Genomic DNA, 144,179 nt, shown 5'->3' with positions numbered 1-144,179 from the left:
TGGCTAATAAGTTTAAGTTTAACTAAGTTTATATAACTATATATATATAATATATCTGTGTTACTTGAGAAGTGGTCAATTTTTACGAAATATAAAAAGTATTAAAAAATAAGACAACAACTGTCACTCATCTTGCTTAGTATCTCGAAGAAGTATAATATTAGAGTCATGTGTTTTCATTAAAAATTCGAACTAAAATTGTATAAATTACTATATAAAAAAAAATAACTATTTAAAAAACTATTCCTAGTTGGCTATTGAATTAATACTCCGACGTAACCATAAGAACTTTTAAAATTCAAATTACTCTTAATAACAATAGTTAATGATTAAATATTAACTTTGAACACTCGATAAACTTTTTATTCTTAGACTTGATTTCATATCCACCAAAAAAAACTTTTTGAGCTCTACTGAAAACATATACTTTAACACGATGCATACTCGTATTAAATAGCTGATTAATTAATTGTCATGACATACTAATACTATACTGATATTTTTAAAAAAATCACTACATTGTCTTTTTAACAAAATACAACTTAGATTTTTTTTATAAGTATAAAAATATTTAGGTATATTAAATTGTATATAAAACATAAAATACAAAACAAACAATATAGTTTACCGTTAAAACGTTTATATTAAATCGAAATATCTAAAATATTTACTGATGACCTACGAAGAATAATTTTATAGTAAATGCTAAATAATATTAGAGCTGAATTAAGTTAACGTCTACGTTATCAACTTATTTGATCATAATATTGAGAAATATATACTCATGCATAAATGTAGTTCAAAGAAAAGTGAAAATAATTTTTCCATCAACATTTCATTTTAGGGCAAATATACCGATTTTCTCCGTTGTTATTAGTCCTAATTTATTGTATACCAAAGACCATTATTTATTTTTAAAACATGATATTATTTTACTATATGCCTTTAAAAAAACCCAAATTTTTAACTTTATTTTTAATTTTAAACTTTTTATTATTTATTTAATGCTATAAATTAAATTGTTTGTTATTTTTGTGGACGTTTTTTGAAGTATTTATCTATATTCAGGTTAAGACCATTGTTTACAGGGGCATCAATATATTTTAAAATACCCATGGTAATTCTCTTTTTTTTTTTGAGTAAATATGCTTATCTATACCCAATAACAATAATATTCCTCTTTAAAATAATATAAAGATGCGATACCTTAACTGTGCACAACAAGCACATTCGAAATATTTAAGAAAACAGGAACCCCACTGTACATGTATATCATTTAAAAGTTTAATATTTTAAATATTTAATGATACCTAAACATATTATCATCTTCATCAACTCTTACATGATGCATAAATGTAAATGACTTTTCATTACTCATAAGACGTATCACCAAATATTGACACCAAAATTGATGATATAATTTAATCATTATTTTTTTTTAATAAAATATAAATATTAAATACAGTAGTATACTAATATGTACTGTGTAACGTGTATTATACATTAGTTTATAGCATAGCGTAATAAATAACTAATAAAGACCTAGTATTTAGCCAGTAGCAACGAGGTTACGTTTTACTTTTGAGTTATAACTTAATGCAGTAAAATGTATAGAAAGTAAAACTGAGGTCCCAATTTGTCTTCTCATTATACCCCACTTACTTGTATATGACAAATGTCTAAGGTAAACCAACTTAGGGTGCCTCTAATAATTTATATACTATAAATTTAGTTAATTAATATCATATTGTAATTTATTGCAATCATTAGTAGTAAATATTGGTATAAACATTTTTAAAAACAAAATATTTGATTTAAATCGTTTATAAACATAATATATAATATGACAGTAATTAAGGTGATAAATGACCACCTCGGGGTACACCGGAAGTTAAATTAATAATCGATGCAATTAGGTCTTATTTTTTTAATTTATTGGGTTTAATTGGATAAATAAGATTTAAACCATGACAAGATTTATGAATCGAAATGGTTTTTTGAGATAGATTTAATGTTTACTTTTAATTAATAATTAAACTATAATTGACATTCAAAAATACTAATTTCATAATTCACTGGGTTTTATTAGCTTAGTATATAATGTGTGAAAATTAATTGAATAGTCTCAAAACTTAACCATTTCTCATAAAAATTTAGATGATTCAATTTGATTTCCCTGCAGGCTATGCAAAATAACCGTTTAATTTAATGGAAAAAATTCTTAATGTAGTTATATTTTATTTTATTCCTGCTTCATTAGTCATTACACATATTTTTACCAAATGCTAAAATAGACAAATTTTTATAAAAATCGAATAATTCACTTATATAAAGTATAGATTAATTTAATGTATTTCAAATCCAATGAAAAAATAAAAATATCATCTAAAATTAATATTATTGCTATCTATTCTATTAGTTTATCATAAATCATTTTAGCCTTGGCTTAAAAAATCACATCCACCAATTGCATGCCTCTTATATTATAGTAAATCTCGGGTCGTTCGTTGTTATTACTCGAGGACTCCTAATTAAAATTGAGTCGAGTTGACGACAGCTAATGTGTGCGGTGGGTCTCATTCGTTCACCCAGTTATCTATACATATGATAGTGCTAATTCATTTCTTTTTTAACATTTCACAGCAACCATCATTAAACGATTTTTCATGAATTATGAGTTATTATTATTTTAATTCTCAGAATTTAACTAAACGTCTTCGTCGTAATTTACAACTTTACGTTATAGAATCTATGAATAATAATTTTCACAAACATGAATTGATAAAACTGAAAATATCGTTCTTTTTTTTATATTAGTAATAAGATCAGTTATCATTCATCATAATTACACAAATTTTTTTGGTAAACCCAAATCTGTTATTAAGATTACTTAGACAATACTGAGGGTTAAATAAACACATATAAATATAAATAAGTCTAGCCAGAAAAACATAAATAATGATTGGAAACGATTCAGTACTGTCAACAAACTAGTTCCCAACATACGCATTAAACTATTTTTTATTGAATTGAATTTTAAATTGCATTATTTGCATTAACAAAATAATATTTGGATTTCTAACCATACCTACATATTTATATCTAAGTTGCTGCAAATACATGTATATAATTTGATAGAATATCGACACAATAACCCTTTGGTTAATTAAAATTTGTAAGTTGCAACTTTTTCGTTAGACACTAAATCTAAAATTTGCTTAGTAACTATAAAGGATTAAAAACGAAAAATGTTGACTAACTACTAAGTACCTTTTAAAAAAAAAAATGATTATATCAAAAAAAAGTGAAAGTCAACTTTTGAATAAAATTACATGAATTTCACAAAATTGTTGAGAATTTATAAAAAAAAAAAAATTTGACTTATTTAATTTGGTGATTTACAGAATATATGAAATAATTTAATCGCTTGTTATATAATAATTTTTACAGACTGTCTATAGTAGAGTATATAACTTTTATTTATTTCTCATATTGTGCTTATCTTGTTTTTAAATTGTTTTATACTTGATATGTACAAGATTTTAATTTATTTAAAAGTCATTAAGTGTTTATTAACTAATTTATTAATTAAAGTAACAGATATAAATTATAAATATAATACATATAATATATTAATATGAAGTTATAAAGTAATTTAGCACAACATAAATTAAAAATAAGAAAGACAAATTTAAATTTGAAAAACGAATAAGTTCAAATTAACTAAAAATATACGAAAAACAAAAATAACGTTGAAGAAGTTTATTATCATTATACAATAGATAAAGACCGATAAGTAGCAGATACAAAAATATGTTTCAATTTTTGAGCAGCATATATAAGATTTTAACATCTTTTAATTAACTTTTGATGTATTTATGAATATAGTTAATATTATAATACTTATTATTTAAATATGCCTAAATAATAACAAAATTACGTCTTTGACAAACAACAACGAAATATGACACAGTGTGTCGATCTTTGAATGTACCGTGTACGGAAAAAAATCATACACTAATTAATTTGGTGTATTAAGAGATTTTTATTAATATTTACAAGTATAATATGTATATCCGGACCGCGGCGAGTGGTATCAGGCCTGTAGAGGCGCGACAGATTTATTACAAATTGGTATGTTACAAATAAAAGAATATAATATTGAATTGGGGAGGATTTATATTGATTTTTACATGCACTCTAATAAGTCATGAGTTAAATCAATATAAATAGTAGCGAGGCCTACCCAGGCACACTAGGGATGATGATGGCTCTGAAAAGAGCCTTTTTTTAAAAGAGTCGACCGTGGGAAAAACCGCGTATAGAGCCGCTGATAATTGCTCATTATATTGTAATTTTACCCGGCTTAGCCACTTCGCAATTACGCCGATGATATCGCGAGTTGCCGCCTCGTTTTGACGAGTGTCTTCGCTGCCGTATTCTAGAGTTGTAGACAGTAGTGTTATTGGCGGAAGAATGGATGATGCTCCGTTAGTGTGACCAGTTTATATACTAGTTACCGACTAGTAAACCACAGGTGTGCCGCTGTGCGTAACTGTGTTTCCCGTCAGTACGGTTTGCCTCGCTATGTCCACAGTTTTGGGGTTTTGAATATAATAATGACGTTTTTTATTATATTACGGTCTCCTCTATCCATGTTGGTGTTTTTATGAAAGTAAAATGACCAGAAAGTTTTGAAATTCACCACTTAATCATTATGGTGGTGTTTTTTGTGAATGCCGTGTTGTGATTGGTGGTCCAGAGAAGGACCGTTTTGTGTTGGTAATAGGACTCCGTTACAAATACAATAAGAAAATTGTTATATTTTCTTTAGTAGATTATAAAATAATATATTATTAAACTGACATTATTTATAAATTGAGTTCTTGTTTTTTTTATTTTCAATTTATTAAAAATTATGTTTACTCATCTTTCATAGTAAGCTATTATAATTATAGGTATTTAGCTCAACAACTTAACGAAAAAAAAATAAAATTTATTATTTATATGTAGGTAGTAGGTACCTACTAGGTATCTACATTTAATTGAGCTATATTATATTATAGAAATCTTACACTTAAGGTACAAAAAAAAAAAAAAATTGTATGCTTAAAATATCAATCAAAAAATCTAATTAATTTTTTTTCATTAATTAAAGTTTTTTTTTCAATTTTTGTGAGTTTAAGTTTTATTACATCCACGGATACGCTCCAATGGTGAAGGAAGTATCGATAACCTATCCACCCCAAACGAAATCACCAGGAAAATACAAAATCAACTCAACAATCTTTCACGGTCTGGCTACTCAATCACCTTATTCGATTCCTAGCCACAACCAAATCCCGGGAAATGAAAGAGCTGATGAAAAAGCTCGTCAAGCAATAACTTCCCCTGACGCTACTAAACTTAATTGTTTTACCCTAAACGACGCTAAATATATCGCAAATAATATATGGCTACGGGAATGGAAACAAGGCACCTCAAAACTCAGCCAAATCAAAAATAGCATCCACACATGGCCCTCCCCACCCGACTTCATAAGGAAGATGGAAACAGCAATAAATAGAATGCGCATAGGACACACGCAGATAACACACCAGCACTTGATGAAGAAAGAAGATCAACTCATTTGCGCCAGTTGTGGTACTCCCCTATCAATTAAACATATTATATCCGAATGCCGCTCCTTTGAAATGAACAAACGCGAAGCTGGGGTATCAAATATCATATCGGAAGCAACATAAACACATAAATCGCATGATATCATTTTTAATCAAGACCAACCTTATCAATAACTTATAACCCTTTTTTTGTAATATGTTTAGTTAAATAGTGTAGATTAAGAATTTATTAACCTTATTATAACTCATTGTACGTCAATGGCCATAGTTACCGAGGCTCAAACTAAATAAAAAAAAAAAAAAATAATGAAGGGTCAAACATTTTTACAACTTCAGAATTTTAATAATCGACATTCATAAATATGCGTAACAATAACAAAGGACTTTAAACAAAATATATTATTTTAAATAGAACTTTTACTGTTACTTTATTTTTAAAAGATACGTTTATTTATTAAAATGAATGCATAATACATTATTGCTCTTAATTTGTCAACCAATTATTTGTAAGTAATATTATAGTTTCTCATTTCAATTAATATATTAAATGAGAAAAAAACATAAGTTGATTCTCATAGTTTATACTTTATTAATTTCAAATATTGTTTATGTTTATTTATATAGTTATTTGTTTACAAAAACATGTGTATAGTATAATCAATCAATATACTTAAAACAAATCATATAAATAATTGGAAATTTAAAGTATTTAAATGGTTTTATTTATTTTTGAAAAATACACTTTTTCCATAGTTCAAATGTTAATAGGATTTTATTATTTCGTACATAAACCTAGTTCTTATAATAAAGTTTATAGTTATAAAATATGCATTTTTATTATATGTATACAAATTCAATATAATATATATAGTCCAATTACATTTTTTATGTTAATATTTTTCAAAATATTTTCTATAGTGATTTAAATTTACCTTTTTAATTTTAGTGCATGTCTATAAATATTGAATATTAAATGTTTAAATACTATTCACCAAATTACCCAAAAATAAATTTATATTACATATAAATTGAGATTTTTTCTTGCATCCACTTTTTTAAAACTATTATATTACTCCATCTATAGAAAATCTAAAAAAATTAAAATATATTCTCAAAAAAATTATTTTAAAAAGTATAATATTGATAAAAAATTGTCAACGAAAATCATCTAGACTATACAACCATCCAAATATACATAAATAAGGTGTTTCACGGTGAACTGACAATTGCAATAAATGTTGTTCTATTGAACACTTTACAACTTCGTTTTTTTGTTTTTTAATTGTCAATTTTTATCTATGCTACATTTAAAATGCTTTTTGTTTTTTTTAACATTTTGTATACAAAATTAAAAATTTTAAAACCTCCAAATATTAAAGTAATTTTCAATAATATTTTAGAGATATTTATTGCCTGTTATATGAGATAAAATATGTCACCCTAGTTGTCGGAATTTTATAACATTACGCTATAGTGGGTATTGCGTTTTATTATATTACCAATAAAAAATATATCTCATCCTTATCAAAAACAACTGTTTGTTATCACTCCATATTTATTTGACAAAAAATTGTTGTTACAAGTTATAGCCATATTAAATTTGGTTTCAATTATAATTGAATAAAAAACAATAAAAATATTATTTTTTCCATATTGTATAGGTTTTTATTTTAAGCATGTGTTTATAGTTACAATAATATGTAGATAAACTGGACTGTTTACTAAAAACAAAAGTTAATGAATGCATGGGAATATAATGCTCTAAAAAAGACATTTAAGTTTTAAACGTATAATTACCCTATATTATAGGCCTATCTATATATTTCTTGGATAACATGCTTGTTCAGAATTTTAATATAGTAGTACCTAATTCTATGTAACATTATTATATTATTTATATATTGAATAAAAGTAACCACGTGGGTAGTTTCAATTAATCAAAATAATAATTTACTTAGTAATTTTATTTTTATTTATTTTTTTTAAATAATTTTTAAAAAAGGTGGAAAAATTGCCATACTTTATTGTATAGTAGGTATCCAGAGATTAATTGTAATGGATGAGTTAAATTTGCATTTAATTATATATTATTTTAAACAAAAAATAATTCTAAACGGAGATGATATACAAGCCTATATCACTAAAAATATTTTTTATTTGTTTTTGATATTACAATAAAGTAAAGCAATTAATTTTACTATTAACACTTAATACAACTTTTTTCTAAAACATTGCATTCTTTGAAAATATAGTAAGTCATCGTTTAACGTCGCTTCATTTAGTGTTGTTTCGCTATTGTATCGTAGAAGTTTAAATTCTTGTATTTTGTTTAACACTGATACAGTTTCAGTATAACGTCGTGCATAATATATATATTTATATATATTTTGTATAAATCGTTGCAATAAGTAATTTAATTTCATCAACCTTTTTTAGATAATACTGTTATTGTTTTTATTAACAATTTTATATACCGTAGATACAGTAAAACCTTGATTAACCACCAGTCTCGAGGCCAGAGCTTTGACGAATAATCGAAAAGATGGTTAAACGAGCAATAAACTTTTTTTTTAAACATACATACACATTATTTATTATTTTTCAATGCATATTGATATAATTTGGCACTATTACTTATTATTACATTATTTTTATTTTTTTTTAAATGTATTAAACATTTATTTATTATTTACAATTACATAATTAACAACTATTGTTTTTTGAAAAAGTAGGCTGATTTTTTTTTTTTTTTACCATATTACGTTCTTTTTTGGCACTCATAATAAGGCGATTAGATTTTACTGCAACGCACAAGTAGTTCACCTAACCTATGCGAAAATGTGGCGCTTGGTGGTCAACCCAAAAATACGGTTATTTAGAGAATAGATAATCGAGGTTCTATTGTACTATTGGTTGCATTTTAAAACCGTAAATCTTATCGGTCAATGTATAACAAAATACCGTTAACTTACAGTGGGTTATAACAGCAAACTATTTTTAGTGCAAATTAATGGATAAGAAAAGATGGTACCCCGACAAAATATTGCCGGTAAAATATCGCATGACCAAAATAACACAACAAAAATGTCGCAAAACCAATATACTGTAAAGAAATAATGCCGCTGTAAATTATTCTCGCATCTGTTAAACCAAATACATCAATAATTAATAAAAACAAGACAGTCTATTGGGCTGAATGAGTAAAGAAAATAGAAGTATATTATCATAATCGAGAATTTGAAGATCATCTTCAAGGTATTTCATTTAATATTATATACATCCATTAATTTTTTTTTTTATTTCTTTTATCAATTTTATTAAATTATACATATTTTTATACCTATCAATATTATATGCTTTGAAATTTGAATTTTATAAAATTATTTATAACTATTATAAAATATCAATCAATAATCAATATTATTTATTTCTAGCTAAATTATTACTATATTCATGCTGACCCTATTTATTCCATGCTATATAATGGTTTTGCGATATTTCAGTTGCGATATTTTATTGGCAATATTTTTTTGGTGATTCAAAAAAGGTAAGATTTTAAAATATTATTTAGTAATCATGCTAACACGTTTGAAGTTTTAAATCACCACTCGTTATTATTCGGTCTCGTGTATATCTATATAGTGTTAAAACGTAAGTGATTTTTTTTATAATGTTTATTAAAATAATTATTAATAGTAATAAAGGGTGCAAGTTTTTATTACTTGAAAATTTTAAATACAGAAAATTTAAAGTGGGTAATGTTAGTAATGTGATTTAGTGGTGTTTTATTAAAAAAATTGTACGTCCTCGGTTACAAATTACAATATACAATAAAATTATTGCGGTTTTTGTTTATCGACCTTTTTGTGGTCGAAACCTTAAGTATACAGTTTTTTAGATACAGCAATTTTTAACCTATTAAATGTCTGTAGTTTTAACCTACCAAAAGTATGCAATTTTGTCCTGTATTTTATCAAAAGTGTGTAGTTTTAAGAACCAACTGTACTATTTTTATTTATTTTAAGTAATATGTATTACGTAATTATTTTTCATTTTTAAGGAATGCATTTTTAATACGAGTATGTACGTAAATCTAATTATAAGTTTTCATTAGTTTTCAGTATAATATGTAATTCAATATAATTTAATACAAACAATTAAATTATACAATTATAATAAATAAGTATATTCTTATTTATTGAGAGGAACTCATTATAATAAAATGTACCTATGTAAAAAGTGTTTCGATTAACGGTTTTTTTTTAGATGCTGTGTTTTCTAAGAACCTAACCTCGACATTAAAAAAGGACTTACTATATTATTGTATGTATCAAATACAATAATATACATAAATCCTAATGAATAATATTTTTTTATCATAACAAAATAATTTTCATAGATTAAATATCTAATTTCATCTAAATTTTAACTTAAAATTACCTATAAAATACCTATAAAAAAAATCAAATAATATATAGATATTTTTATTTCAGTATAAAATACGTATAAGGAATTTTTTATTAAATTTTCGAGTCTTAACTATAAAATGTAACTTAAACTAAATTAAAAATATGATAAAAAATAATAATCATTCTTGTGGTTTATGGAATCGATAAGCACTAGTCAATAAAAATAAGGTACTTATTCAAGTTTACTAGTGTTAAAAAAAGTGTTCAAATTCTAGTATTATACATAAAATTTAATTACAATTTATTTGGGACACACTTAATATTACACAAAATTCTACAAGATCAATTAAATCTAATAAATTAAAATTTTTGACAATCGCTAAAAATATAAACGTGATAAAAATAAGCCTTCAAATAAACCATCTGATAATAATTGTGTTAAACTACTATACTATACTATTATCTAAAAAGAGTTGATTAATTTATCAACTGTGTTTGTTTTATCTAACTACTTTAGATTCAACATTTCAAAAAAAAATATATATATTAGTAGTAAAAAAATGACTTATAGAGCATAAAAATATTTCTGTAGTTTACAGAGCATGCAAAATTTACTTTAAATCAGCTAATTAACGAAGATATCAAGTTAATAAGAAATGTTTTCAGAAATTTTTGATCAACCATTTTAACGTAAAGTTTCATATACATTTAAGAAAAAAATTAATGTAAGCGAGAGTATAAAAAATATTGGACAAAATAATTCATCTATGATTCAAAACGCTAAGTTAATGAAAAATATAAAAAAAAAAAACGCTGCATATTCAATAATTGTACACCTAGTAAAGCCAGAAAAATCTTAAAAAATATTTTAATACTTAAATATTTCATTTATATTGATGATTGCAGACATTTTAATTATTTAATTATTTGAGCTATTCGCAATATCCATTTCTATTAAAAATGTCAAACTACAATAGTTCATACTAGACTAAGTTATGTCAGCAATGAGGAACTTAATTTTGGAATAACATAAAGATATGTCGTATTGTATTTAATTTCTTAAATATGATATTGCTTTATAAGTATATTATTTTAATATTTAAAAAGTAAAATTGAGTAGAATTTTAAAATGCAAACAGTCTTTAAATAACCCAAGAAAATCAAAATATTTTGAAAATGTTATAATGTATAAAATAGAAGTACAAAAATTTGGTGAATATTCTAACTATCTACAAATTTTCAAATTCGTTATAAATTACAACATGAAGAAATCAATTTTATTGAAAATGGCTGAGTATGAAATTCCTGTTTATCCTTTATTTTTAAATTTTCCGATTTTAAATGTACTTGGAATTTTTTTATTTCCCTCAAAGTACCAACTAGATTCAATTTGCTACCAAAAACTACCAATGATAAGCACACAGATAAAAAAAACTCTTTATTGTAAAATCAATGCATTCATCACTCCGTTCAAAATTTAAAAATATATTGAAATTCAAAAGAAAAAAATTTAAAAATTATAATGGTAAAAATACAATTTTTTCTAAAAATTTAGTTTTTCAGTCACTTAAAATTGTGCAAAATAGTATTTTCTAAACTCAAGTATTTTTTGAAGTGATGAATGTAATATAAATATTTATAAATATTTCAAAGTTTATTAATGGTTTTTATTTTATTTACTATAATTTTTATAAAGCATAGACATACCGCGATTTTCCATTCTGACAAAACACACATATTTAGTAAATAGAAATTGTTATAATTTGATGTATTCTATTAAGAATTTAATGCCTTAATGATTTATATTATTTTTTTTTTTTATCTTAAAAAATCTAACGAACAGTAAATTCGTTTGGTACTTGCAGTGTAAATAAGAGATTTTTTTAGTCATTTTACACTTCAAACAATTATATTTTCCCGTTTTATTAAATTAATAAGGCTTTTAAAGGCTTTCAAAGTTTTCAAAGCGTTACCTTCAAATATTTCAACGACTACACCTGATCGAGACCAAAAACTGTTATTGTCATAAAAAAAAAATAAATCTACAATTTTTTTTTTTTTTATATAATTTATGAACAAGGCTCGGAACTTCTAATGAATGCATTTTCTTGGTTTGTCCTAGAACATCCAAAGTAAAATACAAAAAATATGTTTCACACTTCTCTGATGTCATACACGAAATTTTATTTTGTTATTTACTGCTATTTGGCTAATTTAAGGTTTTTAGTGATATTTTTAGGTATATTTTCACATAAATACATATTATAGGAGCTATTTTGCTAATTCGGAGTTATAAATACTGTTTATGTGCATATTTTTAAAAACGCGATATGTCATATTATTGTATAAGATATCACGGCCCGCCGCAACAGACCGCGTTCTGTGTGCTCAGGCCTTTAGACTGTTGTTTTCGTCGATTAAATCGGACAATTCCGTTCGTTTCCAATAAATTGTTTATTTTTAAAATAAAAAAAGTCACATCGTACTATCGCACTATTATCGGATTCGTTGTATTATAGTGCTGTCGTATTAACCATGTACTAATGACTGAACACGGTAATTTTATTTTAGTGTTCCGTCGTCGTTTAGATGTGTCGCGTGTTCGATTGATCGTAAACTGTTGTACATACTCTCATGTTTTTAGTGTTTTTATATTGGTTTTAAAATGTCTAAAGTAAAATCAAATAATTTATATTTATAAAAAAATTTGTAAAATTAAATATATTTTAAATTCAATGTTTAATGAAATTTTTTGAAAATTTTATTTTGCATAATTTCCAATTTTTAGTGCTATTTATAGCGCTTATATTAATGTTTTTATGTCCATATTTAAGCGCTAAAAATTATTTTATTTTTTTAGTGCTATAACTTCCGAGCCCTGTTTATGAATTACATTTTATCTAAGTAATATTAAATTTTAAAATCACGATAATATCTTGTATTAATTGTATTCTACCATTAACTCAATGAACATAACAAAAGGTTTTAAAGAGCTCACTAGATTAATTTCGTATCTAAAGAAAAATAATCTCTTGTCGAAAAATCAATTCCGATTTAGGTCATGTATAAGTACTTAGGATACATTATTTAATACAACTTAATTTATTTATAATTAGCTAGATAACAGCAACTAGGTAATTATTCCGGTATTCTTGAACTTAAGCCAATACTTTTGATATAGCGAACCACAACATTTTATTACAGATACTGCCTAGCTTCGGTATTGATAGTTAAAGCTTAATTTGGTTCGAAAGCTACTTGCAAAATAAGAAAAAAATAGTGAAAATAACTGACATAATTGGTCAAAAAGTTCTTGTCGAGTATTGTGCTTTTTCAAGGAAGTGTTTTGGGTCTTATTTTATTTACCTTTTATAATAACTTGGTCAATAATTTAATTTTTAATGGATAAAAATTCTCATACTTCGATGACATATGATTACTTTTTTTACTTACAAGTCTTGAGACAGGATTTATCATAACACTTGAGTTGATCTAAATAAACTTTTTCAATGCTTTTGTGATAAAAATTTTACATTTAATGGAGACAAAACAATTTTTATGACTTTTTCAATTAATAAAAGCTTTTTAAATCGTAATTCTTTAATAATACTTAGATGCATCGATGGTAACAGCTGTTTTTCTTTAAATTACTATATAGTTATCAAATAACGTAAGTAACCAGAATATAATGTCTAGGCATCATTTTTGATACTAATTTACGTTGGAATTTTCAGACTCAAAATTCGAGGAAAAAAATAAAATAGATTATACAATATTCCCGTTAAATATACTTGTAAATCCTCTAGACCGTCTTTCGTTAAATTTTTTAATTCCTATGTTTTTCAATTCCATGCTATTTCAATTTTTAAAAAATATTCACATTTTTAATAGTTATATTAAAAAAATTAAGTATAACTGTTGTTTTCGCTACAAGTTTAAGTAATTTATACATTAAACAATATACATATTATATTTATTTAATTTTTTTGTTATTTTCATATTGTTTTTCTTTTTTTGCCGTTCTTTATTTTTCAATTACATTCACATAATTTAATTTATTAATCATGAAGCTCAACCATAAGCTTCTAGCTTCAAAGAGATAAACAAATATAATCATGTTAACTATATTGTTGTAATTTTTATGATAATCGTATAAATAAATAAATAAATAAGAAAAATTACCCTCTTTACTATTTGTTTTCATTTTACAAATTTTAAAAGAAAAAAATTATATTGATTCAATTATCAAAAAAAATGATCTAACATATTATAAAAATGATAATACAATGTATACTCAATTGTCCGTGTAATTAATAATACTGGCATCCATAGATAAGAGAATTCCATGGATAATCTACTAAATTAAAATTGAAACAAAATTCAAGACATAATTATATTATTAAAAAATTATAATTAAATCTTATAATGCTTTATATATAGTTTTTAAGGAAAATTAAATTAAAATACTTTATTTTTATTTAAAAATGTATATAATATGACATATAATACTTATTATTAATACTATATATTTATTTTTTGTCAAAAAATCGATTACAAGTTGTTGATTTTTCTTTTAAAAACATTTCTTTTTAACTTGCGATTGAAATTTTTTTTAACATAATTTTGTCACAGAGATTTATATCGTGTTGTTCTTTTAATATTGAATGAACCTGCGATTAATCGAGAGTAAATTTATCATTTTGTTAATTTTAATTTTTAGTGAAATTGTAAGTATAATTAGTATTTTTTTTTTTTTTTTTATAAAGAAATTAAGTTTCTATATTATAGATAGTTAGACAACCGCACCTTCAAGGTCCGCCACAACCTTGAACACTCGAAACAATTTCCTATTGCTGCAGTGGTCCCTCAAGGCAGTGACATCACACCTTTTCTATACACTATATACACATCAGATCTGCCCACATCTGAAAATACAATCCTCGGAACCTATACAGACGATACCGCAATCCTCTCTACAGCCACAGATCATACCACTGCAAGTCTCCAACTACAACCACACATTGATATCCTCTTTCAATGATTCGTTAAATGAAGAATAAAAATAAATGAAACGAAGTCTTCCTTCCTTTATTACCTTTTCTCTGAGGCCTCATTACTGTCCTTCAATAACAATGAATAATATTATGATCCCTCATTCAAACGAAGTGAAATATCTTGACTTGTTATTTGACAGACGACTAACACAGTCAACTCATCTCAAGAATAAACGTAATAAGTTGAATTCAAGACAGCACCTACTAAGACCACTCCTGCGCTCAAAACTAACATTAAACATTAAAATATTATTATACAAAACTCTCATACAACCACTTTGGGCATACGGGGTGGTAGTATGAGGTTCTGCCAAAAAATCAAACAAGAGAACCATCCATTCCTTTCAAAATATCTGCTGTCGCCTAATTACAGGAGCACCCTGGTATGTCTCCAATAACATTATAAACTCCGATCACAAAATCCGCTCTGTCAACGATATAGCCACTCTATATTACAAACACTTTCACATGAAACTCTTATCCAACCCCAACCAGCTTATCAGGGATTTGGCCTTACCAGCATTACCCGAGAACCCGATGATAAGACTTAAACGGAACTGGTGCCGTGATTTGAAAACTGTATAAAACGTATACTCGATGTAAATATTAATATAAATAATGCAAATTTTAATGTAAATTTAAATTCAAATTTTTAAATATTAAGTCATAGGTGTCTCTAATGTGAGACTTCCTACTATGTAATCACTCACTCCCAAATTTTATCATCATACTTATTACTTATTGTGCAAACTATGTATAGATCGTAATATTTCAAAATAAAGAAAAATTAAAAAAAAAAAAAAAAATATTATAGAATTTTTTTTTTAATATGTTTAATATTGTACTGTTCGGATCAATTTTTTACAGTTAACAATCCACAAACGGAATAGAGAATAGAGTACAAAGTTATGAATGCACAATGTAATTTTATTGTAACTAAATTAGTTATATTTAGTAAAACTGTTACCTATATGAACAATATTGTAAATCTTATACATGCAAATATTTTAATCGTTTAAATCTTTAATGAAAATAACTGTTTTTATTTATATGAAACATAAGACTTTTTACACATAATGAAACGTATTATAATTTTATATCAAGAATTTATTTATTGTTTATTAATAATATTTTTATTAATTTTAATAACTATTTTCAATTTTTCATACATTATTTCAGCAATAATATAATATAATTAATATATTTATTTAGACTTATAAATATTCGCTATAATATATTTTCTGTAGTTTTCTTTATCATATTTTTGTAGCATTCAATTTCATTTAAAGAATCTCTGTCATATATTTTATTATAGCTATATATAAGAATTAGTTTTATCAACTGTACTTGACACTAGAGAGCCTAGATAATAAGAGAGTGGTCAACCAGCTGAACGTTTTCTATTGGTTGGCTGTTATCACTGATTTTTCGTCCAAAATGTTCAAATAATTTTCAAATCAACTGTCGAATACCTACTACCTATAGACGTATATTGTATAGGAAACTACTGTGAAATATTATTAATTTATTGATTTATTAATTTTCTTAAAGTATACGTATTATCATTGAATCATTCACTCACGGAAGACGTCAAACAATACCAACGAGAAATAACGAACTGACTGGCGACTGCATTCTATAATTTTAAAAAATGACGAAAAAATCGTGTTATTGTAATAATTCTAATAACAGAAAATATCAGTACTTTTCTAAAAATAAATATATTTAAATGAAAATATATTGTGGAATACCCGTTATCGGGCCGCCGTGCGCCGCGCCGCCAATACAATTATAAATAATTTGGTATTGTTTTATTTTTTTATCAATAGGACATTTAGAAGTAATTTATTTTGTGAATTACATAACATTTGACTCTAATATGCAGTTAATAACAAAAAAGTTGTAAAATATGCAATTATATGCAAAATAAAATGTTGTATTTGGATTTGTTTAGGTATAATTCAAATTTGTAGCTGATCTAGCAATTTTTTAGTCCATTCAGTAAAAACATGCAAATGCATGAACTTACGGGCCCTAATAATAATTATATATTTATATTGTTATATATAATCATTTTATAAAAATGAAATTTCAAAAACAAAAAAAGGCGGGAAAAGTTTGGACGAAACATGGCTGTTATCTACTTAGTTGGCCACTCTCTTATTATCTAGGCTCTCTACTTGACACTATTAGCAATAGAAATAAATAATATGTCTTCTATGTTTAGATGATTTTATGATGTGTATAAATTATAGATTCAAGGTATATAATATTGTTTTACACCCAGTTTTAATGATACTATTTTCAAAGTTAAAAGTAATATTTTTTAGATCCCAGGATATAGCAGCAATATGAACAATAAAATAAATCTGATAGATAAACTTTAATTTAGAAAAAATATACGTGATTTTGATATTATGAGAGCATAGTTTGCACTATTTATTCAAAACTAAGTTAAAAGTTTGTTTTTGCATACCAGCCAATGCCTTTCATGCATTTTAAGTAGTTAGTTACAGCAAAAACAAAAATGATTTATACAAATTATTTAAGTCCGTATGATATACCTACTATAAGTATAACATTATACTAGTCTATTAGCTATTTTACTTTTAAGATAAATATTTAATGTGTCTTACCTTATAAATTATTTTAAACTAATAAATAAATTAATAATTGGATTAAGTATATAAAAAATATATATTAGGTAGGTGTAGGACGTAACTTAATACTAGGTTATGAGTGATCTATTAAACGTAAGACACTTGTTATTTCAAAAATAATTTTTTTTATTATTTATCGAAATTGTATAACATTTTAACCCCTCATTTAGTAAATAAGGTAGATTAAAAACATAAATTAAAATATAAAACTAGGTATCTTAAATTTAATTTTAATTTTAAAATTGAATAACTAATTATGTCAATAATATATTATGTTTTTATTTAATGCATTTTATTTTAAATATGCTATAATCCCGGTATTATGTATTAGAATTAGGTATTTATTTTCTAACTTTGTAGCAAATTTTGGTGAGATTTTATTTTTTTTGTAATTTAGAAGTTAAAAATCAAAGAATAAATAATTAAAATTTACGATTTTTTTAATATGTATATATATATATATATATATTAGTCGAATTTGTTATTCTATATAATATACAATTTATATTTAAATATTGTTTATACATGGATCACTTAAATTATCTGAAGTATTACTTTCGGAAAACAAGTGACACCTACAGTTATACTAAAAGACACAACGCTCCGTCAGAGAATGATAGTTAATCATTGTTTAAAAACAAACAGTTATAGATTATAACACTACAGTACACATTTAAATTCTGGGTATCTAAAACCATTTACATTTTACAACAAATATCACTACTTAAATTTAAATTTGCTTCCTTAAACATATATTAGTATAATGAAAATCACTTTATTTTCATAATGCATTTTGATCATTGGATTGACTACAAAATAAATTAAGTATGTATAAATAGATTTAATTCAAAACTTAGTTATTTTTATAAACAATTCGATTTTTAATCAATTTATTATTTTATCTTTATTTAACTAGAAAAGTTAACTAATTAAATAACTTTACAAATACAAAGCATACAATTGTAAACAATTTATTTTGACAGTAACTGTTGAACACGAAACTCCTCTTATAATTGCACACATAATTAATAATTACCAAACACTTAACCTCGAGACTTCTTCTCATAAACTCTGCATCAATCAGAGAAGCTTTCAATCAACACAATACTACCAGTATTTTTAATTTTTCTCAACAAATAAATTTAGATAAAAATCTGTAATTATAACTGTAAATATCATATTTTATCACTACCATTGTAAGAATTCATTAATGTATAAAAATGTCGTAAATGTTGTCTTGGGCTAATACCGTTGTAATTGAAGCCTTATTAATATAAATAAATAAATACAAAAAGACTGAAAGATACCTTAATTATTTTAGACAGAAAAATGATACAAATTTTTATCGATCGTTTTCTAAAAAGACGAAACAAAATGTCATAATAATCAACAGGTCAAATCAAATTAAGTTTGACTATTTGTATTTTTATTAAATTTAAATATGTTAAGTAATATTATATATTAAGGTATGTATTCTAAATATTAATCTAAATTTAAAATAATTATTTCCAATAAATAAGGCTAGGGGATTTTTTTTTTAATTATTATCTTCAAACAATTTTATATTATACTTAATATAACACTTAATAAAATTAAAACTCAAATAATGTAAAACATATATACTTAAAAAAAAAAAAAATTATTTTTAAATGATAGTTATATTATAATCACTTAATAATAAATAACAGTGGTATAGTTAAGATTAAAATTGCTCACAAAAATATAGAGTAACAATTATTACTACTTTTTTTTTAATATTAAAATCTCTAGTTCTATTTATAAAATGTATTCTAAAACTGCAAAGTATTATTTTAATTATTTATTTGTTTTTAATAGTTTTATCTAGGATTTTAGATATGTTTAGTTTATATATATATATATATATTTATCAATTTTAGTCTTATCCGAATTTTGCTTTAATAAGTATCATAAACATTTTACCAAATTCTAGTAAAGATATTGATTACTAATAGCTTTATTATCTTAGAAAAGTTGTGATTAAATTAAAAAGATCCATTGTTTGATCTATTTATACAAAAGTTAAAAGAAATATCCCTAGTATAAAAATTAAAAAGTATACTTTGAATATAGCAGGGTAAAAAAATATCTATTTCTTTTTGGATATGTGATTATTCCATGGTATTTTAAAATATAATTAAATCTCAAACTGAAAAATTTGTTTACACGTTAGAATTATAAATTATTTTTTTCTTATTTTTATATTTACTATTTTTAATTTAAAAACATAAAAATAAATTGTATATACATATTAATACAAAAGTTATAAAATACTATACAATATTTTTATAAAATAATACATGATGAATACATATATGTCTAAGACACATTCATTGCAATAAATTACAATTAAAAAAAAAAAAAATCACAGCAAATGTTTTTACTAAGAATTTTTTTTTCACAATCCATCATTATAACGGGACAATAATGACGCTCGTGTTTAAAAAGTAATCTCTGACATCAAAAACACTCATCAAAATTATAAATTTTTCGTATTTATTTTTCTGTTCTTTTGTAATTAAATGTTTTAGTCAGATAACTAAATATATTTTAATCAACAGTTTAAAAAATGTATGTGAAAATTATTGCTCATCACTTTAAACAAAATATTATCATCAAGATAATATATTCTAATCAGTTTTTGTAATAGAATACATAAAATTATGTCATAGATAGTATAAGGTGAATCTATAAATAAATACAAAATAATGTCATATCTCTTAAAAACTGTTACATTTTAGTTTGACAAGACCACAATCTTCCACAATCAAGTCATATGATTTTTTGTAATAAACCAACCTTATAGGCTATACTAAAAAGTTTTAAATTTTAAAAGTAATAATATTTATAAATTTCATTAAATTTCAACATTTTCAAAAAAAAAAAAATTTAAATGTTAAAACTTCTCCGACAATAATTGTCTTACGTTAAATAGATCACTCCGTATATATTATATCATAAGTTATCACTTTAAAGTGAAACAATCAAATAAATAAGATTCGAAAACTTTCTGTCTATAAATATACTAGTATGTTCAATGTCTATCGGTAGTTACTTTTACACATAATATCTATTAAGTTTATCAATATTAACTAGTTTCAAAACTATTTATAAATTAAAAATAAAATTATAATAAACTATTATTTGTATTTTACTTTGAAGATGTTTTTATTACTATTACTTTAATATGTACTACATTAAAACAAAGTTTTCATAATTTCGTTGTACTTAAAATCTCTCCATAAATTATCTCTAGTTCAACCCAATAAGACATTACAATTTTTCATTTATTTATGATAAAAAAATACCTATATTTAATCTTTAATATTTTATACATGTATATAAATAAAAAAAACAAGTTAATTTCAACTATCTATGCTTCAGTTTATAACATGTTTGAGCTTCTATCAAGGTTATTCATAGATATTATGTTTGCCTTTAGTTAGAGCGATAAAATACTATTGCATTTACAGCAATATATTGTTACCAACTATAAATTATTTCTAATTTTTTTTTATTTTTTTTTTTTTACGGAAAACACATTTTGATATAAAAAAAAAAACATTACTTAAAACAAGTTATAAATTAAACGCTAAATGCTAAAATGTGAAAATTGTACCATTTTGAATTTGTGTCATATTTACTTTAAAATAATATATATACGATTACAATAAGAAAAACATGTTACTATATCTATTTTTAATAAAACCTTTAAAGCTTTAGGCCGAATCGTACTTAGCTAATCAAAATCACATTCAGAGGTAATTTTAACTTTAGTTCAAACATTATCACCCACGATCACCAACTTCGCAACCGTGTCTCGCATTTTATATCGTGAATAATTATGACTATTCAACAGGTTTAAAATATCAAATATTTTAGCATAAAATATATCTGTACCTTTGTACATTTATTCTAGTACAAACCTAGTGTTATGTTATTTAATATTAGTTTATGTATAGCGTCACATAACTTACTTATGTCTCGACTTCAAAAATAAAAACATTTACATTTTCAAACAGACTATGATTATAAATTTCCCGTACAGACCATTATTATGGTTTAAAGAACCAACTTTTTTTGAAACAGTCATTTTTCTGAGTCGCTTCAATATATGATTCAATTTGTCGAGAAAGTAATATTTTCACCCACATACCTAATATTCCATATTTTTTTTACAACACTACACTGAAAAATGTAAATTTCATCTGACATTTATTATGTAAGTTCGTATAATGTTCAACTTGTTTTTATTAACAATTTTGTTACGTTATAAAGAATAAAAATATATTATACATCATTATATGTTTTCAAATTCACCTTGATAAAATAAATAGTCTGAATACCAAAAATGTTATAATAAGTGCTTGATAATGTTTTATTATATTATAATGTTAGCTTTTCAATTAAATAAGTTAGTAATACAAATATACAATGATAATATGTTGTATAATAATATCTAAATGATTATCATCGTTTATCATTTAATTTATCTTAATTTAGAGCGTATCAAAGGTCCACTATTAGATATCCATAATATATATATTTATATATATGTAATAATAAGTATAACTCTAATATTTATAAAAAAAATCCAATTTACTTTTAAAATAACATAAGAGAATAAAAATTAAAATAGATTTGTTTTTAACAGTTTTCGTGGTCATTATTATAATATCACGCATTTAATATTTTATGACTTCATTTATTCAAAAGTAAATTCTTTTTTTTTTTCTAAAAATGATTAAACAAATTATTTTTTCAAAGATGTTAATACATCTTAATTGAAATTTATGCACATTAACATTCACAAAAACAATTATCTGCTTAAGGGATTTCATTAAGAAATATAATTTCTATTTGAAAACAAGAAACTTGCATTACAACAGGTACTGACATAAAAAAAAACAAAATATAACTATTTGAAAATTTGGTCAAAACTTAATTATACTTAAAAATTTCAAAAATTATAATTTTAATGCTTTCATAGTTTGAGACTATCTGTCTAATCCCCTTGTACTTTTTCCATATGTCATTCAATTATCATATTTCTATTAAAAAATAATCAAATTCAATTTCAAAAGCTTTTTTAAAGTGCTTATATAACAAAAAATGTAGTCATTAATCATTATGGTGCTGATTAAAAATGTATAATAGTATACCTGCCTGATTCCTAATATAAATGCAACACTAAAAAGTGAATATATATTTAATAATTCAGAAATTTAATTCTTATAATTTAACTTTTAAAATTAATATTATCTGTTATAGAAAATAAGATTCATATCAAATAATATAACTATTCATATAACCACCATGACAAATAGAAATAAAAATCTGTTGAACTTATTATAAAATACAGGACGGTTTCTATAAAGAAATTTGGCCATGTGACGTTTAAAAATCGTGGCAAATTTTTCTAATCTCTATATAATATAGTATATTATACAACTCTAGCATTGATTGTACCCTGCAAAGTTATTAATAATTACCCGCCAAATGTGTAGGTCAGAGGATTTTCTCACTGTTTGCTTGTTCAAGTATTAAGCCATATTAAAAGTTTCCAGATCTTTAATGATTCAACAATATCCGACCTAGCAACAACTTCCCACCCGGGATTAGTAGTGATATCAGCTACTGTGGTGAAACGTGCATGTTTAGCAAAGAAGATACGATAAAATATACTCTTATACTATTAAAATTAGTATTATTATTTAGTAACTAGTAAGTTAAAACTATTTAAATATTCTACGCTCTAAACGAAGTTGTACGTGTATATATTATATAACCATATAGGTACTCTAGTTATAAATCAAGTACTATTACTTTCATGGGATTCGATAAGTAATAATTGGACTGTGTTTGCATAAAAAACAAGAATGGTTTAATCTGAGTTCTTATGACAAAACTGTAAATTCACTGCAATGATTAACGAACAAGTATGCAGGTACCACTTTATTTTTATCATATAAATTATTCTTAAGAGGACATTACGCCCGTATATTTTGTTATCTCTGTCTTACAGATGTATAAAGAGTATATTGCGAGGCCCAATTTGAATTTTATAAGAATTTCGAAATAATTGTTTGTGTTGACAAATACCGCAGAATTATATTCAACCCTCCAAAATTAAAATGTTTTTAACTTTTTATAACTTATGATAAGCAATGATTTAGTAAACAATTAGGAACAAATGAAGCATAAAAAAAAAAACTAAATGATCGCTTTCAGTTTTGTTACGAAAACTTAACGAGGGTATTGGGATTTAGATTTAAATGTGCGTTAATTTAATAAAATTCTTCTAAGTTACTTTATATATTAAAGCAAATTGATGAAAAATCAAATTTTAAAGCTAGAATATTTTCTTCTATCAAATAATTTCAGCCAGTTTTCCACAAGGAAACGACATCGCTCTTTTCCTCTATACACATCCCAACTTCTGAAACCTCCTTTATCGGGACCTAAGCTGAATCGAGCCACGTCCTCCACAAAGCTAGCTTTTAACTACAAAACCACTTGAACAACCTATCCCTTTAATTCAATGCATAGAAAATTAAAAGCAATAACTTCAAATTAAATTATGTCACATTTGCCCATTACCAGAAGACTTGTCCCATTTATAACGTTTATTAACATAATCGTTTCTCAGACAAGAGAAACAAAATATCTTAGTCTGCTACTTGTTAAAAGATTCACCTGGAGTCCACACTTAAAAACAAATGCAAATAACTAAACTGCCACTCACATATCCTAAGACCCCCTCTAAAATCAAAAATAAACGCTTCTAACCGTCTACTATTATACAACAACCTACTTCAACCTATCTGGTCCTATAGAATCGCTCTCTAAAGTTCGACTAAACTAACAAACACCAGAACCATCCAAGCTTTCCAAGCTTTTTTCATAATAATGACTAAAAATCAACACTTATCAATCAAACAGCTGCTACATTCTACAATCGCCCCCACTCCGAAACGGAACATCACAATAATAGCTTCATATGTCTCAAATCCACTTCAACTATCTTCCAGGAATTCGAGTAAGACTTCTCAAACGCAATTGGTCAGCTAGAAACCTACTCAGTCCTTGATGCATACCTCCATTAAGTTAATCATTCATGTTCAAGTGTTTCTAATATGAAGCACCTTCAAATCTCCACCGTCCTTTTGTATTATACGTATAGCCAAAAATATAACTAATTATACACCCCAATACAGATTATAAATAATTTATCATGATAAACGATTAAAAAGAAAGAGAAAGATAAAAAAAAAAATAATTATTCAATGCTCAGAATATAGTAAAAATTTAATAACTTATAGTTTAGATTTTTTCTAGTAGCCAATAAAACTCCTTCTCCTCTAGCATATCAATTAATTAAATTCTATTTACCTTAAATATATTAAAGCTTACAAGATCAAACTCAACATAATTTGTATCATTATTCAACCAAATTTCAAACAAAAACAATAAGATACAATGTCAATTAATAGCGCAATCATGAAAAAATTCAAGCTTAATTCTAAGCCCTCTAAAACTTTTATACATTACATGGAAGTTAAAAATATTGATTATTATTATGAGTATAAGAGCCGGGTTGATAATTTTTGGTACACCTAAATATATTGTATTTAATATATTAACACAAATGTATATTAAATATTCTTTGAATATTAAAAATGTTTCGCTGTTGAAATTACAATATGCACATGATTAGATTCGTAATTATATATAGAATTGCCATTATATATTATGTGAATCGAAAAAATGGAAAAAACACACTAATTATAATAAAACTCTTTTAAATGATTTCTTTTTAATATTTAGTTTGATTTTTCTAGTACGCTAATGAATATCAACATAAATATAATTTTTATCAATAAAATCGACGTTACAAATTAAAAAAAATTGAATAATATATTACATTATTTTTTTTTTTTAACTATGTATAGATAATAGATATATAAGTACACAAATGTCAAAATACGATTAAGATCTTCAACTAACCGTTAATATGTCTTACAAATAAATTATGTTTTTGAAATTGCAACACAAAAGTATTTATTTTTTCAATTACAACGTTTTTTCTTACTGCTTAAATATTTTTATTTAAAAATACGATACATAATCATAAATTATAATGTTTTACATTAGATTTCTATGTGAAAAATAATTCATTCACTGATGACACTCTGCCAAAAATGATGTTTAATTACTTTAAGCGCTAACTAATTACTGAAGATAACTACCTAATTTTTGTTTAATTATTACTTTAACTGATTTTTTTTTTTTATCATATAGCGCTTATGTCCAGGAGTAGTCCCGAAGGCCTATAGTTCGGACGCCTATTTGGCAAAATTTTTAGTAGGCACCCGTAGGTTTCTGCCATGCCCGGGTGGGGGGCGGCGGCTTCTCTCTCTCAGACACCGTGAATGCCTAAAGAGTGACGCCGCCCGTGACCGAGATTCGAACCGGCGACGGTGCGCGACGCAACCGCCGCCTTAGTCCACTCGGCCACTTCACCACCACTTTAACTGATAAAGTTTTGGTTCTGGGGGATTTTCAGAAATATTATCCGCGTTGAGTTCTTTTGTAGTTAAGCGAAGTCTAAAATTTTCGTAAAAGGTGAATACTGTTTTAGATATTGTGTTTATATATAGATTTGAGTATCAAGTGTTTTGATTGGAAATGTTGAGAAGTGCACATTTTATTAATTAAGAAAATTGAGTTTTCTATAATTGAAGGCTTTGTGATTATCTATGTGTGTTCACGCTAAAAGGTAACACTAAATATTTTATGGGGTTTTCACTGAATGAAAGATAATATTTAACTATACATTTTCAGATAAATTTCAAATTTTTAACACTTTCAGTACGTGCATGCGCGATACAACTTACTTTTTTTTAAATGGTAACACCAATTTTTTTTTTTACATATTCGGTTTGAGTATTTTTTCTAAACAATTTATGTATAAAATTTATTTTTCTGATTACAAAACCAGTATAAGAAATTCAATGATGAAATTTAATATTTACGAGTAATTTGTTTTTGACAAAATTTAAACTAAATTCAACTTATTGTTATTTATTTATCCAATATTGTAAAATACCTATTTACACACAGATAAGATAATCAAAATAACTTTGACAACATTTGTCAATAATTAAGATAGTAAATTATGTTCGTTATACATTTATTTTTATAAATAAATATTGATAAATTATTTTTGCTGACTAGTAATAATTATTTTCATAATTTCAAACTACTCTTGTGACAATTACTATTCATGTAACATAGTGTTTTATTCTGGTTGGGTATCAAATCTTTTTCTGAAAAATTTTTATTGTTTTAATGTACTGTTTTACATAAAAAAAATTTATTAAAATGAATAGCAGTGAAAAATTCGAACTTATTCTAATTTTTAGCGAATGTAATCGTAGTTCTCGACAAACAGTTCGGGTGTACGCAGATCGGTATCCAGATACGTTTCATCCACATCATAATTATGTCCATAGACTTTTACATGGATTAAATGAAAACAGTCAATTTCCTAACAATCAAAATAGACAACAGCAACTTAGACCAAATAATTTTGATGAAGACATTAAATTGCTGGTAACGGCCTACATACGTGCTTATTCACGTTTATCAATTAAACATGTATCTCGACAAATTGGTTTCTCAGTTGATGCAGTACATAAAATTTTGAAAAAAAACAAAATTCATCCATATAGGTAAACCTGAGTTTATCCAACATTTACGAATCGGAGATTATGAACGTAGTTACAATTTTTGTCACGGTTTAGTGTTCAATTTGAAATCGATAATTTATTTTATAATAGTATTTTGTGGACTGATGAATCTAAATTCAAAAACAATGATATAATGAACAAACAACACAATAAGTTTTGGGATAATACAAAACCACACTTTTCCCGAGAAATTAACTCTCAGAATGTTTGGGGTATAAATGTGTGTTGTTGATTAATTGATGGACTACTTGTAGGTCCTTATTTTTACGATAGAACACTTACAGGTAGAAGATATATAGATTTTCTTGTTAATCAATTGCCGTTACTGTTAAAAAATGTTCCATTAGCCACACGAGAAAATATGTATTTTCAACAAAACGGTGCACCAACCACAACGCTATCATTGTTAAACAATATATTTTAAATAATATTTTTCCTAACCGATGGATTGGTACCCACGGAGTAATTCCATGGCCAGCAAAATCTCCACACTTGACTCCAATGGATTTTTTTTTTATAGGGGCACTTAAAAAATATTGTATATATGGACCCGCCTATTAATCTCCAAGATTTAAAAAACAAAATACGACTGGCTTGTAATAATTTAAAAGAAGAACAAATAAACGCTGCCACATCAAGGAAATTTTTAACACGTTTGGAATCATGTTTGGAACATTAAGATAGAAACTTCGAACAATCCTTTAGATAAAACTGTAGAACTTAATTGCAAACTAATACATTTTGATTTCAAATTCAAAGTGTGTACCTACAATTTTATAATTTTCATTATCTTCAATTAGCTATCTTATTTTAGAAGGATGAATGAAAAAAATGGAAGTAAATTACGATAAAAAGTGTTTATTTATATCTTATTTTTGTGCAAATAGCTATTTAACAATATTGGATATTAATAAATGACAATAAGTTGAATTTAGTTTAAATTTTGTCAAAAACAAATTACTCGTAAATATTAAATTTCATCATTGAATTTCATATGCTAATTTTGAAATCAGAAAAAAAATTTTTATACATATAGTGTTTAAAAAAAAATACTCAAACCGAATATGTAAAAAATAATTGGTGTTACCATTTAAATAAAAGTAAGTTGTATCGCGCATGCACGTATTGAAAGTGTAAAAAATTTGAAATTTATCTGAAAATGTATTGTTAAGTAGGTACTATCTATCATTTAGTGAAAACCCCATTTCATTACAAAGTCATTGAACTGAAATATTTAGTGGTACCTCTTAGCTTGAACACACTGTATTTGAATTTCATTGTGTTACTACATACCTAAATAGGCTTCACCAATAATATATATATATATATATACTCGTATATATAGGATTAATTTGATCTTTGAAAATGTGCATTCAAAGAAAATAAGAAGCCATTGGATCTTTGGTTAAGCAGTACTCACTTTAATACTAACAGCCAAATGAGTATTTTTTTTTAAAACATACCTAAATAGTAAAAAATTATAAACTTATTTAGGATGACTAGATGAAAAATTTATTATACTAAAATTTACAGCGGATGACTATTTGAGATGTTAATTTTTAATATTCGCTTTAAATATTAGGTGAACAATATTATAATATTTTAAAACAAATTAAGATGTTAACCTTATTATTGTGTATACTTAAAGAATTCAAATTGTGGATCATTACGTATTATAATATTTTATTTTGATTTTTAAGGAAAACAAAACAATTTAATAAAAGTATCTGTTTATTATGATAAAAAAATATTTTCCAATCGTCGTTGTAGGTCATCATAACTAATGATATTTAACTTCGAATTTCTCCTTACAAATTATAAGTTTTTAATGTCATCACAACTTTTTCTTTGATTGTACAGACTTTTCGTATATATTTTTGAATTAAATTAGTATTCAGATTTTATTTTAAGTTAGACGCTTCCTATATTATACATTTACATTGTTTTATGAATTTTTAGCTATCTAGAAAAATAATATTTAATAACATTCAATCTGAGTTGAATCGTATAGGTATATACTATATATATTATATATAATATAAAAATGTCAATAAACTTTTATCGGAAAATCCTTGTTACATTTTTTCCCATATACAGATGCGAAAAAGCTCTTCTTATCCGACAGTTGAAACACAATTCGAATTTTAAAAAATCAACCATATTGTTTCAATCATTCTGGCTGATTTACACGTTTTTTTTTTAAATTCTCTTTCTGTATTTTACTATAAACATTTACAACGCCAGATGATACACATGATGGAGTTTTTGACTTCATCACCAGTATTAATAGTAAAATTAATTTATTATTCAGCATAAATATTTAATATTTTATACTTTCATATTATATACGAGAACCATAATACGAGTAATCACATCTGATGTTATACAAATATAATATAAATTATACTCATATATACGATCTTAACTAAACGCGTATAAATGTTATATAACTTTATCTAGGTATGCATATTTTTTAATTTTAGGTACCATAAAATCATAAAATATTTTATAGGATGCCATATAACACGTATAAAATAGCCTATGTATGAATCGAAGGCAAGTTTTTTTTATATATATATCCAAGGGCTTGTAAGTTAAAGGTGGCAATAACTTTCTATTTAACATCGCCATAAAAAGTATTGTAAAGTCTATATAATAAGATGTATAGATGAACGCTTTTATAAAAATAAAACATAAAAATATGGGTAAGTAGATACTGCTCTGCTGTAGGTGAAAAGTGGGTCACTGTAGTAGATGTATACAATTTTAATTCAATGATACATCAACTTATACCACTAAATATGTTTCATGTTATATTTTTTTGTTACTACTATTAAGTAAAATAATTAATTTTAATATAAGTAATACACTTGGTTGAACTATTTTTTTCCTAAAATATCATTGCGCGTATAAAATATATTTGTATACAAAAAAGTTTTGTTTCTCCACGAATACATTTCTTGAACTATATCAAAATAATAATTATCGTTATTCGCTATTCATAAAATAATTTCAAATATCTCAATTTTTTATTTCTTAATTTCAAAAAAATATCAAAAACCATTTGCGAAGAAGTAGTTGTTTTACGCAAAAATGTGCAATTTTAAAAAAATTGAACTTTAGCACTCATAAAAATTAATCTGACGTCCCAAAAGAAATTTTTCTTTTAAAATAAGTTTAAGATAAGAAGCTTTTATTTAATATTTAAATCTGAGATATAAAAAAAAATTGTTTAAGTATTTCTATCAATCAAACATTTTGAAAATTTTTGAAACTTTATAAATTTTATTGGAATTTTAAATACTTTAAAACGCTTATAAAAACATCATGATTAATTTTCTAAAGCTTAAAAATATTAACGTTTTTCTTTCAAAATTCTATAATGTATGGAAAATTATCACATAAATATTTCATGAAAATTTCAAGCTAACGGTTTTCGTATTAAATAAAAAAAAACAATAATTTGTCCAAAACTAGTTTTGCGTGAAGATTTCCGTTTTTCCTTAATTATGTGTTTATTTTCTTAGTTAATCCAAAAAAAATAATAATAATTTGTAATACTTATCTTTTTTAAATAGAAACTATGTCCAATTTTTGATGTTATACAACTCTTAAAGTTGAAAATCCAAACATTTTATTGGCTAATTAACTATCATAATATATACGTACACAAAAAAAAAAAAAAAAAACAGGCATTTTTAAAATGTTTACATTTTTATCACTCCACTCAAAATCTAAAAAAAATTTTAATTACTAAACAAAAAGTTAAAAGCAATCTCAAAGTTTTTTAAAATATTAAAAAGACACATTCAAAAATATAATATTTTAAATCGATAACGAAATTTATTTACAAGAATTGGGAATTTTAAAATTATGTGTTTAGATTAAGAAATACCAAGTATTTAAAATCGTTAAGATCAATATTTTAAATAGTATAAAAATATCACGTTTGAGGTCACTATACATAATCATTCAATAGTGATTAAAATGTTCTAAAAGTAAATAGATATTTCTTTAAACCTTTAATTACTTGCTAAGAACAAACTAATTTTAAACTTAGGTACTCTATTATTCGATATCACCAATATACCTATACTAAAATAATGTTAAAAGTGGAAGAGCACTAAAAAGTTTTCCTTTCTTCTATATTATTATTTATTGTAATAAATTTCCATATTTGGAACAAGCAATGTCAAAAATTATAATATTTTCTATAAGTACATAGTTTGTACACATGTTTATACACTATTTTTATGATTATGATGTGGCTGTAGTGAAATATTTTTCATTAAATGTACAGCTTTATTTATTTTACAATAAACATATCTAAGTAATCTGTTGAAACTACAATTATTATTATCATGATGTACTTATTATATATAATGCGAATAAAACTGTATGAAGTGCCTTAGTTAAATCCAAAATACCAACTGAATATTGTATTTCAAGATAGTCTTATACACGCTAAAATTATAATATTATGATAATACTAAGTATACGAGCTGTGTAAATTGCTAAAATCATAAAACAATATGTACCTCGTCAATCTTGTTAAATTTCGAAGATACATTTTACACTACATCGCGTGTGGTCGCCAAACCCGGATTAATGGAGGGGCCAGAGAGCACGGTGCCGGGCCCCACTGATTTTGGGGGCTCATCTTTATCTCTAATATAAATATATATTTTTAATGCGTTTAAAAAAGTTTTGAAAAAAAAGTATTTTAGTGGGTACAGTAGATAATTAATAATTATAAAATAAAATGTTTTTAATTTAATATTATGAAAAATTATTAAATGATAATAAATATTAAATTGTTATTCTTTTTAACAAATATTACAGTGTTTATATATATATTTATACACAATAGAATATGTGAATAATAAAATATTACATAACTATGCTGATAAAAATATACAATAATATACAGCTTTTAAAATGTAGTGATATAATTTTTTTGAAGTTAAAGTTAAAAGGGAGTCAAATTGATCCTTAATCAGGGCTTGGTGGTCGCCCAACAATATAAGAAAAACTATAAAATTAGTAAACAAATAAAAGTGTTTCATTACGTAAAAAAAGAATCTCACAGTAGTCTTAAACGGAAAACCCGTTAATGTAGCGAAGATATTCGCAGTGTCAAACAAAAAATTTAAAATTGCATTTGAAAGAAACAATAACTTATATTAAATATGTTATACGCATCAGAACTGAGCATCAATATAAAAATGAGAAAATCAAAAGAAATACAAACTCTGTAAATGGACAACAAATTATTAAACAGTGACATCCGATTATAAGATCACCTTATAGAGTACCTAACCTTTTACGCGAAAAGTGCAACTTAGCGTGTAGGTAACCAAAAAGCCAAAGAGCTTTAGCCCCTCCCTTTTACACATTTTTTTTTCAAATCAGTCATGATTTTAATCTTATATATCTAATATGAACTAAAATCGTTGCCCCTCCCCCTACAATTTCAGAGTTAATATTATGAATGTCTATAACTAATTAAAATAAAATCATATACCTATAAATAATAAATATAATATTATTAAATAAGTTTAACATATTGGGCGTAACCATTTTTCGCCAAAGGTTATGTTCCGATTTCTGCCAATAGTGCCAATAAAACTTAATAAATTATTGAAAATATTTTTTAAGAACCCCTTATCATTTCGATTATATCCTGTGCTATTATTATTATTTTTTTTTATTAAAAAAATAAAACATAAATTACAAAATTATAGATATTATAAGATAACAGATTTAATTAACTTACTTTCTGTTGACTTATGCAGCTTGTGATGGAAATACGAAGTTACAAATATTATACTAAGTTATTATTATCATTTAATTACGGAGTTATACGTGGATAATTTACGGGTCATTGTTCACTGTCAGTCTGAACACAACAGTTAAAACTGCGGTCTGCGACAACATACACGAAAAATTAAAAAAAATTCAACTTCTGTACACGACTCATTACGAAAATTAAATATAATTTTGACAATGCAAGGTGAACCGTTTTTATTATAAAACAATGATTTAAAAAATGCTTTGATTTTTTTTATGTGTAAACAATTTAAATTTCTTATGTGATGTCTAAACTACGAGTTTATACATGGATGGCACTTTCCAATACAGTGCTAGATTTGTTACTCAAATGTATATAATTTATAGATAAAAAAATAAACACTATATACCATTTATATTTTGTTTGCTGCTTACCAAAAAAATAGAGACTTGTTACATAAAATATTTGAATTTTACGATAACATAGGTCGTATTTTTTACCATTTAATATAAATAGTGATTTCGAAAAAGGTATTCTAAATATAATTGATAAAGTTTGGCTTGGGAAGAATGTAGTTGGTTGTCGATTTTATTTGCCTCAAGCTTAGCATCGACAAATTCAATCTCTGAATCTAATTATCGAATATAAAAATAAGTTTAATATCGGTATGCCGTTACGTCAAACCTTTGACATATAATTATCCTAGTAAAGTAATAATACGTAATAATGAGTAGTTTTATGGAAGATTTTATGCCACAGTATTTACCTGACAATCGCGTTCTAGTATATTCACAATATTTATTAAGCAATTATATTTTAAGCACAAGTACGTCCTCTCTAAAGTTATGGACGGAAGCAACTTCTTTGTTAAAGAGAACCATAAATGTATGTGAATCATTTCAATCAGACTTTAATCAATCGTTTCATAAAAACTCACCTACAATACAAAACTCTAAAAAATATAATTAATTTCAAACAAATAAGAAATGAATAATATATTCATAATCATTTAACTAGGTTCAAGTTTATCAAAAAAAATATTTTTTTCGTATAATAAAAATTTAATGTGTTAAAATATGTTTGAATTATTGTGCTTTTTATGTAATTTTAATTTTAATAATTAAATGTATAATTTGGACGACAAGCTTATAATGTTTCTAATCATTAATATTTATACTTATATGTTGGGAATTAGACTGACTATATGAATAATATTAGTAATATACTGAGATAAGAAAAATATAGTAGTTTATAATCTGTGATATAAGATGAGGCGTGTATATCGTAATCATTGCTGTTTGTACTATTTGATGGATTTAGGATCATAGGTTTTCAAAAAATATCTTAAATAATGTATTCATTTTTTTGAAGGAAATTGGAGGATAATCTTTGACGGAAAACGGTCTTGGCGATAATGGGCATAAATCATTTTAGCAAAAAACGGAAACCCCCAATATATTAGTTAGTCACAAAATAATTTTCTAGTAGCCATTATATTGTATTATTGAGATGACTCTATTACGATGTAGGTATAGAAATGAACAAAATATCTTTTGGCTTTCCCAAAAATTGGTTTAACATAATTGTTATTTTCGGACTAATGCATTTGAACAACTTTGCTACTATCACCTATCTATATATTAATGACTATTAGGTATTTTATGTTTATATCTTAATCATTTCTACAAATATATCATTTAATCGTCACTTATCACTTCCTAATAAGAAGTGACTGCGAAACACAATACTAACCACAACTATTAGAACTGCAGTTTGCTTAATATGATTCTATTTTTTATACGGCTATGACGACTATATATATTCATAGTCAATAAACCTATGATAGGTACCACCTGGAATCATAGAGGTTGCAAATTCATTACCTATACTTCCTGTGGACCCACCTAAGACCTCAACTGAATCATAATGTGTTTATAACGTTGAATTTATCATTTTATTCGAATCACTATAATAGTAAATAACTTATTACACTTCTATGGCTTTAATAGGAATAAAAATCAAAACTAATTATTATAATCAAAATGTAACGTAATAATTATTAGTTATTACCTAATGTTTCCAAAAAAACTTAAAGCATTCGGTATATACGATAATCGGATATCTTGATGTAAAAATAAAGTGATAAAATATTTTACATAAAACGAAAATATTTTTTAGGTCAACAATTGAAAAATGAAAATGTTTAATATTATTTCTTAAACCACGTGGATACGTTTATTTTATATTTATTTTACTTTATATTACCAAAACTCGTCATAAAATACAAATATGACGTAACTAAATACACATAATTCTTGTTTTGATTTTAGGCCAATAGGGAAAATAAATTTTATGCCTTTTATAAGTATACTATTAATTTAAAAAAAAAATGTATGTTATCACTATTGGTTTTAATAAAATCAAAACAATACGCTATATGACATTAAGTGAAACTAGTTGCATTTAATAATAATTAATTATTTAGAATTGTGTATGTGACTAAAAAAAAAACTGCAGGTATACAATACTATTCGTATAAAGCCAGGCTCACATCTTTGCCGTCTGCTACGTTATATCTAAAAGTTAACTTCGGTCCAAACCAACTTAAAAAAAAATTCTGTGATATATATAGTAATGGATGCGACTTATAATACCATAGTTATAACAGCCAATAAAAAATAAAAGCCATAGGACACAACAAACGACATAATTGTAGTCGCAGCTTAAGTAAAAGTATAAAACTAAATAAAATATATGGCAAAAGTATGATATCGATATTAATTATACAAGTATTGACGGACTTGAATTTTGAAATGTCTATATTATGTTACCGACAGTGATGTATTTAATTTAAGTGATAATGTTATAAATTCTTAGTGGACGATGTTGATAAATTTTATTTATATTTCACTTACGAAGAACTCGGTCCGATGGCGAACAGGTACGCCGAACAGATGACGGCCAGAACCGCAAACGGAACCATTGCGGCGCACGTAAGAGCGAGAAATTTGACCACCGACAATCCCTCGCGCCCGCAACCGTCTGACGAAAAGCTGGCGCACAGACTAAACAACTACACACTCGGTCACTCAGAGCGTGCGACCGAAGTGCCGTCCCGTGTACGTTTTCAGTCGCTAAGTAAAACACGCGGCACGCGGTTTTACTATTGATAGGGTGTAGTTGAGAGTGCAAGGGTGGGTTTACTTCTATGTACGCGTTCATAGAGTGTATACGCATATACCTATATATATTATAATGAAATCCAAAAAAGGTTTTTTACGCTTTTTTCGCAAAAATAAATAAATAATATTATACACTCGACTGCTACTGTCACATACATATATAATACATAGAAACATGAGCTGAAAACGTATTACACATTGATATATATATATTATATAGATTGATGGTGATAAATATGTATATTTATGTGCATAGAGCGCGCGTGTTTGTGTGAATAGTATTAACTGTTTGTGGTATACATAGGTATACACTCATTTACAACAACGATGTAACTCCTCAATGACAGTAATCAGTATAGTCTATATCTATATGGATAGCTGAGTGACAACACAGCTAATTAATAAAGTTTTAATATTATTGTCACAACGGTGAGTCGAACTTTTCGAACTTTTCGAATAATCGAAAAAATTTTTAACATCTACATCATAATAATTAAAATCATTAATAACTAAACAAAAGTAAAAAATATGTTATATATATATCGACATGTTTACTATTTTTTTTATCAAAGTACATACTGTATATTTAGTAACGTGTTTACAAAGAACTCAATGTTTTTTGTTTTTCTTTGGAATAATATATTATCTCTTATTTTTGTAAAACAAAATTGTAAGGACTATAATCCTTTATATATAAATCTCGAAAAAGTTTCATAAAAACAGCAAAAGAACTGTACGAACCCCCATAAAACTCTAGGCTGCAAAGGTGGCAAAGATGAGTTACAACCGGAAGAACTAATTTAGACTACACAACAACTTCCGTTGGGTGGACATCTCCCATGACCACTATGGAAAACTTTAAACAGATTGAAAGCCGGGGTTCAAGGACTAAAACTAACATGGTAAAGTGGGTCTTTAATAAAGAAGATGAAAACTGCGACTGTAGAGAACGACAGACCGATGAACACCTCTTGTCATACACCATGATTTCAACACAATTCACAAAAGAAAATTTGATTTTGACAAACACAAATGCGCTAGAGATGGCTGTTTACTAGTCGCAACACATCATATAGAACGTTACAAAAAAAAAAAAATGTGATTTTATTAAATGTATCAAATTTATTTATTTATTTTATTATTTATTAATCTGTATTTTATTTTACTTTAAATTATTAATATAATTATTATAATCAGACACGACAAGAAGAAGAAGAATATACTCGTATTATACACGATATAAATTTTATGTAGTATATACACATAATGTAGGCTAGGAAATTAAAATTTTAAATTTTAAATTTGTAGACACATTATACGACGAAATAGCTTGACTTATCAAATTGTACCTAATCAAATTACTTTTTTTTTATTGTTATTTAAAAAGTTTACCGGCTTCTATACTAAGGTTATCGATCAACATTTTTTTTTTTTTTTTTTAAAGATACACATTTGATCAAGTTTACCTACAATGTAATTTAACTAAAACGTCAAATTATTATTTTACCAACAAAGCTTTATATTGTCAAAGACTTGGTAGACGATTTAATTTAAGCACCGACTTTCTTTTATGTAATATGAATTAATGCTATATGCATGTAGTAATTAAGCATTGAATATCAAAATAACCAACGAATCAGTGCCGCGTAGCTAGGAGGTGCTTTAGGGCTCAATCCCCCTCCCTCTAAAATGTCAGACAACAATAATTTTATTTATTTTATTTATTAAAAATGTATTATATTTTTAATTTATTATTAATTAATAAAATTCTTTGAATAACACACTCTATCTCCAGATTTCTTCAAACGGAAAATTTAAATTTAATAACAGGCAACAGCTATGGAATCAATCGAATTAACCGTCAAAAAACAAAAGATTTGAAAATTCACAACACTAATGTTGATTTATATAAAGTATTACTGGAAAATGAACTTGAATTATGGCAACAAAAATGGTTTCAAAAATCCTTTTAAACTTTCTATTAAAATGTCCTGAACAATTATTTCCAAATATTCATGTTTTTCTAAAAAATACTAGCCATTTTACCAGTCTCAACAGCATTAGTTGAAAGAAGTTTCTCTACAGTAAAAGAATAAAAACTTATTTAAGAAACTCAACAAGTGAGTTGAAGCTAAATGGTCAAGCACTTATGAATATTCACTGGGAAATAATTATTAACCCCGAAACAATAATTAATATGTTCGTCTTAAAAAAGGAAGACGCTTGTACTTAATATTTTAATAATTTAATCTATTTTTATATATATATATATACATTATTGTATTAATTATATGATCTTGATTTGATAATATGTATAATTATATGAATTACATTATCAGCAATACAGTACAAACTCAATTTTTTGTCCTTATTGGCCATCAAAAATTATTATTTTTTTATTATTATTATTATTAATTAACAGTGAATTAAACATATTTCCAACGAATGGTAGCAATATACATATTTTATAAAATTTATAAGAAAATACCTTTTTTATAGCACAATTGCAACGAATGTCACTTGACGCTTTTTCTGACGAAAATTTATTTTTTGGTCGAAAAACGAACAATTCCAAACTTTTATAGGCTACGTTTATAATTTCTGAATATATTTTATTTTATTCGAAAATTCAATTAAAATTTTTTTTTTAATAAAAATTATTCAATATTAATAATACAACGTTACATTATAACTACGTTTCAAACTAATATTAAATTGTATAAAATAATATGAAGTGTTTTAAATGTTGATTAATTAAAATAATTTCGGATTATAAATATTAATAATACAATACTGTTACTTAATGTATAATAAATTAGAAACTGAAAAAAATAAAAAATAATAGTTTTTAAAATGTTTTTCTATATTTTTTCTTTTTTTTTTTTATATATATATTTTCCTAGTTAGGAATTTCTAGTTATTTTGTAAATATAAAATTAGATGCTTGTGGATTTTATAAATTATAATCATCATAATTTTTTAATGTTGATTCAATTTTATATTTTTTTTAGCCATAAGGTTATGTAAATTGTTTTAATAGCATAATAGTAGAAATCCTTTATACCTTTTATTTAATTATTTTAAAAATTATTATTTTAACATTTTTAATTTTTAACATCAATTCTGACAACACCGCACAATTAAAGGCAAGTAATAACATTTACAACCGTGTTACGGGAAAAGGTCCGATCGCAATCGTTCAATTCGTGATCGTATATCACCCAAAAATACATTCTCTGTCAAAATTGTTTTAGAGGACACCGCACCCGCATGTGTTGTCTTCGTCTTACATACATACAACATAGGAAATTTTCTATTAGGCTTTATAAGGCTACATAGGCCTTTGTAATAGCCTAGATTTCTTACTTTTAAGTTTAATAATAGATAAATCTACTCAAATATTAAAGGCATAAATGCCAACTACATAAAATGGGTTCTGCTGAACGAAAATTTGCTATGTTATATGTATGTAAGACAAAGATAACACATGCGGGTGCGGCGTCCTCTTAAACCTTTAAGAGTTTTAAAATAACATAATATGTTTGTATTGTATTTAGTATTTTTATATTTTATTTTTTTCATATAACCTACCTATTAAATACGTTCTAAGTAACTTAATAGCATGTACAACGTACATACATTTGAACAGATAGTTCAAGTATTGTGATAAAACGAATTATTCACATACCAAGAATTCAAATAACTTGAAACAATACTTCCCAGTTTTAATTTGCATTATGTTTATCACAATATTAAATAACAATTTAAGTCACCTAACCTGATTCTTCAAAAATACAATCTAAAAACATAATCACATAATCAATAGAAAATATTCGTTTTATGATTAGTTATATATACAAATATTATTTAATATTAAAATAATTAAAAACTAATTTATTTTAGAAACGTTAAATAAATTGTTCAAAAACAAATCACGGGAATACGGGATTATACAAAATAAGATTAAACTGTAATATTGTACTTAACAAACTTTTATAATTTAATTATTTTATACCTACTTACAGATAGTACAGATAAGTACGTAAAATGTATATTCACGTAATACATAATGTATTATGTTTAAAATGTTTACATACGGGTAGTTTTTAAAAATTATTTTTTTTTTAAATCATTCTCATACATAAATGGTTGAAAATCGATTTATTAACTTTCAATATATCTATAATATATTAATATATGATAATTTGGACAAATAAAAATCTCAAGTCTAGTCAAATAACTTTCAGTATTGTAGAAACGTGTATCGTCAACACTTATAGATCAAAAATAATATCTATCATAAGCTGTTCAGTGTAAGCGCTATGCAATATGCATTTATGTCCTAAAACACTATACTGTGACGCAACTATAATAAATATATACTTCAATACTTCAATATCCGAGTGAAGATTAACAGAGAACTGATTTAAAAACATCAATAAACCAAATCATAGAATTAGATATAATACAAGTGCTATATAATATTATTATTTTAACTATAAAGACCAATATAGTAGGTACACATTATTTATGAAGACATTTACCGGTGTATACCTACTGCATATTATTCTATAATTATACATAAACAGATTACCCATATCGTGTAGTAGATAAACATAAAATTTATTTTTCATTAGACTTGAACAAAATATTACATTAAACCATAAACCGTATACCCAATAAAGAGAGAGAAAGAGAAAGAAAATACCTAGTTTAAGGTATATGCATTAAACAGCCAACAGGTACTTTATAATATTATGTTGATTGGTACATGCCTATTATAAGTCAGCTATATAATATAACACTGACATTTTTTTTGTAGCCCTTTTACACATTTTAATATTCACACTTTATTAAATTTTATTATAATTAAGGTTTTAAAATTAAAATATTTCAATTTAACTGTGAAAAATAAAATGTTTGTACATAATATTACATATATAATATGTAATATGTACTTAATGGTACTTACCTAACCTAACCTAACCATACATAATATATGATAAATAATGGTTATTTATTAAACATAGTAAACATTATTAATAATAAATGATTTATCAACATTGAAAACCGTAGCTTAAAATTACCCTGTTAATGGTTATTTAAGTAATAGGTTTATTAGTTATCAATTATAAATTGAGTTTTAATTTGTTAAGAACTATACCATATTAATAATAGTAAATAATAGAACTAATAACATTACATCACAACTATATTGCTATAATTGTATGAATATTATATTCTAATTTAAAATAATAATCAAATAATATTAAATAACCAATATAAAGTATTTAAGTATCCTAAATTTTTTTAAATTTAAATTTAAAATATGGTATGATGTTATAATTTATGATTTATAACTATGAGGCTATATATTTATGTTCAAATATTGGATTATATACACGTATAAATCAACTACTTATTGTATTCTTGAGTGTTGTCAATTTATTTTTATTTTATACGATAGTTAAATTTAAAAATTATAATTAATTCTATTTTATAAACCAATAGCATCCTAGTTTCTAAGTTTATTTATCAGTGGTCTCCGGTGTGAATCTAACTTCATTTGGATATGGCACACATTATAGTTCGGTTCAAGTATCAACAATACAATATCCCAAAAATTTGAAAACAAAATATTAATACTTTTTATAGTTATTTAATATTTGATATATGAATAAAATCAGAATAACAGAACATCGATGTCGTACGTTAAAATTATCATTGTATATTACATACACATAACATGTATAAAGTAACGTCTCTTAACCTGTTTAACATCGCGTCCCCAAAATATGTGAAAAATAAAATCAGGCACCTCGCAACCCTATTTCCTCTTTTGTAATAAAAACTAATTTAAACTTTTATCTGTTTTACCAGTTACAAAATATGTTAGATATATTATTAATCATTAACGAAAAAAACACAGTAGAGCGTCGATTATCTGCACGTCAATTATCCGACCTGTGAATTATGCGCACTATAAAAATTTTGTACAAATATATTTTTATTTTATTTAGTTTTATTATTAGTTATTTTCATTTTATTGTGTACACTGTACATATTATGAAATGTAAGATTATTATATTATCTACTGCGGCTTACTCTAATTTAGATAATATGTTTGTATATAATCTTAAATTTAGTTGATTCATAAACTTAATCGAATACGTAATTTACACATTTGAATTTAAATGGGTTTCAAAAGAAAACATTACGTGTTAAATATTAAAACAAAAATCGAAATACAGTAGAAACTTGTTCAACCGACAGTGTCAGGATCGGGATAACAACGGTTAATCAAATAGACGGTTAACAGAAATTTTTCAATAAACGTATATATTTTACATTGTGATTCGCAAACAAAAATAATATGTAATAAGTAATAAATACTAATAATATAAAATATGTAATTTTTTGAGATACGAGCTTTTTGAGCGGATATTTATCGTATTTTACGAAGTATGACCTGCGTTGTATTTGCCTCCTCTTGCACTTCAAACCATTCAATGCATTTTGATAACATTGCTTCTGCTTCTGAGTGGCTAGTTGGCGGTTTTAAAACCATTTTTCAACAATGGCCAATGACGGATAACAAAGAGTGACGGTTAAACGAGCTTCCACTGTAAATAGCAAAACATAAAAAAGGAAAAAGCGGATCTTCTTTAGCTCAATTTTATAATGTAAGTATTAATTAGTCTATTATTGTCTATTGGTAATATAAAACGAAAATATTTTTTTATGTGCATCAAAAATGAACTCAACCAATGGCAAAAAAACTAAAAGAGTAATGAAAAGTGCGACAAATGTTAATTTGAACAAAGCTGAAAAAAAAAGAAATTTAGTTAACCCTATAATATCAGAGCATAACATAAATTATGTGAACAAGTATAAGTATTTGATAATAAAATGAGTGGTATATCTGATTTTAAAGCTAGTTTAGGCTTGTTAAAAAATTGATTATTATTTTAAATTAATAGATTATATATGAATATAATTTTTTTAATTGTATAATTCAATTAACACTACGTACATATTCACTTTAAATAATATATTAATATTAAAAAAAATAATAAATAATATTTAAAAAAAAATTTAAAATTAGTTTTTAACCCTATTTTTAATTTTTATTTGATTATTCGCACAAATTGATTATCTACACTCCCTTCGATCCTAAACTCCCAATTAGTATGGATAATTGACACCTTACTATAACTATAATAAGAGGGAATTTCAAGTATAAATTTATTAATCGATAAGAAACCTAACCTAACCATTGGTGATAGGTTCCCGTATCAATCGACGAAATCCGAAAATAACGTAAATTATTAATTATCTAAAAACACGTAAATGTTTTATTGCTCATGTATTATCGCATTGCGATAATTATTATCATTTGCACACTATTTTTACTATCAGAAACAAGTAGAACAGTATAATTTGGTTTTAAATAATATGCTTTGCTAGTTTAATGTAGTTGAAATTATGGACAAATATATAATAAAATTAAGTGCACCATCTACATCTGACGAATCAGTAAAGAAAAAACCAAATTAATAGTTATACAACAACGAATATTTCTAGTATGGATTTATTTCATTGAATGAAAAATCGAAAAATCCTATCCTTGATCGACTTTTGACACCATGAAAACACATTTGAAAGAGTTGAGAATTAAGTAACTGAAATATTTCCAAGTAAAAACAATAACTTCTCGCATAAATAGGTTTTTAGTCCATTTTATAAAAACATAATTGCAGTTGCCAAATTACCAGTTGAGATTCACAACCAACTTATAGAATTATTAATTGATAAGACACTATAACTAAAATTCTCATCTCAAGATTTAAATACGTTTTGGTGTTAAATACGAAATTAATATAGAAGTCTCACAACAGAGACATTGAAAACATTGGTTACATTCACTACTTCTTATCTATGCGAAAAAAGGCTTCTCTTCCATGGTGACATTAAAAACTGAATACAGAAATAGTTTATTATCATTATAAAATAATTTACTTATATGTATGTATTTTCAATGTCGAGCCACAACTAAACATACTTTCGAGTATAAAAAAATATCAAATATCACATTAATTTATACTTTTTACTTTATTTTTCATAGTTTATAGTGTATTTATACTATATAAACTAACTTTTTTCATTTTTATCATTATGGTTATATATTATTTTTTTAATTTTTAATAAAAATAAAAATTTGTTTTTCTAAATTAGCATTAAATTTAATTATTTCTAATCAATGCAACTCCTAGGTTAAAAAACGCTGGTATAGAGATTTAAAAAAAATACTGTTTCATATATATCACATCCTGCACCGCTGCTACATCGGTGTTATAATAAGCATCCAAAAATTTTCACTAGACAATATTTTTAAGTATGCAACGGAAGATTTAATAATTTATACACTATAAGGAATAATTAATCAAATAAAAAGATAAAGTATTATCTTAATTCGTAACGGAATCAAAAATATCAGTTGCTAATAATATTATTAATAATCTTAAATTCAACTACATGAAAAAATGCATACGCGAACAGTGTTATTATAATATTAGATATAATACAACTGGACCTTTGTTGATACGGTTTATGTACAGCGAACGATTTATCGTACTCGTCAACCGGCTATACTATCTGAAACCATTGGCGTAACCTTGATTGAGAGTAGCTTAAAGAACTATAGTCCTTTCAGAAATAACAAGAACATTTTAAAATATTTCAATGTTTTGTGAATATATGCGTTGATATAATATATATAACTATGACAATAAAAATCTTATTATAATTATTTGCATGAAATTTATTAAAAAATTCTAAAATGTAGTTATATTATACTCACATTAGTAGTAAAACTTATGGGAGATCCTAGTTAAACGACCCAAATGCAAAAAGTTAGGTTATCCTCTTCACCACCCCCTAAGCAAAATCCTGGGCTTATGCTACTACAGTCTCATACATACGCATGTCCGCCAGCTTCAGGTAAAATCATTCAGTGATGTTGATCCTACCACAAACGTTACATCGGTATTTTCTTGGTTAAGTATAATAAAATAATACAACCAAACTACTGTATTTGTTATTCGAATGATGGTACTAGACTAATTCTATTTACAGTCGATTAAAGTTTATCGATATTATTTCCAGATTTTAAGTAAGTATTTTTAAAGTACCATTTAGGTTTATATTAACTATAAAATTCAAATACTGATATAAAGAATTGAAAGAATTATGATTATGACTTGGGTAATCGGATAAAACTATAACTACTAAATAATACAAGTAAAACTTGTTTAATAACATAATTCATCATAATTAATTATTTTAAATAAGATGCGAAATCCATAAGACCATAACTAAGCGTATAGCATACAGAACCATATGTGAATACTGTAACTTACAATTTAGAATGCTTTGTATACCTCATTTCTATAATAATTGGATTATTATCGTTAAAATTATGTTCTCGTTGACCACTAAAGATATCGTTCAAGAAGTATAAATATTTTATTTATTGACAGAGTATAATATGAATCATCGTAAAATTCTAAAATCACGTTTTTATTGAGTCAATTTAATATTATTATACGATACTTACACATATGTATATAGGTACACATACATTTATGTGCAAAACGGGGCAACCTTGCATAAAGCATAATATTCAAGTCCAACATTGCGATCTTGTTATTTTTGTCATAGTTATTATTTTCATTATTATCGTTGCTTAAATTAATAAAACATTAACAAAAACAAATAATACTATATAACTATAATCATGTTCAAATCAAGTTCTTTGGAGACGAAAGACACCAACCCAAGAAATTTAAGTTTGAAAAGTCCATAAAGTTTTGATCTACCTTACACAGTTATACAATATATGTATATCTTAGTACAATTTATGAATCCGAAACCTCCTTGGAATTGAAGTTAAACTTAAAACGTATTATTTAAGTATAAACACCATGTATTTGGCCGTAATATGAATTTCATACAAAAATTTGGTCACGACTTTCTGGAATTTATACTGCAAATTTTAACACCATAAAACAATATCTTATATTATATTTTCAATCACTAAAAATACAACTTTTTATAACCGAATGCAGGCATATTTTAAATTAAATTAAATATTTGAAAAAGTATTTAAAACTATATTTTATAATAGAATAAAATTAACTACAGCCAGAATTTGTTCGGATACGTTATTAATTGAAAGGTCCGAAAGTCATCGACAAAAAAGAAATGTAAAAAAACTACTCAAATGGTACTTATACTAATTATGTTTAAAATTAAAAATTGATGAATCTCATTGAGTTCCAAAAATAATTCTGATTATCGTTCGGTGTAGATTTATTATACCGCAGTTTTTCGCCGACATACAAATTCATCCATTTTCGTTTCTTTTGTAATATTATTATGTGAAATAATGAGGGTTTTCAGATTATTCCAACTAAAATTCTACTTCAATTATACAAGCGCTATATATGGGAAACTTTTGAGCACGTTGATAATTATTATGCCGAAGGGAAATATTTTAGCCGTGAACGAAAGAAAATGCAAAATTCCGTTAACCCATTAAACTCTAAATAGCTCCGCTGATGCACCAAAATAGTACACCATAGTCAAGAACACTATTGTATTTAAGAAACTACATCACCGACGCAATAATATTATTATCGGAATAAATTAAGCTTTGTTAAATTAAACATTACAGGTATATTATTATACTTCATATTCATAAAGCAATCGCTGTGGATGACGAGAAAAGCGTTTTAGAAATGCCCACATTTTTCCAAGATTGAATTTAGATGGTAAAGATATGGAAGTTATAGTTTAAAATATAATGATTTATAATAATGCCTCAAAGTTTACTACGTTAATGAAGAATCTATGTATTCTAACCATTTCATTGGCTCGAAGTCAAAATAAGTAGTGGTTCTCTAATATTATTACTGACCAGTTTCACAAAAATATGACACGTGTTTTTACTAAGAGTAAGGTTCGTTACTCGTATATTATTATAATTTAAGTTCATAATTAGTATTATAAATATTTTCATGTAAAATTTCAAACAATCACGCAATTAAAAACCATAAGAAGTGAATTAAAAATAATAATATTCTATAATTACATTAATAAGTAATAACTAATGATGTGATTGTTTTTTTTCTTATAGATCAATACACATTAAATACAAAAAAGATAAGTATCCTACCAAACCACGATAGTGGACATTTTCTCATTTTTATTAAATATTAATATGTAAGATTTGTCTGAAATTAACAATTTTATTTTAAAATGATAATTGCTATAATTTGGTAATATAAAGGAACCTATTGTTTCTAAATTCAGCTGTGGAGTCTCTTAACTAGAAACGTCAATTTTTATATTAAATGTTAATAACAATAACTTAAGCGCGTTCTTCGTATTATTTCAGAAAAATCAATAAATGTTAAATATACACATTTTAAAGTTCATATAAATGCGCACAATTTAATAAAATATGTAGATATGAATAGCATAAACATACAACAAACCTACCTACTGGAAAACATTACATCAAAAAACAGTTAATTAAATGTAACACTTGTATATTGCCAACTGCCATCAATTAACGTACTAAAATGTATTTTTCATTTCTTATACATAGTTCATTATTATTATTTTTTATTGCTATAAAAAGTACAAATATCTAATTAGTACATTTTAATTGGCAACAGATATAATATGATAAACATTGAATTTCAAATAGCGATACTACGTTTTATTTTCTACCGTACTTTATCATAAAACATTAATACTGACATATTATTAAAATATATTATTGCAATTTAATGTTTATACTCTATATTACATTATATGCACTTTAAGTGTAATTGTTTATGTTTAGAAATATATCATAACACAACACATATTTTTACGAACTAAAAATAATTCTGTGAAACTGCCTAAATAATATTTATATACCCCAATGTCTTAACTCATAAAAAATACATTTGCTATTATGTTGAACATGGTAATTAATTCGTGGATCACTTAATTCATATTTGGTAGGTATACTGTATGTGTGTAGCGTAAATATTTTACAAAACATAAGTAATTGAACTTTCATAAACCTTTTTTATTAACATTTACAATATAAACTTGATGGCAAATATCAAAGTATTATGTTTTAGTTTAATTTAAATTAACAATTTAATAGTAGCGAATTGCCTATACGTTTGACCGTGAATGAATATTTATAAAACTCAGAACACATCATGTTCAATATAATAGTTAATAAGTATTTGTAAAAACACCAAAATATATAGATATATTTAAATATCACATTTAAGTTGTTCTAAAACAGCTCCAACTATATATATTATAATCCTCCGATCTCCGAATTCAGACCTAACTCCTCGCACTCAATAATTATCCTAAAATAAAAAAAAATTAGGAATTGAGACTTAAATTTAAGTATAAAATTTATCTACTGTAAGATGAATTCGTATTACCATATCATTATAGTCGTGTAAGGTGTAAGTCTAAGATATTTTATATATATTAATTCATAAATTTTCTAAAATACTCAAAATTCGTTCTGATATCATTACTACCATAATATAACAGATTATGAAAATTTAAAACAAGCTAAGCACTTATATGTAGATCAAATATCAAATGTAATCTGACTAAAATCATAATAAATAAAATTATTTAGGTAATGAAATTCAAAATTAAAATACAATCAAAGTTCAAGCGTATACAACGTCTCAAATTATTGCTCTTGCGTTATCGTTAGGTAAAACCTAATCTAACAAGATGATAGTTTGTCTAAGTCCTAAGATATAGGATAAAATATTTAAATAATATAAAAAATCAAAGTACCTTTGTGAAATTTGAGTATAATTAAAAATTCTACAAATCAGAATGACAAATCAAATGTATTTTTATTTGATTTTTTTGCTGGTATTAGATACTTATATTTCTTCTACAATATTAATAATTACCTTATTTTTCTAATTACGAACTAAGTATATTATCTACCAGTATATATCATTCGATTTGAGATCTGCAACATTTTATTTTTATTTTAAAGTCATAAAATATATGATAATACTATTTTACTGAATTTATGTATAGATAATGGATATGTAAATTCAATAGAAAAAAGGATAATTTCAAATATTTCATTCTATTAGAACTGATAAGTACAACTTGTTTCCTTTTATTATTTTACAATTTTTATATGATTTATTAAATAGATAAATAGTATAGTAATTTTCAAAAAGCGGGATAATCTTAATCAAAATCGTATATTAAATAAGCTAACCTACGCAATTTAATAATATCATAATGATATTCCATATGAATATAAAGTATTATGCCAATCAACTGGTCATATTATATCATGGAAAAAAACCAAAATACGTCAAATAAACGATTTTCCGTTAGTTTAATTTTATATTATTAACATGTTTTACAAGATCTTCGATATTGTTTGACGAAATAGGCATGATGAAAGGAGAAACAACATCATCCAATTTAATGAGTACGGATATATTATAGTAATAGTATAAATGTATACCTATATGTATAATACTACAATATATAATATATTATATTATTCTATGAGAATAATGAGTATGTAGGTATCACCATGACTGATTTTTAAAGAAGGACACAAAACCGATAGCGATAATGCAAAGTGCTAACATGCATATACCGTGTTATATAGAACGTTTTATATTTTGAACGGAGTAATGAATGTATTTATTTTACAATGATATATTATATTTTTAATTTTTTTACATAGATTAATTTTTGGACTGGATAAAACTTTTTTTTCTGGCTGTATTCGCGTAACACAATTTGTCACTGCTGTAATAACCTTAATTATTGTTCTTAGTATTATTCTGACACTTTAAAATTTTTTCAATTGTTTTTCAATTTTAACAGTACCCAAAAATATATCTATGATTCCTCAATTATTTTCCTAACAAAGGAAAAATATCGAGTAGCATCCTACAATCCAATACAACCTCATAAAATATAGTCTTTGAAAATATGTTTTGTATTAGATTCTGACCAGAATAATCAATATATTGATTTTACAATGATGTGTTTGTCTTTGGTGGTGGTTTTGTATAAGTATAACTAATGGAACTATATTTTGTTCAAGTTAAAAAACGTAGTTGGCAGTTATCAGTTTTCGTCGGGCGGTGATCAGTCAACACTCGTTTGTCTATTCCTACCAAGTCAACCAACCATCTGTAAACCTACCGTAGTGATTCTCAACTGATGTACCGTAGAATAAGAACCACTTATGTTCCGCGAACTGGCCTTAGATTTACCGCAAAATTATTAAAAATATAAATCATTCATATACATTATAATATGTAGGGTGCTCCAGGATTTTTATAAAACACCCAAGAATGCCGTGAACAATAAAAAAGTTAAAACCTTTGGCCTACCGTGTATAATAAAACCATGCTACTACGCAATGGTCGGCTGTTGACTAGTGACTACGTTTTTTAATTTTAACAGAGTATAATTATTTATTCTTTAAATAATTAAAAATTAAAAATTCCTAGTACTTTTTTTTTAGAATCGGTAAAAAACAAACAAAAAATTAAGGAAATACGAAGAACCTACAATAAACAAATTTTTGACTAAATTAATTTCTTTGTTTTATGATAATTTAAAAATGAATATACAGTAAAACCTCGGTTATCCGGGGTAATGATGGGGAGAGAGTCACACGGATAAATGAAAATCATGGTTAATCGAGACTTTTCATAATAATGAAATTTTTTATTTAATTATAATTAGAAATACATAGGTAAAATTTTATAATAATGAAATTTTAAAAACTTTGATTCAATTGTAATTAGAAATATATATAAGAATACGTATACATACAATAATGTTATACATACATCCATAATATTGTAAACAACAAATTATTAGGGCTTAAAATATGAAGTTATCGTCAAAAATGTCATTAATACGATTGTCGATATCGAGTATTATGTTTAAAAATTTTCGGAAGAGTGGGCACAGTTAATCGCAAACACGGATAACCGAGTCACGGATAATCGAGGTTCTACTGTATAAGTAGATAAGTACTTGAAATTTTCTCAAAATGTTTATACTGTTAATTTTTTATATATGATATAAGACCTTTGTTATACTAATTTTACTTTAAACCTTTATACCAAATTGCATGATTATAAATTATTGATATTTGAAAAAAAATCATACAGAGAATATTTGGGTGAAAGAAAAATGAAAAAGACAGTTACGATGTACAGTTAAAAAAAAAATGTATATATTTATTCAACGAGACCAATATAGTGGCTAGACTCAATAATCAAAAGACAAAAATTAAATTAGGGTGGACATTTAAAGAGAGCAGAGGGCCAACTTATACGGACTATCATAAAATAGAAATCTAATAAAAGCCAACTGAGAGAAGGGCAAGAGAACGATGGGAAGACCTTAGATTATAGGAAGTGCTGAATAGAGAGATCTAGCATCACATAGTGAAATGTGGAAAGAGATTGCAGTATACCTAAATAGCTTAGAATAAACATAAAAATATTTTTCTTTTTAAATTAAATATTTAGTAACAGCTGACATTTTCGACTTTTTTACATTATTTTTTTAAATTTCTATAAAAAATGTATGAATGAGTAAAATGCTTAAAAAATTAATAAATGATTTATTTCCTGATTAAAAAATCTAGAAAATATATAGTCAAAATATTTTTTTTGTAGAAGAAGTTCAAATTTGAACAAAATTATGTATTTTAACAATGAATTACGATATTAAGTATTTTTTTATTAATCAAAAACATTATACGTGGGAACTTAAAATTTTTATTTCATCTATTAAAGTATTATGAATTTTACTATGCAGTATACGCAATGACATTTTTGGTTTATTTTAAAATATTATCTATTTATAATATGAACCTACTTTTAATGTTTTACGAAATTTACAGAAAGATGTTACTAAATGTTCAGTAATATAAATTGATAGAATGTGGTTAAATACATTTTATTATAATAATAAAATACTAATAAAATATAATATAAGCAATATTTTCGGAATGATTTGTATCAACCTACTGTAATACTTAAAGTAAAATAAATTACTTTAATAGCTAGGAAAAAATAATTAAGTATACTTAATGATATAAGTAAAGTTAACACTTTGGCAGACCGTTTTTGCTAAGATCGTTTTTCGTATACAATGATATCGATAGAGTACAGTACGATTACGCACATTTTATTTTTTTGATTATGGTAATTACGACTGCGCATGGTTTTAAAATAATTAAGAGTATGATTTTGACCCTTTAAATGCGTACGACTGCATGTGAAATTGAAAACATTGTTGTGAAATTTATTATTATGAATATATTTTAAATGCTAAATAGTAAATTTTTAAAGTTTTTCATAGAATTTTTACATTATTTTACCTATGTTTACTTATTAGTTATTATATTATATTAAATCTACTACAGTCTCTGTCATTAAAAATGTATTACCGTAATCCTTAACTATATAAAATAAATAAATAATTCAAAAAAGTTTAATTTAATTTTAAAACCCCGATACCTATTTCCAATTATATTAATACTTAAGTTAATATTCTCGTGTTTTATTGTTTATATAATCTTCATGTTATTTACGAATACGTAATTCAATTATTTTTACATCTTCTTTTAATTTTGGCTTATTTATTCCCTTAAAAATAATTTGATAATGGTTTTTGACTGAGTTTTTATAAGTATGGACTACTAAATAACGCGCGGTCGCCACAAATTCGCATTTAGTTTTACATGTAATGATAATACTATTGTTTTATATCGAAAACATATACATCAGAATTCAGAATATCGGATAACAAAAACAAAGTATTATCGGCCCAGTTTTAATATTTACTGCAGTAATGCAGTAACGTACATAGATATTTACATTATGTCGAAGGTAATTTACAATAAAAAAAAAAAAATACATACTGATATGTTATAAAATAGATATCAATTTAAATTTTTTCATATATGTATAATGTAAGATAAAAAGACCAAGTGGGATTTTAACATCCAATCTCCCCTATGTATATTTCACTAATTCATCGTGTATACATTTGGCAATGTCGCATAGAAGTAAAAATGTTGTAGCATTCGTAATCGTGCGCCTAAAAAGGTGCTACAAGTCGATAAGAACTGCGTATGATGTTCAATGATATTATACCATTGGGCTGGGGCGCTGGGCTACATACCCATAACAGTGACACATATTCAACGCCTAATGTAAAACAAAACTATGCTCACTTTTTATATCTGTGTACACGATAACTGATAAGCAGTCAATAAAATGTTTGGATTTTCAACTTAAAAGGTGATTTCTGATAGCAGATTTAAACTAGTTTGATGCGACTACGGTGGTCAATAAAATAAATAGACCGCGGATAGCTGGCCACGAGGTCTTGATACACACACCAAGAAACTCACTACCACAAAAAAAGGGGGCGAGGAAGAAAGCGAAACAAAATATATAAAAAAAACAAACGGAGTTGTGGCAAAACAAAAGGTGACACAAAATCACGTGTTTATTCCTGCTTTAAAACCAAAAGGGTACATGGTAGTGTGAATAGAAATAATAAATATGAAAAAAAAACAATCACAGCGTTAAGCGCTGACGTTCGTCCGATGGTCATAATGGAAAAAGTGTTGATTATCGGCGACCGATACTCATCTAGCGCAACTTGTCTTCCCGTTCCGCCTAGGCCTTTTATGATGTTGGTGGGAGAGTTGACGATATCGCGTCTTTACCCGTGGTGGTGACAGTGTAGACCGATCGCTGCGGTGCCTGTACTTTGTACCGGCGATCGTTGCGTACCGTGTCAAGTTCATACAAGATCAAAAATTTTCTATTTTTTTTTTTAAATAACGTTAAAAAATTATTTGTTTATTAAAATGGCTTAATATTTAATACACGATATCTCATTGATTTTTCATTTACTAATAAAAAAGTATTGACAATATATAAACACAATATTTTTTTATAAGCGTTTAAATTAAGAACTTCGACAACATTTGTAAAATTACAGAAATGTTTAAATTATTTTATAATTAAAAATTTACAAAAATGTCTTCTTACATCTAAAATTTGAAAATTGAATACAAGATTCTTCATAAGTTTAACCTATATTAAAAATAAAAATTTTACCTTGAAAAACAAAATTAATTTTTATTTGATCTTGAGGTTTATTATTTTTATTTAATTTGTCAAATATCACAAACATTTATAGTCTACAAGTATATTGTAGTAAAACATTTATAAAATTTTCAATTTTTATAGTAAATTGCTTTTTGTACACAATACTACAATGATTTATTATTGAATTTAAATTTAAAGCATTTATTACAAAAGCCCATTCGACATCTTATATAGAGTAGAATGGTTAATTTAATTATAAGTAACTTAATTTTTATTGAACCAATAAATTTCGAATTTAATGTGATTTAGAATTGTTGAAAATGTAATTGTTGAGCTATCATAGTTTATACTAGTAGCTAAGCTAAATTAAAAAAAAAAAAATTTCGTATTTAATATTTTAATAAACACTGAACAATACACATTTAAATCAAATATCGAGGCTAACGTACAGTCCAATTATTCACTATTTATTTACCGAATAGCTAGAATAAGTTTAATAATTAATTTTATACTATCAAAATATTATATGACATGAAATATTTTTAGTATATAGACAATATACTAAAAATAGTCTATAGATTATATAGCATTTTATTTCAAGATTTTATTTTTAGAAAAAAAAAATGTATTATTATCATTTAATTTGAACACCGAATATGGTTGACAACAGTATTAGGTAGATTATTATATTGAAATATAGCTAAAAATGCCATTCGACTCTTATTTAAAATGTTTCATACTCAAAATTTAAAAGTATTTTCACGTCAAGTAACGTATTTATAACCTGCGACGGGTTATTTTTATTTTTTTATTCGTTAACCTAATTGGACCTTTAAATACAAGATACGATACCATATGATTTGTTCATGATATAATATCATATTGTGTACAATATTACCTAATGTAATATCTAATATGTATGTAATAACGGGTTTCAATGATTAAAATGTATTAACATTGTATGCTGTTTCCATCATTCGTATAAAATATAATAATATATACGATTTGCAAAATATGTTTATCAAATTCAAACCATATTATACATAACATAATGTAACGCTGTAGACTACTCGTACATATGGATTGTTTTTTTTTTTATTAAAGAAAAACACATATATTGTTACGAAAACGATTGATATTTTGAAGAAAAAATAATCTAATTTCTATCGTTATCGTTTTATAAGTTTTTACTGTTTTTTAACGATAACATAGTATATTCTTAATTTCATATTCCTAAGTAAAAAATTTCAAAGTATTTTAATAAATAAAAATCGAATTTTGAATATATAGTTTATGTAGTTATAATAGAAAGCATTTAAATTTAGACGGATGGAACGGAATGGTACAAAAGGTATCCCAAAGATTGTAGGTACACTATTCTGCTCGTGTAAACTTTAAATACTTCTAATTCGAAATTTGATTCTTATACACCAAAATACTATGAAAAATATTCAATTTTGGAATAGTAATTTAAAAATGCACTTTTAGTCAATTAACAATGTTAAAAAGTTAAAATAGAATGTACCTACCATTATAAAAAATAGTAAAGAAATGATAAAAAGAAATATATTTTTTGAAACAATGAGTGCTTTGTATTAAAAAATAACTCCGTATTGACCCTCTAAACCAATTAAAGTTTATATTTCAATACAATGAACCTTGTGAGTTGTGACAGAATTCGCTATATTTTGCACGTTCTACTTAAGCTTGAATAAAATATGAAAAAAATAAATAGTGTATTATCTTAATATATATAAATCTCATGTCACAATGTTTGTCCTCAATGGACTCCTAAACCACTTAACCGATTCTGATGAAATTTTTACACCGCGTGTAATTTGGTCCAACTTAAAAGACAGGATATAGGGTATGGACCTAACTCCTGTGAGTTAGAGATTTAGAGACAAAAACCGAGTTACACCGGTGGCACCCTCTAGCAGATAAAAATAAAATATAAATAATAATACAAAAATCGATAATAGCAGGGCTTGAAATCGATTAATATCGATAAAAATCGAAAAAAAAAATATTATAAAAGTTACGTTACCATGGCCACAATAATTTCAATTTATTTTATTTTATTTTATTTATTTATTTATTTATGTGCTATGATAACATGCCACCGAAAAAATCTAACTTCAACAACGCGAGCAGCAAAGGGTCACGACGCAAACGTGTTGAAAGAGCTCAGCAATTACCAGAACAAATGGAAACAAGAAATGCAGCTCAAAGAATTAGGACTGCAGAAAGTCGTGCACGAGAATCTCAAGAACAGCGTGACGAACGTCTGCAACAGAATATTACGAGAACAAGAGCGGCACGAGAACGAAACATAGCTACAGTACGAGAAAGAGATCGACAAAGGCAACGGATCAGCCGCTCATTAACACGTGCATCATTCGTTCGGCTTGCCTTTGATTATGCACCAGACATTAACTACTCAGCGCATTCAATGATTGCTATCGGTGGAATGGATAAAGTATGTCAATATTGTCAGGCATTGAAATTTCGGAATGAAGCTGCCGGCATGTGCTGCGCATCAGGAAAAGTTGTGCTGTCACCTCTACCCGCTCCGCCGGAGCCCTTATTATCCCTTCTTACTGGCAATTCTGATGATTCCAAATTATTTTTGCGTAAGATACACAAATTTAATTCTTGCTTCCAAATGACGTCATTTGGGGCAACTAAAATTTGCGATCGTGCATCCGATGGACGTAATTTTGAAACTACATTCAAAATTCAAGGCCAGGTGTACCATAAAATCGGATCACTGATGCCAATGCCTGATAACAATCCGAAATTAGACAGAAGACATCTTGCACCGAATTAGACACATAAATCAATGCCAAATTAGAGATTATACACCAGAGATGTAAAATGAAGCATTGGTCTTGATCGAGGATTTATGTGTTCTTATTTCAAATTTATCACTTAATCATTATGGTATGCCATCACCTAATCGTCCAGCCACCGACTTAGTCAATACCGATTTACAACGAGAAAATCAATATGACCATGGAAGTTTAGCAACAATTATCATGAACAGTGAACCATTACTGACAGCAGAACAAAAAATTATTTATAAACGGATTATGCTGGCTGTTGCTGCTGAACAAGGCGGTTTTTTTTTCTTGGATGCACCCGGTGGAACCGGTAAGACATTTTTAATATCGTTGATTCTTGCCAAAATACGGTCGCAACAAAAAATCGCATTAGCTGTAGCAACGTCAGGCATTGCGGCTACTTTAGGATGGTGGGCGAACAGCACATTCAACATTCAAGCTGCCATTGGACGTTCATAATAAACCAGATGCAATGTGTAACATCAAAAAGAATAGTGGAATAGCTGCAGTGTTGCGGAAGAGTTCTATAATAATTTGGGATAAGTGCACAAAGGCACACAAATATTCACTTGAAGCACTAAACAGAACTATGCAAGATTAAAACAGCAATAATAAACTTTACGGTGGTGCTATCTTACTTTTGTCTGGTGACTTCCGGCAGACCTTACCGGTTATACCTCGCTCTACTTTCGCGGACAATTTTTGCACTGTTGTTCAGGATAAAAATGATTTGATTCAGAGTATTTTCCCGGATATACAGAATAATTATTTGAATCATGAATGGCTTAGTCAACGGGCGATTTTGGCAACCAAAAACGTTGATGTTGACGAAATTAACTTCCAGATACAACAGTTGTTACCAGGCGATCTGATGTCATTTAAATCAATCGATACTGTTGTTGACGAAAATGAAAGTGTAAATTTTCCGAATGAATTTTTAAATTCATTAGATATCCCTGGAATGCCACCACATAATCTTCGATTAAAGATTGGTTCCCCTATTATTCTCCTCCGTAATTTGAAGCCACCTCAATTATGTAACGGTACGCGTTTGGTCATCAAAAAGATTACCGGAAACATTCTTGAAGCAACCATTTTGTCTGGGAAGTTTAAAGGAAAAGTGGTCCTGCTGCCACGTATTCCGATGATACCATCAGATTCTACCATACCCTTCAAAAGGCTGCAGTTTCCAATTCGTTTAGCTTTCGCCATGTCTATAAATAAATCTCAAGGTCAAACAATGTCCATTTGTGGTTTAGATTTGGAAAATCCATGTTTTTCTCATGGGCAACTATATGTTGCGTGTTCACGTGTTGGGAAACTGTCGAATCTATTTGTGTTAGCTAAAGACAGGTTAACCAAAAGCATTGTGCACCGATTGGTGTTAAATTAAATAGAAAAATTAAAAGTATTTATAATTTAAAAAATTAGATATTAACGTTTAAAAGTTTAAGACTGTCAGCTTAATATCAAGTGTAAGAACATTTAGCCACAGCAACGCGTGGCCGGGTCAGCTAGTAATAATATAAATATTTGGCCCAATAATATTAAATAGAATACTGCGTGAAAATCATAAGTATGATAATCATATTAATAATAAACTAGCTTCTCTATTCATAAACTTTTTTTTTTTACTAAAATATATTTACAATCTGTTATTTAAAACAATAAGTAATAGTTTACAAAAAAAAATGTTATCACAATAAGCACATGAATAACTTGTGGAGGAAGTTGTTCATTTAACAACATCTCAGAATGTTTTTTTTTTAGTTTAAATTTTTTTTTTTTTTTTTGATAAAGCAAATTTCTGAACTAATTACGCTTTAGTCGACATTGAACATTACCAGGGAGAGATGAGGACATACTGCTGATGAGTGGATTTGGGTGGCTCAATAATTTAACGTGGAAACGTTTATATTGATTTTTAGCAAGTTCGTTGATGGTGGGTATTTTAAGGTCTTTATGAAATGATTCATTGGTAAAAAACCATAGAGCTCCGGTTATCATTCTAAGAGTAATATATTGGAATGCTTTAGATGCTTTAGATGCTTTGGATGGCTTTTCAGAACCCCAAATCTGTATGCCATATGACCAATTTGGTCTAATTATGGCTTTATATATAAGGGTTTTGAATTTGAGCTGAATTTTGGATTTTAGGAGTGATCTAAGTAAGTGAAGTCATGTATTTGCCTGTTTACATTTAGATTTTATATGTTGAACCCACGTGAGATGCTTGTCAAGTATGATTCCTAAGTATTTTGAAGAGGGCTGAATTGGGATCGGTTTGTTGTATATTTGAAGTTGAGTGCATTCTTTAGGACTTAAAGAGAAATTTACATGGACTGATTTATCTTCAATGAATTTTTATTTTCCATTTTTTAGCCCATGAATTTATTTTACTTAGGGGTGGCTGACGGTTATTGGCAGCAGAGATAGGATCTTTTTCAGATGCTAAAATCACAGTGTCATCTACAAAAGTAGCTAATAGAGTGTTGGTCGACGTAGGTATATCGGATATGAATATATTGTATAAGATAGGTGAGAAGTTATTATCTTGAAGGACTCTTGCTTTTATCGGTTTAATGTCAGAGAGTGAATTGGAGTGGCGTATTAAAAATGAGCAGTTTGCAAGGTAAGATTTTAGAATTAGATAATATAGAGCTGAAAGAAAAAGCTTCAGTTTGTATAAGAAACCTTCATGCCAAACCCTTTCGAAGGCTTAGGCAATATCTAAAAATACTCCAGGACAACACTACTTATTTTCTAATGAAGTGGCAATTTTGACCGTAATCTGGTGGATTTGGTGGATTGTATTATGTTGGGAACGAAACCCAAATTGAGATTTTGGAAGTATATTTTTTTCTTTGATTATCGGAATTAATCTGTTGAGGAGTAATTTTTCAAGTATTTTACCCAGCGTGGGTAGTAAACTGATAGACGGTATGAGGATATTAGACTTTTGGTTTGTTTAGTTTGGATACCATTATAATTACAGATTGTTTCCACACTGTTGGTAAATATGACAGTCGAAGCAGGGAATTGTATATATAATTTAGGTAAAGAATTGAAATCAAGTCAAATTTTTTATTATATTATTAGTTATTAGGTCATGACCCAGGCTTTTTAGGATGTATTTTTTCAATAATATTTACTATTTCAGATGGCGTGACTGGTTTGGATTCATAAACTTAAGTAAAATGTTTGTTATTGTCTGAAATAAAAAGCGAGGAGAGTGTTAGAAGCAGCACTGTCTTACATGGACTGTAAAAACTGAAACAATATATTTGTAGAAATTTATAATAATATAATATGAGTGCATGTAATTATGAAAATATTAAAGTTTTCATAAAACTATGGACTGTTAAAGTTTTTTAATTAAAATTCGTACATTATAAATTCCAATTTTTTTTTTAAATAAACATACAAGTTAAATTTAAATTATTAAAATTGACTGTTTTTAATTTGACTAAAATAACATATTATAAAGATTCTAAATAAATATATAAAATACTCAACCAATAAATGTTAAGTATCTAAATTCGTATGATTTATTTTTATATTTTATGAGAACAATTATAACCGATTTATAATTGTATACAAATAATATAATATATAATACTGCAGATTATGTGAGTTTAGTTGAATAGTATGTATTCGACTATCTTAAAATAATATATGTAGGTAGTAATATTATTACACGTATCCGTCACTCGTGTACTTTATTAGTACCGTAAATAATATTTTAAACAAATATAATTTTTACCTGTTATTATATTATAATGTTATGGAACTAAACCCGAGAGTGACGTATAAATGTTTTAACATACAATATAAATATACTTCATCACCCTGAAAATTATAAACATTAAACAGCGTGCAATGTGACTATGATCCCACACTCAGAAATATATATAAAGGTTATTTGTTACACAAAAATTTAAAAACCATTAGGTAAAAAAGAATAACGTCATGGTTTTGTTAAAATATAATACGTATAATAAGTAAGGCTCCGGTTTAAATGAGCAAAATAAATCATTTAAATTCAATTATACTTTCAAAGGTGAAATTATTCACAAAAATTAAAAACAAATATTTTGTAATATGTATTACTTTATATGTATAGATTGTATTTTGTAAAGCTATTTTCACTAAAATTTAGCCTTTTGGATAGCTTTTAATAAATCATATAAAACTTTGATTTCAGTATTTTGATAGTATTTTATTATCCATCTATTATATTTTAATGATTTCACTTATTTCTGGCATTAATATAGTGGAATAATAAAATAAAACTAAATAAATATGTGAAATCAATATGAAAATTATGAAAAAAATTAGGAAAAATAGCTTAATGAAAAAATAAAATTTATTTCATTGCAATCATAATAAATCAAAATGTATTTATTTTGTATATTAAAATTATCTTTCTACCATACTCCTTGCCATAAAAATTGACTATAAAATCCAAGTTCTTAGATTAACCTTTAATTGATGTATTAAAAACTATCATCATATTATATAGTTCAGCTAACGTACGATAAAAACAATAAACAACGCGTGTCTTTACTTACCTACCTGTACCTGAACTTTATAACATTATCACTGATAAAACGTCTATACAACACGCGCGCATTACTGTATCATTAGTCAATAAAAGCTTAAATCGGATAAATATTACGGCTCATAAAATAAATAGTAACTATATCGATGACCCGTACACGGGAACCATTTCAATGAGATAAAAATCGGTACATTGACGATAAAAAGAGCATCGGATCACTATATGTATGCATATATTTTACCTGCGGACGCAATTCCAAATCCCTCTTGAGTACCTACTTCGTATAATATTTACCTGCACATAATATTATTATATCGTTATATTTCTCCCCGCTCGTCACCGAAACACATGTTTAGAAAATATTATATTTATGCTATTATAAATACGAGTAAAAGGACTTGTAAAGCATACTTTTTAATTTTCAAGATGTTGTATGACACGAATTATACCTATTTATTTGATATTTGTTAATTTTTAACAGGTATAATTTATAATAATAAATAATGTATGTTTTCTTTGATAAATCTCATAAACTTTTCTTATTTATTTTTATTTTTGTGTTGAGATAACTACAAATAAAATTACGTCATTAACTCAAGTATTTTTTTCAAATTTTCCATGTATTTATTTACTTAGCTGATTAGTAGAATTACAAAATTACAAATAAAATAAGTTTAAATGTGTCCGAACTTAGTAGTATAAATCATTTTTGATCTTGCAGAGAAAATAAATTAGGCAACTAGATGTCTAGGTAACGCTCTGCTTTACATTAAATGTCGAGCGCACCTTTAATGAATGTATTAGATTTTAATTAAATTATATATCATTGTATACGAAAACATTTTGAGCGGGAAAGATTCAAGGGGTTGTCAGCTAATAATGCTAAAACTGCTAAGTATATTAAAATAATATTTAAAAATAAATTGATAAGGACCATTCCCCTAGCATAATACCTATTAACTTACACGGGTTACTATAATATTTTAAATTTAAATTAATTATTTATAAAATGTATAATCTATTATTGTTGTAATAAAGTTACTATTAATATATTTTTTTCATGATTTTTTTTTTTTTTTGATATACGCAGCTATTAAATTTATCTATTTGACTTTTAGTATGACAAAAAGTTGATACAACTTTCTTCCAAAAATATTGCATTTATTGTGTTATCAAATTATAATATATATATACTTTTAAAAAATCATAATATTAGTAAACAATTAAGTAAAATTCATAATATTCATAAAAGTTTTAAATCTCCATAAATAATGTTTTTGATTTATAACAAAACAATTTTAACATTGATATTTATCGTTAAAATGCGTAAATTTGTCTAAAAATGATTGTGTTTATAAACTTTTTGAACCATTTAAGTATGTAACTACTTACAAGACCTAACCAAAGTTTTTAAATTTGAAAATTTTATAAATTTTGACTATAAAATACTTAGGTTTAAAAAATTTTGCGATTTTTGACAAATTTTATAAAATGTTGAACTTCAAATGCATATAAAAATAAATTGTTTCAATGTATTTTTAATATTTTTAAACAACTATTAAAACAACGTCAAGAAGTTTGACACAGTAAATAGTTTTTATTAATGTTTAAAAAAAATCTAAAACAATTATGAATATTTCTTATTTCTATACATCAAAAAGAGTTAAAATACTTAGAAAACTGTACTATGTTTAGGAAAAGTAAATGTAATCTATGGTAAAAGTTTCAAGTGCCTATCTATAATAATTATTCGTTTTGAAATAAATACAACAAAAAACAAAAATTTATTGAAGAAAAATAATTATTAAAAGGATAAATTTTCAATATCTCAAAAATCTGAACTTTATTATCACAGTCGATATCAAATTATATAGTTTAGTGGCAAAATAATAAATAACTATAATATAGTTGATATCATCGGCCTTCATAGTTTTTTCCTCGACCGTTCAGTGTATCGAAAAAATCTAAAGATAAAAGGTAAACAGTCCCGCAATTATTGGTGGATAAATTCTAAAATATGGTTTGATATCTGTGTAGAGAAGATATTTTTAAAAATGAAAACAAGAATATATTCATTAATACCTTAAATATAATTTCGTTATTTAATCATAAGTTAACAGATTTTTAATTAAAATAAAATATAAAATAACTGATTCTTTATAACTTTAAATTATGTAGTTAGTTAATAAAAAAAGTTTCATTATAAAGATCAAAGAAAAAATATCTTAGTATAAAAATAAACAAGGTGATAAGAGTAATTTGATAAAAATATAAGTAGAAATGTGCTTGAAAGCGTAGTAAGCGGATTTTTAAGTTACCTATTTATATCGATCAAAACTTTTGCTCCCTCTATTGTAAATTGAAACTATATCACTTAATGGTCGTGGATTAAAAAAATTGGAGACAAGATTAGAAAAAATAATATTATTATCGTTTAAGCATTTGTCTTGATTAAATACAAGTAATTATAATAAAGTATCATTTGACAATTTATTTTGTTCTCTTGTTTATGAGTCATGATAATAATTCGTTTTTGTTTTGTTACACTATATTATAAAAAAAAAAAAAAACATAATTATATGCAAAAGATTTTCCCCCTAACATTGCAATTTTCTATTTGTGTGATGTTGTTAACCATATACCCCAATTACATCATAAATTTGGTGTATTTTAGATATGTAATATTACCATTAAATAATCTTCTAGCTATATAAAGAAGAGATACAATTTAATACCACTAATATTTTTATAGATAAAGTAAAATAAACTATACAATATATTGTGTTCCATAAAGAATGTTTGTTTTAAAACGATAATACTTGCAAAATTGAAGCACGTCTCAATTAAAACATATAGTAGCATATCAAATAGCTAAATATTTTTATTACAAATTAAGATGATACCCCCTATCATCATTGGTTATGAGATCGTAATGATCATCAAACACATACCCAACCTATTTAGCTTTAAGCCATCTCAAATTACATAATCGTCTGTGATTTCTCCGACGGCAAAGGTATTCTAATCAGCAACTAAAGGCTAAATATATAGCTTCACCTCATCTTCAATACCATCTCGACTACTCAGAAACATGGTATAAACTCTGAAGCGTAAAATTAAACGAATCTAAATCTATTCACTGTACTTTTTCTCTTCGTGAAAACATATGCCCGCCACTTTTTCTTAACAACCAACATTTCCCTTTTAACAAACAAGTGCTTAATTTTAGCATCTTAATTGACCGCCGGCTTACCTGACTGCCACATATAACCAACAAAACTCAGGTACTCAATACTTCACTCCGATTTCTTCGCCCAGCACTTACATCAAATCACATAAAACTTCCTATTAGACTCTTTCTTTATAAATAACTTTTAAAACTTATGCGAATCTACAGTATTCATCTCTAGGGTACTGCCAACATTTTCAACATTAATTTTATCCAAAGGTTCCAATTTAAAATTTTCAAAACACTCATTTTATGTTAATAACCATATCCTTCACTCTCTGACCTCAAAATACCCTTAATAATCGAAACAACCAAACCCCACTTTAAATATTTCAAAAATCGTCTTGCTTCCCACCAAAATTCCCTAATCTCTGAACTGTCTTCTCGCACTATCCCTGGCAGCACTGCTTAAAGATTAAAACTACAGTAGTATCGTGACTTGCCCACTTAATTAATATTCATGTTGTAGTTCCTCTAATAGGTGGTCTCTACAATCCGTAATTTCTGTCGTTTTTTTTGTTAAATTTTAGTTATTATTCCTACTTGTAACAGATTGTATGAATACAATATTAAAAATTAAAAATAACCTACTTTGCTAACATGTCAAGTGTACTTAAGTAAACTTACGACCATTTTGATTCTTTCCCTGAATTTTTTTATAAATTATTATTAGAGATAAAAAAACTAAAAATTTACCTAGTCCATTGAAATTTGAACTAAAACTCATTAAATCATGAATTTTTGAAACCTGTTCATTATTTATGAAACACTGTATATTATACGTAAATTGTGCAATTTCGGAATTCGACATGCTTGAGTTTCTCGCTTCAATCAATGATTCCATTTTTCAGATTCAAGCCTCAGACTCATGATGTCACAACTTTATTATACTTATACTCAGTGATTTTTTCAGCAATAAATCTTTATTTTCTCAAAACATTTTAACGTATTTAATTTGTAATAAATTATCATTTTTGAAAAAATAATAATATTATTTATACTCGCATGATTTATATTTAAGTTAACACGGCATACAAATATTTAATATAATTATATTTTCAGCTGAACACGTAACTCCTTACTACTTACTAGAATAATTAATTATATATTATTGTAAATCATAGTAGAATTAAAGATTGGTTGTTTGTTTAGTCGAATCAGTTTTTGAGCTATCAAGCGTAGCTGTAATATACCAAAGGTGAATTATTAGATATAATAATTAAATAGTGTACATGATAAAGTCATATTTTAAGACAATATATTATACTACAATTGTAATATGACATTTTCTGTAGGATACATGTAAATCTTACCCGTGTTTTTGAATAATTAAAATTAAAAATAAGTATTGCGCTTTATAAATATAGTAAATACCTATAAAATCAAAATAATTTAATATATGTTGATTGAATTGTATTTTTTCTCTTATCATGTCCGCGGCGAAATACAGAAAGAATATGCTCAGAGCCGAGAAAACGAATAAACCAATGTTTAACCAATATTCGTCTGAAAAATAAAAACATGAAATATTCCTCAAAAATGTCTATAACACTGGAAAATCAAATCAAGTATAAAAAGTTTTGATGATATTTTCACGAATGATACCTTTGTATACAAACTTTTTAATACGGTGTGAATAAATAAAAGATAAAACTTAATTATATATACATCTTAATACCTAATTGTATTTATCCAGTGTACTGTTCAGCAGGCTGTTTAGTATAATCAAATAGTTATAATAAGTATTACCGAAATAGGGAAAAAAATACAACACTGCGTAAATGAAATCCACAAACAAATTGTTCATCACCGTCATGTAACCCGCTACAAAACTCTCAGGTAACGAACACATCAGTTCGACACCCATTTCGTATAAGAGTGACTGGCTACAAAAGCTATATGGGAAAGCTATCAGAACAGCACAAAACAATCTAGCTGAAAACGTGGATAAATTTTATTTATTGTAAATAATTATTATCGTTATTTTAAGCAGAAGGCTTGAGATTTTAATTGCGTACTGGTCGTAAGTTTGGCGTTAAAGTTCAGCATTAACATTAACCAAAAGAGAAATATTAACGACACGAAACGACTGACCATAATGAATGCCTTGGTGTAACGAGGGGCGCGATCCGCAAAACTGCTAATAGACAATCTCAGGCCAAAAGTATGAATAATCATAAAAAAACAACACTTTGTGGTGATTTCCTTAAAAAATAAAAACACACAAATACAAATATTATTATACATGAACCTTAAAAAGAGAAAAATTGCTTTCGACGTCGGAATTTACAGGTGACACTCGGAGCTTGGAAAAAGTCGACGGTATTAGCGCCGACCACGGAACCGTCATTGAATTGGACAGTGTGAGCACAAATACAAGACACCACAATTTGAAATTCCTAAATACAACATAGAAATAAATTAAAATTCTCAATTAAAAAGCGACAGGATAGCACTCAAACATAACAAGTGTTTTGAGTGAACAAATCAGTTTGCAGGCGTTCTTGTGCGACTTTGCCGAACACATAGATTCATTGCCGCTTAGCGGCGTAATGTGTCTCGGAAATAACATATAAACTATAAAAGTGACAAACGCGTTTAGACCCAGACCTGTAAGTATACACAAATGATATAAAAGATACCATTATAAGATATTTTTTTTCATTAAAGGACGCGCAAAGCGTTGAAGTCTTCATACATGTATACATCATATGCATAATCTGAATTCTTATGACGAACCGACTTAATGGTCCATCAGAGACCGTGGATACCACCATAGGACCAATAATGTATGTGGCCGCTGATCCCAACATACTCACAGCCGAACATAAACCTTTAAACAAAAATCAACTTAACTTTAACTGTACATGAATATATTCACAAGCTAAACTGACCAATAGCCATGTTACGCTCTTTCTTAGGAAACCACTGTCCCGACATAGTTACTATTAGTGGTGTCGTCACCACGCTGCCAACAGACAGACATACAGCTGACAAGTGCAAACACCTGCGTATAAAAAATATATATATAAATATAATTAAACTAATCATTAATCACCTATAGTAGTGGTCGGCAATAAATTGAACACTAGGGTTGCATTAGAAAATTTAAAAAATTCCTCGGGCTGTGTCGAACAAAAATTAAAAATATTACAATTTAACAGTTACAATTCAAGAATAATAAAATTACAACTATTTAAATATTTGATAAATACACATTTCTGTTGGTTATTGTTCAATATTTTACGAATTATACGTCAAAATTACTTGAGCATGCTCCAAGCACATGATGGATATAATCATCTATTATTAAGCTTAAGTATAATCATTTTAAATTTTTATTTTTTTCGTAAGAAAAGACCTGTTTATATATATATATATATATATATGTGTGTGTGTGTGTGTGTGTGTGTGTGTGTGTGTGTGTGTGTGTGTGTGTGTGTGTGTGTGTGTGTGTGTGTGTGTGTGTGTGTGTGTAAATTCAAACATACAATAAGCAACTTTATTTTTAAGTTTTGAAAATGATGGAGTTAGTTCAGCATAAAAAAACTAAAAGTGATTATTTGTTGCGTTTTTTTGAAACATCTTGAGACTGCGAATCTATTATTTATATTTGAAGCTCAACAGTAATATCGTCAACATCAATATTAAATGGATTGGTGAGTGATTAAAAATATTGAGAAGATCGTTTAAAATCTTGAAAACAATTGTTTAAATCACATTGTAATTTCGAAATAGATTCTGTTGAAGTTATAAGCAAAAGATCCTGTATCATATATAGCTAATAAGTAATAAGTAAGTTATTCACACTGCAGTACAGAAGACTGTTAATAAACAGGTAGTTTTATAATACTATAGCATATTTATTTTGTTTTATGTAGTAGTTAGTGGGACAGTTAGTCGTTGTTTTATATTACACTCATTAACACTATTGCACATCGTATGAGTGCAACTCATAATTATAGTACAACTATAATTATTATTATAATATAAATATTCAATCAGTTTTTATCTTTTAGTTTCATACAACGCAATTTCAGCAGTCCAAAATGTATTTTTAAGTATCTTTTTTTTCTACTAAAAAATTTTACATCTCTTGACGTAATATAAGACCCAAATGCATTAAATAAAATATAATTCAATCATTAAATTATCATTTATAGATTTAAAGAAATAGCTAAAAATATAAAGTATTTAATTAAATTATCATTTTATAATAGACCATATAAAATAGTTGCTGACCATTGATCCTTAATGTCAAGAAAGAGCGTAGCAATACCGATTAACACTATAAAACAGTGTACTTACACAATACTCGATTACATTTTTGAAAATATACACACTTACAGCGTACAAGAGTACATGATTGGCATACATCGAACAGCCGTGCCCAACGTAAAAAAACAACATGAATATAACATGATTTCTTTTAATCCTGTGGTTATAAAAATACTTCCATTATATAAATATATAATAATTCTAATAATAGATACTGGTAGGTAATACATAAGCATTTATACAGACAAAGTAATTTCATGAAATATTTTGAAATGTAATTATGTCTATACCGTATTTATCGACCATTTGACATACTGGTAACACTAACAATGCAGTCATCAAATTGCCCCATATAGGCAATAAGGACAGCGATCGGCTAGTCCAGTCTGGAAAAGCCAATAGTGCCGGTTCGTAAATGGCGCTCCAAATGGACTGAGAAAATGTCTAAAAAACAGTAAATAAACCAAATACTTTGAAATGTGATATAACATTATCTATACATACCTAAGTATAATTTATATACTAAACAGTATGTTTTTTCTTTTTTTGTTAAACGAAAATTTAACTAACGTGAAAAAAATAATAATAACACATAGAGTACAACAAATTCGTACTATATGAATTCACTAAAATGGTATTACTTAAGTATTAATAAACTATTATTGTTTGTGTTTAAGTTTGTTATGTTTGTATTATTGTCATTTAGTTTTTTATTATCATTTTCATGTGCGTGTAACGGTGCGGTCCACAGTTCCAGTCTTGATCGGCGGAACGTTATCATGTTTCCGTTTGCGACCGGCCAGCTGCGTGATCGTTATCAGTTTGTTTTCTAAAATTCGTTATTGTTTAAAGTTACCTACTTTATGTTAAGTCATGCTTTCAGTGTCATAAAGTTCTTAGCTTTTCCAGTTTTAATTGTTTTAGTGTGGTAACACTGAAAGCCCATTCATATAGTTTTCATCGTATTTTGTTCGTCCGTTAATGTCACTTTTCTCTCAGCCGTCAAAGCTTTAGCTTTTTGCACAATTCATGTGCAAGTTTTTATGTCAACTGCAGTCGTCCCAAATCACGTTTTTATGATTTTGTGTTTTTTGTCAAGAAAGTCGTCTGATAAATATCGTTCATTACAATACCAATTACTTAAATTCATATCCCATTTCACAGTTTAGGGTGCTCGAAGTTTACCAGCGATTTGTCTTTGTGATTAAGCGTGATGTGGTGTACCTATTGAGGATAGTAGTGTCAGCACTTACTTCGTGTTCCTGTATTGGTTGCATTCATTGTTATATTATTATGAAGTCTTCGTAAACAGTTGTAAACACACATTCGCACGTACACAGAGTCAGCTTGTTTTATTTGTATTACTGTTGATATACATACAAGCCTTGGTGCGGTAGCGTGGGTGTAAAACCAGATGTATGTACCAACTGTTATCTGAGTATTGGTCGACCAAATATTTGTGTTAGCATGGCCGACGGGCCTTGATTAAGTCATACCCATTTTTTATATTATATGCCATCAGGCAATTTTATTATAATTATTTGTAATTTGTAAACCTACCTGGCAATTTATTATTTATTTATAAAATCATTATACGTATAAAATGGTCATTATTATTATTATTGCAGAATAAAATGCACAAAAATTGATAATTATTCTTATATTGCTTTTTTTCTAATTTTTTTTAATGTTTAATATAATTATATTCCTATAGGTAGTGCTTCATTTCATGTTGCCTATCTTTCAGTCGTGAAGGCACTACTTATTTATATAAAAATAAGAGCTGACCGCGGCTACAATTATGATGTTGGGCAAATAATAATTTGGCTTACAATTACCATTTGTATTACCTATAAGCTCGACTCAATTGCAGAAAATAAATATGTTTATTGTAAAGTGGGCTCCCAATTATTTTTCCAATATTATATTCCTTCAAAAATAAATTAAAGTATATGTAAACAGAACTTAAAAAAACAAAGTAATCTCCATAAACCATTTCAACATCCAACTACGCAATGATATTTCATATGTTTTCAGAAAAATTTAGTTCAACCCACTGTATTACTAATAATAAAATAAATTACTTTTCTTAATAGTAATATCAAAAATATGACATGAAATAAACTCAAGATAATATAGGTTAATAAACAGGCCGTCTTCATTCAGAATCGTATTTTAAATACAATTATTTATCATGTAATTCAAATTCAACACATTCATCACATGGACCCACTTGACACCTAATGTACATCAGACTGGTAAGTACCACTTGCCCATTTTTTTTTCATTACTTAGTTATGAATTTCCTTGTACAATAATTAAAATATATTTCACAATTTTAGTATAGATAATTAACGAGAAGGTTTACGTCAATATTTTACACATGAATTACGTAAAATATAAAACATACCAAAACTTAAAGGCTAAGACGTTACATTTCTAAATATGAATAAGTACTTGAATTAAAAATGTTATGGACATAATGCTAATGACTACAAATCTCATTCTCGTTGGGCTGATCGGCGTCTTGTCGAAACATAACAATCCCAATGACTCTTCGTCTGTTGTGTACTGCTTTGGTAATTTGATTTTCTTAAAAAAAACAATAATGATCATGTGAATTATTAATCATTAATATAGTTCACGCGCGATTTCTATTTGTGATGATTATCGCGTGATGCATACCTTCAAATTTGGTAGGTAATAATGAATAGGTCAAAATGATAAAATATTATATATTTGCAATATGACGAACAAAAAAAGTTAGATTTTTTCCTTTGTTTCAATTTTTGAAATGAGTCATTATGGACCGTAACATAGTTGCATGACTTACAGTCGTCGTCAGATTTCTTAGTACCGTAAAACAATGAATCACAACATTTTACGCAATTTACTAAGACTGATATACCATTGCGTCTTATAACCACAATTATTTTCTGGTCTATTTTTAGCTTATCATTGAATAATTTTTATTAATACTACGTGACCATATAACGCAATACCATATAGCAGCATGTTATTTCTGCATGGCATTGACAGTGGCGTATCCAGGGTGGGGGGGGCACGGAAGCCATGGCCCCCCTCGGCCGTATTTACTAGATTTTGTTTTAAAGATTTAAATTTATTCGTATGCATGAACGCAATGAACGCATACTACAATAATAGTCTTATACCAGCATTACATATACTTATAATTTTGTTAAGATTAACCCGTTTTTATTATTAAATTACTATTATTATTTATTATTATGTATATATATATATTAACTTAATGGCTGACTGAAAATATAAACAAATTATTTGCATTATAAACATTAAATATTTGGTTTATTTTATTTTTTTTGTTTTTGGTAGTAGGTAGTATATATGGTAAAATTTTAGACAGTGTGTGCCCCCCTAAAAAAAATCCTGGATACGCCACTGTTTACAAGTCACATGGTGATAATTTAAGGGATTAACAATTTGGGAACATTTATAAAATATTAGATGATGATGCTAAGATAAAATCTGACAACGACTATGTTATACCTATACTAAAAATTTATAAAACACAACATAGATAAGCGAGTTTCAATAATATTTCGATACTTAATTTTTAAGCACAACCTTCTCTGACTTTTAAATAAAATATAGAACAATACGAGATGGCGTTATGAGCTTATTATCAAACACAATAACTTAAAATTTATTTTAAAAAAAACTTTATATATTTCAAATACTCATTGTCTGATATATTTTAAATTTGCCCTGTATAGTACTACAGTTAAATTTCGGTAAAACAAATTTCAAGGGACCGGGAAAAACGTTTGTTATATCAAGTGTTCGTTGCATCAGGAATCCTCTAACATTAAATTATTTTCGTAGTGTCGAGTTGAACAATACATTTTTTTATAAAAACATTGAAAAGAAGAGCAATGAAAACGAAAATTCAAATTTTTAGTTTTGGTTGACTGCTATTCTATAACTCCAGTATGATCTAGTGACTAGGATACCCGATTTTCATCCAAGAGGCTCGTTCAATTCCAGGTAACGAAATATTATATTTTTGTATATTTTTACTCTATTATACTCACCAACTGTGATTATAGTGTAGGGTGTGAGGTAATAATAATTTTCGGTCGTTACTATTGCAGTTGAAAAAAAATAAAAGTTAATTTATAAGTAAATATAAGTATATTAATAATCTGAGAATTAAAAGTTTTAATAACAGATGGGTGTATTTAAAAAAATTTTCGATCATTAGTTTTTAAATATAGCCTTCACTAATTTTTAAATAATGTATTTCACAATGACATGACTTTAAACCTCAAATTGTTTTAAAAATATCATAAAAAATGTTTTATCGGGTTCAATTTCCGGTACCGGAATGTATTTTTAAATATTTTTACTCCGTACTTACAAACTATAATTTCGAAATGAGTTAACATAGTTAACGATCGTTGCTACTACGGTTAAAAAAGAAATGTAGTTTTTATTATTAAATCAATTAATACAACATGTTAAAAGTATAAGGGTATATTTTAATAACTGTTCAAAGTTCCTTAATTTTAAACGTAGCCAATATTAACTTTTTCATAATATATAAGTGAATCTTAATACATAAATCTATATAATCTATGTATATAAATATGAAAATGAAAATCTTTGTCACGTATGTTCTCTAAACCTATTCATCCAATTATCTTGAATTTTCTTTTTAAAGGATAGAATACATCGTGATACAAGTTTTAAGCCTTTTTTGAATCTATAAGTTAATGAAAAATCAAGTTATTAATTTATTAAATAATTGGCAAATACACACATGAATATTTTTTCACATACATGTTACCAATTATTAATAATTATGAGAAATAAGTATTTGAATGTACAGCTGATGCTGTATAACAGTATAAAACGTTTTCATTGATTTTGGTTTACACTTGGGTTCTTGGTTTTTGGTACATATGAAAAGAAAAAAATTAAATATTTTAACAAAAAAAAAAAAAGAAAGGAAATTTTTTTTAAAAAGTCTGCTGTTAAATTATCAAAAAAATCAACGCTTGACAGGACAGTTATATAAAGTTGATATGTTGGAAATATCATCTATAAATCAGAAAACTAAAAATATTATTTATCATGCGTTATGCTAAGTATTAGCATTAAACAACAAAATTGAATATAGATATATTTTGCACGGATAACGAAGTACCTACACGGAGATAGCTAGTATCTTAAAATAATGTACCGTAAAATGACTAATAATTCCTACCCCACAAAGCCACAGAATAGTAATCTGTTAATAAAAATACATAATAATTATAATATTTTGTTTTACTTTACTAATAACATATTATAAAATAATAAAAATTAAAAAGATTTAAAAAAACTACCAGCATTCCCGTTCCAATAATAATTTGTAAGATATTACAATAAAAATTGATGATTAGGCCACTAAGTTACACTCACAAATCGCAATATTATAAAGTTCATAATTTTTGAAACATTAAATATAAATGCACGGCTAATCTTTCAGTTGTAACAACTTCTAATAGTAATTTTATTTTATTGACAAGAAATTTACTAGGGTTTAAGTAAAGTAGTTTCTCCCTTGGTATTTTTCCCAAACATACAGTTTTAGCTATTTAGTGTTTCAGTTCAATTAATTAATAAATATTATATCTAAATAAATATTCAATTCATGAATATTGCGTTTTCTTTATAACAGTATATTAAAATAAATCACACAAGTGTGAGAATTATTGATAGATAGTGTTCTTTGAACATTGTTTTATCATATAATAATACTTTAGTCAAGCAGTAAAAAGCGAACCAAGTAAATTTTAAATTTATTATTTAACTATCTTTTATTAGATTCATAATATGACTTAACATATTAAAATTTATATTACTTAAAAGTATGTATATTTATGATTTTCAATAATTTAAAAATAAAAATCTTTTAAACACCTTTTTTTTTTTTTGGTCATTGAATATTGATTTCAATCCCGAAAAATATGACTGTAATTCAATATCATCGGTGCATCTCAGCATTGTCAAAATTAACACTCAATCGTACATACAAGTACAATCACTCATATCAAAAAGCTTGAAACTTCAGATGTTGTCTTCAGGTGCAGCAATGTAATACAGACAATTGACATGCGAGATTAAGGATAGAACTGCAAAATATCGTACTGAGATTTATCGGTATTTATGTTTGTTTATATTCTATGTATTATGTATATATGACAACAATACATATAGTAGGTACTATATATTATACGTATATATATCCACTATATTATAGCATTCATAATTAATCAATATAACAACGAAATACTATAGTAGTTGATTGGATTTTTGTCTTTCACAAACTAATAAATTATACATTAGTTGTATAAAATTCATCACTATTGTCAAAATGGTTATTTTAATAAATAAAAGAATTTTTATTTTTTTTCATAGTCCAATCCAAAACAAATAAAAAAAAAACAGAATGAGTATATCATCAATGTTTCATCAACTACACAATGATTTCCAGTATTCATAGATGTTATAGTCACTTCTAAATCTTCTTCAGTTTTTAATTTTTTAATTATTAATATTGGATGTATAATCATGATGTAAAATCATCGTTTAATCCAATTTTTCACTAAATCCAAACATTGCTTCTATAATCTCATACCAATTACTTTATAAAAAATAAAAATGCGTGTAATAACTCCAAAAATATAATACGTACTAAATTGACTATCTATTAATTCTATTGTACCTATACTCCTCACTATATCAACTATTTATTAACTGTTTAACAGATTTAAAAAAAAAATGTATTCAAATGGAAAGTTTTGTTTATAGCTTAATTTATAATGCCCAATTTAGTACGAGCAAAGTAACTTGGATTGATAAAAATACAACCCGACATGACAAAAATAGTATTTTTAATATATTGCCCAAAAACACTGGGCAAAGTATACATTGTAGTTAGCAGTTATTTATCTGCCTACTGATAATTTAAAATGGTCACACAGCATCACTTGTTTCCAATATAATCGGTATTATTGCAATATATATTTTTTTAATATATATTAAGTTTTAATTTATACTTATTAAATCACAACAAAATAGTAAAAAACATGTGTGTAGAAATCGTTATTTACGTTTGAAAGTACCAAATTCGTTTACATTTTATATATTCTGGTAAAAAAAAATAACATAAGATTAGAGAGAACTTATTTTTAATTTTCAAATCTTATAGCTATTATAATAGTAAATGTCTAATAATTGTTTAACTATAAAATAATTAGAAAATTTCGTGACTTTGAATGTTTATAAACAAAATTTTAGCTAGAATAAGTAAATACCTACACATTGTTGTATGACCAAAATATATATTGTTTCTCTTGAAATTTTAAATTTGTCATTCATATACTATGATGACTAATTCTATAGCTCTAACATTGTAAAGTAAAAATTAAGTTGAGTTAACTCTACTTTAGCATATTTCACAGAAGTTTGTAAATTAGGTTTTGCTGAGGCAATGATTGCTAGATAATATAAAAGAACTTATTTTTTTTTATAATAATTACTTATTTTTTAAGAATTAATTCGACATTTAAAATTCGACATTCAATTAAAGAACTAATAATACTTACGTTTAACTAAACCGACTTTCTCTACTGCGCCGCTCGGTTTTCTGATTATTTTAATTTACAAAATAGATTTAAATTCTTGTAAAATAAAAAATCAAACCGTAAATTATTAACGAGATATTAAATCTAAAGGAATACCTACAAATAATAAATAATAAGTAACTACAGTAGACGCCGCTTATAACACTCACGGATATAAGGTTCAGTCGCTTATTAGACTCAAAATCGTCTGGAACGGTCCGGACGTATCCAAATACATTAAAAAAAATCGGTTTTAAGACTCAACACTTCGGTTATAAGACTCAAATTTCGTAAAATAAATAGTAGAAAATAAACTTTTTTGGTTATAATTTAGAAATAAATTGGTTTTGAAAAATTAAATAATATTCGTGTTGATTATTTCTAGTTTCTGTTGGTACCTTATAACGTATAATTTATATCGCAGATAAAAGTTCATATTTATCGCAACGATAATTATAACGATTATAATTTTAGTTTTTTTTATCGGGATTATTAAATTTATTCAATAATAAAGTATGTAATATGTAATATGTGTTAATGTATTAAAATCAAAGTAAAATATGTAATAAAATAAAATTTATAAATACGTAATTAATTTTTTTTTTCCGCTTCGCCTATAAGATTCATTCGATTATAAGACTCACTTTGTGCTGGTCCCAAAGTGAGTCTTATAAGCGGCGTCTACTGTATAAAGTATAAACTATGAATGTCAAGTCGTTATAAAGTAACAGCTGTACAACAAACAAATTCGATAAAGACATTCTAAATAAAAATTAAGGATAGTTTAAACCAATCTAATCTATTTTGATACTTAGCATTAAAATTAAACCAGTATAAAAATAATTAACATTTTGCTCAAGCATATTCTATAAGTTCTATTACAATTAAACATTTGACATTTCTAAATAGATTTAATTTTAAATTATTAATTATTTTTTTGCAGTAATTTAGTAAAAAATTATATTCAGTTTTTTCAAATTTTAATTATTATTTTTTAAACATTTAAAGAAATCTATTATAATTTACAATATTTTTTTTCAATTGCATTTAGTACTTACATCTAACACGAAAGCCCAGTTAAGAAACCATGGTCTTAGCCCCTAGACAATAAGACATAAATATGAGAATGGCCTTTTATTTATAGTGTCATAAAATTATAATATTTTAATTATTACTTATTAAATGTTGTCTGTAAAATAAAATAACTAAAATATTATTAATTATATACTTTAAAATAGAAAATATAATTTTGACGAAATTATCTTTATAATAAAATTGCGAAAAATTACTAATTATTTTGTAATTAGAAATTTATAAACAATTTTATTTTTACATTAAGATTTAAAAATATCGTACAAGATTCCTTGTAAGTTTTTGCTACTGATAATAAACAATAAGGATCACTAGAAAATCACAGTAATCTTTTATGAGCACTTGAAACTCAAATTTTTACCATATTGAATATTATTTACCCGTAAAATAACCATTTCTTCTCAAACGATTTATATTTTGTTGTAATTTTAAAACAAATATTAACTATACATTTATTATGTTGTATTATATTTTTATATTCCATATCAGAATTGTAATCTGAGTATTTAGATCTATAAAAATCAAATTTCGGGCAAGAAGTTGATTAGTTATAATTTATAAGTATCGACAATTTTAGATAAATGTCGTAAATAAAACTAGGTACGTATTAAGTATAAAACAAAACTAGCAGTAAGCTGAATTATATACGAGTATACGACCTATATAATATTATGTTGGCGCTATGACGGAACACTCCCACGAATGATGTAAAAATAAATTTCGAATATAATTTTTGATTTAGTAAATAATAATATTTTATTTTTATAAATAATGTACGCACTATTATAGTGGGCACAATACAGTAGATATATATACAAATATGATTATTAGCTAATATTATCATATAGTTACCATAAATAATTGTCTATTCGTGGTTTAAAGACTAGTCTGGTTGAGTCATCATTGAAAAACATCAAAACGTTCTTTTGAAATGCTCGTAGTTAACATTCTATAAATTAGAGAAAAATAACTATAATTTTGGCGATAGGTATATTGTGATGCACGAACATGTTAACGCGATAGAAGCTCAAGGGTATTTAACTCAATAACTCAAGATAGTCGTTTAGAAAATTGAGTAACTTTGTTCGGGACTTACACACATGATTTTATGATAACTATCTATATCATTGGCGGTGACTGCCGATGGTATCCGTCCGGCCGTTATCGTACACGTAGATGTCGTCGATCATCGAGTCCTATGTGTCTGTTTATTATATTTGCTTTATATGCAAGTACTTATAAGTTATATAGGCCGCTATTGAATACATTCAATCTAAATAGCAATACTTTTTTTAAGAATTCAAAGGTTAGGTTAGGCTAAGCTCTAAGCAATTACAATGTATGAAACTAAATACAGTGGCGTAACTACGGAATGGCAAGGCATGGCAATGCCCCGGAGCCTTGGACTTGGTGGGCCCCGGAGGGGCCTTCGACCCTCGTACATACAATTTGTATTATAAAAAATGATGTACAAACATTTGAATTTTATTTTAAAATTCACGAGACATGTACTGTTATTACTTATTATGATAGGAAAAAAGTGAAAAACAGCTTATTATTGGAAAACAGAAGATATTTATTTATTATATTAATATCACGATGTGTATAATGTATATAGAATCCTGTATCTGGATTATTATGCGATAAAAATAATAATCGTCGTTAGGTTAACTCGTACACATAACACATACTATCCAGTATCCACTAACATAGATTAAATATACTAGTATATTTAATCTATGCCACTCATCACTAATGGCAATCGTACAACGATTATTATTATTATCGTAATATTAATATTAACATCGTCTATTTTTCATTTTGTTCATCTACACGTCATTTTATATTTAATTGTCGAATCGTCTGGACAACTTGCATAGAACAAGTAAGTTTAACTTTTAAGTTATAATGTGTGTTATACCGTGTGTTTAAAAAGTTTGGAAACACTTAAATTATTGTTTAAAAATTGTAATACCTACCTACTATACAGGAATAAAGTGGCTATTTTTTTTTAAACTTTGGTATTATAAATATACGGAGGCCAACACTTTATAGTTTATACTGCCCTGGGGACCCAAATGTATAGTTACGCCACTGTGCATAGGTGTTCATTGCACTAGGCCCTCATATTTACGCATATTTACGTTTACATTTTATTTTTACATTAAAATATACTTATCCAGTTATCCTAAATACCCAATAACTTGTTGATGAACAACCCCATTAATATGCAAGTATTTCAATGTATTAACTACTGCGTTTTTACATAATTTTCAGTTAAAATAAAAAACAATTTTTTTCTAAAAAAAAAAATATATTTTTGAATGTTTCTTATCTTTATAATTAAACAACTATAAAGCTTTTTACTTTTTTGAACAACAAAATAAATTTTTAATTTCAAATAAAAATGTTCTTTTGAAATGCCCATTGTTAACATTCTTCTTATAGGAGAAAAGTAACTATAGCTTTGGTGATCGATAGATCGTAGATGTTTGAAATGATTGGCATGCACAAACATATCTATTAAACACAAAAGATGTTCTACTCTTTAAACTTAAACAACAAAAATATAATAGTTTTCAAAGTCTAAACACGTCTTTTTCACCGTTGATACTAGAAAATTAAAAAATATATATTGACTATAATACTCATATATGTTTATATTTAATACTTAAATATTATTTAAATACTAAACACATTCTTGGTATTCAACTAAAAATGCTAAAGACTTGTCTATATCATTATTAGAGTTTGTATTTTAAATGCTGTTAAAATTATTCTTAATATGACTATAGGAACTAGAGGCAAGTAAGAAAAATAACACAATAATTTAATTCATATATCTAATAAAAATTTAATTAAACTTACTTAATATTTATACTTGAATTATTATATTACATATTTTTATTTATACATTATTCATAGAATGCAATACCGAAGTACTTTTTTTTTTAAATACAATGAATAATGCATTTTGAAAAATAAACTAATAATCTAAGTAGTACTCTTTGGTTTCAGATCCTCAAAGCATGGTTTTAAGAATATCTGAGGCTTCTTGGCTGGGTTATTATATTCATGACCCTGAAAATAATACAAAAAAAAAAAAAAAAAAAATTTATCAATAAAAATAAATTTAATAGTAAGTAAAGTATTTTTGTTTATTGCCATTATTCAACAAAAAATACCTAACCTTGGGATTTCTGGGAACTCAATTTAAGAAATTTTGATCTATAATGTTTTTTTTGTGTTTAATGGTTTAATTCATTAAATTAAAAGGTATTTAAAATAAAGCACTTTTATTTTGTTTATTTTAAAAACTTGTATCTATTAACTAGCGGATATTCCATGTTATACTGTCAGAATACTAAGTACTCACACTCAAATCAAATCTATCTGATTACATCCTGTTTATCATTAAAATTACAATTTTAGTTTAATGTAAAAAAAATTCACAATTATGAAAATATTTGTTAGATAAAGTAAATACATTTATGAACTATAAAAAATAAATTACCAAAATTAAATTTCAAAAGTGTGCTAGTTATAAGTTCTTTTATACGTAGATAAGTATATAATGTTTGTATTAAAAAATAAAACTTATTATGTACTATTATAAGCAATAAGATATTTCAAGCAAAGTGAGAAAATTTTTTAAATTATACCTTATTTAACTACTTTTAAGTATATATACTCATAAATTTATTTACCAATACACCACTGCTTAGACATAACTAATATACAAACCTTTGACCAGTCATATCCAGTACTGTAAGCAAATATTTGACCATTGCTATTAAAACAACATTTTGTGATTGGTTGGTCAAGTGTCTCAGAAGACTTCAATTTTGTACGTGCGTCCTTATCCCAATAAGCAAATGTAGCATCAGAACCCACAGTTGCTAATGTACCATGTACTGGATGAAATTTGATATCATTAACCTGTTAAAATATCAAATAGTATAGAAATATAAAATTTTAATTTTACAAGAGCATACAGCATAAATGTCTTGGACATTCATTGTTCCAGAGTTATTTTGACGATGACATTTAAATGTAAAGTTGTCTTTTGAGCTCTGTGGTTGTATATAATGAATAGCTACACGTCCCTCAACACTTCCCAAACCAAAACCTAAAATAAAAAACCAATTCATTTATTGTACATGCTAACATAGATCATTATTTTTACATAATTACTAACCAGTAGGAGATTGTTTTTTCTTATCTCTGAATATTGAAACACAGCGATGTTGATACTTAAGAGGAGAGTCTACAGTTTTTACCATTTCAGGTTTTCCTTCTAATTTATATACAACTATACCCCTTGATGCTGTACCAACAACTGCCATAGGATAATCCTAAATAATAAAACAATTTACTATAAAAAATAGCATTTGTAAAATTATAATTAAAAAAAAAAAAAATAGTATATATAAGACTAAATTAATTAATGGTAGTTAATTAATAATTTTATTTTACTAAAATATTAAAGTGTAATATTATCAACTTACCACATCAGCACAATAAGCTCTTTCTGGTAGATTAATGGTCATCATGGGAACTGAACTTCTAACATCCCAAAACTATCAAATGAAAAATTAAAAAAAATATAATATTTAAAGTACCTATTTAATTTTTACTTAATAAGCCTACTAAGATAAATTATTTATTAAATAATTAAATACTGAAAACACCACTATTTAGTATTTATGTAGATAATACAAAAGATTTTTATTTATTATAAATATTTATCATGTAAATTAGTAATTACAAATATCTTATAATAGAAAATAGTATAATCGTGAAATATAACCTCAAAAACACCTGTATGGTGTAAAAAAAACACTTAGCATACCTTTAACGTTTTATCCCATGAACCAGTCATAATACAAGTATAAGAAGGCGCTTTAATCCAATGGCAAGTCTTAATGGGTGCATCATGAGCTGCTACTTGCACTGTTTGATTGCTTCCTAAATCCCAGCATTTCACTTGTTTATCACAAGATGCCATGAAAACTTTAGTGCCATCATCACTCCAACAGACATCTAAAATTGGCATAGACATAGACTGCATGGATTTTGGCACAGTTTTGCCACTCTGTTCAACTTCCCAACAACGTACCTAAAATAAAAATAAAAATCTCAGATTGCAACATCACTTTATGTTTGTTTGCATATCTTACACTATTATCCCAACTACCAGCAATGAGAAAGTTTTGCTGTAATGTGGCCGGACTGAATGCCATTGCTGAAATAGTGTCATCAGGAGGCTGCGTAACTTCAAAATCTTTATTAGGGTTTGTGGGCGCTGCCACTGGCTTATTAGAAAATAGACCACCACCCAACATAATCTAGAAACACAGGTTAATTAAGCAAGTTTGATGAATAAATAGCAAAATTTCCAACGATAAAATATTATATCAATCAAAACTTACCTTAGTTGTTAACTGTCACGACTATTTTTTCTTATTATAATAATACTTTCTGATCACTAACTCTCTAAAATTTACAAGTTTTAACTAGTAAATCAATATTCTCAGTGTTCAATAATTTATGAATTTCTTCGCTTTTTCAGAATGCGAACAGATCGTCAAAATATCGCTTTACTATAGTATTAGTCAATTGCTTATCGTATAAATTTACGTTATACCGCGAGTCCGCGACGCTCAACTCTTAGTTCACCGACTATAGAGAGTTACCAATATATTAAACTGATGTTATTAAATAAATAAGGGAATAGGAATAAATATTTTATCAATCTTTGTAACCGTTGGCAATATTTTCTGATAACGTAATGATAATTTATCTATATTTGTTATATTTCAGTAAAGCGCAAAGGTAATGGCCACATAATATTTTAGACATTTTAGACATTTTAGTGCTCCGAATTTCTAATTCTAACCTTCTTAGTAATTCAATCTTCAGTTTTAATTAATCACTAATTACATTTATTTTTATATTTTGAAGTTTAAACACTATTTAAAAAGTTCAAAAATCTTAACTATGTAAAATGTATAAACAAAATTATTTTTAAATCCTGTAATTTGTTGATTATTTAATCTCTTTTATTACTTTATTTCAGCTTTTAAATTAAAAAATGAGTTGCCTCCTTAGTAAATTGTGCAGGTAAAATTACTGTAAAACTAGATTATCAGTTAATCAATATGTTTACTGATTGCATTTGCAATTTTTATTTTTATTGATTTACTTCGAGTTAACTTTTATTTTTTATCTATTTATTGTTTTATAAAGTATTAAAATATCAGCTGTTCAGCTGCGAAAATTATCTGTGCCTACTAATACTCTCCTTGCGAGAAGAGCTTTCAATCGTCCAAATTATAATTTAAAGAGATTTCAAAATCAATCAAATTCTCTTTTAGGACCATCTTTATTTTGTATATCTGTAAGAATTAAGTATAACCATTTATGAAAACTATTTCTAAGTAAACATTTTTTTTTTTTTAGGTTTGCACTGGTACAGTTGTGTTAGCATCTATTATTCAATATGAGCGACTTCATGCTAATGTTAAACAAATCAATGCCTTTGAATTTTACAGAAATGCTATCAAAAGAAAAAATGAGGTGAGTTACTTTCACTTAAATTTTTTTAATTAATTTTCTATTAACAATAATCTTAAAACAAAATGAAGATTAATTAATGACATTTTATGTTTTACATTTTCTATTACTTAAGAAGACGCTACTCCCGCATGTGTTGTCTCTATCTTACACACTAAGTGTTTTTTTTTGACTTGGTAAATTTTCGTTTACCAATTTCAATATTGTGCTTTTAGTTTTGATATCAGTTTTGATTATCAAATTTTATGTAAGGATTTTATCTTTGTTGTCTGATTGGTTTTTTACAATATTTTAATTTTTAAGTGAATTATGGGCATTTTCATATATTTATAATTTTATACTCATAACTCACTTAAAAATTAAATTATTATAAAAATCTAATGAGAGAACTCAATAATGTTCTTACCTAAAAGTTTGATAATAAGTCAATTTACTCTAAATCAAAACTAAAAGTACACTATTGAAACTGGTGAATGAAAATTTACTAAGTCGTACGTTTATAAGATAGAGTCCTCTTAAATAAAATATAGCAATTTTTTTAAACAAATAAATTTGATGATTTATGATTAAAAATTGCTTTATATTCAATAAAATCTCAGTTATCATAATCTCTAAACAGATTCAAACTAGTTTTTAATATATTTTATTCAATTTATCTATGTATAATATTATTTTGTTTTAGAGTCTTATTTCCAAGTTAAAAAATAATTTCAATAAACTAGAACCATCAGAAAAAGTATTTGGTACCATACTTTTATTAAATTCCCTTGTTTTTCTTGCATGGCAAGTACCTCAATGGCAACATATCATGATCAAATATTTTATGACTGATGCACTTGCTAGTAAGTTTATTAAATAATATTTATATATATATATATGTTGTAGACTATATAGAAAATTAGTTTTTTTAGGATGGAATAGTCCAGAAGTTCTCAAACTTTTCAGGCCATGCCCACCCCCTTTTGGTCAACCCCACACCTGAGCCCCCCTCATAAAAATAATTTTAATAGTCATGTTTAGAATAATAAAAAGTTAAAAACAAACAACAAATATAGGCTAATATTGATATTAATATTACAAATTTATTTTAAAATAAAATATATTTTTTATTAAAGGTTTTAATTAATTAGCCTATTGTATTATTATTATGGACATTTCACAATTTTTTTTTTTGTCCTACCAATGCAATGTTGATTTTTAAAATTTTCTTACACCCCCTATAAGCTTTCGCGACCCCCCAGAGAGTCACACCTTACACTTTGAAAACCTCTGAGATAGTCTACTTACAAATTACTTGTTATTTTTCCAAATGATGGGCTGTTTTTCTGACCTATTGTATATAGATACTACGTTTACATGCACAACTAAAACCAATTTAACCCAATTCAAATTAGTTAACTCATAAAAAGCCTAGTTAAGGACTAATTCTCAATATGGTCTACATTGTGTATATATATATAATATAAATTTAATTATGATAAAATCTCATTGATGGATCTCCTTACTAGATAATAACTAATATACTACAACTAATTTAAGAAATAAAATAAAATTGATTTTAGGAAAAATTCCAGTGTCGTCACTTCTTCTAAGTGCATTTAGTCACAGTTCTCCAGTACATTTTTGTTTTAATATGTATGCTCTTCACACATTTTGTCGAGGTACGTGTTTAATATTTAATTAAATTTTTATTTATTCTTAACTAACAATTTATGACTAAGGTGTGATCCAACCATGGGGTGATATGGGACCTGAAGAATTCACTGCAATGTATATAAGTGGTTGTGTTGTTTCATCATTAGCTAGTATTATGTTTAGACGGAGCTTTAAATTTCCAGGAAATAGTTTAGGTGCTGTAAGTATAACCTTATTTAAATAATTTTTTTAATGAGCAAGTACTTGTGAGAATTGATTAATTTTATTGTATTTCTAGTCTGGTGCTATTTTATCAGTTGTTGGATACTTTTCATTATCGCATCCTGATCAAAAATTGGGTATAATATTTTTACCAAATATACAATTTGATGCAATTCATGTAAGTCATATACCTAGTATTTTATTTTAAAAGCATTTTTTTTTTTTTACATATAAAATTACTGTCATTGAAAAATACTTCACCCTACTAGGTTTCCAGAATTATCCTAATTTAAATATATTTATTTACTGTATCATAAAATACTTAAAAATTAATTGAATTATTTAAAAAAATAAAAAATTAATTTGATTTTAAATATCAGTGTTAAATATAACTAGCTTAATTGAGACTTTACCTATAAAACCTTTTATCTTGCCAATGTTATATTTTAATTGACATTTTTATTTAAATATATTTTCAGGCATTAACTGGTATAATATCGTTAGACATAATGGGATTAATTTTGAAATGGCAAATGTTTGACCATGCTGCTCATTTAGGAGGAACATTATTTGGAATGTAAGTAAAAAAACCAATAATGTTATTTCTTCTACATTAATGAGTCACTGTACATCAAATCAAAAAAAAAAATTGAAATGCTCATGTATAAGATCTGTTCAAAAAGTTTCTGAACTATCGTTCTTTAAAACACACATATTATATTGAAATAAAAATATAAATTTCTATATATTCAAATTAACCAGAAATTATTATCACTACCAAACCATTTATTGTGTGTATTTAATGTAAATGAGTCATGTGTGTTATGCGATTTTTAAAATGAATAATATTCATGAACAACAAATCAATATTAACATGTTCACTGTGGGATGATGCCTTGAGCTGTTATTTTGTTCTTTCCCATGTGCAGATGACGCCTTAAGGCTTCATTTTTACATTCATTTTCAACTATTTTCAATTTGACCAACATTGTGTTTTAATCTTTTTTTATTCGTCAGCATTGTTTAGTGTATGTTACTGTACCTATATGTGTATGCAATCCATATCCCAAATTTCTCATTTTCTCAATGGGCGTCATAAAAAAAACCATAAATTTGACCAGCACCAGAGTATGTGTATACAAAATTGAGTTGCAACGAACGTGTTAAAGTGATCAGTATTTAGGACATACTAAGTGTTATAACTGGTGTAAATGTTTTAAAGACAGTCGAAAGTCAGTTGATGACAACCCACATTCAAGATGTTTGTCAACGTCAACAGACAATACTCATGTAACAAAAATCAATGAAATTATGTGCTCTAATAGACATCATGGAACATTGTACCATTTTAATTGGTTCGTGTTATGGAATCTTGGTAGAAAAACTTGAAATGCTTCACATTAAAGTAAAATTTGTCTCTAGATATATTTCACAAGATTATAAGCACAATTTTGTCACTATCTGTCAAGAATTATTAAACCATACAAATGGTTATGAATGAAATATTCATAAAACAAATTATGAGTGATAAGATGTGGGTCTATGATTATGATATTTAGATCAAAGTCCAATCATCACAATGGATCAGAAAATTTTCATCAAGACCTAGAACAACTTGTCAGGGTAGATTAAATGTCAAAGTCATGCTAACAATATTTTTTGATTATCTGACAGTTATTCATGACAAATTTCTACTTGTAAGACAAACTGTTAATCAATGATACTATCTAAAAGTACTAAAATGTCTCCTACAAAAAATGTTTTTCCAAGAATAAAAAAGCCTGAAGTAAAGAAATAAAACTGGAATTTCTCCATCATGACAATTCTTAGGCGCCATCACTATTGATTTATGATTTTTGTGTAAAAAATAAAATGACTACTTCCTCATCTGTCACATTTACCCTACTTAGCTCTAGCAGTCTAGCTGACTTTTTTTATTTCCTATACTAAAAACTGTGTTTGTAGAACAAAGATTTACGATAATAGATGAAGTAAAAGAAAATTCATTTACAAAAGTGTATAAATCAAGCTAAAGAATACTTCATGAGTGATAAGTTTTAATAACCTATTGATAAACACCTCATAAAAAAATTCTGGGTTTTTTTGAACAGATCTTGTATATATTTAATATTGTATTTCAAAATTAAATACAGATTTGTAAGTTATTAATCTATTTATTTAACCGTAGAATGCTAATCATTTGTCAATTTGACAAATATTGAAAATTTAAAAAATAATATTTATTATCTTAATTATATGTAACTATTATTAAGTATCTAAATTAAAACATTTCATTGCTATTAGTTAATTAATAATTATTGTCCGTTAATTTAACAAGACCCATGTCGATATAGTGACTGCTGATAAGTAAAACATGAAAAATTGACCGAGTATATCTAATCTATATACAATATGGGCCTATTTGTCAATTTGACGAGTGATAAGCAATAAACTTTTATTAATTAAGTTAGTATTCTACAGTTTAAAAACATGAATATGAAAAATTAAAAAATCATAGATAATATTAAAAAGTATTATCTTACTTTATTTTTAAGTAATATGTAAACATTACAACTGTTCTGCTGTTAAATAAGTAATGAGTATACCTCGTCAAAGGAGGTTACTGCAATGGATGTGTTAAACTTGAATTCAATTATAAATCACTATAAATGATTCTGAGTAAAAACATTTTAACTTTTTATTAACCAAAGTTACCAAATAATTATTTTAATAATAATTGTAATCAGATGTTTGTACTAGACCCGACTGTAGTTATGAATGAGTTAATTTTACAATAATATTTTTTTTTTATTATTGTTGGTATGAAGACACTTTTTCTAATAGAATATAATAAGTTTTCTAATTGCCAGCTTTGATGGTGGTTTCTTTCAGAAAATTGAATCTAGTTAATACTTTTGGGAGGTCAACATTGAAAGTTCTCAGTAATTTTAAAATTATAGTAAAAACCTAAAAAAAAATAAAATACGAAAATTTATTAAATAATTTTTTGCTAACATTGATAACCAAAAAGTTGACCATCTTTACACAGAATTATTTTTGTTGTATACAGTAATTTATTATTAAATTTAAATTTAACATGTTATCTTCTATAATACAACTTAATAACAAAATACATTAACTCCTATATTGTACAACAGAGTGTTTACATATTTTTTGAAATTTACTCGATATTATTATTTGACATGGATATTCAACAAAATAATTATTTTGAAGAAATTGTATGTATTATGTATAGTTTTATCTATTCTTACTTAATAACTATGTTTTTATGCAGATTTTGGTATAAATATATGTCAACATATGTATGGGATAATCGAAGATATATTGTAAAAAACTGGATAACATTAAAAAAAATTATTCAACAAGTCAAAGATAAATGAAATAGTAATATTGTATATTTAATATTTATATATTTATAAAAATATCTAATGGTTTTTCAATAAAATGTTGTGAGTAATATTCTTTAACTATTAATATATTGAATGTCATAAATGTTGTAATTAATAATTTTGTTAAATAAATTGATAAGATTTTAATTTTGAGCGAAACAGAGCAATATTTATGGACAACAAATTTGAAAAAAAAGTATTTAAATTCTAGTTACTGTGACTGTTATACAATATAACATTTTTTTTGGTAATTATTATACAAAGTGATTCACCAGGGTTAGGTTAGGTCTTTTCAACCATTCTCACTCCCATTTTAGATTCTGAGTATAAATACATTATGTCAATAATTTGTTTAACAATAATGTGGATTCTTTCTTGTCTATTGTTGCCTTTCAATCAGTAAAATTGCTCTAATTTTTCAACTTTGGGATAATTATGGTAGCAAATTAGGTCTAATTGATACTTTGGGAAGTCAAAAGTAAGAAAAATATTAAAAATTAAAGAAAAATTGGGATTTTTACTCAAAACTAGAATTCAAAAAAATCTTAGTGTTACAAAAAAAAAGACATTTAAACTTTTAATATTTAAGTTTAGTTTTATTTTATAAATATCGATAAAAATATTTTTCTGGGTCAAAATACTTAAAAATGTAATATCAAGTTTTAAAATACAGACAACAGGTTGTATAATCGACTGACCGTCTATATATTTATACTTGTATATGTACTATGTATATATCGTATACTACCACTTCCATAGTAAAAAAAATGTGCATAATAAGTATTTATAACTATACATATGACAGATATTATATATATGTGACTATACTTAATTATATAATGTATGTTATCTTACATGTAACATTGATTTTAAAATATATTTTAAAATCAATGTATATACTAATTTATACAGAGTATTACAGAGGTAGACTGGGTAGGCGACAGGCCAGTCAGAGCAGCTTTAAAACTTTGGATCATTTTCAACCAAAAATTAATGAATTAAATAAAATTAATTTCTTTTTTTATTAAAATGTTTATAGTGTTATGTCATACCACAATAATTGTTGGCTTGTTGGCTATTTATTCCTTTACATACCCAAAAGATCATATACAGATTTTAATGATCTTACTATACCATGGCCTCGAATACGGTCAAGTTAACCTGCCAATAGCCAATGACAGACTACAAATCAGGCAATTTGGCTAATCTGGTACCTGTGTAGTAAAAAAAAAAAGATTTATGATAAAAATTAAAACTACATTATGCTAAAAAAAATTTTTATGGCTCACAGGCCATGATGGTCTTTTGCCGCTTTTACCACGTTCCTCCATAGGTAATTCCCGATCATCCACATTCTCAATTTTAGTCGTTCCCAGGCTTTCTAGATCTTTGTTCACTTTATCGAGCCACTGTTGACAGGGCTTCACTGCTTTTACAAATACCAAGTCATTGTTATTATCAGACTTTATTAGTTGTATAACTTAAAATCATAAAATACATAGTCAATTTATTATTCTTAAATATATACAACATTACATTACACTATTATTAATGATTATAATAATAAAAGTAATAGTAATAGTACGACAAGAATAACTAATTTATTTTTTAAACAAGTAGTCTTCTATCATTTGGTACCATTAATTTAAACTGGTCCATTACTTAATCAATATTGACCTTGGCAGTCATTTTTTGTTCAATAAACAAAAATAAAAATTAATTTAACCTATTCCAAGACAATGTGCTTTTTAATTTTTTTTTTTTATGATGTTTAATTTTGAAAAAGTTCTTTCACATGAACAGCTAGTCATGGGTATTACAGCAAATATTCTTAATACTTATAGAAACTGTTTAAATATATCTAGTCTTCCTCTTATTGATAACCAAATAAGCTATTTATATATAGTACTCATTGAGTTTCCTTTTAAGAACGTAGGTAGTCACCTAGGATTTTCCAGCAGTAGCGATCGACACTCCCGCGTGCTAGTAGAGCTAAGCTAACCTGCTAACCACTATCACCTCTCGACCGACGATCATAACCAAAACACTGGAACACAGAAACAGATTATTATATTACACATTTTATTTTTATATTCTGTTTAATAACATATTAACCGATAGCTTTGTCTATACTCAACTGTGTTTAAGCGATTATAACTTGTACCGGCCCGAGTGGTCTACAGACTAATCAATTCGCTTAAAAAATGTGGTAGATGCAGCACATGAAAAATTTTCTACTCTCGTGCGGACGCCTATAATCGTACCTAACTATCAACTGACGATTATTTTAAAGTATGTTATGATTCCGCTGACTTAAATTTAGTTCCTATAAAAGCTTATGTCCCTCAAGACGATATACTTTCCCCGATTCTATACCACATATTGACATATACGGCTTAGTTCTCAGATCAACCTACCACATACCTATAATACATTTATCGTAGAATAAACAGATGGCAAAGTTATATAATTCTAATTAATGTACGCCCTCCAATAACTTCAAGAAATTTACAAAACGACCTGTACCTTATATGGAAAAATAGTAGGTACACTAACTAGAGATTCTTATCACACTACATTCATTCTAAAAATGGCACCATGTCCCATCGTTACTCTTCGTGGAATCCAATATTAGCTGCACGCGAAAATTTAACCGTTATTTATTTATTGTTATTAAGCTGTTATACAATGATATTTGAGCCTCCAAGACTGTGATAAATGATGCAGACACAAAAGGAAAGATGACATACAAAAGCAAAATACCTACCTACCTATTCTTAATGTCGTGATTTCTATATAAAATAAAAATTATGTTATAAATGTATAATATTAAAAATATTTTCATTCGTTACCTACTAACCTCACACGTTTATACTTCATTTCGTTGCCAATGAATAAATAATAACATAGATTAGGTAATAACATTATTCTAACTGACATTTTACATATTTTCGAGTACAAAATATAACAACAATATGAACATTAATACAAAATTATATTAGAGATATACTTTGATAAATAAATGTAAGTAACTTATATTTTAGTAATTACTTATACTATACAACTTTATAAGAAGTAACATGTGTAATATATTTACTTTTAATTTATCATAGATACTAATAAAATGAAATCCGAGTTGGGGACAAATGTCCAACAACTGCGTAGAATATATGAACCAGTTATCGTTGGACGAAATCCGTCGGTGAATATTTTGAATCACACTACAATAGGTGTAATTTACCACGTGATATTTACAATAACCGTAAGAAAAATTCAAAAACGCAAAATAATATTAAAATAGATAAATAAGTGCTGTAAAATTACTATAAAATATCTAAGCACACGGAAAGATAACTGTGGATCGCTCGGTAGGTATGTGATTTGCACCCACTGGACACCGGTATTCGATAGATAGTGTTTATAATATTTGTATCTATGGGTAACTACAGAATTTTAACCGAGGTAAATGGTAGGTAATAATTATCAATTTTCTTAATAAACCGCTAACTTTAAAATTTAAATATGCACTATATATAATAAACAACTACTGTAAACATTGTAAACGGTTGTATAATATTATCACCTTTCTTTATCCCACAGCTTGCAGTCTTTGCACCATACCCATCAGTATTGATAATCATAATGAGGAATCTTATATTAATGCCAATAAGAACTTCATTTTATATTTCCTTAAAGTATTGTTATTTTCCTTTATTGTATTTTTTCATGTTGAAAATAATCAAATTGTGAGTTTATAAATTGTAACAAAAATGTAATAAGGGTAACGCTTGTTTAAATATGTATAAATGTCATACATTCAATATGAAATGTCTCAGTTAAATCGATTCAATCATTGAAACCATATTATTTCATCTCTGAAGATAACCATTTTTTTCTGTATATCAGATGTACCTATCAGTCCTATCAGCATATCAGCATTCAGCATAACTTTAATTTATTTCTATGTTTAGTTTCAATTTAGCCACTAATGGTATACATAAATCATTTTTAAGAAAAACCTGTATATATATTTAAAAAATTAATATTGTCATTAAGATAATATGTAAAAGAAAATATGACTACAAAAATAAATAATAAAAAATATTTTCGATAACTACAAAATATACTTGGTTTTTTAATTAACTTTAAAGGATATTCATAATTGAGTAAATACCATACGCAATATTTTATTGAACTTTTAAATATAATTAAAATCTAACTTTTTACAGAAATTTTGTAACTCCTTTTGCATAAAGGATTAATACTTTTCAAGCTAATGAAAGTTTATTATTAAAATAATCACTTTGTAATCTGTATATACTTTTGAATAGGTATCTTAGTTAACTTATTATACTTTGAATGTTAGAATCGTGAAATATTATAATATCAATAAAAATAAAAATTTGAGGAATAAAAGATAGGTACCTACTGGTTTTATTTTTAAAAAATAAAATTTTAATATTTAAATAATTTTTTTTTCAGGTGATTTTTATAGCAGTTATATTTGCGACTATTATTGAACATAGACGAATGTTGAATATTTATTGGAAAACTTTGTTGAATATTAAATTGGAAATTTTGGACAAAATAGTTAGTTTGATCATTCTGTAAAACATAATATTAAGTAAAAGTACCTAACATAGAAGCCAGTAGGTAGGTAGGTACTTACTTAGTTATATGAATTACGTATAGTTATATGCCTATAGTATTTAAAGTATTTAGACATTTAGTATTTACTATTTACCATTTTATAACTAATAATATTAAGTACTAACCAGATTTGATTTTTGAATTTCATAGTCTGTTAAAGTGAACAATAACTACTCAATACTCATGACTAAAATCACTAAAATCTACGAGTATATCAATTATAGTGTATAAATGTTGGCAAAAAAAAAATGTAGCTAGTACTTTTATTTAAAATAACTTTCCAAATACTTTAAATAAGTAATTGAAAATTTAATATTTTTTCTTAAAATATTTATTGAAATAAATTTTAAAGTTCTTATATTTTTAATGAAATGGGATTAGTAATAATTATTAAAAGTATTAATAAAAGTATTTTAAATAAAAATAGTAAATTTTATTTTGTTGTAAACACTGGTATAGATTTGAATTCTTCTAATCCTGATAATTCATTATTTAGGTACTTTAATTTGTCAAAAATGTATTAATATTAGATTGTAACATTACCTATGAAAAACAATTCAATCTGCCAAAGATTTTAAAAACCATTCTTCTTTAAGAAAAAAACTTCATTGTTTTTATTTTTATTGATGTATCTTTTTATTATTATTAAAATAATTTTTGTATATCATTTATATTCAGTTTTAATAAAAATAGTATCTATATTCTGTTGTTGGATTTTGGATTTTATTTTGATATCCATAAATAATCATACAGCAATTATTTTATATTAAATAATTATTTTTTGTTATTAAAATCAAAAAAAATATTACGATTATAATGAAAAATAAACTATCATTAAAACAGAACAATAAAACCCTTTGCAGTTTTCAATAAGCGTAAAACATTTTCATGCACTTACGGAATAGACGTAATGATAACTATTTCATACGGTTCGATTTTTTAGTTTTTGTTGCGATAATAAATAATTACTTCATAATATTGTTTATCTCGATGACCAGATGTGGTTTTTTTTAATCATTTAACGACAAATTTGGTTTTTGTGTATCTTGTGTTTACTTTAATAATTTTATTTTAACATATTTTGTAATTGGGATGTATGACATCAAATGCACCACCCCATTATCCTAGCTTATTAAACCATAAGAAATGATTAATTCTACCAATGCTAAATAAATTTGACGCAATTCAAATACTTCTAGAATTTCGTTTAAATTTTTAAGTATATAAATAATTTTTCTTAGTTTTCTTACTAATAATTTGATTTGGTTCTTCTTTGTTGTGTAATTACTTGTTTAAATTCCTAAAAATTTAAAATTATATTCAATGTTTATTGATTCACAGCAACAGTCTTTTGATTGCGTACAATTATTGTTATGAATTTTTATTTTTATTTCTATAGATAATGCATTCTCTGTTAAGGCTTGGAGAAAAACATGTTTTATCTATACTTGAAAATAAATTATTTTTAATTAGCCATTTTTTTTATTATTATTATTATTATTATTAATTTTAAATTTTATATAAAATTTCATCCTAAGAGTTACCTAAATATATCATAACAATAAATTATTATCTATATATATAATTAATGGATTGACTTTTTAAAGGAAGTATGCGATTTCCATTATCTAAGTTACTTATTGAAAAATATGAGAAACATGACCATTCATTGTAATATACATATATCACATTTTATTAAGTCCAAACAACTAATTACCTTATTTATTTTAACGAACTTTTATAATTGGTATTTACTATTAATATCTACTAATTTATTACAGTGTATATATAATATACAATAAATTAATCTAATAACATATATTAATAGATTATTATTGTCATTTACTTATTATTATTTAAAAACAAAATTAACTATTTTCATATAGATGGTAGATAGCAAAAAAAAATATGATGTAGTTTTTTAATACTATTTAGTATCTACTGTATACATAAAACCGTATAATATGATTCATTCACTAGTTACATAAATTATTGACGTCTGTGTTAACCATTTATTAATTTATTATATTTCTCACTCATCAATGGTCAAATATATTCATACGCAATTTTATTACAGGTATTGAAAGAAAACACTATATTATCATTCTGGAAATATTTAAGTAACGGGGAAAAAGCATTTGGTGTTATAACTTTCGTAAATATTGCCGTCTATTTAGCCTGGATTGTAGCAAGATGGAACTCTACAATGCTTAAATATTTCATGATTAATGAAGGTAAATTTTATGAATACCTATCTCTTATATATCATAATTTATAATACTTTATAGTCTATAGATATATTGATTTTTGGTTTAAATATAAAAATAAAAATACCAAATGGATCTATTTTGTCACTATTCATTGATACGATTTTATCGACGTTATATAAAATGTAATAATGTAAATAGTAATATTATTACTACTAAGTATTAGTATCTCATATTTAAAATATAAACAATAAAATTATTTAACTCAAAAACTTTTGAATATCGTAATTTAAATAATAAAGTCTCAAAGCATTAAAAAAAAAAAAAAATAGACAAGCAGATATCACTCTGTTATACACTATAGGTTTTAAATGAGTCACTATTATGGGTGTGTAAATTAAAATTCAATGATAGGTATATCATTGTTACGAAAAATGATTCTGAGCGCAGGCAGTCTTGTCATTCTACATTATTAAGTATATTTCATTGTTTTTTTTTTTTTTTTTAATATAGCTTTTAGAATCATTTATTTAACATTTTATTCATGTTTATATAAATAGCTCAAAAAAGTTAAAGATTTTAAAAATTTTATCATATAATTAAAATTATGATATAAAAGTTTTTTGAACATTTCTAGTATTAACGACTCCTTTTTTTTAATTACCAAAAATAAAAACTAAAATACCTAGTTTCAGAAAAAGTATATAGTTGAATATCCATTGTCATAAAAATTTTAACTTTATATGGAAATAAAGAAATAATTTGACTTCCTGGAAGAATTTTTTTTTATAAAGGTTGAAAAACTTATATTAAATCTTGTATTAAATTTTCAAACCTTAAGTATACAATTTTAAAAAAATATGAATTTATATAACTAAAATATATTGTAATGATATGCTCACACATCATTGTATATTATATATTCATAAAATTCAAACAAATAAATTAACGGTCAAGTTGTTGCACACAGATTAAAACCCCATAAACATCCTTTCACGCTTTCACCATTGATAAAAAAAAACGACTTATATTATATGGTCACAAAGGGATTGACACATGATTTGTGGCAATGTGCTTCAAAGCGTGTGACCCAGTTTCGTGTGCCGCCAAAGACAAGGGATGGTCCAATGAGGGTCTCTGTCGCCCAGGAGAAATTCTATTTCTTTAGAAAACGCGGAGACCTTTGATGATGCCGCCTGCGATTCTGGCTGGCTTGACCAAGTCATCTTCTCTTATCAATGCATGAGCACCGGCTAAGTTACCAGTGCAGGCGCACCAGACAAGCGAGCAAGAGCTCTACCCAAAAATCACCACACACCATACCCATAAGATTCTGCGAGTAACAGCTGAACTTCTTTTTTTATAAGTTAAATCTGAGTTGTTTTTCTTATTTAAACTTAAGTTTTTCTTAAGTCGTATCGTAATTTGTGTCACCTTACATCTTTCTCCGAGGAACGTACTATAAGTATTCACTGCGGAGAATCAGGTATGTTGCATGTCTAAAAAACTTAATTGTTAGTATAGACTATAGGTTCTTTTATTATCTAATTTGCGTAACGGTGTATTTGATCATATTTTCGAATCATGATCTCGAAAGCCCTCCGAAGAACAGAAGGAAGGTAATAACATGAAAACAAGTATATTCAATAATTATTAATACTGGACTTACATACAAGGCTTGTGTCCCTTGTGTCAGTCCGGTCGCATCTCCTCCTCTTTTTTGCCTTATTTTTAACTTAAATATTTTTATCCTATTTTGTCTTGCTTTTCTCGTTATTACAATATTATAATTATAAAAGTTCGATATTTTTTAATTAAGAAATTAATAGCACATGAAAAATATTGTTATACATTTTTAATCATTTCTACTTAGAGATTACTTTTTAGACCATCTCCGCAAAGAATTGTTTTTTGTATACAATGGTATATCGTTGATTTCAAATTTAATATTTTAATACTCCTATAATAGTGACTCATTTAACACCTAATGTGCAGTAGAAAAGTATTCACTTGTCTACCCTTCCTCCCTCCGGATCATTAAAAAAATTACTTTAGAGTTTTTTAATGTTTACCTCTTAAAATATACCTAAATAAGACCCAACATAGTTTTAATTAACAGGTAGGTGTGTTGCAGTACTAACTAGGTCTAATCTACTACAAAAAACCTCTCTCATTTTTGAAAATCAAAATATTTTTAGTGTCCCAAATGGTTATAACTTATAAGTTATAATAGATAAAAAGAAACACTCATATTTAATGTAAAATCAATACATTCATCGCTCCGTTCAGAATTAAAAAAATGCTTAAATACCTTTAAAAATATCACCTTTTGTGCTATATATAACTACAACTAATAGTTGGTTAAAGACTATCTACTTATTTCTCATACTATATAGTATATACTTATATCTAAAAAATTAATAGCATGTGTACTCCTATAATGTAACGAACCCGTTCACTCATTATAATTTATATAAACAAACCAAAAGTCAATTGCTTATTTAAAAATAAAATAATATTTTAATTTTATCTCGATTATAATATACCAAATAATGATATATTTTTAGGCAAACCAAAATATGTTTGGTCAAATTTACTTAGTGCGTTTAGTCACACTTCATTGTGGAGTTTAACAGTTAATGTTGTATATTTATATTATCCACTATGTAAATTTGGTAAGTTGGTAATCAATTAATAAATATAATAATTTTATTCATATGGCATAATATGATATAGGTTTCTACTTTCTATAGATATTATTCCCAAATTTGTATGGTTTATTATAAATTTTATATTTTAACACTAATGTTGTTGTTGGTATTTAATTTAAATTTTAAAAACGATAAAATAACACATCAAAAATGTAATTTTAATTTTAATTTAATTTCTTAAACATTAATAAAAAAAAAAAAACTTAGAAGTCTTTGTGAATACCTACATTAATTTTCGTATAATATTATGTACTTTTACCTATTCGTAACTAAGTATGTTACAAACAAAACATATTTTAACACATAAAGTAAGTAGTACTCATGCCATTTATTTAAAAATTAATGCCACCTTATGGTTAATAAATGTGCCTCGTACCCCATGTCGTAAGTCGGAAATATAAAAGGTACCCGAAGTAAGTATTTGGCCTAGTTCTTATGGTTTATAAATTATAGTGATAGTGTCACTTAGTAAAAAATTCTCAAAATAGGCTCTAGTTTCAAACATTATAATATGCTATTGTATTTTTATCAGTAAACGGTGGAAACTAAATGTAATACCTAATGACAATAATGTACTTACCAAATACCAATAAATATTCTATAATTATAGCTTTTCAGGATAAATGTACCAGATGTACCAATATAAAAATAACATAAATAATAATAATAATAAATAATTTGTAAAATAGTCATGTTAGAGATTATGTTTTAAATTTTAAGCATATTGTATATTATAGGATTTGTACGAGCGTGGCCGATCTCCATGTTTTCACCTTACATGGCAATAGAAGAATTTTTTGTTTTTTACATTAGTGCATGCATGTTTTCTTCTTTATCTAGAATTTACATTGAACCAAAACTAAACATGTCCAGAAAAAAAAGTAGACATGGAGCTGTGAGTGGTATTCGATTGATATGATTTATTCTGCATATACTGTTATAATATTGTATTTATGTGTGTAGTGTAAAAATTTAAAATATTAATTAAGTACCTAATATTTAGTCAGAACCTTTTAAATAAAATTTTTTTGTTTATAACATTTTACGCATGATTTTTATCCCGCAAGTCTGGAGCAATATCTGCAGTGTTTGGTTATATTGCATTAGGTTTTCCTAACCGAAAATTATTAACTATACCAATCATTTCCAAAGATCAACTAAGTGTTAGCGTCACAGCATTTGAAGTAAAAAAAATTGTTTTATTTAATGAAATTATTAATAAATAATGTAATACAATTAACACAGGCTTTGTTGTGTCTGTTTCTTCTGATTATCTTGTTTGTTTTCGTACTCAAATTCTCGTGGACCAACTCAACAAACATAATTTCGGGATGTATTTTTGGAATGTGAGTAAAACACTATCGTTTATTTTTCTGAAGACTACACAATAGTTTTACGATATCGTTATATATAATTTTTTTTATATATTGATAACATGTTTTTCATTATAACATAATAAATAGAACTCATTTTACATTAATTTATGTGAGTATTAAATGTAATTTAAAATATAACTTCAACAGTTATAACAATAATGCACACGTTAATAATAATGTATAATTTGAAATTTTTTATTAGGTAATGTCATAATTTTTACTCGAATTCCAACATCTTGTATTGCTATACTATGGTGCCTTAAGGCCCTATTAAGTACCTACCTAGTACTTATTAACTAGTAGTTAGTACCTACATAATTGTACTCACTGCTGTCTTATATACCTACTAGTATTATTATAGTTATTCTTATAACAACCATGTTATACATTACAACTTGTAATACCTATATTGGCTATTAACTATTACTAAAAGAATACAATTTAATTATTTTTTTTTTTTATATATATACAGTTTTTGGTACAAATTAGGATCGAAAATTATTTGGGACAACAGAAAATATCTAACAGAAACTCTTGAAAACAATTACATTTTTGAAAATATGTATAATAAATGTATGATACGTATCTAGTATTAATATTATTGTAATAGAAATAAAAAATCAAAGAAAGTAAACTTATAATAATCTATGTTTAAATAACCAATAATAAATATCGATAAGGTAATATAATAAGCCCAGATTTGATGCCTGGTAACTGAAAATATTTTGTCGTTCTGTCGTGGTATTTATATTTAAAAACTGTTAGGTAAATATAAAACAGTTTTAATGAGTAAATCTTGTGACCAATAATAAATGAGTTCTAATGTTTGACCCAAACTGAGTTTTGAATTTGTATGTATATAAATCTATTTGTTGATCGTATTGATTTATATATATGATATCAGATATCTGACATCCTTTGTAATATATCGTATAGTATTGATTTTTCGAGTTCCACCTGTTGCCAATCTTTTTTTCTAATACATATCTTTGTTCACTGACATTTATAATATAAGTTATTAGTTTCGTTACTTTGTAGTATCTAATAGTTTTTCAGAGGAAATTATCGCATACAACTCAAGTGCTAATATTATAAAGTTTTAAAAAACGCAATTTACAATTAACGACAGAATGTGTGCTGGCAATATTGTCGTTAATGAGTAATCTTATAATATTAGAATAAAGAAATATCTATTGGTAAAAATCAGTGAATATATAATAAAATTATAAAGAAAACAAGCCAAGCCAGTAGCCAGACCAAATTGTCAGGTGGAGCAAAGCACATTTTTTGAAGGGGCATTATATATAAAACAATATTAATGCAATTTTTAATTTATTTACACTGAAATCTCATTAAATTAACACAACTGTAATTTTCCATCTAATATCCATTTATAATAGAATATTTTGGGAATTTACAATGAAACATTTATTTTAAAAATACAAAACAAATAATACTAAATAATAAAAATAAAACTTAAATTAAATTTTACGTGGATAATTAAATATTACACTGATGTCACATGATTAAACTTTTATGGCAATATTTTTAGGAGGCAATGCCTCCCTCCGCGTGGCTTTGGACCTGGATCAAGCATAGCCATTAGCCGTATAGGTTGTCCATATCTACATAATATAATCGTCTTGGTATAGGTCACATACTATACAAATTTAGGTACTTACCTAGTATTTTTACTTATTATATAACGTTATTTAAAATATTTCAGTATTCTTTTTCCTGTTTTTATAATAATTCATGCCAATTACGACTAAATCGAAATCAACATAAAATTTATCTAAAGCAGTGGTTCTCAAAATGTGCTCCGCGAAGCCCTAATAAGCACCGCAAGAGTAATCTAAGGACTCCGTAGGTACTTCAGTGTTAATTAAATTCAAATTATTTTTATAATCCTTTTCTGTTTTTTGATTGGTTAATGGTAATATTGAAGAATTTTATGAAATACATGATGAAATTGAACAACATTTAAATGAAATAGAATAAGTACTATCATCATCAGAAAAATATTTTCCAGAGAGTAAAGATATAGAATTTATCCAATGATATAATTTGGTTAAAAATTAATTTTAATAAAGGATAAACTTGAAGACTTATCTATGATGGAGTATGAAGAATAACCATCGATTCGTTATTAAAAATTTTATTTGATAAATTATCATTAACAGTTTTGGTGCAGTAGCAGTATTAGTGCATTACTAACATATATCTCTGGCTAAAAAAGCTGATCTAACACTTTTTCCTTTTGCAGCAACATATCTGTATAAAATCCTACTTTTATCATGTAGGTACATCAATGAAAACAAAATATTGCAATAAATTAATGCTGAAGCAGACTTGTACATCCAACTCTCGTCTATCAAGCCAATTATTAAAATTTATTAAGGGTTCCACGAACAAAAAAGTTTGAAAATTGCTGACCAAAGGTATCTGTATTAAATGCTTTTTAAATAGATTCTTACACTATTTTTAATGTCAATGCTAGTATGATCGTTTAATGGTTAAACTGATATTGAAGTATGAAGACCTAGTAATGAACATACTAGAACGACTTATTACTATAAAATAATTATCTAACTATTCTAACCCTATAGAGCATGGGAAAATTATGAAAAAGTTTCAGAAGTTTCTATTAAATAATTAATATTACCTATATTTTGTGGATCTGAAAGTGACTAGGAAATATCAAATAACGCTTGTGTGTATGTGTGTAAATAAATAAATATTAAAATATACCTTATCTAATCCTAATAATAAATTTTAAATTATTTTTATTTCATAAATATTTATTATAGGTACTAAGGTACTCAATCACCTGAAACCATCGAACGTGTATAATAATAAATAATAATATACCTACCTACTCAATGAAAATTAGTAAGTAATTCTAATAACTATACAAATGATTTGAAATTTTCTTGAATTATGAAGTTGCCCAATTAACATATACTTATTCATATATTAATTGAAATGTATAAATTATTTGTGTTAAAAATATTTATTTTTAACTATTTTTTTTTATAAATCAAACTGTTATTGTGTATACTAATGTTTAGTTCTATAATTCTAAAATATCTTATGAAACAATAACTTAATAAAATTGTATATATGTATTGTGTGTAGTAAGTGATTCTTTTTACTTTTAATAATTTTTTTTAATTTTAAAACATTTATTATTTTATGTTTTTAAATCTAATTTTTGTAAGGAAAGTATCCAAATAACGTATATTAGACATTATAAATTATAATTATGTTTTATTTTATTATTTAAAGAAAGATTTTAATATTTCTGGACATTGAGATTTTTTTAAATTTTATGTTTTTTACCTGAAAAGTTTTTACATTGATTAGTTAAAAAATTAAAAAATTATTTCTTTTTTAAAATAATACACATGAAGTATTTGTCTTATAAATATATTACGTATCAAATTTGTATTCAGGTAAATCAACTTTTGAGTAGTTAGCTATATAATATTAGAGTAAATTTATCTAATTATTATTTTAAAATAAAAACAAAATTTTTCATGTTACCTGACTCTTGAATCTTAATTAATAAATATAAAATTAATGAAATATTTTATAATTTCATGGTTTTGATAACAATTTTACTTATTATATGATTTTTATCATTATTCATTAAGTATACTGTATTTAAAATATAATTTTCATTGGAAAAAATAACATTTTATCAATTGAATTAGGAATCAAACTACAAAAACTACAAAGACATTTGATACAACAATCTTTATCTTTTAGTATTCCATTAGTAATAAATAAAGTTTTATTTTGATTAAGGTAATCATTATTTATTTATTTTTTTTTTTAGAGTCAAAAAATATTCTATGTTAAAGTTACAATAGATAATAAGAATGTTTTCATCACAATCTTTTTCTAATTGAATTTATAACAATTACTAAAATATAACAAAATGTTTTTGTAACATGTCTTTCTTAAATAAATTATTGATTACACTCAATACTTTTTTACCACTAATGGATAATTGAATCTAATGAATTAGTTATCGATAATTTTTTTTTTTTTTTTTGTATATAGATATTAAAAATTATATTAACAATCAAAAAAAAAAAAATTAAAAATATAGTCTTTAATTTAAATATAAACCATATATATATTTTTTTAATTAAGAATTTATAGAACATCGGCTTTTAAGTATTGAATTTACTTTGAAAATTTAAATTCTATAATTGTTTATGGATAACAGGTCTTTCAGTTTTTTGATTGAATTTATTAAAAGAATTTCTACTTTCAAAAATAAAATGTAAATAAAATCAAAAACGATATTTTATTGAATAATTTTTATAACGACAGATAATAATAAATTTACACCATAATTATTATACATATGAATATTTATGCATCAAATAAACTAAATCTACACATAGTATGAACAGTATAAAATAAGTTTTACTGTTTTTGTTTGTCACATGACGATTTTATAATTTAAACGTACCATTGCAATTTATCTGAGCCACAATTTTAAACGTAATGCATCCACACCATTCAAATAATAGCAAAATAAACGTTTATCTCGTACAAAGCCTAAGTTTTCATATAACTTTAATGCTGGTTTATTGGTAATTTCTGTTTCAAGTACAACCTGTAATTAATACAAAAATATACTTCATTAATTTTTTTTTTAAATTAAATACTTAATAAAATTATTAAGTACACGTCTATTATTACCCTTTTAATATAATAAATACTTGACTATACCAATGTTAAATAAAATGAGATAGGGAAATATAAATAAGTACCAGAGTAATAAATAAGCTAGCGGTTGTATTATAGAATTCTAAGTTTTAACATGTCAAATTACAAAAAGAGAAACGCTTATAATATTACTCGTAATATTATTATTTAATTTTAATTGCTTAACGATTAAGTTATTTAGTTTAACTAGCTATTTAATCAATATCAATCAAATATATTGAGAGGATTTTATATTTGCAAGTTTTATCTCTGTCTTACTAAAGCAAAACAACAAATTTGACGTTCAGAAGAATCCAATTTAATGTAATTTTTAATATTTAAGTGAATTGGCTTATTAAAAAAATTAAAAGTAAGAATCCAAGGTCACATAGGCTTTTTTTAATATTATTACATTTTAAAACAAATTATGAGTATTTTAAAATTATGAAGTATAATATTCTTAACTTTGAATGTTATAAACTCATTCTAATATTAGAAATGTAACAGTAAAATGGATTCTTCTGAATGTAAGATTTGCTATATTATGCGTTAGTAAGACAAAGATAACATATGTAGGTACTATTTAAAAAAATAAATATTTTAATCAATAATTATAGTATGAAGTTAAAAACATTGATAAAATAATAATTATTTTAGGTACATTGAATGTACATGAACTTAGATACTTAAATTGTTACAAAATTACTTAATTATATTTTATGCATACTTATTATACCATAAAAACCTATGTTTTACACATAATTATAAAATATAAAAAATAATATGTTATTAACTAAAATTGTGCAATTTATATTTTTATTATATTAGGTTACATCAAATATTTATTTAATATAAATATAATACATAATCAGATTTTGGATTTAATAAACATGGAATCTTATATCTATATTTTATTTAAGTTAAGAAAATAATTTTGTGGCTAATTTCTATGCACAAAAGCATATACCTTAAGTACTATTTGATCACCATTAACTTAAGTATAGATTTTATTAATTTTTAATGTGTGTATTGCATTTTTTAATATGCTTTTTGGTGTTTGATTTTAATATTTGCCTCTCTAAAAACTTTTTCACAAGCACTTTGGATAGTCAGTTAATAAAATATGTATAAATAAGGTATATCACTAACACAAATAGTATTAAAAATTAAATTTCTAAGAAAATTTACATATTTTTAATTATAAATGATTAATTTACAAACTATGATTAATATATGAAAAAGAGATAAATTGTTCCATGGATAAAAATATAATTTACTAAGATGATGATGTAAAATAGAGGGTATTTAAGCAATGAACTTAAGAGATTAAATTATAAGATATGATAAAAAAAAACTTTATCTTTAATTTACAATATAATATAAAACATTAATTTTTTTTAATCTAATGTCAAAAAATGTTTAGGACAATATTTCTTTTGTTGAATCTGTTTTAAAAGTTTAAATTACCATTTAATTATTCTGATACAAAGTCATTTAATAGTAATGATCGATTATGACCACTAACAGTCGCATGGTGGTTAACTAGTAAAATAGTTATTTTTTTGGTTCAATAAACCAATTAGTATAATAATAAGATATCTGAAAAAATTTAAATGTGCAAGCAAGTCTCATTGAGAATAACTTAAATTAGTTTGTGGTTTTATACTACTAAATTCAACTATATATATATATGAAAAAGAAGAAATTAAAAATATGGAAAAGTCAATTTCAATTATACTTAACAACAAATTAAAACAAACTTCTAGAACCTTTAATACTTTACTATATCAATCGGTTGAAATGGAAACATATCTAACGTGGTATACAAAATAAGCAATTATCAATTTCAATCCCTTAAAGTTCATTATAAAGAAAGTTATTACAAAATAAATTTGTTTTATATTAAATTTTAAATCATAAGGAAAAGTGAGCCAAACATAAAAATACTTCAGCAGTTCCTTTCAATAATTATTTTTTATACACTTTTTAAACTAAAAAATAATAGGTATTTTAATATAGAATTACAACCCGATTAATTGCATAATCATATCAAACAATTATATGAATTTAAAATATGAATTAGGTAGTTTAAGCATCTAAGCTCAGCATAATTAAATTAATCGATATAGAACTATGAAACAAAAATATTACCTCATCAGCTCCATCATTTACCATAGCTTCGATTGCATTCAATACTAAATTAGAACCTAAAATGTAGAAACACTCTTTATTTAAAAATATTAATTTAACTTATTAGATAATGTAAAAAAATAAAATACCAATATGCTGTTTTCGGTAATTTTCATCTACTGCCAACATTGCAATATAACCTCTTCTAACTTTCCTGTGTGCATCCAACTTGCACACAATTGCTCCCACGCTTTTATCAACGTCTACAGCCTAGAACATAATACAATTACAAAAAAATCGTTTTATTAACGAAGAAATCAAATATTGAACAGTTATAGGAAATAACTACATTATTAAAACTCACAAGGAAACATAGTTTAGGCCAATTGTGTATGAAATAGCGGTATGTATAGATTGAATACGGTTCAGATAAGTCTTTTTGTATTAATCGCATAATGTCCTTCATTTGTTGCTCGTTTTTATAACAAACATATTTGACACCGTCGATTTGTTGTAAGCCTTCGGCAAAATCGCTATTATTTACAGCACTAGATGAACACGATGGCTTACATTGACTAGACGACGATGAGGAAGTCGACGATATAGAATTCAAACAAGGCAAACTATTTTGTGCTATATTGCCGCTATAGACGTTATTTTCGGATATCGATAGCAGATTTACATCCGCAATTAAGTCGGTGTTTGAATAAACGATGGATTCGTTTACACGGTTGACAACATCAGACAGCACTACAGCCTTGTCATCATCTCTTGTGTCTAGCTCGTGGGATTGAAGTTGTACGTCTGCCATTTAAGTTACCGTTTAATTCCGGCATTAATAGTTATTATGACATATCACTTTTTAGTTTTTGATTCGAGATGTTATACATGTTGAAATGTAGAATTTTGCTAAGAAACTCATACACCATTATTATTATTATCATCATCATTGGATTACAATTGATTATGGTTGGAGTGTTAACAATTTTTCATGGAAGAAACAAGTAAAATGGAGTCAAACTATATTAATTATATATTATTATATAGCCAGGGTATAAACTGTGGTATAAACACTGTCCAATATTGACCAAATCGGACGACATTGGCCTTGAACACGGTCTCCAGGGGGGTGTGGCATACATTATCATCTAAATAAATAATATCAATATTATCACAGAACAATATATTCTTGAAAATTAGTTGAAACCGTTGAAACTGTTGAAAGAACACTGAGTAATAATAAAAAATACAAATATTGCAATTTCAAATTTGCTCGTTTCTAGCAATGTTTTTTTACATAATACCCGTGAAAATCACTCTGGCAATGGATTGTTTCCGTTTTTATAATATCGTAACAAATAGAGATACATATTACCAACAATCAACATCTAGTCAGATTACGGATATGGTTTTAACTTTTAGAATCCAATACTCATACCGTAGGGATACAGTAGACCGCCCAGCTGATTGAGTGTCGTTTCTAATGTTTTTATATTTTTCTGTGTTATAACTGTAAGCTGACCCATAGAGTAATACTCTATGAGCTAACCTAAGTGAACATTTTGTGCATAATGGTGTGTAGCTTTGCCCGTAAAAATAATTTCGAGTTAAATATTCTCCAATTTCAAACTTTTTTTTCGAACTTAATACAAATTACTAAACGAAAAAAAATGTATTGTCGGTTTTAATTTTTATCTATTGTAATCGTATGTACTATAATTATTTTTCCTTGTTTACGATAAATATTAAATATACATTTTTATTGCTTCTCACGTACTCATAATGCACGGATCTCATGATTCAATATTTATTATTTGATAATGGCGCATGCGTGTTAATCTATGTAAACATTAAAATTTTTTTATTTTTTTTTTGAAGCACCTCTTTACAAACCATGTTATTCGATCTTCCATCCGATGCTAGGATGACTAAATTTTTAGTTGAACTCGTTTTAAAGTATTGCCATATAGAATTGTCCACGTAGACCAAATCACTAGACCTGAAGATTTGAAAAATTGGTGGCTATATCTCTAATAATGTAGGGATGAAATATGAGAGGATTTTATTTCAATCCTACCTTAAAAGGCGTAAACATGTTTAACATTGTATTTACATTTTCGGAATTTTGAGAGTTATGAAATTGATTTTTATTTCTAAAGTTGCCTATAAAAATACCTAAATATCAATATTTGAACTTTCCACTCCGATAATTATTATACCTTATGTTGTTAGGATAATCAATTGAAAACCATAAATTTATTTTTATACACAAAAATTAAAAAGGAATATTATATAGGTGTATATTTGAGAATTTGAGATATTATAGGAGTGACTTAAAGTAAAATCCTTTCTTATCTCATCCCTATACCATTAGAAATATATACCACCTTACCATCAATATTTCAAGTCTCTAAACCTAATAGTTTGGTCTAGTTGTTAATGAATGAGTGTATCGGACATACTTATTCTTTTTATATAATATATATTATGTAGATAATATATTTTTTTCTGGATATATTATTATTAACGCGAATATTATATTTACATTATACTATTAAGGTTTTAATTCGTAATTATTATTTGATACCTAATAGGTATATTAATGGCTGAACTCTGAATTTGATTAAAAATTAATTTTATGAAAACGTATAAATTAACTAGGTGTATGAAAACTTGAGGAACTTCCTCCTTACTACAACAGATTTTTAAAGTAATAGATAATAGCAGTTACCTAGTTATTATGTAACTGGAATAGCCAATAGGTAATAACATGAGGAAAACGATTTCGAGAATTATTAAATTAAAAAGTATACGTATATGTCTTAGAAAAAAATTGTCCATTTTTATGTTGATAAATAGTGGAAAAAAAACTAATTGTCTACTTTTTCCCACCGATGTACACTGCTACTCTATTTCTAAAAATATTCTGCAATTTCTTATTTATAATACCTACTCTATTACATAGACGCACATAGGGGGGGGGTGCTTGGGAGTGCTTAGCACCCCCAGGCTTCAAATCAGCACCCCCAGTTTCCTGTAAAATTTATTTCAGTATTTTATCAATCATTTGAAAATTATTGTGATTCATTGGGTTGGTATTTTTTTTCCATTACAAATAGACAATATGTAGCTTATGAGTTCACGATTAATAATGTATTGATTGTATTGTATGAATGCACGTTGTACTGTTCCAGTTTTCGTCTAAACGTTGAACATTAACAGCAATCATATAATAAAAATTTGCATTATCTAACAGACAATTAAATCTTGTTTAAAATTAATTAGTGAGTAGATATTATTATTATTATTATATATATAATATAAATACATTTTAATATTAATTATAATAATTAAAAATTATTAGAATGCAGTTTGCTATGGTATTAGGGGGGGGCAGCCCCCCACGAATCTGTTTACTGTAAATTATTCCAGCACCCCCTAAATTCACACCCAATGTGCGCCTATGCTCTATTAGTAGGTAAGCTATTAATAAGTGATTTATTTATTTGATTTTAATTTTATTAATTATGGCCTAATCTAACCTTACTAGGTAATACACTATAATACAATAGATAAAAATTATGACGTTCAGATTTTACATTAATAATTTTTTTATATCTATTGACACGTTAGTTATGTACCTACTTATGTACGTAGTATATAAGTAGGTACCTACCTACACCGTACGTCTATACAGTATACACAATGCCGAACACGTGTCCCTGACTTACATAAAGTATATTCCTTTCATTATTATTATTATTTATTAGCATCGCAGTATATACCTATATAGACTATAACAACTATTAAAATTCCCTGTCTACTCTACTTTCGTGTTTCAATTAACTGCTATAGCCGACGGCCGATTATAGGTACTCTGGTGGTACTCACACTTTACCACGCGCGTATAAGTACAGTACATCAGATAATATAGTAATTTTCAGTAAGCTTCAAAGAATCCTACCTCCACGGATTCATAATGACGTTATTATAACGGATTAGCAATATTAGCTTTGGAATTTAGAAATGTGAGATTTTCAAAGCCCATATTTAATCGAATTTAGATAAAATGCAAAGAAAATAAAACTAAATTATTTAACTATGAAAATTAAAAATTATTTATTTTAAGTTGTGTTAATTGTATTTATTATATTATTAGTTCTATAGAGCTTAACATGTATAATCTATTTATAATCTTTTATCGAAGTTTTTATTTCTGAATGTTTGAACTCTAAAAGTTATAAATTGTAATGTATTAAAAATACTATAGTTAAGTAGTGAATTATTAATAAAAAATGTTATATTTTATGGTAAATGATACAAGTAATTAGTAAATACTGGCACTATATATAAAACCTAACATATACAACTTCCTTCATGTAAGAGAGTAATAAGACATTGAAACTTTATAGTTTTTAATTTTTTTTTTCTAAAAAGATTTAAAGCAGATAATAGTTTTTGTTAAAAATTTAAGTTTTAATGTCTTCCACTCTTATGCATAGGAAATATCAACTGAAGTGTACCTATGTCTTAGGCTTTTTACTGAGTGTTTATTTTGTACATGTATATCAGTATATCGTATACATATATATACACTTTGATGTTTTAAAGATTAAAGTGCAATACTTAAATGTAATTGGTTTCATTATAGGTTTTGTATTTACTAAAAAATTCTATTTAAATTCATGATATTTATTGACATTTTGTTGAGGAAATTTCCTTGGAACCTTTTAGTTAAGATATAAATTGTTAAGTTTAGTTATAGCCTTATGGCTTATAACTAGGGCTAAATAGTGAATTCATGCTATAAATCTCTAGCCTTATTTATAACTTTAAAGGCTATAAAATATTTTTAGTAACACATATCTATCTCAAATTTGTATATAAAGTTATAGTTTTGAGTACTTAATTTTTTATTCACATATGAAACGTTAACTCCGAAAAAATAATTTGTTAATTATGTTATGAAGGATATATTATACATATAGATATCTATATATATGTAATAGGTGAACTGTTTTGCTGACTAATTGTCGAATGGGTCACTTCTGTAATGGACGTATTTAATTTTAATTTAATAATAAATCATGGTAGCCGGTAGGTATAGAAATAATAATTTGAGCAGAAACGGCCTATCATTGTATAAAATTAAGTATAAAATTTCACAATATGTTTTTTTTTATGATATTATTAAAGTTTTTTTCTTTTACTATTAGTATTAAATATGTACTGTTGATCAATTTGATTTTTGCCAAAAACATTGTAAGTATTTATTTTTAAATTTTTATTAAAATAATAACAATTTAAATATAATTTATATAATTTTATTAATACATTATTTTTAATTTTTGAGTAAATACCTAAACAAAGTCAATGCCTAGATTCAATTTGAAAAAAAAGTTAAAAATCAAACCATTTTTACTGCTCCATAAGGGGATGACAGTCGTCACACATTTAAAAAAAACATAATATTGTAAAATCAATCATATCCATTGTTCCACTTAAAATTTAAAATATTAAAAAAATGTTGTCTTCTTTATTTTCTTATTTTTATTACTGTTTACTTTTGTGAATTTGAGTGATTTTTCATTGTAACTGTTGATATACGCATTCATCAGTCACATATAGATTAATTCTCAAGACCCTTAAAGAAAAAATTATTGCTATTTTGTAGATTACAATATTAGAACGATTTTATTGCTATTATTAGATAAACTTGTTAGTTGTCGCCTGTCGGGGTCTGTCGTATAAAGTAATATTACTCTATGTACCTTGTTGACTGTGTATGATAAATGATAACAGGTTATCATTTTACCATTTTAGTTTTTCTTTTAAGGTTTCTTATCGATTTTTGTTGCTACAAGAGGCATCGTCGTCACCCTGACCATTACTACATGTCGAGCTGAATCAAGTTTTGAAGTGCACAACGTTTACTGTCTTGTCGGTCGTCGCGCCCGTATTCTCGTGATAATAGCGTTACACAGGTTACACTACACTGTTTTCGCATTTGTTACTCACTCTCTCACTCTTAATTCACTTCTGTTTTCCATATTTTTTCACGTCATTTTCGGTTTGTCCAAGGACTTCCGTGGCTGTCATCTTGTTTTACGTAGTACACAATACACATGATAGTACGTACGTTCACAAGTACTACTTCTTTGTGCCTAATTACTTATTATTTGTTATCCATATAGTCGCTGGTGAGTAATACGGTTCGTGGTATCTACTATCGACACCTATTCTCAGACTAGCCAGTGATTACTGCTGTTCAGTTATACAGTTTCAGTAGTCCACAACGCCGCTATTCGTTCGGTTCTAGTAATCGTTCGTTTGGTTTGAGAAATTTTACATCATATCACTTCTGAACCCCATGTAGCTCGCTCCTAATCAAATTGCTCGAAACGGTTTTCAATTTTTTTTCAATCGATTTATTTTTTTTTCGTGTGACGACACGCTTGTTACAGCAGTGTGTACTGTGTAATATACATGATCGATCCTGCAACACCGTCATCAGATAATCGTATCTACAGTATCATTAATCGCTCGATTTTCGTCCATACGCAGTAAGTAAGTCCAACCGAACATAACGTTCTACTTAATATTTATTTATAATTTTATTTTCTACGGTAGTAATGTTTCTGTCACACGGCGGACCACTTAACCTCCTCCACTACATCAAATGTCTACGCGTTTTTTTTTTTTTTGACATTTCACAATGTTATTAGATATCAGTGCAGTTATCTGTGTCGTCCTACTTATCCTAGGTCAAGGTGACATTTGCATAAATCGTGTTTGATGATTCAAATTATTGTGCCCCTAAATAACCCATTGACCCACTGCTACAATAACTAACTCACAAATCAATGCCATTTTTTCTTTGTATAAATCACTACCAACTGTAAATGTTAGCTTTTAATTTTAATACTGCATAGGTGTATACTAAAACTATTGCCATAATAAGATTATATTACATATTTAAATATTTAAATATGTAGTATATTAAGTATTTAATATTTAAATACATAAAACATTTACACTTTGTATCATATTATTATACTTTGATCTATATTAGAATAGACATTATACTATTATAATATATTTTATTTGTTTTTATTGTATTATTATTTATTTATTTATTTTTATTATATTAATAGACCTATGAAGAATAATTAATTTGTCTATACATTTATTGTGTTAAGTAAAGATAGGCTTCCTATCATATCATTTCATGAGGACCTATATAGTAAATGATAGTATATTAATGTTGTTATACATTGATACTAAATTATCAAGAAAGTTAAGAATGCATTTTACCAATTTATTTTGATTTTATTTGAGTAATTATCTGATTATTTCTACAGTTAATTATTTAATATTTTTAAATAATTGGATGATGAACATTTAATATAGAACACGTGTCAATTGTAAAATATTGCTCAATATTAATTCTTGTAATCTAACAATTTTGCTTATATTGATAAAAAAGGAAAACTAGTAGTTATTTAAATTACTCAATTATAAAGTAGGTAGTTAATTAAAAATTATATTGAAATGCTATGTGAAAAAATAAATACCAGCTTACAAAATAATCAATATTGTAACATATATGTGTTTAAATTAACATAAAATTTAATATTTAATAAAATTTATTGGATTATTTTACTCCTAAATAATATTTTTTCTTATAATTAAAAAAATTAAACGTCCTTGTACTGCTTTCAATTGATGTTTGGCTTTGTACCAAAAAGTAAGTTGTTAAATATTCTATTTATAAAATCACTATTTGACTATTTGTCTTATATAAAATTGTAACATAAAATGAACTAGCATGTATATTTCATATTTACTTACCTATAGATAATTTAAACTTAAAATTTATACTATTGAAGTAAAACATATAGGTTTCTTATTTACTTACTAAATTTTGTATGGCAAATTTAAAATAATATTTATTTTCATTTTAATACCTATGCCAGTGATCTATTTTACATAAGATACTTATTGCTTAAAAAACTATTAGTTTTTTGAATATATTATTATTATATTATTTTAAGCAGTTGAAAGACTATATTTTTTGAAAGAAATTTATTTTTTAAGGTTTATACTTTTTTAATCAAAATATGCATTTTTAAAAGTAAAATATTTTTGAAATACCTTGATGTATTTAAATAAATAGTTTTAAGTTTATAAAGTTTGGATTTATTTACAAATGTTGTTTTGTAATGGATTTAAAATATAAATTTTTAAAACTGTTAGCATTTTCTAAAATAATGAGTGTTTAAGTATTTTAAGTTATATTTATTAATAAATTTGTTTAGGAATAATGCATCGAGCACAGTCAGTTGTAAATCAATTAGTTCCTTATGTTCCAACAATTGTTGGTAGACAAAAATTTGCAACATGGTTAATTGGACCAAAATCTAGATCTCTGATAAGAGCTACTCAATCATTACCCATTGTAGAGAATAAGTATTCAACTAATGTTAACCAAGAGCAATTTCTTAATGGTACTTCTGCTTCTTACATCGAGGATATGTACAATGCATGGTTAGCAGATCCCAAAAGTGTTAATGTTGTAAGTAAAATTATTTAGATTTATTTAAAATATAATACTTTTTATTATTTATTGTTTTATATTTGTTTAAAGTCTTGGGATACTTTTTTTAAAAATTGTGATGCTGGAGCTCAGCCAGGTGCAGCATATCAGGCACCACCATCACTGGCTCCTCCAGGCAAAAATGAGGTGTTGTTATCTAGTATATTACCTGCAGTTCAAAATACAACAGCTATTGGTGGAGCATTTAGTGAAAAAATGATTGATGATCATTTGGCAGTACAAGCGATTATAAGATCTTATCAGGTATAATATCTTATGTTATAATGTAATAGAATCTTAAGATTTTAATTTATGGTATGAAATATTAGAATAAAATTTTTTTATAAATAAAATTATAAATTATAATATGTATTTATATTTATACAGTAATAGATGTGCAATGGTACTAGTATATCACATTTGGTCCTTGATAAAAAATTGACAATTTCTTATTCTTGGTCCTCCTCAATTTCTCATATAGCAATAACATTTTAATCTTCCCTTAGTTTATATATGTTGAATGTTGTTTATATAGATCTATTTTACTCTGATGTTTATTGTCACATACAAACTTAAATGTTTTTTAAAACCTTAGCATAAATTCGATATAAATGTAATGCCAGAAATATCAATAATAATTAATTAAAATGTAACATTTTAATTATTTTTTTTATTTAATATAAACACATTTATTAATTTGAATAATTAAAATTTAATTTGTATATTATATTTTAATTATTGAGCATAATTTAACTACTATTTAATTTAAACTTTTGGTATTTTATTTTATATCCATATATGATATTTTTTATTTGAACTGGTTTTTACATTTGAATTAGCAGTAAAATTAAAATATTCCATTATTTAATACAAATAATTGATATTATAGTTGTTATTTATGGTAATACCAATATCTAATATTTTTGTGATACTATTTGTATTATTTTTAATTTATTTAATTGAATTTTGAACTTTAAAAATGTAGGCTGATATTTTTTAAATGTATGTTTTATGTTTTTTTTGATTATAATAGTACTGATTTGGAAAGCTAGACATTTTAAATAAGGAATATATTACTTAAGTTTTATACACTATAGGTTCGAGGTCATTTTGTATCTCAAATTGATCCCCTTGGATTTACGAATGCAGATTTGGTAAATGCTCGCAAAAAAGGTAGACCTCATGATGTTGTTCTAAGACAACATTCAATTGGTAAGATTAGGTTAAGAATGTAAATAGACATTTAAGGTACTTCTAAACTGTTTTGTTTTTATGTTCTCAGTACTAGTGTGTGCATGTTTAAATTGAGTTTTTCTGTTAACCATAAGTAACTAAATTAATGGTTATTATTATTAAAAATATTATTAATTTTGATAAATTTCGTAATATGATATAATTATATACATACACATTATTTATGTATTTGATAAATCTTTTATTAAGTTAAATATTTCTAAAAAATATAGGATGATTTTTTTGCTGAGATAAGGCTCAAAATTAATACATAAAAAAAAATATAAATACATATTTTAGTGTTATTATAATTTAAGGACCATGTATGGGCATGTGCAAAGGGTTATCTTAAGTAAATGATTATTGTGTATACATTTTCTATCTAGTAACAATATTCCAAAAAAAAAAAAATAAATAAATAAATAATCCATAAAATTAATAAAGTTATGGTAAATTATGAATATTTAACTGAAAAAGGTATATGTTAAATAGATCACTGTAATGAATGTACTAAATTTGTACAATTAAAATTGTTATTTATAGATATTTTAAGTTCAAATTTAGATGAAGTTATATATTTTATTGATTAATAACAATGTTAATTATTTTGTTACAATTCTAAAACCGTTGAGGCGTAAAACTGTTATGAATATTATTATGAATTTTTTACTTAATATTTTTAAAATAGGCGTGTAAATTAATTTTAAGATTTATTTATCTGTTTATCTAACTTTTATCTATCTATTCTACACTATGATCTTATTCACACTATTCATAATTAACTGGTTAATATCAATAATATAATATGGTATAAATATATATTTTTATAAGAATTAATTACTATTAATTTAAAATATGCAATATTTTTGATAAAAGTTATACAGTTTACCTAATTACTATAATTAAAATAAATGAATTAATTAGCTATGTCAAAAAACATAGATTTATACTTTTGGTTTAACAAGACAGTGTCAGAATCGTTCTTTATAGACATTGGTCTATCATTGAATTCAAATTTAATACATCCATTACAGTGACCTACTAGACATATAGCGTATAGCAGAGCAATTTTTAGGCAGGTTAGGTTTATTGCTTAAAATCTACAATATTAGTTACAAATTAGTCTACAATACTAGTTTTGTTTTACAGTTATTTCATTTTCAGTAATATTTTTATTACTTTAAAAATTTGACCATCTCTTGACTTACAATCCACTAATAATTGTGTTGATTTCATTTATTTGTAATATATTGATAGGAAAATTATTTTTGTATAGATTCTTTCTACATTTTACTTATTGATCAATTTTAATTGTAATATTAATTAAATAAATGTTTTTAATACGTACAATATAGTAAATTTTTGTTTACCAGTTTCAATAGTGTGCTTTTAGTTTTTATTGTAGAGTATAAAAAATATAAATATATGAAAATGTTCATAATTCACTTAAAAATTAAAATGTCTCAAAAAACCAACAGGAGAACACAAATAATGTTTTTAACTAAAAGTTTGATAACAGGTCAATTTACTCTACTATCAAAACTAAAAGTACATTATTGAAACTGGTGAGTGAAAATTTACCATATTATATGTGTGTAAGATAAAGACAACACATGCGGGTGCGACATTCTCTTAATAAATATACAATTTAAATTATCTGAAATTTTTTTATAATTGATTGCTTTTAAATATTAAGCTATTTATAATATATTATTGTATATTAATATTATTATAGATTTTAATATATGCATACAATTTTTATATTGTCGATTTAATTCAAATCATATTATAATCAGATTTAAAATTCAATAGAAAATATGATATTTAGTATTTTTAACTTTATTATATAATCCATAGGTGTTAATTAAAAAAAAATTTAGGTATAATAAATTGGGTACTTATATCTATATAATTTATTTATTTTGAATTTGTCTACTGTTCATAAATTTTGATAAATTAATAATTATTTGTTACTTTATACAGTTTGATCATTAACATTTAAATGTATCTATTTAATACAATTTTTATTTTTTACTAATATAAATTGTTTGTTTTAAATAAATATGTTTGTGCTTTTTTTTTTTTTGTTTGTCGTCTCATTAGATACGAGGACATCATATTGCACGCCTTGATCCTTTAAATTTAAATAAAGTCGACCAAGATGATAGACTGCCCCAAGAGATTTTATATGGTTGCTATCCACCATTTGGTAAGTAGTACAATTTGCACTAAAATCTTAACTGCAATATTGTGTTGGTTTATTAAATTTGTTTTGTTAGTATAGATTATAGCTATTTTTTTTATAAATTAATAAATAATAATATTTAGTTTATTTTATTGCGTAATTTGCATGAGGTTTTGACTAATTTTTAATTTATATAATACATTAATATTTGTATAAATCCCAATATATTGTAAAAGTTAAAAGTTTATTATATTTGAACTTACATTTTAATAGCTCAGAAAATAGTATTCAATCTATGTATACTAGGTATTATAATTATTATTCTAATAATTAATGAGTAATAACATATATTAAATTTGTTAATTACTTAATTTCTGTTGCATGCATATGATTGATTTTTAAATAATTCTTAGATAATATTTTCATAGATCATTAATGTAAAATATATATTCACTTATGAACATTTAAAGAAAATAAACATTAATAAATTAACTTCAGATTTTATGGAACTTATAAGAATAACATACATACTTAATTAAATGAAAAAATATACATTAGGTAATAACTTAAAATATCAAACTAAAAAATATAAATTGATGTTTTATTTTTAAACTAATGTTATTAATTATTAATAAATAGATATCCATCAAATTTTATTTTAGTATTAGAAAAAATGCAATATTTTCAAATTATTTCTGTTAATTATACATAATATAAATGCACACAATTTGATTTATGTTTGAATTACTGCATCTTGTTATTAACACAAAGTATTAGCCATTTTCTTTCCTAATTTATTAAAAGCAGGTTGATAAAATTTGCTTTTTGTTCATTGTTGCTTGTTTTGTCACTCTTGCTTTTTCGTATACGTTTATAATTTAGCTTTAATTATATAACAAGTTAGTATCAGATCATTAAATTCTATTGTTTACTATAACCCAAGGCCCTATACTAGTGATCGGAAATTAAATTATATGGCAGTCCAGATAATTTGAAAAAAAATTTCGAGGGCCAGAAAACTTGATATTAGTTGATAATTGTTGTGTTATTATGACTATTATTGTAAGGAGTGATAAACAATAAACACCATCGTATTCTCCAAATAAATCATAAAAATAGATCATATATCTATTATGTGTGGAAAATCAGCTTTAAAAAAAATACTTCTGGTGATCCAGTTATTTCCCTTTCATGGGCTAAATTTGGCTGCCTAATGTTGACACTTGCCTTATACTTTAACACAAATTAATGAATTATAGTGAGACATTTTAAGTATCTCAGGAAAATAATTTGTTTAGAAAATATTAAATTAACATTTATTTGTTAAAATAATAAAAATATCAAATTTTTAAATAATTTATTCATGATTTAAAATAAATAGTTTTGAAAGTTAAAAATTTTTTTTGCTAAATATCATTAAAACAATTTGCAATCATTTATTTAACATTGTAGATTGATTATACAGTTTAACTTTGTAGATATTATTTTATCAATTAGATTTTATTTTAGTTTTAATAATTTAATATTTAATATAATGGATATTTTATTTTTCACTTTTACTTCCACTAAGCACTTAATAAAAATAATTATTTTAACCATATTTTATTTTTTTCTAATTAAGTATTTCTATTTTAAACTTAATTAATATTTTTATTGATTTTTGGACTTGTTTTTTTTTAAACTGAGAGTTTATTTGTAGGCAAACCACCCGATAATACTACATATTCTCAACACCTACAGAATAAAGTAGCCGAATTAATGGGTATGTAGTAAGTTTGTGCTATTTATATATATTATATTTTTATTATTATTTATGCATGCTATACATTATGATGATTTTGTGTGTGTTCTGATTGATTTTTAACTAACATAACTATTTAATTAAATTTTGTGTATCTGTATAATTTCATTATTTAGGTTCACCTACACTTGAAAAAATAATGTATTTTTACATTAAGTTTGTCTTATTATTATTATTATTTTTACTGCTATTTTTTAAGTTAATTCAACTTCTTTGTTCTAATTTAATAACAGAGGAAGCTGATATGGAACGTGTATTTAAGCTACCATCTACAACATTTATTGGTGGCAAAGAAAATGCATTACCATTAAAAGAAATTTTGAACCGTTTAGAAAATACATATTGTCGTTCAATTGGGGTTGAATTCATGTTTATTAATTCATTAGAACAATGTAATTGGATTAGACAGCGAATGGAAACACCAGGTATCATGGAAATGGAAAAAGAACAAAAAAGGCTCATATTAGCTCGACTTACTCGAGCCACGGGGTATTAATTCAATTTATTAATTAGATTTAAAAAAAAATAAATAAATAAACTATTAATTTATTAATTTATTTAAAAACTCCAGTGTTTTTAATTTCTATTTAATTTAACATGCATCTAAATCATAAAAAAACTTAGTATTTTTTTTTAGTGTATGAAATGTTTGGATTTTTTTTATTAGATTTGAATCCTTCTTGGCCCGTAAATGGTCTAGCGAAAAACGGTTTGGCTTAGAAGGGTGTGAAATTTTAATACCAGCTATGAAACAAGTTATAGATAAGTCTACTGAATACGGTGTAGAATCAATTATTATGGGTATGCCTCATCGTGGAAGATTAAATGTTTTAGCAAATATTTGTCGTAAGCCTTTAAGTCAAATATTTACTCAATTTGCTGCATTGGAAGCTGAAGATGACGTAATTTAATATTTAAATTATTATTTATTCATGTTTAAAATGAGTACGAAATCTATTATAAATCAAAGTGTTTAATTAAATACTATTTTTAGGGATCAGGAGATGTGAAATATCATTTGGGTACTTATATAGAACGTTTAAATCGAGCAACAAACAAAAATGTACGTTTAGCTGTTGTGGCTAATCCATCGCATTTAGAAGCTGTAGATCCAGTGGTACAAGGAAAAACTAGAGCTGAACAGTTCTATAGAGGAGATGGTGAAGGAAAAAAAGTTAGTTTTGTAACTTATTTAAATTGTTAGAATTACAATTAATAAGTAAATAGAACATTATTATTTATAAAGACATAATAACTTCACATAATCATTATATTTTTATTATAAAATAATCAAAAATATTTGAATTTTATTATAAACATAATCAACAATGATATAACTGCAACAACACATCACCTTCATCAACATTTAGCCTTTAAACATTTGATTTACCAATTGGATGATACAAATTAACAAAAGTAAATTCTCTCAGGTCACTTTGCATTTCATTCTAGTATTTACCCAACCACAAAACTTAAAAAAAAAGCATAGCGGTCCTGAATGAGACCAAGTATTTAGGTGTTATTTTAGATGAATATCTTACTTAGAATTCTCATTTAAAAAATTAAAAATACTTGTTAATAGCAGACTTAAAACTCTTTCGCCTCTTTTTAAAGTCTAGACTAAATATTAAAACTAAAACTTTATTATACAATACAATGATAAAATAAAGCTGGTTATTCATCATACAGATTTAAAGGCCAGGAAAACCCTTCAATATTTGTCTTATTCAATCTTTCCAAAATATAGCTCTCCATACTGTATTGAGTGTCCCATGGTATATGTCCAACTACTCATTTCATAAAAACTAACAAATTAAATATTTTGCAGATTTTACTTAAATCCATTATAACTGATTCCATGTTTAATTTAACTAATCCCTTCATTAAAAATACGGTTACATTATATATCACTGATAAACTCCATTGCAGGCTTAATGAAATTGTAATTGTAATAGCTAATTCAATTAATTGATGTTGGTAGATGTGTACAATGGATGTCTTTCACGAAATTCCTTCAATGTTATGTTCATGAGTTATCCAAATTACTCATTGTGCTATAATTTACAGATTGTTTTTGTATTTTTTTGTAAAGAAAAGTGTATATATGTATAAATATAATATATAATATAATATGATTAATATAGATGATCATTGTTTTTAATTTAGGTTATGTCTGTTTTACTTCATGGAGATGCAGCATTTTGTGGACAAGGTGTTGTGTATGAAACATTTCATTTATCTGATCTTCCTGATTATACTACTCATGGAACAATTCACATTGTTGTTAATAATCAAATTGGTTTCACCACTGATCCACGGCATTCGCGATCATCACCATATTGTACTGGTAAGGTTTTCAAATAATACAAATATATTAATATTTATATAACATTAAATAATTAGTAAATAATTGATTCAAATTAATTTATATATGTACTTTAATACACTAAAAAAAAAATTATTTCTAACATAATTGTTACAATGCCAATTCAAAAGACTAAGTGTATATAATAAAAATAACGTGTACCATAAGCATATTAAAAATTAATAAATAAATAACACAATATCAAAATTAATTTGAAATATTATATTTTTTGTTGTAGATGTTGCTAGAGTGGTAAATGCTCCAATTTTCCATGTTAACTCTGATGACCCAGAAGCAGTCATGCATGTGTGTAATATTGCTGCTGAATGGAGAAATGTTTTCCATAAAGATGTTGTCATAGATCTTGTAATGATTTAGTAATAAATATATATTTATGTTCTTATTTAATTTCTATGTTTCAATTAAAGGTAAGCTATAGAAGATATGGTCATAATGAAATAGATGAACCCATGTTCACACAACCTATTATGTACAAAGTAATAAAAAAAACCCCACCAGTTTTGGACAAATATGCAGAAAAGTTAATTGAAGAAAAAGTAGTTACAAAAGAAGAAGTTAAAGTAATAAGTTAAATTTTTTATTTTTAGTTTACACAATTTTAAACATAAAAATATCTATAGTATAATGTATAATTTTTAACATAACAACACTTTATTTTTTAGGATGTTTGGGATAAATATGATAAAATTTGTGAAGAAGCTTACTTGACTTCACGAAAAGAAACGACTATCAAATATAAAGACTGGCTAGATTCCCCATGGTCAGGATTTTTTGAGGGTAAAGATCCTTTAAAAGCCTCAAAGTCTGGAGTCAAAGAAGAAACATTAACACATATTGGTAAACGATTTTCGTCACCTCCTCCAAATGCTGCTGAATTTGTTATACATAGAGGTAAAAAGTATTACTCATTTATTGTACTTTTTTTTAGTGAGACGGGGAGTATTTGAGGTTTAATTAATTTTATTAAAAGAATGTATTTAATACGCCATAAAAAGTTCAAATTATTAAATTAAGGTTTCAATGAAATTAGATGATATATTATTACAAATTTAATTTTAGGTATTGAAAGAATTTTAAAGGCTCGCATGCAAATGGTTGAAAATCGTACAGTTGACTGGGCATTGGGTGAGGCAATGGCTTTTGGATCTCTATTAAAGGATGGAATTCATGTTCGATTAAGTGGACAAGATGTTGAAAGAGGCACATTTTCTCATCGACATCATGTACTTCATCACCAACTTGTTGATAAAGCTACATATAGACCTCTGTGTAATTTATATCCTGATCAGGCACCATATACTGTTTGCAATAGTTCTTTGTCTGAATTTGCTGTGTTAGGTAAATTTTTTTTAAATTTAAATTTAATAAATATATGCAAGTAAATTGTATACTTAAAATATTTCTTTAATCATTTGATATTTTATCTAATTTTGGATTTAATAGAAAAATGATGATAGATTCAATTTAATTAAAGTTTGATATGTTTCCACTCAAGGTTTTGAATTAGGATTTTCGATGACCAATCCTAATGCTTTGGTGTGCTGGGAAGCTCAATTTGGTGATTTTAACAACACTGCTCAATGTATTATTGATCAATTTGTCGGCTCTGGACAAGCTAAATGGGTTAGACAATCTGGTCTTGTTATGCTATTGCCTCATGGTCTTGAAGGAATGGTAATACATTAATATATTACTATTATTATAATTATTGATGTTAATGTATAGTTACTGAAATTTAATTATTTTTGTATCTTTCAGGGACCAGAACATTCATCAGCCAGACTTGAAAGATTCTTACAAATGAGTTCTGATGATCCAGATTATTTTCCTCCAGAAAGTGATGAATTTGCAGTACGTCAATTGCATGATATTAATTGGATTGTAAGTATTAGTTTTTTAAATTTAAATATTTGTTAAAAAAAAAAAAAAATTTTTTTCTTATCAAGGTTGCAAATTGTTCTACACCAGCTAACTATTTCCACATACTACGTCGTCAAATTGCTCTACCGTTCCGTAAACCACTGATTATGATGACTCCTAAATCTTTGTTACGTCATCCTGAAGCTAAGTCTAGTTTTGATGAAATGAGTGAGGATACTGAATTTTTGAGAATAATTCCAGAAAAGGGTACTGCAGCTGATAATGCAAGCAATGTTAAACGATTGATATTCTGTTCTGGAAGAGTATACTACGATTTAACCAAAGCAAGAGAAGAAAATAATCTCGTAGATACTGTAGCTATTGCTCGAATTGAACAAATATCACCATTCCCATTCGATTTAGTCAAACAAGAATGTGCTAAGTACCCTAACGCAGATATTTTATGGTCACAGGAAGAACACAAAAATCAAGGACCCTGGCCTTATGTTCAACCAAGGTTTCACACAGTATTGAATAACACCAAGACTATTGGGTGAGTTAATTTAATTATTTATTTATAAATATAAGAGTGTTATTAGAGTGAAAATATAAACAACTATGGTTATGATAGTAAGATACTCAATTATAGACAAATATAAACATATATATATATATATAATGTAATGGTTCCACTAGTTTCTGTTTACAAAGTATTTTTTATATTTATACAATTAATTAAATTTAAAAAATAGTACAAAGTAATTATTTTTACCTAAAAAGAAAGATTTTTCAACAAGTTTATGACTAACTACAAACACTTTTTGTGTTTTAATTGCTTTGCTGATCCTATTTATGTTTAAACAAAATACATGCAGTGAGAGAGTATGTATAGGAAACAACAATAGTATTATGTTATTTGTGCAGGCCATCTGTTAAAAATTCTGACGGATTTTTTTCACGAATATTTTCTTTGTGGTCAAATGACGATGTTACAAAAACAAGTTTATCCGACCAGAAAAATTCAACTCGAAATATTAGGTGAGATTTCAATAAATATGATTATTTTAAATTTTGAGTGAGACAAGAAATTTATTTATTTAAGATTAATTAATTAATGTTTATTTGTTTTATATTTGTATTAGTCATCATGTTCTGGAACAGTAAAAATTATTTAACAATGAGATGGTTTCTGGTAAAAAATTTAATTTAGTTGATAGTTTTAAAGGAGAGGAAGGTTATATTAGGTTAATACAAAGCTCCTCGTAAGTTTTTCATTTCTCAGTTAAAACTTTGAAAATCTATAGTCATAATATTTTTTATAAACAAATAAAAATTTAGAGAATAAAATTCTTATTGATATTGTATTCTATTTATTAAAAAAAGATAGTTAAATAGGTACCACTTTGTTGTACAGTCGATGACAAGTGGACTACTAATGGGAGTGTTAAATTTGAATTCAATGATATTTCATTGTATATAAAAAATGATTCTGAGCGGAAATGGTCTATCAGCCTATATGATCAATTAGTGATATATTTTTTTAATATAGCTATTAAAGTAATTTATTGAATTATTTGTATTTAATTATTATAACAATATTTATTTGTACTATACTATAGCAACTTATGTAACTCAAAATTTAATAACATTGTTTTGTAAATACTGTAAAATAGTAAAAATAGATTCATAGTATAAATAGATATCTTACAGTCATTTTTAAGTGTGCAGAGAAATCGTTCAATGAAAGTTTATAGGAAAGATAACGAAATAGAGTATTACTAAAACGAAGACGAGAGAATGATACTATTCTTTTCCTGGAGAGATTGAGGTGCCGATTATATCTAGTGGTGTTCCTATACTTTATTGGAAGGGATACTGCATATACAAAGTATATTCTCATGATTTTTTTTTAATCATAATTATTGTGGTGTTAACTCTCAAATCTCAATGAATTTGCAATTTGATGAATTTGAAAATCTAATTTTATCACAAAATTCTTATTGTTATGTCATATGGTACATGAAAATTTTTTTCTTTTTTTTAGCTCTCAAAGGTTTATAATTAAAATTGTTAAATTATCTGAATATATCCTCAAAAAATTTAGTAGAAATAGGGAAAATTACTGATTATATCACTTATTACTCATATATTACTTATATAACTCAAAATCATCTTTTAAAAATACTATAATACAGTAAAATTAATTCCTAGTACCTGTAAATAGATAATATTTTAAAATAAATGAAAAATGTTATTGCTTATAGTAAAATTTATAATAATATAAATTACATAAAAGTTTAAGTTCTCGCAAATAATATTTTTAAATTATAACAAAATAATCAACACATTTTTGTTATTTATCATTAAAATAAGAAAATTTGTCCAACTTGAAATGTATTTAAAAAATATTGCTTTGATATATTATTTTAAATTTTATGGTTTCAATATAAACAACTTACGAAGAATCTTGTATTAAATTTTCAAAACTGATACAAAAATAAAAGTATTTATTCATTTTTAACTACGAAATAGTTTTCAATTTTTTGCGATTTTAACAAATTTTGTTAAAATTGTAACTTAAAACACATAAAATAAATGTATTTTTATATTTTTTTATATGTATAAGAATAACTCTTGTGGGGTTTTGTATTACATTTTTAAGAGTTTCGACCTAGCTAATAATTTTTTATCAACATTTATAGAAAAAAAATAATTAAAAATGGAAAAATTATTTTGCCTATAAATAATTCAAAAAGAGTTTTTTAAAACATGAAAATGATCATATAAACATTTGATGAAAATGTCAAGTATCTACAGGTTAGAATTGTCTAGGTTATTCGTTTTTGAATTACATAAAAAAAAAACAAAATGAATTTTGTTGAAAATTAGATTTCCGTAAAAATGTCCAATTTTCCTTGGTGTCTTGTTTGTTTTTCTCGGGTATAAATTAAATAATAAATTTAATTATGGCCTCTTTGAAGTATAAACTAGATCCAATTTGATATCTAAATCTGCCCCTAATTTTAAAAATCGAAGTATTTTACAATCATTGCTCAGAATCTAAAGTAACAGCATGTAAATATTCGAAATTTTCACCAAATATTTATATTATCATTTTCATTATATGATAACATTTTTAAACAATTTCAACTTTTATTAAACTGTTTATAGGCATGACAAATATATAATTTTCTAGTTTTTAATTTTTTACCTTATATCTGTTTAAAAATACTAAAAGTATATAGGTATATTTTTTTTTACCATTTACATTTGAAATTAGAATTTTGAAGAAATTTGTAAATATTGCAAACAATAAAATAATTTTAAAAATAGTTTACAATTATTGTAAACTATTTTTTAGTTAAAAATTCATAAGAACTTTTTATGTCTCATGTTAAAAATTTAATACAAAATTCCTTATAAGTAGTTCATACCATATCATAAAAAATTTAATAAATACATTTATAGAAATAATTATTTTTGAAGTTCAATTTTGGACAAAATTACTTATCAAACAATAAATAACGTTTTTAATTATTTTATTATAATTTAAAAACAATATTTCTGGGTACATAAAACTTTCGCGTATATTATATCATTATGAATTTTACTATGCCTAATGTGTCATTTTATATTTCTTATGATAATATTTTTTATTTTATCAATTTATTTTTACTTTTTTACAGTATTTACAGAAAGATTTTATTAAATTTTGAAATATATTTGTTTTTATTTTTATTTTTTATTAGTTTATACACAATCTATAAATTAGTTTTTTACAATAAGAATATGAGCTAGAATTAAGTATGACATGAATCACATGATATAAGAAGTAACTCAGTGGCTACACTTTACATAAGTTTTGAAATATAAAATATATTTATATTGTATTGTTTTAATAATTAAATATACTAGTAATATAACTAATACTATATTTTCGGAAAAAAATTTATCAATCTATTAAAGTTATGTACCTACAGGCTACAAGTAAAATAATTATTCTAATACCAATAGCAAAAGTCTTATTATGAATTATACTTACATAGTGATATAGGTTGATAGACGGTTTCTACTCAGAATCGTTTTTCGTATATAATGAGTAATCAGTAATCACATATCATTCAATTCAAATTTAATAAACTATAAGTGTGACCCTCTCGGCCTCTCGACACCTAATGTATAGCAGAGCAGTACCCACTTGCTCACCTTTTTTTTTATGCCTCGGGGCTTATTATTTAAACTGACCAAAGGTCTTTATAAATACGTTTAGTAATTGTTTATATTTTGCATAATTAATATTAATAATATATGTTTTATACATTGATGAAGTCGTTTCAATGAAATGGGTAGCTTTTGCTCTTAATCTAGATTCTTAAATGAATCTGTTAGGTTTCAGACGCTTATGATGTCTTGATATCTTTGAAGATAGGTTAGGGAAGGTTAGGTTGAGGGAAGATGTCTAATAATTGTATGGCCAATGTATTGATATGGTGATCTAAACTCGTTTCGTACTTGTGACCATTGAATTTAATTTGTTGTTATCAACAGTATCATTTCACGTTGCTATTCACCCTTTCAATTGTTTCATTCAAACTGGTTGGATGCAATAATCTAAATAGGATAATGTTTTGACAGTGTTATAATACATTGGTGTTTGACTTACTGGCACATCTTTACTGTAGAATTCCATAAGTTCAAATTAATTTTATAATATATACATATAGTAGACTTTGTTTTCAAAATGTTAACTTAGAGTAGAATCCAACTAATTGAAAAAGTTTTTACATTTTTTCTTCAATTTGCTTTTTCTGATGGATATAATATTTCTAGTTTAGATAAAATTCAAGTGCATTCTAAGGTATTTAGTTAAATAATTTTGTATTGTTGATGATTTATTCAGTACAATTTGGATAATTTTGAGTTTGTGTAACGTGTTTAGTTAACATATATTTTAGTGTAAATCGTATCTTAATTCCTGTATCATCGGTTAACAGCTATCATTGTGTTGTTTTGTATATAGTAGGTACAGATGGGTCCTAAAACACTACCTTGTGATATTTCTATTAATATTTATTTTCATTTAGTTACCAATTTTTTGTATCTGTCTCAGAATTGACGGTTAGGTATGATTCAAGAAGTGTATATTAGATGACATAGACAAAGATAATATCTATCTTGATGTTTCATGAGTAGTGAGTTGAGGTAGTGTCAATGTTGAGAAACTCACCAAGAGCAATCTAAAGAAATGAATGAACATCAAAAACATTGAGTCACTTTCTTTTTATTGAAGTCAAATTTAATATTGAATACTTTACCGGGTTTATTTGATACATATGTTTTTTGTAGGATGCATATATTATGTTACTTTGAAAACAACACATACATACAAAACAAAATAAGAGTTTATTTTATCATTAAACACTCATTATTTCAAAATATATTAATGTTTTGATAAATATTATTTTTTACTCGAAATAAAACAAAATTTTATATGTATATATTTTTTTCTTAGTGACAATTTACATTTTTAATTCCATGTTCTTAAGCAGATTTGCAAAAATCAAAATTTGGATGAGTAATTTATGAGTTACAATTATTTTAAATTTAAGTTAGTGGAGTGAAATGATACGAAGAGTTATTCCGCAAAATGTTTGTCTACTATTCAGCTCGTCTAAATTTTAAATACTTATAACTACATGGTATTATATATGAAAAATATTAATATAAACATTTAATAAAAAATTGAAGTACTACGGTTATTTGTATTTAAATTATATTATAATAATAAAATTAATTTTGTCAAAAACATGTTTAGCGTAAAAACCCAGTTTCCTCGATTATTTTGAAAAGAACTGGAACTTTTTGATTTTTATCTCCCCAAAGTTTCAACTTTATTCACAGTTCTACTAAAAAAAGTTTAAAATTGATTTAATTTGTCTTCTATTAATTGTAAAAATAAAGCACACATATTTTAATATATTTTATCGTTTTTCTCAGAATATTAAAATATTGAACCATTTTAATAAAACAATTCATATGTACAAAAATTTTAAAATTTAATAAAATTTAGTGTAGTATCTTGTACTTAAAATTGAATAATATGTAAAAATATATTATATAAATTAAATTTTGATAATGAGTATGAGTATTGTTTAAGAGTGTTTTAACTTAGAATATAGACAAATTACCACAAATTTAATGATTTTCTAATTTGCCATGAAGTTGTTTAATTTTTGTTTATTTAAACAGGTGAATTAAAATACTTATAAATATTTTGAAAAATATGTTTATTAATTACATATAATTGAAGAAAATTATTATGTTTGTTTTTATAGTTATGCTGGACGACCAACAGCGGCATCATCTGCAACTGGAAGTAAAATGCAACATTTAAAAGAATTAAAAGCACTTCTTGATCGATCATTCGCAGTTTAAAATTAGTAAATAAAGCATAAATTATTTAAATATCAACATAATATCCAAGTATGTGGTAGATGTTATAAATCAAATTCTCTGTATCGTTAAAATATAATATGCCAACACTTTATGTGTGATCCAAACTTATACATACATTGTATTAAAAATTGTTAATTTATTATTTAATAAAAATGTTATTAGTATTTAATTGTATCATAGTATTTGATTTACAGCTTTAAATATAAGTACTTTTTTTAAACTTAAATATTATTGATTTTAAAAACCATTATTTGTTTTCAATTTCTTTAACAGTTTTACTATATAAAGATTTTAATATCTACTATAGACTTTGTTTATTGAATTCACAAAATTTTTGCATACCAAACCAAATTAAACTATGTACTTATATCATTATATGTGAAAGTATTTATAAGATAGTGAATATTTAAATTGACTACCGAAAATGTATTTAGTTAACTGAGCTTCAGTATTGTATGTTATGTTATATTATTATGGTAGTCGTTAATAATTTAAATAATTTAATGATATGTACTTACTACAAAAGTATTCTTTTAAACAATCACTAATGTTATTGACTTAATGCACCAAATTACCTACGATAAACTTGTATGATTAAAGCTATAAAGTGTTATTCATTAAAATATATTTTGGTTCACACTATAGACTTTTAATTTATGTGTGTGTGTATATATATATGTGTGTTCAGTATGAATAATTGAACATTCTGGGAAGTCAAGTTTTGTTCTTTTATCTTAGTATTCTTGAGATGTTTTTGTTTTCAAAATGTTATCTAGTAAAATAAATGGTAATAACTTTTGGTATAAATATACCATTTTGTATTGATTTTAAATCACAATAGAGTGATAAAGAACTGAATATTAAATTAATTAATTAATCCATATCATTATAAGATATAAACATTCATAACCTCGTTTCCTGTTTTAGATAAATTGTGTATAGTTAAAAGTATTTGAATAAAATATTTAATTGCAGAACGCGGAACATAATATCATACTTGATTTAATTTTACTTGTTCATGTATTGCGAGAAGAATATTTTATTTCCTCAACTTCTTGTAAAATAAAAATATTTTGTGACAATAGATGTAGAAAATCGGTTCATAATGAAAATAAAAAAATACAGAACACAGAAGTAACTGCAATTAGCCACTATGCCTGAAGCGTCTGAAGAGGCTTATGTGCGAGTGCGGTGTATGTGTGTGAAACAGAGTATAAATAAGTAGTTAAATATTAATATTCATCGGTATTTCGTAATAACTTGAAAGAAAAATAAATCATTGCTGTTTCATCCTTCTTGTAATATTGTAAATAAAGAATGCAATCAGTAACAGTAGAGTTAAAGATACTATAGATATATCAAACAAAATATTTTTAGATTTCAAAAAATGTAAAAAAAAAATACAAAAATTATTGTTCGTTAAAATAGTTCTAGTATTGAGCATTGTGAAATATGGGATTCAATCAAAGTTTTGATTTTACATTTTTTGGTTCCAATCCTTGTACTTAAACAAGTCAAACGTACATATTTTAAAATAATATATATTTATTTCTGAGTACCTACATAAGTATGGATTAAATAGTTAAATATCGACTACAGTATTTTATGTATTTATTTTTATTATAGTATTAAATCATAAAATATCATAAGAAATAAATTCAGCAGATTGTTCAATACAGTAGACGCCGCTTATAAAACTCACTTTGGGACCAGCACAAAGTGAGTCTTATAACCGAATGAATCTTATAGGCGAAGTGGAAAAAAAAAATTAATTACGTATTTATAAATTTTATTTTACTACATATTTTGCTTTGATTTTAATATATTAACACATATTTCATATTACATACTTTATTATTGAATAAATTTAATAATCCCGATAAAAAAAAACTAAAATTATAATCGTTATAATTATCGTTGCGATAAATGTGAACTTTTATCTGCGATAAAAATTATTATACGTTATAAGTAGGGTTCGGAAGTTGATGCATTTTGCATTTTTTTTTTTTTTGGAACTTTTTAGATGATGCTCTCCTGGCCACAAATCTGTTTCGTAAGCATGTGAATCTAAATAACTAATTTTTATTTTGCATTTTTTGGTGTTTATTACTTTTTAAGTCATTTTTTGAGATTTTTAGGTCATTTTCCCACATTTCTAAATTCTAGTTATTTTTACTGATTTCACACTAGTTCATTTTTTATCGTTTCTTGTTGACCATTATGCCGATAACTTAAACCACAGACATTTATAAAACAAATATTTTTAATTTTCCTATTTTAAGGACATTTTTGTCATTTTTATGTCATATTTTGAATTTTATAGTAACATAGAGTAAAATATTTTAAAAAAATGTATTTTTATTAATATAAAACTAATATTTGTAATTTTTTTAGGACATTTTTTGCCATTTTTATGGTCGATTTTATGGTCATTTTTTATTGTTTTGAAGGTCATCAACTTCTGAGCCCTAGTTATAAGGTACCAACAGAAACTAGAAATAATTAACACGAATATTATTTAATTTTTCAAAACCAATTTATTTCTAAATTATAACCAAAAAAGTTTATTTTCTACTATTTATTTTACGAAATTTGAGTCTTATAACCGAAGTGTTGAGTCTTAAAACCGATTTTTTTTAATGTATTTGGATACGTCCGGACCGTTCCAGACGATTTTGAGTCTAATAAGCGACTGAACCTTATATCCGTGAGTCTTATAAGCAGCGTCTACTGTATTAGTTTATTACGATGCCACTAATAACCAGGGTTGGAATATGCTAGGTAAATACCTACCTGTTTATTATTTATTTAACTATTTACATGTTGTTTAAACCACTTGCTCAAAAAACCCGTCAGTTTATTTACAATTTATTTTTCTCCAGTTTACAATGATAATCATATTTAAATAAATTTAAAGGAATTTCCATTTTTACATGATATAAATCTTAATCTAAATACTTGGTACATTTCAGAATATGAAATAGCTGATATTCTTAGTTATTTACGTAATGATAAATTGGACGTAGAGCCGAACGATATCTCACCCCCATTTTTAAAATCATGTTAAAAATCACTATATTACTTATTTATTTTATCGCTGTCTAGCACTTTCAACGCCGCCCGTGATTTCTGCAGTTATACCGCGACTTCGCGTTGTTTATCCCGTGACACGTTTACGCGTCAATGACATTAGAAGCATAACTCTATTAATTCATAAAGTTGAATAAAATTTTAATATTAATTTTTAACAACTTTATTATTACCTTTTATGTATAAAATACTAAGACAGTACACACACATGTTATATATCATAAATCTAAACTTATAAGATATGAATATAAAATTCCCTAACATAAATTAACCATGTAATAAATAGAAAAATATTGCATAATACAGTATGTTATGATAGTTATGATTTGTAAATGATTAAATATCAGTAGACAAATTTATAATATGTCAAAAATATATTCTGTATACGTTTATATACAGGGGCGTGCCTAGAAATTTTTTTCGGGGGGGGTTCAATATTTTTACTAACACGTACCTATTTTAAGAGTATAAGTGTATTTATTTTACTAGATAATAGATATTAATTGGCCATATATACAATATTCAAACAACATACATATGTCAGATCGAGTCATATTATTCAATAGTAATATTAAAAAAAATAATAATAATAATACATAATAATTTATAATACATTAAAATACATTTTAAATAATTTTTCGATATATATATATATAATTAGTTATTAGATAATATAAAAAAAAATCCTTGTCTTCGAGGAATTAAAGCGAACCTTCTCACCACTTCATTAGGATCAACGTTAATTTCTTTTTGAATTGAAAGAAGAGCTAACCCAGTTAACCGATCTTCGCCAGTTGTGTTGCGCAGATATGTTTTGAGACGCCGTAAAGTAGAAAAGGTTCTTTCTGCAGTTGCCGTAGACACGGGTAAAGTTGCTAATATTTCCAACAGTTTTCTTATATTTGGGAAAAATCTTTCATCACATTCTAATAAAGACTCTACTGCATTTGAAGGTTTTTTTTCAATGTTATCTTTTAACCATTTTAATTTCCATGTGGAGAATTCTTCATTAAATACTGTAGAATCTGGCAATAAACTTTCATAAAAGATTATAGTATCTTTTGATAGATCTAGTGAATTTACATTAATACGACTTGGAATTAATTTTTCTAAGTCGGTTATTATTTGTTTATGTTTTATAAAACGGTCTGATAAATGAACAATGGTATGGTCTAAAAATGAATTAAATATTGTGCGTCTGTAATACTCTTCAGGCGATTGTGAAGGAGTATTATCCCGGTTTGTTTGTTTTTTTACACAGCGAGGAATTGTCACTTCACTACCTACATCAATAAGTATTTGATTACATTTATCATATATTAATTTAAAATTGGAATCACTGTTTTCACGAAGGTTACTAAGAGCATCAATTATATTTTGAACATGATCACATGCAGCAGTTAAATCGGAATTCACAGTTTGTAAGTTATAACATAGTGGTAATGTATAAGCAAATACTTTTTCTATTATGCTTAAAGTAATAAAAAATTGGCCATTTAATATTACTGAAAGGAGTTGATAAGCTTTATTGGAAGTTTCGGTATTAATTGATTTTTGGAGATCTTCTAACGCATGAATTATTGGAATGTACATTTCTTTAAAGCGATTAATAGCATCGTGTCTTAATATCCATCTCGTTTCACACATCGATAAAAGTACTGTATGTCTACTACTTGGAAAATGATTAATCACATGCTTTTTTAAAACGTCAGTGCGTTGAGCTAATCCTCGAAAAAAATTACAAACTGACGATACACTACCCATAGTATTTCTGACAACAGTTATCTTACAAGCATCATTGATTGCGAGATTAAGAGAATGCGCACTGCAATGAACAAATAATGCCTTCGGATATTTTTTACGTATTACAGCTTGAGCACCATTCAAATGACCACTCATAGAAGCCGCGCCATCATAACCCTGGCCAATTAAAAAGTCTAAGTTAATACCAGCCGATTGTAAATTTTCAATTATAGTTGTCGCTAAACCTTGGCCACTTAAATCAGAAACAACTACAAACTTTAAAAAATCTTCCCGGATTAAAGGGTACGTCAAATCAGGATCAATGTAACGGATACATAGAGACATTTGTTCTTGTTGAGAGATGTCAGTAGTTTCATCTGCCATAATTGAAAATATCTTAGCCCGGTTAACTTTCTCAACTATTTTTTCTGATATAATATCATTACAAATATTTATTAATTGATTTTGTATTTTAGCACTTGTAAATTGTGCATTTAAACTCCCTTCAGTTAAATGTTTTTTTAAGATTTCATCTCCAGCTTTCACTCTAAATTTGAGAAGTTCACGAAATTTACCACCAGTTTCCCCTTCTTTATCTACATTTATACGTCCTGAATCATTTTTTCCCCTTAAAGACATTTCTAATCGACCACATAGAATAATTGTTTCAACTATTGAACATAGTTTTTTTCTATTTTCCGAAGCCTGACGGGCTTGTTCAGAGTTTAAAATTTCAATAACAGATTTTTGCTTTCGATAATTTACTGACAAAAAATATTCTGCGCGTTCTTTAGATAATTTATGATATTGGCAATTTTCATGATCATTCAATTTCTCTATCGCATTTTTCCATTTTTTAAATGGCTGTGTCACAAAATTTTTTGTTTTTTCGTGACTACCTTTACCTGTATCAGAATTAGAAAACAGAACACAAAACTTACATAGAGCACCATTTTCTATTTCAGAATACACCAACCATGAAAATCTTTTTATCCAACTCATTTGAAAACGTAAATTTCGTTTATTGGTATTGTCTATAGGAAATACATATCCACTCTGGGGGACCCATGGAGATGTAAGTAATTGTTCACGTTTCAAATCATTTAAAACTATATTTTTTTCTCTTAAGTTTATATACGCACCAATGTCTTGAGAATTGAAATTTATTGATGTAGAAGCTACATTTTCATTTTCGACGCTTTTGATATTTCCTATGTTGTCAGTATCAGTTTTCTTAGGTAATTTATTTGTTCTTAATTGGAACAAATCCGTTATTTTTCCTGACCTTTTCATCTTCTACAAATTATAATGGAATTTGTATTAATAAATAATAATCATAATAAATTTATATAAAATATATTAATTTATTAGACAAAAATTAGTACAAAATATTAAACTTACGTGGCAATATCGTATTATAAATCTTTTGATGTAATTCACTGTATAGTTATCTTGGTTGAAATAAACCGTGTTTAATTTTTTTACGTGGCTACACGCGACACATTTCATATCGAAAAATCTTAGATAAAATACAATAATCGATATGTTATCGTACACGCGCTCCAGTCAATCACGCGTATTTATAGGTATACGAATTTTCTATACCTATATCGCTCACATGACCCAAAATAATGAGCTTGTTTCACGATAGCGATTTAAAGACACCACGTCCATGTGAACCAAACCTAATCAAGTTTCACATATAATATATATATTACATATATTATATACATTATAATATATTATATATTATAATATTATGTAAAACTTTTATTAAAAATTATTTTTATTTTTCGTGGTGGGGGGGGGGGTTTGAACACCCAAAACCCCCCCCTGGGCACGCCCCTGTTTATATACATTGTTTTGGGAAGGCCGTCAAAAACAACGATTATTCGTATCTAAAAATAACGAAAACTCAAACCAATTATAGATTTAAATTTAGAGTTTATTGTCTACAGCCTGTGTACATTTTAGAGTTTAATAAAATAAAATTGATTAAATTATGACGGATACAAAAGTATATGTTACTGATGCGTAAACGCGCCACTGGCTCAATGGAATAAACTGTTGACGCGTATACGCGTCAGCGGCGTTGAAAGTGCTAGCGAAGTCTTTCTTGAAGGTTGGAAAAAGTACGCATAATTATGCGACCAATATCAAAATTATTAGTTATACGCAAAATTGTCGAAACTTTAATTACAAAAAAACAGGTTACTTTATTGTCAAACTTCATGAGTCCCATATCAATATGGTTTTCGACCGTAACATTTTATTCTCACTATATTAATCTCTTAATCTTCTGTATTGCTAAGTAGTAAGTACAGATTTTACAATTATTTGAAATATATCGGAAAATTATTGATTCTTATAACTTATAAGGGCTCAGAAAGTTTCGATAAAATAAATTACCATATTCTTATACATAAATTAAAATCGAAATTTGTAGCACTAAAAATTTTACTTTTAGCTCTTAAATATGCACTAAAAAACTCCAAAATATGCGCTATAAAAAGCTCAAAAAAATATGCATTTAGCTTGAAAAAATTATAAATTTATTAGAAAAAAAATTAAACGTAATTTACAATTTTATAATTTACAGACAAAATGTGATTATTATGTATATTATGTGAAAATAAACCCAAAAATAATACTAAAAACACTAAATTAGCAAAATAGTAAGAAAAACCGTAAATATGCAAAAAATAGCAAAATTAAATTTCGTGTATGACATCAGTTAAGTGTAAAACATATTTGTATCTTACTTTGGATGTTCTAGAACGAATTAAGAAAAACATGCATTTGCTACAATTTTCGAACCCTGATTATCATCTTATTCCTCGAACTGCTATTAAATTGTTAAATTATCTTTTCATACTTCAGATGAATTTTCTCTACTGTATGGTGTCTTTCAAAGTTCACATTTAGACCCTTTATTGATTTAACTCTTCATCAGTGACCTTCCCTAATTATTTAAAAATATTAAATATGTTACTTTACACTGATAATGCTAAACTTTTTTGTAAAAGTCCATTTAATGTAATTCTAGACTTTTGTAAAAGAGCTAAAATTCTGAAAAGAGCTGTATCTAAAACTAATTATTTACCTCTAGATATTATTAAATGCAAGGTACCTAATATCCTTTATTTTCTCAAAAAATCTAATCATTTTTACTTATAAAATCATCAAAATTAATTAATTAGAATTTATGTCATAAAATATTTAAGTATTCATTTTGAATATGATTTGTTATTTAAAATTAATTATAAGCTAGTATTTAATAAATCATAATATAAGATGTTTGATTTCATTAATAGAGATACAGATACTCAAAATTTAAATAATTGATATTGCTTGAAAACTTTGTGGGTATTGTTCTCGTGTATAGAATTTGGCGCATTAATGTCACAAAATTTTTCAACTTACATCAATGATTTACAAATTTTTAAAGAGAGTAGCATTTATTACTAATATAATTATTTCTATAGAGGCTTATGATATTGTTTAGTGTTCAATTGGTAGATTTCTTGTTTCCTAGAAGGCGATTGATGAATGTAATATTTGTACATGATTTATTAAATGGGAATATTGACTTTCTTTATTTATTAACTCAATTGTGTAATTGCGTTCTTCCATATTTTTTAAAAGCAAAGAATTTGTCAGCCCATATTTTTGAAAAATCTAGTGCCGATTCGTTTTTTTTTCATACTTTAAACTTACTCATGTGTATACTTAATAAAATGTCCTTGTTAAATTTTTTTTCATCAAGTCGTAGTTTTAAATTCAATGTTTTTTTAAGAAATAATCATATTCAATAGTTACAGTAAATTATTATGCATTTTTTTTTTTATATATATTATGTATTATTGATTGTTGAAATATTATCTGTATTATTTAAATTATTTAATTTAATGTTTACATTTAATTGTTGGTGATTTCAGTTCGTTTAACTGTTTATAAGTAAAAATAAAAAATAAAATTAATACCAAACTATTTATTTTTTGTTGAATTATATAAATATATATTAATTTTTTTTTTTTTTTTTAGTATAGCTGCTTCAAGTTACAACTAATTTAGCTCAACAATTAAATAAAATATATATTATATATTGCCATTATTTCTATTTCTTATTTAAATTGCTAAGTCAAATTATGTTGCGATTTGACGAGTAGTAATAATTATTAATATAAAAAGTTTGTTGTAATCATATAATTTTATTAGATGTTTTTTATTTGTCTATACATTTTGGTAAATACCTACCTTTACTTAGTAAAATTTGTATTTTCAAGTAGTGAAAGTCGAATTTTAGGGGAAGTAATAATGCTCAATCGGTTTCCTTTCACGCTGAGGCTTAAAATCGAAGGTACTGGCAGTCGACGAGATACATTTATAGGTGCATAATAAATAATTATTCATCATTATCTCGGAATGTGTTAATGTTTTCAAATCAGATTTTTGAAAAATAAATGATACATTTTCACTATTTTGTATCGTTGTTGCATGTTTTTACTTTTGAATGACAACATTTTTAATTTCATTTGCCGGAGCAGATAATTGTTTAGAGAATATTATTTACCAATACGAATTTAATTTGAAAGTAGTGATTGAGTACCTATGTTTAAAATGTTGATGAATGAAGTAATATACTATATATACTCTAAAATTTAAACGCTTATTATTATGAATAAATAACTTGTATACGTATGTGGCATACTTAATATTAAATATATAATTATGTAAGTAAATAATAATGAGAATTATTATTATATTAGTAATTTAAAAAAGGAACTAAAATCTAAAACCATTATCGTTTTACTTAGGTACCGTACTTACTATTTATGAACATATTATAAAGATTAGATTTACAGTGACATTTCTTTGTGAATTTGAATAAGATAACAACTAGTTTGCAGTACCGTTATATTAGTGGACAGGACTGTGAAGAGGGAATAAACCGAGGACAACGTAAAATTTGGCAATCTAAGAATCTAGGGTCATACGAGGTCTATCTCACTATAATGATAGAAATCCTGGTTGAATGGCGTTTGCGCATGATCGTTCACGATAAGCCGGAAAAACTACAAAGGTGTCAGACTCCTACGCGTGCCGAAGGCGTTAACTTATGACACACACATACACAAAGGATACATGGACTTTGATGTGGTGTTTCTCAGTGCGACCAAAGGGATTTTGTTACATAGAAACTAATTAACGAAATAACAGGTAATAAGGCAAGTTGGTTAAAATGTTTAGAAAATGGTAATAAAATAATAGATGTCCATAGTGAATTAGTGAACTTAAAAAGCATGCAATGTATTTAATGAATACTTCACTACTATAGGTACAAATTTATCTAAATAATATATGAAATCAGATAATATGAAAGTTCAATATCCTTGTAATAAGAATTTTAATATTTTTTTACTATAAGTCTGTCGATAAAAATGAAGTTATGTTATTGTGATGATAAATAATTTAAAAAATAAGAAAGCGAAAGGTTTTGACAAATTATCAAAATAAAATTTATTTTTGATAAAAATTTAAAAGAAGAAATATTTCCGCTGTAGCTAAGGCACCCATATAGGAATATAAGAGAGGGACTTATCCCCCTCTGGAAAATGTTGAAAAATTGTTTATACAAAATCTGCAATGAGTGGAGATAGACTTGATGGATGCATGATAAGCGTACATAGGGAAAAAATTGATGATAAAACGAATGAATACATAGAAAAATAGTAATAAATAATATATTTGGTGTTAAAAAAAGAAATTTACAATTTTTATTTGTAAATTAATATTTCAATAAATTTATGTTATTAATCAAATGAAAATTCAATATAAATTACTTTTATGGTTAATTGGTTAAATAATTATTATTTCATAAACTTCCAGTTTGATATATAAAATATAATAGTATAATGTTAAATTGTAAACCCTTTCCTATTTTATGGACATGATTAAAAATTTGTTCCCCCTTTGAGAATTTTTCTATGGGCGCTGCTTGCAGCTATAAACAACTGATTAAACTACTTTTTAAGAATAGCGATGAACTAATATGTTTTCTGCCGTGAACTATAGACCTATCTCTATTTTTTCTCATATTTCTAAAATAACTAAATCTTCAGTTTTAAGTGATATTCGTCGGTCTATTAGTTCTATTATTATCATTGAGCAATACGGATATCGGGATATCGCTCTAGTTGGTCAATTGTTAGATGTAATTTAGTTTTTAATAATTTTATTTACAATTCTCTTAGTCGGAATTCTCAAGTGAACGTAATTTATACTGATTTCCATGAAGCTTTCGATTCCATAAATCACGATGTTATAATTTAGATTCTGAAAGTGTTGGTTTTGGCGAATCGCTCTTATCGTAAGTTTAAATCCTTCTTGTTTGATAAATACCAATTAATCTCGATTCTCGATTTTCAATTTTTAATTAAATATATACTTAGCATCTTCTGGAATGCCTCAAGGAACGATCTTGTTTACTTTACTTGTCTCTATTTTTATTAACAGCCTAGATCGTGCTCTTCTTCACTGTCGTTTTTTTTATTTTGCGACAAAACACATTTAATTCTAGGCAAATCAATTGATGACTGTGTGAAACTATAAAGTGGCATCGATTCATTGAATTGTTTGATAAACTAGGTTTACTTATAAATATTTCTAAATGTAAGGTGATGTCTTTCACCAGTTCTTGATTTAATGAGTGCCTTACACAACAATAGCAAATATTACTTAGAGTTGTTTTTTTATAAACACGATTAGATATTAATGACTTAACCTATATCTATTAAGATATTTATTTT

At 25.6% G+C, this 144,179-nt stretch overlaps 9 protein-coding genes across 20 annotated transcripts; 5 read left to right on the top strand and 4 right to left on the bottom strand.

Annotated features, from left to right (window-relative positions):
- The first annotated feature begins 57,668 nt into the window (after positions 1-57,668).
- LOC112601411 lies at positions 57,669-58,025 on the top strand. Its single transcript, XM_025349051.1, has one exon. It carries the CDS (start codon positions 57,669-57,671, stop codon positions 58,023-58,025), a length of 357 nt encoding a protein of 118 aa, XP_025204836.1.
- Positions 58,026-58,437: 412 nt separating this feature from the next.
- LOC112601410 (ATP-dependent DNA helicase PIF1-like) lies at positions 58,438-58,959 on the top strand. Its single transcript, XM_025349050.1, has one exon. It carries the CDS (start codon positions 58,438-58,440, stop codon positions 58,957-58,959), a length of 522 nt encoding a protein of 173 aa, XP_025204835.1.
- Positions 58,960-59,378: 419 nt separating this feature from the next.
- On the bottom strand, positions 59,379-79,271 carry LOC112601409 (disrupted in renal carcinoma protein 2-like). The gene is made up of 10 exons (XM_025349048.1): positions 79,231-79,271; positions 72,092-72,226; positions 69,925-70,078; positions 69,704-69,791; positions 68,251-68,363; positions 68,055-68,189; positions 67,819-67,966; positions 67,647-67,755; positions 67,451-67,561; positions 59,379-59,642 (listed from the first exon to the last, which is right to left on the bottom strand). The coding sequence occupies exons 1-10, from the start codon at positions 79,231-79,233 to the stop codon at positions 59,379-59,381; spliced, it is 1,260 nt and encodes a 419-aa protein (XP_025204833.1). The 5' UTR covers positions 79,234-79,271.
- Positions 79,272-81,307: 2,036 nt separating this feature from the next.
- On the bottom strand, positions 81,308-84,040 carry LOC112601401 (mRNA export factor). 2 transcript variants are annotated; one of them, XM_025349030.1, is made up of 8 exons: positions 83,811-84,040; positions 83,559-83,726; positions 83,231-83,497; positions 82,887-82,958; positions 82,577-82,733; positions 82,374-82,507; positions 82,123-82,317; positions 81,373-81,459 (listed from the first exon to the last, which is right to left on the bottom strand). In XM_025349030.1, the coding sequence occupies exons 2-8, from the start codon at positions 83,721-83,723 to the stop codon at positions 81,373-81,375; spliced, it is 1,077 nt and encodes a 358-aa protein (XP_025204815.1). In that variant the 5' UTR covers positions 83,724-83,726; positions 83,811-84,040. The 2 variants fall into 2 exon arrangements, with proteins under 2 accessions (XP_025204816.1, XP_025204815.1); XM_025349031.1 differs by lacking the exon at positions 83,811-84,040 and having other exon boundaries at positions 81,308-81,459; positions 83,559-83,723.
- Positions 84,041-84,361: 321 nt separating this feature from the next.
- LOC112601403 (presenilins-associated rhomboid-like protein, mitochondrial) lies at positions 84,362-90,221 on the top strand. 2 transcript variants are annotated; one of them, XM_025349032.1, is made up of 10 exons: positions 84,362-84,387; positions 84,458-84,501; positions 84,628-84,778; positions 84,841-84,957; positions 85,637-85,796; positions 86,517-86,615; positions 86,676-86,809; positions 86,888-86,989; positions 87,291-87,388; positions 90,107-90,221. In XM_025349032.1, the coding sequence occupies exons 2-10, from the start codon at positions 84,473-84,475 to the stop codon at positions 90,210-90,212; spliced, it is 996 nt and encodes a 331-aa protein (XP_025204817.1). In that variant the 5' UTR covers positions 84,362-84,387; positions 84,458-84,472; the 3' UTR covers positions 90,213-90,221. The 2 variants fall into 2 exon arrangements, with proteins under 2 accessions (XP_025204817.1, XP_025204818.1); XM_025349033.1 differs by lacking the exon at positions 84,362-84,387 and having other exon boundaries at positions 84,401-84,501.
- A 3,097-nt stretch (positions 90,222-93,318) lies between these two features.
- Positions 93,319-103,883, top strand: LOC112601404 (presenilins-associated rhomboid-like protein, mitochondrial). 3 transcript variants are annotated; one of them, XR_003115049.1, is made up of 6 exons: positions 93,319-93,483; positions 94,704-94,811; positions 96,949-97,105; positions 99,646-99,753; positions 100,527-100,973; positions 101,035-101,185. XR_003115049.1 is itself a non-coding variant. In XM_025349035.1 (6 exons), exons 1-6 carry the CDS (start codon positions 93,346-93,348, stop codon positions 103,478-103,480), a joined length of 681 nt encoding a protein of 226 aa, XP_025204820.1. In that variant the 5' UTR covers positions 93,319-93,345; the 3' UTR covers positions 103,481-103,883. The 3 variants fall into 3 exon arrangements, 2 of the variants coding, with proteins under 2 accessions (XP_025204820.1, XP_025204819.1); XM_025349035.1 differs by lacking the exon at positions 101,035-101,185 and adding an exon at positions 103,469-103,883 and having other exon boundaries at positions 100,527-100,684; XM_025349034.1 differs by having other exon boundaries at positions 100,527-101,185.
- Positions 103,884-105,532: 1,649 nt separating this feature from the next.
- On the bottom strand, positions 105,533-108,965 carry LOC112601389 (N-alpha-acetyltransferase 30-like). The gene is made up of 4 exons (XM_025349007.1): positions 108,385-108,965; positions 108,170-108,290; positions 108,042-108,097; positions 105,533-105,798 (listed from the first exon to the last, which is right to left on the bottom strand). The coding sequence occupies exons 1-4, from the start codon at positions 108,829-108,831 to the stop codon at positions 105,661-105,663; spliced, it is 762 nt and encodes a 253-aa protein (XP_025204792.1). The 5' UTR covers positions 108,832-108,965; the 3' UTR covers positions 105,533-105,660.
- A 4,956-nt stretch (positions 108,966-113,921) lies between these two features.
- LOC112601388 (2-oxoglutarate dehydrogenase, mitochondrial) lies at positions 113,922-132,706 on the top strand. Of its 8 annotated transcripts, XM_025349001.1 has the most exons (18): positions 113,922-114,151; positions 114,215-114,587; positions 116,339-116,595; positions 116,668-116,880; positions 119,953-120,058; positions 121,734-121,796; positions 122,069-122,324; positions 122,503-122,737; positions 122,830-123,009; positions 124,002-124,182; positions 124,439-124,566; positions 124,629-124,781; positions 124,884-125,112; positions 125,281-125,559; positions 125,717-125,895; positions 125,980-126,102; positions 126,168-126,634; positions 127,006-127,160. In XM_025349001.1, the coding sequence occupies exons 3-18, from the start codon at positions 116,344-116,346 to the stop codon at positions 127,121-127,123; spliced, it is 3,162 nt and encodes a 1,053-aa protein (XP_025204786.1). In that variant the 5' UTR covers positions 113,922-114,151; positions 114,215-114,587; positions 116,339-116,343; the 3' UTR covers positions 127,124-127,160. The 8 variants fall into 8 exon arrangements, with proteins under 8 accessions (XP_025204786.1, XP_025204787.1, XP_025204783.1 ...); XM_025349002.1 differs by having other exon boundaries at positions 113,922-114,583; XM_025348998.1 differs by lacking the exons at positions 113,922-114,151; positions 114,215-114,587 and adding an exon at positions 115,693-115,767.
- Positions 132,707-136,249: 3,543 nt separating this feature from the next.
- Positions 136,250-139,058, bottom strand: LOC112601319 (52 kDa repressor of the inhibitor of the protein kinase-like). Its single transcript, XM_025348863.1, has 2 exons — positions 138,772-139,058; positions 136,250-138,666 (listed from the first exon to the last, which is right to left on the bottom strand). The coding sequence occupies exons 1-2, from the start codon at positions 138,877-138,879 to the stop codon at positions 136,285-136,287; spliced, it is 2,490 nt and encodes an 829-aa protein (XP_025204648.1). The 5' UTR covers positions 138,880-139,058; the 3' UTR covers positions 136,250-136,284.
- Positions 139,059-144,179: the final 5,121 nt, after the last annotated feature.

This window comes from Melanaphis sacchari, unplaced genomic scaffold (genome assembly GCF_002803265.2).
Source record: "Melanaphis sacchari strain LSU unplaced genomic scaffold, SCAv2.0 Contig77_pilon_pilon, whole genome shotgun sequence".
NCBI lineage: Eukaryota > Metazoa > Arthropoda > Insecta > Hemiptera > Aphididae > Melanaphis > Melanaphis sacchari.
Note: the sequence above shows the minus strand (reverse complement) of the source record. Positions and strands in the feature narration are given on the sequence as shown.

What these genes read in the sequence shown, in the direction of transcription:
- LOC112601403 (XM_025349032.1), top strand. Translation starts at nt 84,473, where the DNA reads ATGAGTTGCCTCCTTAGTAAATTGTGCAG. An exon ending in CTATCAAAAGAAAAAATGAG is followed by an intron (nt 84,958 to 85,636) that starts GTGAGTTACTTT and finishes ATTTTGTTTTAG; the next exon opens with AGTCTTATTTCCAAGTTAAA. An exon ending in TATGACTGATGCACTTGCTA is followed by an intron (nt 85,797 to 86,516) that starts GTAAGTTTATTA and finishes AATTGATTTTAG; the next exon opens with GAAAAATTCCAGTGTCGTCA.
- LOC112601388 (XM_025348998.1), top strand. Translation starts at nt 115,746, where the DNA reads ATGTTTGGCTTTGTACCAAAAA. An exon ending in AAGATGTTGTCATAGATCTT is followed by an intron (nt 124,567 to 124,628) that starts GTAATGATTTAG and finishes TTTCAATTAAAG; the next exon opens with GTAAGCTATAGAAGATATGG. An exon ending in TTACAAAAGAAGAAGTTAAA is followed by an intron (nt 124,782 to 124,883) that starts GTAATAAGTTAA and finishes TTTATTTTTTAG; the next exon opens with GATGTTTGGGATAAATATGA.
- LOC112601410 (XM_025349050.1), top strand. Translation starts at nt 58,438, where the DNA reads ATGTCATTTAAATCAATCGATACTGTTGTTGACGAAAATGAAAGTGTA.
- LOC112601404 (XM_025349034.1), top strand. Translation starts at nt 93,346, where the DNA reads ATGAAATCCGAGTTGGGGACAAATGTCCAACAACTGCGTAGAATATAT. An exon ending in ATATTTCATGATTAATGAAG is followed by an intron (nt 97,106 to 99,645) that starts GTAAATTTTATG and finishes ATATATTTTTAG; the next exon opens with GCAAACCAAAATATGTTTGG. An exon ending in TTATCCACTATGTAAATTTG is followed by an intron (nt 99,754 to 100,526) that starts GTAAGTTGGTAA and finishes TGTATATTATAG; the next exon opens with GATTTGTACGAGCGTGGCCG.
- LOC112601389 (XM_025349007.1), bottom strand. Translation starts at nt 108,831, where the DNA reads ATGGCAGACGTACAACTTCAATCCCACGAGCTAGACACAAGAGATGAT. An exon ending in GGCCTAAACTATGTTTCCTT is followed by an intron (nt 108,291 to 108,384) that starts GTGAGTTTTAAT and finishes ATTATGTTCTAG; the next exon opens with GCTGTAGACGTTGATAAAAG. An exon ending in TAAATGATGGAGCTGATGAG is followed by an intron (nt 105,799 to 108,041) that starts GTAATATTTTTG and finishes TATTAATTACAG; the next exon opens with GTTGTACTTGAAACAGAAAT.
- LOC112601409 (XM_025349048.1), bottom strand. An exon ending in CCATAACATTTTTAATTCAA is followed by an intron (nt 70,079 to 72,091) that starts GTACTTATTCAT and finishes ACTGTTTTTTAG; the next exon opens with ACATTTTCTCAGTCCATTTG. An exon ending in ATCATGTACTCTTGTACGCT is followed by an intron (nt 68,364 to 69,703) that starts GTAAGTGTGTAT and finishes TTTTATACGCAG; the next exon opens with GTGTTTGCACTTGTCAGCTG.
- LOC112601319 (XM_025348863.1), bottom strand. Translation starts at nt 138,879, where the DNA reads ATGAAATGTGTCGCGTGTAGCCACGTAAAAAAATTAAACACGGTTTAT. An exon ending in TTATAATACGATATTGCCAC is followed by an intron (nt 138,667 to 138,771) that starts GTAAGTTTAATA and finishes TATAATTTGTAG; the next exon opens with AAGATGAAAAGGTCAGGAAA.
- LOC112601411 (XM_025349051.1), top strand. Translation starts at nt 57,669, where the DNA reads ATGCCATCACCTAATCGTCCAGCCACCGACTTAGTCAATACCGATTTA.
- LOC112601401 (XM_025349030.1), bottom strand. Translation starts at nt 83,723, where the DNA reads ATGTTGGGTGGTGGTCTATTTTCTAATAAGCCAGTGGCAGCGCCCACA. An exon ending in CTGGTAGTTGGGATAATAGT is followed by an intron (nt 83,498 to 83,558) that starts GTAAGATATGCA and finishes TTTTTATTTTAG; the next exon opens with GTACGTTGTTGGGAAGTTGA. An exon ending in GAGCTTATTGTGCTGATGTG is followed by an intron (nt 82,734 to 82,886) that starts GTAAGTTGATAA and finishes TTTATTATTTAG; the next exon opens with GATTATCCTATGGCAGTTGT.